This window comes from Monodelphis domestica, chromosome 4, assembly GCF_027887165.1.
Source record: "Monodelphis domestica isolate mMonDom1 chromosome 4, mMonDom1.pri, whole genome shotgun sequence".
Classification (NCBI taxonomy): Eukaryota; Metazoa; Chordata; class Mammalia; order Didelphimorphia; family Didelphidae; genus Monodelphis; species Monodelphis domestica.
Window position 1 is genome coordinate 183,354,756 of NC_077230.1, and position 130,704 is coordinate 183,485,459.

A 130,704-nucleotide genomic window follows, 5' to 3' on the forward strand; every position below is an offset into this window, starting at 1 on the left:
GATGTAGACTCTAAATGATCACCCTAGTGCAATTATCAATAATATGGAATAAGTCTTGATCAATGACACATGTAAAACCCAGTGGAATTGCGTGTCAGCTATGGAAGGGGGTTGGGGGGAGGGAAGGGAAAGAAAATGAATCTTGTAACCATGGAAAAATATTCTAAATTAATTAATTAAAATTAAAATGCCCATCAATTGGGTAATTGTTGAATATATTGTGGAATGTAATTGTGATGGAATACTATAGTGCTATAAGAAACGACAAAGGGGATGGTTTCAGAAAAACCTAGAAAGCTTATATGAATCAATAAAGTGAGCTGGTTAACCAGGAAAATGTCCACAGTAATATCAATATTGTGATAATGGTCAACTATGAAAGATTGGCTACTTTGATGAATACAATGATCAGAGACAATTCTGAAGGACTGAATGAAAAATGCTATCCTCTTCCAAAGAGAGAACTGATGAACTCTGAATACATACTGAAGTGTATCTTTTTCATTTTCTTTGTTTTTACAAAATAACATGACTAATATGGAAACTTCAGCATGTTTTCACATGTACTGGGTATTTCATATTGCTTGCATTCTCAATGGGTGGGAGAGAGGCTTAAGGGGGGGAGGGAGAGAAGTTGGAACTTACTATTTTTTACTTTTACAAAACTTTTACAAAAAATGATAAAAATAAATAAAGAAGAAACATCTATATCAGGGCATATGGACTTATAAAATCAAACCAAAAATTAAAAAGATGGTATAACAACTGGACCTGCAATTTTTTTAGTTTAGTAAATTCACAGGTGAATCTATTATTTAGGCTATCAACTTTTCTACAACTTGCTCAGAATCAGGCAGTCAGTATGCATCAGAAGCAGGGTTATTCTTTATCTACCATATGATACTTCCTCTTTAGACATAAATGACCAGAGAGATATTAATTGCTCATGGTTGGGAATGTCAATATATTAAAAAGGACAGCAGTACTACTACTACTATGACTATAACTACGACTATGACTAGAACTATGACTACGACTATGACTACTACATATTTATATAGCAATTACTATATAGCAGTCCCTATGCTTAGAACTTTACAATTATTATCTCATTTGATCCTTGCAACAACCCTGGAGGTAGGTGCTATTATTTTCCTCATTTTATAGATAAGGAAACTGAGGCAAATGGAGTTTAAGATTTACCCAGGGTTACAAAGTTAAGGAAGTAATATGAGATTAGATTTGAACTCTAGACCCAGAACTCTATTCAGTTTGCTACCTACTTGCCTAAATTATTACTTAGATTATTCATCCAGTAAATTAATTCATCTGTCAAACTATCAAATGATTAATATAATGAGCTAGATAAAGTAATAACAAAATTTGCATGTAGTAATAAAAAGTCAAGAATGTCAAGGGATAATGAAAAAAAAGTGGGAAGGAAGGAGTTCTAATAACATCAGATATCAAACCATATGACAAAACTATAATTTTCAAAACTCTTTGTTACTGGTTAAAAATTAGAAAAGTTGATTAGTGGAACAGATTAGTCATGTAATAAATAGTGTCAAACAAATATAGTAACATGATATTTAATAAACCCAAAGACCCCAACTACTGGATTAAGGACTACAAAAATTACTGGGCAAATTAGAAAACTATCTGGTAGCAACTAGACCTAGACCACCATTTCACACTAAAACACATCATAAATTCCAAATAGGTCTAGGAACTAGATATAAAAAGTTCTAGCACCAACAAATTGGAGGAACAGAGGAAGAGGAAAAAGAGATTCACAGAAGATAAAATGGACATTTGCATTTTATATAAAATGGAAATCTATTCATCTGAAATCAACCGAGTTAAAATTAGATGAGAAATAATTAACAGGAAAAATGTTTTCTGCAAGGTCTTCTGATAAATGTTTAATAGTTAAGCTATAAAGAAAATTGATTCAAATATACATATAAAAACAAGACATGTTTCCCAGTAGCTAAGTGGTCCTAAACAGGGAGTTGAGAAGGGAATAAATCAAAGCTATCAAAAACTACATAAAAACAATTTCTCTAGTCATCAATAATAGTAGAAATGCAAATTAAAACAACTATGGAAGTCTGTCTCATACCCATTAGATTGGCAAAGATGACAAAAAAGGAAAAATGACAATTGTTGGAAGCACTGTTGGGAAAATAAACACAGTAATGCACTATTGGTAGAGTTGTAAATTAGCCCAGTCATTCTGGAAAGACATTTGGAATTATATACAAAAGTCACTAAATTGTATATAGCAATTCCAATAATAAGGGGATGTTAATAAGGAAAGTCACTTAGGGAGGTTTCAGTGGGTGTTCCATTCTTCCTGGGAGCTGCTTTGCATTCCCCAGTTTCCACGTGGACCATATCAAACAGTGTGGTCTTTAATGGCTCCCAGCAATCTGGGAAGATTTTAATAAAGTTGCATGAGTAGGAGATCAATTTATGTGATATTTAAAAAATTTTTTTAAACTCTTACCTTCCATCTTAGAATCAATACTGTGTATTGGTTCCAAGGCAGAAGATTGGTAAGAGCTAGGCAATGGGGGTTAAGTGACTTCCCCAGGGTCACACAACTGGGAAGTGTCTGAGGCCAGATTTGAACTTAGGACTTCCCATCTCTAGCCCTGGCTCTCAATCCACTGAGTTACCCAGCTGCCCCCATGTGATAATATTATAAACAAAATCTCCCCAAACTTTGAGACTTAAGCATTTCAATCAATGTGATGACAAATCACAGATCCAGAAGAACAATGATGAAACATGCTTCCTATGCTTTGACTAGAAATAGGTTATAAACATTTACTTCTGACTTGACCGATATGTAAGTTTGTTTTGTTGGACTGTGCATTTGTTGCAAGGGAGAAGTTTTTTGTTTTTGTTTTTTGAGGGGAGATTTGCAGGTAATGTAGGGGTTATTGATGAATAAAAGGGAAAAGAAAGAAGGGCTGTGAAGTATTTTTAAAAGATACACTGAAGAGAACAAGAAGTTCAGAGGAAGATAAACAATTAGGACAGCTTTGAAGCTAAACTGTAGAATGTATTACATATTGGAAAAAGTCAAGTTGACTGTATATATAATAGAGCTTCATAGATTTCTATATAAACAACAAAAAATAAATAAAAGACTTTAGGTTGAAGTTAGTTGTTGCTTTGCATTGATAATTCTTTTCCACAAATGGATTTCCATTTACTAATGACACCACAGGTTTATATCACAGGCTGTACTCATTTCAGGGTTAGGCATTAAAAGAGATACAAAGTTCAGATAAAACAAGATACGTGCCCTCCCAGACTTTACATTTTAGTAGGAGAACATGATACATAGATAAATAGATGTGCTATACTGTATGATAAGTGTGTTAAAAAGGTAGAAAGAAAAGTTCTGAGGTTGGAGAGGTAAGGTTATTACTGATCAGAGTTTTGCAAATGACTTACTACTGGTGGAGGTAGGATTGGAGTTGATAGTTATGAATTCAGCATTGTCTTGAGTTATTGGTACACTCAATAGATTGCTGGGAGGTAATGTTTAGGAATGAATTGGGTAGAAAGATCTTTTTTATTTTTGTAGAGCTGTGGTTCTCAGCAAATGGAAAAGTATTACAGTCAAGGGACTCTCTAAAAGATCTGTCTTAGAACCCAGTTAATCCATCAATAGATTTACAGGGTTTTTTTAAAACAAACTAACGTATTTTAGGAAGGATCCTTTTTGTTTTCCTTTTGGTGATATTAAGAAAAATCATTCTTACTTTATACTTGGAACTTTGAAGCCTACTTTGCATGTGGAATGAATTTCACATAACTTCATGTTCATACCATTGATAGAAAGGATAGGGAATCATATTGTGTCAAGTATGATCTTACTACAGTCATAAGGAGAAATATTTCATTGGATTAATTTCTTCCAGAGATTTCCTGGCTTTAGTTAAAAAAGTGACTTCTTCAAAACAAAAAAACAATGATAAAATGAATTTTATATTAAGCATCAAATGGCTCTTGCCACAAAAAAATGAGGCCAATGTAAATGAATATGAAATATCCAAATGCTATTTACTTTTTTAAAAAGTCATTTTCATATCAAGTGTAATAAGCAAAATTCACTTTGGATTTTTGTGACAATCCATTTCCTTCCTCTTCCTCCCCAAATGGGGGGAATTTTCCTTTCCCAATGTATCCAGACTGCTTGCTGAAAGGCAATGGAATATAGTGGGTGGGGGACTGGCCACGGACTCTAGAACACTTAAGTTCAAGTGAAGTTTAGGAAGCACTATAATATAGTGGAAAGAGCAGTGGTTTTTGTCATAAGACATGAGTTCAAACTCTAAATTACCTGTGTGACTATGGAAAAATTAGTGCTCTTGCGTCTCAGTTTCCTCATCTGTAAAATGAAAGGGTTGTACTAGATGTCCTTTAAGGTACCTTTTAACTGTAGATTTAGTATCCTGACCCTGACACATCGATATTATCTAAGTTACCTCTCATTGTTCCAGGCAATGAGACCATGAGTTATAGATGGGTTATCATTCTGCATGATGGAGAGTTTATACAGCTGAAATTGGTGTTTTTGGACCTGTGAAATTATGGAAAGGACTTCCCCCCCCCCCCCACTTCTTGGGGAAAAAAAATGGAGAACTCATTTACTTTTCTTAGTGTTTCTTTTCTAATTTCTTCTAGGACGCTGCAATTTCTTACTGTTTCTCAGATTTTTTCCCTGAATCTTTTGAACATGATGAAGTTTTAGCGAAACTTTTTTTCACTTGCCAGAATTGAGTAGGACTTTTTATGATTTGTCCATTTCTACCTAGTCTCCCTTCATGCCCTATAGCCATTATTTCTTTATCTTGTACCTCCAGGCCACTGTTTTCTCCCCACCATTCCAGACAGCTTCTTATCAAGTGTCCTCCTCCAGACCCATGGTAATCTCCAGTGTTCTCCTGCTTCTTCCATCCTTTAGCCCTTAAGACTGACGTCATGTTCAACAGAGCCCAAGGGAGCTCAAAACCCTGTTTTTGGAAAATCTTTATCTCTTGCTTGTTTGCTTGTCACTAAACTCTTGTCATCCCTGAGGAAGTCACTGTTGAATCACAAGCTTTGATTGTTATTGTTAATCTGTCAGGAAGACCAGGAAATCTTCAAAAAGATTCTTATTAAAAATGAGTCCCAGATCTTGACTCATTCCCATCTATACTTGGCATCCGGGTCAAGGGAAAGTTAGGGGGGGAGGAGGCAAGGGAAAGAGTACTTCATAACACAATGAGTACTTAATAGGGAAAGCCTAATCCCTTATTTGTTTTAGCTCCTTCCTCTCCCAGCCTCTCTTCATCCCATATAAAAGTGATTGAGCTCAGCCATATTAATATATAAGTGAATCTAGTCCCAATTTGGGATACAGTGGGCTTAAATGAGCATCTTGGAAATAATACTCTTGGGAATTTTGTTCTATCTGCAAAAACGTTTTGATAAGAACATTATCAGTGTCCCATTAATGAAGTAGCTGAAACCCCAGACCCCAAACTTCTCTGAAATAGCCTGTGTTTACATTTGGAACATTTCAAAAAGCTAAGAAAGCAATGGAATATGGGATCCGAGCTGAATGGCTAAAGGACTTTAGGTTGCTTGGACTAGGGAAAAAATTGACCCAGATTGAGAGAAGACTGCCCTGGGCTTTCTTCTCTTTTTTCTCTACATCCTCTCTCAGTAATCTCATGGATTCCTGTGGGTTCAATTACCATCTCACTGAGATGATTCTCAGATCTCTCGGTCTAGTCCTACTTTCTCTCCTGAGTTCCCCCCTCACACTAAGCATCTCCTGGGCATCTGCATCTGTATGTCCAATGAACATTTTATACTCAACATGTCCAAAACACTTCATTATCTTTCCCTGTAAACTCACCCTTCCTAAAAACTTTTCAGTTTCTGCAGAGGCTATTATCATCCTTCTATTCCCCAAATTTATAACCTGAGCATGATGTGATGCTTGACTCTTCCCTCTCACTTGTCTATTGCTTAATCTTGTCCATTCTACCTCCACAACATATATTCCTTTTACCACCGTCTTTTCACCAATATGGCGACTGCGTTAGCTATCAATTAATAAATAAACTTTTATTAAGCACCTACTGTATGTTAGTCACTGTGCTAACCACTGGGAATACAAAAAGAGGGAAAAGACAGTCTCTGCCCTTAAGAAGTTCACAATCTAATGGTTCAGGCCCTCTCCACCTAGGCTATTTCAATGCCATCCTTTTTTTTTTTTAAACCCAATACTATGTATTGACTCCAAGGCAGAAAAGTGGTAAGAGCTATGCAATGGGGGTCAAATGACTTTCCCAGGAAAAACATGGAAGTGTCTGAGGCCAAATTTGAACCTAGGACCTCCCGTCTCTAGGCCTGGCTCTCAATCCACTGAGCTACCCAGCTGCCCCTCAATGCCATCCTAATTGGACTTTCAGCTCCCTGTCTCTTACCTTTCCAGTCCATCCTCCCCAAGGTACCATAATAATCTTCCTGAAACACACGTCTACCATGGCACTCCTTTGCTCAGAAGCCGAAGCCTTGAATGGTTTTCTAATGCATTTAGGGGAAAAAAAATACAAAGTCATCAATTTGGTACTTAAAGACTTTTACAAGATGGCTCCCAACCTTCCTCTCCTGACTTCTGTTGTGTCATTCACTATTCCTTATAGCCAAACTATCTCATGTGGTTCCCTGAACTCAAGACTCCCTCCCTACCCCACCACTAAGCCTTTGTGTAGCAAAATGGAGCCCTACATGTAGAGTGGGTTTATGTGCAGTAAGGATGATGTCCTTTTGTGGTTTGAAGGGAGGCAGCATAGGCTTCTTCAGTCTCTTTGTCCCGTCCTTCTCCCTGCCCCCTCTCCAAGGAAGGCTTTAATTCCTGCCACGAGGGGAGGCAAGAAGTTGGAGCTGAGGGAGGCCACTTAGCTCTTCTCAGAAAAACAGGGTCTTAGGCTAGAAATATATCTAGCTACTCCCTTTAAATATTGTTAGTCTAGGGCATGTAATTGAGTTCCATCTAACTTCTGATTGCTTTGTATTTTTCTGAGGGGGAGACTCCAAGCTCTATATATCCAAGGCTTGATTTCTTTCCCAGCAAATATTAGTTCCACAATGAACACGTATGGCAAACAACAAAGAAACCCATTTATCCAAATCCTAGCAAAATAGAAACCAGAGAAGGTATGCATAAGGGAGCATAAACCAGACAATACAAGCTGAAGGACCTCTTCTTTTGAGAGCAAAACAACTCAGTTTGATCAAGACAATGAGTCCTCAATCTTACCCAAGGGGAAACTGCCCAAAGTCTCTTGAGTTGCAAGTTCAGGAAACCAGCTCAGCATACAAGAAGTCTTGAAATTAGTCTCAAAAGGAATGGGCTTTGAAGAGTCCTTTTTTTTTTTAAACCCTTACCTTCTCTCTTGAAATCAATACTGTGTATTGGTTCTAAGGCAAAAGAACAGTAAGGGCTAGGCGATGGTGGTTAAGTGACTTGACCAAGATCACACAGCTGGGAAGTGCCTGAGTCCAAATTTGAACCCAGGACCTCCTGTCTCTAGGCCTGGCTCTCAATCCACTTAGCTACCCAGCTGCCCCCTCTGAAGGGTCTTGAAGGGTAACTGGAGAATTCTGGAGCTCTCTCACTTCTGACAACTCCACCCATCCTTCACATGGAAACAGGACCTTTATCTGTGAAAATAAGGAGAAACTCTTATACCAATGGACTTTGGGACAGGGGTTACATTCACATGATGGTGGAGTATGGGATGTATGGGGTATTTCATGCATTTTTTCCTAAGCTACTCCTCTTAAAATTCTCAGCTTCCTTCAAGACTCAATTTAGGATAGGACACCTTTCTGAATCATTCAGATTATAAATTCTCTCAACCTCCTCAAATACTCATTTTTGGCCCAGCTACACACATACTAACTGCCTCAACTTTACCTTCACCTGTACATGCAGGTGTATTTCACTGAGCTCAATTTAAAGCAGGCAGATATTATATTTTAGCCTGGGACCTTGGGATCTTGGCCACCAACATTCCCACCCTCCAGATGCTAGGTGTAATCCTAGTATGTGTCGAGGATGTCACAGCCACCAAATATATTCCATGAGCTGAAGTGTATCCTGTTTCCTCTGGACAGCTATTGGCAGAAAGAAGCAGCATTGTCCCTGGACCTGCTGCTCATAGTGGTTGCTAAATTCAACTTGGAAAAAGACTGCCACAGACCTGTCAGGGGCATCAGATGAAGCAGATTGGGCTGAGGTCTAGATCAAATTAAAACCACTGAAGTCAAGGTGAAAGAGCTTGAATCATAAAAAATCAAGCTGAACCTTTGGAACCATCCCCAAACTGTTGCTGACCAGTATGCACCAGTCGCCTTGGGCCAATTGGCTCAGAAAATGCCTAGGAAGGACATCTACTCCAAGTCCTCTGTCCCCCACTCATTACTATCATAGATTAGAACCATTTCCCTCTTTCTCCATGGGAGTACTCCTTGTTGTGTCTCCTCTCCCTTTCAATCCCAGCAGTCTTAATCCCTCACTTCTGTTGCTTGTCCCATTCTCCTGCAGCCCTTCTTCTTTCTAAGAGATTAAAAGAGTTAGCATGCTTGAAAGATAGCCTGGTGTGTGATCCTGAGCAAGTCAAAAATTCTCAGTTTATTTCCTCATCTGTAAAACGAAAGGGTTGGACATGATGACTTCTAAGGTCCTTTTCAGTTTTCAATATATGATTCTAGATTTTTTCCTTTCACACAGAAACTCCTCCATTGCAGGGACTGTTTTTTGTTTTTCTTTTTATTCTTAGTATAAGGTGACCTTTCATTGTGTATAGACCCCTTTAGCAGCCTGCTGAGACTTGCAGACTCCTCGGAATAATGTTTAAAATACTTTTCAAAGAAGTTTTTCCTAAGAGTACTTGATGTTAGTGCCGTTTGTCCAAGACTATTCTCAGTTTATCCTGTATAGATCTTATTTCCAAATTCTTGTTTGTGTATTTTCTCCCCTATTAGACTGTGAGTTCTTTGAGAGTAGGTATTGTTTCATTGCCTTTCATTGTATCCCCAGGATTTAGGACACAGTAGGCACATAAATGCTCATTGGCTTGCATAAATAATAATAAACAGAATTACAACATTTCATTTTATGATATATGACTACAAAAATATATACTGAAATATAATTATAAAAATAGTTTTAAAATTTGTTATACAGTAATATATCTAGCAAAGGCAGCTTTGGCTCAGTGAATAGAGTGCTGAACCTGGACTCAGGAAGATCTAAGCTCACATCTGGCCTCTAACACTTTCTAGTTGTGTGACCCTGGGGAAGTCACAACTTCTCTTTGCCTGACAAAAAGATCTATTGGAGTGGAAAATGGCAAACCACTCCTGCATCCTTAAGAAAACCCCATGAATAGCTATGGTCCATGGGTAACTGAACAATATATTTAGCTGAAAGTCTAATAACTACTATATAACTATATTATGTATAAACTATATTACAAATATAATTGCCATATAATAAGTAATTTCAAAGTGGTGATGAATATAAATATTTTGAGATATATCTGCAATAACTATAATGTGATATAAAAATATCTGATTTTTATTGATGACAAAGTCATAGATACTAATACTATTGCCTTTTATTGGATATTATCATAATTGAAGAAAATGTTAAATTTTTGTTAGAGGCTAATGAAAATATTGATGTACTTTTTCCCATACAAGTTCATGTGTTCCCTGAAATAAACAGTGGATTCTAGATTGAGAACTCTTGTCCTAATGCCTAGGAGAGTGCCTTACACATATTAGGTAGTTAAATGCTCATTGTATTGGATTCAATTTACTCTTACACTGTTTGCAAGCATATGAAAAGTTGCCATGATGAAGACTGAGTAATATTCCTTGGGTTTATAATGGCTCAATTAGCTGGGATTCATTCTGCGTAATCTTGTCAGCAACTATTCAGATATACTTGTTGATACTATGGAATTACTGGGATTATCTCCTGTTATTTAGTTTGTCTAGGCTTGACCTGAGTAATTTTTGACAGAGAGCTAGTACAAGAACCAAATAGATGCTTACTAGTTAAATGACTCATCCAGGTTGCTGAAAGGCTAGGGAACCTGGTATCAGCTGGGGCCCTGGGCCTGCTATGGCCCACTTTGTCTGAGAGGATCTAGCAGTAACCTCCATCTCTCTGTGTTCTTCAGCCAGAAGAGACAGGAACATCTTTCCTTATTTCTTACACACATCAGGAAATGTTCTTATGCCCCAGTCCACATACCAGTAAATCTTGCTCCAAAAAGACTTGCTACTATTCTCTTATTGGACACCTTAAGATACTCTGGACCATCAGATCTCTTTGGCCTTTCCTTCTCTCTTAGTTCCTGCATCCATTAAAAAAAAATTATATTAACTGTGTCTCCAGTCTGTAATCCATTCCTATGCCCTGGCCCTAGTCCAGGTCCTCATTACCACTTATCTGGACCACTGCAATAGTAGTCTCCCATCTCTCTCCTAAATTATCTGTGGCAGGAAAATCGTGTTAAATGCCACATGCAAGTGAGATTTGGCCTCTTTGGTGTCAGTTTTAAAGATCAGCTCTTTCCTGTATAATTTCCTCTTTGGGGGCACAACGTGTAAAATATATTTTGTTAGACTGAAACCACAGTGTGACTTCTGAAATACCTTTCCATCCCAAGGTGGCTTCTGAAATTGAGATTAGATGCAGTGCCTATGGATAGTATGACATATGGTAGAACCTAAGCAGGGGTCAGTAGAGAGCTCATTATCATTGTTATGAATGAACAATCAAGTGCTTTCAATATACAGCGCAACATATAGCAGTCCAAATCAGTAGGTTCTCGATGACTCTCCACCACCACCCCTCATTTCAGAGGCTGCTTTTCCAAGGCAGTTAGGGAAAGCGACTTCCTAGGCTAGGGGCTATGGAGTCGGGCAGTTGAAGGGTGGCCTAGAGAACTTCGCAGCACCCTTCTTAGTACAAGGGATTAATGATTCAGTTTGGGCCACCGGTGCAGCACACTACTCGCCCCTTTTCCATCCCTGGAGCTTTCGGGAACAGGTAAGTCTGAGATGCCGAGCCACGTGTCGAAATGAATGAGTTAGATAATGAGTGACTTGGAGTGTAGAAGACTTTTCCAGGACCGTCGTCTTCGGCCAGAGCTGGGAGAGAGGTGGCCGGGTGAGACATCCCTGGAGAGCAGACAAACGGGTGCTCCGGCCGGAGAAGGTGAAGGCTGGGCGGGGAGAGAGCCGGCCGGCCTGGCCCAGGGAGGAGTGAGAGTCTAGGAGGGGTGGGAGGAGAGGCGGGGCCCCGCTTCCTTCGTCACTTGATAAAACGCCTGCGAGTCTCCAGAGAACAAGGAGCTCTTTCAGCTGTTTGAGAGCGGGCTGCGAGGGGGAGAGGCTGGACCGGGAGCACCGCGAATCCCAGGGGGTGGGGCAGGAGAGCAGAGCCAAGGAAGGCGAGGTGGTAGTGGTGGTGGTGGTGGTGGCAGCAGCGGCGGTAGCAGCGGCGGTGGCGGCAGCGGCAGCGGCAGCGGCAGCAGCAGCAGCAGGTTCCTTTCTCCTTTCCCTTCCCCGCCCAGCCGTAATTGCCGATGGCGGCTGCGGGGCAGCCGGAGCTCCTCTTCTACCTGTCGGCGTGTCTGCTGCTACGTCTCTGCGCCGCCTTTAACTTGGACACTCGGGAAGAAAACGTGATCCGCAAGAGAGGGGAGCCGGACAGTCTCTTCGGCTTTTCCCTGGCTATGCACTGGCAGCTGCATCCGCAGGACAAGAGGCTGTAAGTTCCCAGATCGCCTGGTCCCTACCGGCTCCCCAACCCTTCCATCCATCCCAACCCTGCCCAACCCAGCCCTATCCTCCTCCCTTCTTCTCCTCTCCCCACCCACCCCCTCCCAACGCCGGTGCCTTCGAGAGCCCCCGAGGCGGCTCTTTTGAGAAGAGCCCAGGCATGTCTCCACCCCTGCGGGGCCCGCCTGCCCTCTTCGCCCCGCCCGCTGCAGCTCTGCCCGAAGGCTGAGCAGGTCTGTCCCGGCGGGCTGCCATGGGGCAGAGGCACTGGCCAGTGCTGAACGCTCTGCTCGCGGCTCCAGCTTCATCCTTCCCCTCCGCACAAGCCACCATCCTATTGGGGCGGTGTCGGAGGATGAAGAGAAAGGGAGGAGACCCCATTAGGTCCTTTCCTGGGGTCGGGCAAGTGCCGGGTGGTGGCTGCGGCATAATCTTCGAAACTCAACTTTCACCCCCTCCCCCACTTCTCTTGCCTCCCCGGAGAGTTTATTTCCCTCCTGCTTATGTTTGCAGGAATCCTGGCAGGTGGCGGCACTTTTCTGAGGTCCTTGCAAGTGTATGTGTATTTGTGCACTGGGATAAAGTTGTATTGGAGAAATCCGATTCTTCCTCTAGAGGTCCACCTTTATGTATATGTGTGGTATGTGTATGTGCATGGGGAGTGTTGTATCTCAGATATCCGGGTCTCCATCTCAGAGCGCCACCTTTGTGTGTGTTTGTGTGTGCGTGCATGGAGAAAGTTGTAGCCCATAGATCTGGGTCTCTGTCTTAGAGGTCCTACTTTTGTATATGTGTAGTGAATGAGTGTATATATGTGTGACGGTGTGCACGGGGAGTTGTATCAGATCTGAGTCTCCCTTTTAGAGGTTCACCTTTGTACATGTGTGTGTGTTCGAGCGCGCTCTCGGGAAGAGACTGTAGAAGAGTCTCCCTTTCAGAAGTCTAACTTTGTGTGCGTGTTTGCATAAGTGCGCGCGCGCGCGTGTTGCCCGGGGGAGTTGTATCCGAGAGATCCCGGTCTCCTTATTGGTCCATCTTTGTGTGCGCGCGCGCGCGTGCTTTCTCGGGGAGAAAGTTATAGTATCTGAGAGCTCTAGCTCTCCTGCTGTGCTGATGAGTTTGGGGGATACTTGTGGCTGACACGAGTTTGCAAGTTCGTTTTAATTGTGTTTCCTGTGGTTTACCCCCAAGGCGTGTGCGAGTCTTGTGAGGAGTAAATGGTACTTCCCGGGGGTGGCCGAATGAAATCTTAAAAAAAAAATTTTTTTAAGGTGGAGTTAACCAATCACCTGTTAGCAGAAATAGATCAGATGAGAAAACAACTTATAAATTGAGCTATATCTCCTTCCCCTCTACTTCCCAGCACTATACGTTGCAGCCTTCATCTCCAGCTAAAGCCTGGAACCCTGGTCCCTTTTCACATACTCCCTCCCACCCCCACCCCCAGGTTAAAGCAAGAGTCCAATCCAGGCTCAGTCTCTAGGAAAAGTGACATGTTCCCCCTCTCCCCCCCCCCCCCTTCACTGTCTCTAGCCAAGCCTAGGGAAACGTGGTAGCTTAGTTGGCTCAGCCAGTTTTCTCTTTTATTCTTTCCAAGAAAACTTCACAAAGTGTTGCTTCCCACATGATCCGGTTTATTAGAAACCAATTCGAAGTGGGTTTTTTTCATTGGTTGGTTGTTGATGGATTTTTGTTTGCTTGTTTTTGTTTTTGAGACTATTTTACTGGAGAGAATTAAAACAAAAAAATTTTTGATGCTTGGTTGTAATCACTCTGTAGTTGCATTCTTGATCTGGCTTGGTGGGGGTGGGGGAAGAAAAGAAAGAATCAACAAAAGGGTTCCCCCTCCCCCCAACCCTCACCTCCCCACTTGAGTTGAAGCCATTCCAGAATCAACAGACCGCAGAACACAGAATGCAGTTTCCAGGACAGATAACTTTTCTGCCTCAGAAAGGTACATAATCATAGACTTTTTAGGGAAAGAAGGAGGAACTGAATGCCAGAAGACGAGAAACTTTGAGTTTGCAAATAGTCTTTGGAGACTGACTCTAAAAGAGGCTGCTCAGAATGCTATTTTTCTGTTACACCTATTAGTGGAACAAACATTTTAACTTAGTAGAGGTTTGAAAGATCAGGCCACCATGGCACTGCTGAACTCCTTAGGAGTTAAGTTTCAAATCTGAACTAAAAAAATACAAATTGACCTAGTTGGTTCACCTTTTGAGCTCTTTGTTTCTAAAGGGCAAGATTAGGTAAAAATGTTAGTCTTTGTGTAGATTTAGAACTCTAATGGTCAAAGCTGCTCACAGGCCTGCCTGGATAGTAAATAATGTGTTGGTGACATTTTTTTCCTACAAAATTTCTGACAAATTTGATGATTCACTTAATTCTTAAGTAAGCCACATTGTAAACAACACTGGAATATGAAAGATTTCCTAAGTTTATTTTCTCAAGTTTAGTAGTTAAATCAGTATTCATTAGTCTCTGATATATTCCTTTTGTCTTTACCTGCCAGGAACTCTTAGTGAATTCAGTTCAACCCATATTTAATAAATGGCTACTTAGAACAAGATATTTTTTGAGATACAGGGGAAATTAAGACAAAACCAAAATCAGTTATTATTACTGTCTAGGAAGTTAGTCTGATAGGTGATGTGTGGGTATATAAATAAACATGATGAAAATTACACAAGAGAGAATGGATAAAGTACTGTAGGGAAATTTGAGGGGGTAGAGATTTATTTATTTTTTAAAAATCCCTTTTCTTCCATCCTAGAAACAATAATTATATTAATGGTTCTAAGACAGAAGAGTAGCAAGGGCTAGGCACTGGGGGTTGAGATTTTCTCAGGGTTACACAGATAGGAAGTATCTGAGGGTAGATTTGAACTGGGGACCTCCCATCTCTGGGCTTAGGTCTCAAAGAGATCACTTTTTACTTGGGGGCTCAAGGAAGGTTTTTATGGAGGCTGTGGTGTTTGAAGAAGGGGTAGAGATGAAAAACAAGTACATTCCAAATATAGAGTGGCCTGGGGACATATTGAGAGTCCAGAGTGCAAGATGAGATGGGGAACAGTTAGCAATAGAGAATGAGTGTCTGAATTTAGGTAGTGGGAGTATAAATGGAGAGGAGACCATCATTTAAAAAGTAAGAGAGATTGGGAAGTAGAAGAGAGTAAAAGAGGAGAGGCTAAGAGGATTCTCAGGCTTTGAATCTGGGAGGAGGGCAATGACTTCAACAGAAATGGCATAGTCAAGGAAGGAGCAGATTTGAATGGAAAATTATGGGTTTTAGTTCTGGTGCTTGTGGCACTTCGATATGGAGATGTCTAGCAGGCTGAGGCAGATAGGACTGGAACTTAGATAATAGATTGGGTTTAGAAACAAAAGTCTGGGAATCCCATCTGTAGACTTGGTAATTGATCCCATTGGAATAGATGAACTTGATAAGGGACAGGATGTGGAGACAGAAGAGGGTCTAAGACAGAGATTTAAGGATTAGCTCTAGTTGAGAGCAGGCAGAGGGTGACAGGAAGGATGCTAAGAGGTGGTCAGAGGACCAAGGGAGATGAGAGTATTCAGAAGTAGGGGTTGGTCAACAGTGTGAAATGCTTGTAGGGAGGTCAGAAAGAATCTGAGATTCTTGGACTTGTTTCAGATTTTGGAGATGGTTACAATTATGAAGTACTTGCCTTATAATCAAGTGAAAAGCATCTGAATGTGCTTCTTAGAGACTGACATGAAAGTGTTAGAAGCCTAGAAGGTCTCTGGTTCTTCACATGCCTAAAAAAAGGAAATAAGATGCTCTTGTGCACATGACTCACTTTTTTACCTTCAGAGTTGTTATGGTAGGATTTTTTTTTCTTTTTTGTCTTTTAAAACCCTTATTTTCTGCCTTGGTAACAATGCTTAAGACAGAAGGGCAAGGGGGCAGCTGGGGGGCTCAGTGGATTGAGAGCTAGCCCTAGAGATGGGAGGTCCTAGGTTCAAATCTGGCCTCAGACACTTCCCAGCTGTGTGACCCTGAGCAAGTCACTTAACCCCCATTGCCCTTGCTGCTCTTCTGCCTTGGAACCAATACACAGTATTGACTCCAAGACAGAAGGTAAGGGTTAAAAAAAAAAAAGACAGAAGGGCAAGACAGAAGGGGTAAGTGACCTGCTTTAGGGTCCACACAACTAGGAAGTGTCTGAGGCCCGATTTGAATCCAGGTCCTCCCAAACCCAGACCTGTCACTCTAATCATGTTGCTACTTTGCCACCCCCACTGTAGGATTTCAAGACCCAGGAGTTTTATCTATTTTATTTTTGTTTATCCAATAAAAATTTTACATTGTTTTACAGTAATCCCACAAAACTATCAATTACTTCTAATGGACATTTTAAAACTTATTCCAGAGTAGCAATTGGTATGAAGTGATTTGCAGAGGGTCACACAGCTAGAAAGTGTCAAAGGTTAGATTTGAACTCAGTACCTTCTCTCTCCAGGTCTGGCTTTCTATCCACCTATCTGCCTGAATGTGTGTGTGTGTGTGTGTGTGTGTGTGTGTGTGTGTGTGTGTGTGTGTGTGTGTGTTTTAATCACTTAGGGATGCAGAACTCTCTTTGGGCTTTAGCAAGCCTGATTTAATAGCTTTGTGCTTAGGAAAAACTGCCTGCATTGTTGAATACTGAATTGGAGTTAGGAAGATTCATCTTCTGAGTGCAAATTAGTCCTCAGACATATACTAAATGTGTGACCTTGGGCAAGTCACTTAACCCTGCCTCAGTTTCCTCATCTGTCAAATGAGCTGGAAAAGGAAATGACAAGCCACTCTATTATCTTTGCCAAGAAAACCCCAAATGGGGTCACGAAGAGTAGAACATAACTGAAATGGGTGAACAACAACATTTTTTACTCTGCAGTTAATGAAACCAAGGTACTCTCAGAATCTGTAAAACAAAAATAACCAGAGGACTAGAGTGAAGTGAAAGGTCATGGGAGCAGCCAAAGGAAATGCACCTGTGACATAGATCAAGCCTAATTTTAATATCCAGGAAGCCTAGCCCTTTACACAATGATAATGAGCGACCATCCAATAGCATGTGAACCAGAGGGAAAATGTATTGACTGGGAATTTCAAAAATAGCATCCAAACTGGTAGTGGTTAAATCATTATAAATTCTAAATGTCAAACAACTGGGCATGCAAAAAGAAGGCGGCCTGATTTATCTAGAGCCTTATGTTTTAATAGAATTCTATTGAAAAGTGCTCCATCTCCATGACTGGTACCATTTGGTCTAAAGAGAAATTCCTGATTGGGCCAGTTATTGTCTATGGAGTTTGATTGTTGGAGGTCTTTTAGTTGTATTGTGATCATGAAACGTGAGTTTTTCCAGAGTTTCACTTTTTGGTTCTTAAGTCTTCATCTTTTTTGTCAGCTCCTAGACAATATATAGGTAAAGGTATACATTTTTTTTTCATTCTGAATATTACAGTGAAAGCTTTGTTGGCACTATTTAGATTCAAGTTGCTGAATCAGTTGACTCTGTTTTGAAATTTTTAGGCTGTCGAAAATTTCCATGCTATTTCTACTCCAAACTCCAAATCGATCTAATTATGTTGTGCTTTAAGAAAAAAAAATTAGTGCTTTTAAAAATTGAGAACCACATGAATAGATAAATCAAGGGATAAATCAAACATATATATAAAATACTGTACTTGGAGTGAGGAAGACCTGATTTTGAATTATTTTCTCAGTTATTAGATCTATGACCACCTTCAGCCTCATCTCTAAAATCTCATTCCTCATCTCTAAAATGAGGAAAATAATAAATAGCACCTACTTCACAGGGTTGTTATAAAAATCAAATGAGAAAATATGTGTAAAGGCACTTTGTAAATCATAAACTTTTTTAGAAATATATTTTATTTATATAAGTATTATGTTTTATAAATATTATACATATTAAATTTTAACTTTGCCACAAATCAGCTATCCCTCCATTACTAGAAAAGGAAAAGAGTAGGAAAGGAGGTTAAGGGGAAAAGGAGGGAAAAAAGGAGATATGTGACAAGGATTCAGTCTTTTAATTTGGAAGGGACTTTAGAGATCTATATCAACTCCATGATTTTCAGATATGGAAATTGGAGGCCCTGACAAGTTGTTTGCCCAATATTACCCAGTTAGTAACAGCAGAACTAGTATTCAAATCTTTTGTCTCCTAATAAAGTACTATTTACAACTGTGCCAAATTGACCCAATTACTTGTCTGTTCATATTTATTTTGATAGGTCTATGATTTTATCTGCTAGAGTAGACCAATATCTCTGTAAGTCATTTCTATGTGATCTTTGCTCATTTTTCCAAAAAAATCCTGAAAACTACCAATGGGCTTTCCTCTGTTTCTTTTATCTCAGGGACATTTGGGAGGTCCATCTGTTGCCTCTCATCCTTGTTACACAATTGGACCATTTCCTTTTCTAGTTATTTCCTTGATAATGTCTTTTGACATCATTTCTTCTGCATAAGTCATTGTTGGTAACATGCTGCAGCCTGCTTGGACCTGCCAGGTGTTTTTACATCACCCTTAAGTTTATTTGTAATGTTGATGCTTTTTAGATCACAGTCTTCCACAAGTTATATAGCCTTCTAGCATCACTGAGAAAATATTAGTTATAAAGAGATGGCCTTTTGAGTCTATTGGAACCACTCTGTTTTCTCCCTTGAGCCTGAGCTCATTAATTCTGAGCCCAGCACTTTCCATTGTCAGTACTTTTTTTAAAATATAATTTTATTTTTAAAATACTTTTCCATGGTTTCATGATTCATGTTCTCTCCCTCCCCTCTTTCCTCTCCCCTCCTGGAACTGACAAGCAATTCCACTGGGTTCTACAAGTATTATTACTCAAAATCTATTTCCATATTATTCATTTTTACAATAGAGTAATCTTTTAAAACCCAAACCCCAAATCCCATACCCAAATAAACAAGCGAAATCATATATTTTTCTGCTGCATTTCTATTCCCACAGTTCTTTTTTTTTAAGTGAATAGCATTCTCTCTCATCAATTCTTCCAGATTGTCCACAGTCAGTTCTTGACCAAAACATATATTTATAGAGTATTTCTAAGGATTATTTGTGCTGCTAAATCTCATAATCTATTCCAAAAGAGTTTTTCATTCAATGTGGATGGTTAGACCAGTTTCCTTTGCATTCCTATGAAACTTACCCAGAAAGTTCTGTAATGTGCTAGAACTGTGAGCAGTTAAGTAAACTAGCATCTGCATTTATGGTGAACAAAAACAGCATTGGATTGTGACCCCCTTGAGGGCAGAGACTACTGTCTTATCTTTGTAAATGCCTGATACTGTCTTACACATAGTAATCATTCGTCAGATATTTGTTGAATGAAGTAAAACTTAGACTTTTTTAGATTTAATATTGAATTAAAAGGTTGCCTTTGTGGCTTTAAGTCTTAAGCCTACTTAGTTAAAATTTCTTTGCCTGTCATGGAAGACACTAATTGATTCCGTTTTACCTTTCTAGTTTTATTTTATAGAACTCTTTCCTCTTATACATTCTACATTCCTACTAAACCAAATTATTTTCTGACCCTCAAATAAGCCATTGATTGCATATACTTGGAATGTACATTCTTTAAAACCTCATTCAAATATCAGTTCCTCCATGAAACCTTCCCTATCCTTCTATTTGGTAATAACCTAGGATGTCACATGGCATTTTGATTTGCACCTCTTTAATGCATTCCTGCTTTATTTACAATTAATATTGATGTGATATTTCCTCAATTGATGTGTTATTTCAATACTTGTTTTTAAAATGAGTATTAAATGTGTTATTTCCATCTACTGAGCCCTATGAAAGTAGGTACAATATGTCTCATCTAAACTGTTTATTTCATTCCAGGCAATGCTCTGCCATAATACCTGATACCCAATTTTACTTATTGAATTGGTTATTGTCAGTAATTTACCTTAATGAGTTTTCTTAATCGTAGGAGAAACTGATGAGGAGCAATGATGAAATGGAGAGAGTGCTACTTTTAGAGTTTGAGACTCTGGGTTCAGATCCCAGCTTTGCTACTTAGTATTTATGTGACTCTAGACAAATTCCTTCCCTTTATTATGTCTCAGTTTCCGAACATGTAAACATGCAAACATGTAAAATGAGATGTTTGGACTAGATGTTGTCCAAGGTCTCTTCCAGTTTTAATTACATTATCCTATGAATGTGGGTGTATTAAAAAAATGGGTTCTATTGGAATAGATGTTTTTAGGTACAGGGGCTGGCACTGGACCTGTGGTTTAATTGATTGGTATAGGGACCTCCCTCTATCAGTGTAAATTGGTACCATCTCTACAATTTAGTCTTAGTATGGAAACTATTCCTTGTTTGCATTATGGACCTCTTTGGGAGTTTCATGAAGTCAATGAAAACCTTTTTAGAATGTTTTTAAATGAAGCAAATAAAATACACAGGAACACAAAGAAACTGTATTAAAATACAGTTATCTAAATTGAACAAAACAAAATAAAACAAGTTCTCAGCATCCAAGCTAAGAACTCTACCTAGTTCAGTGAACTGCTTAGCAAACTGATAGCTTAAGGGACTCTGGAGATGACAAGGGAATAACTTAGCCAGTATTTGTCAAAAAACAAGACCGAATCCAAGACTTCCTATTTCCAAGGCCAGCTCTAGCCATTGTACTAAGGTGCCTCATTGACATTTGTGAAAACATTGATTCGATTTACATAAGAATTGTTCTTGTGGTAACTTATTTATAAATAACATAAAATATTATATTTAAACTTTTTAAAAGTGCTATATTTCATTGCTGCTTTAAGGGCCTTTTTAGGTTTTCTACAAAAGAAGAATTTCTTCACTCTAAAGGCACATTTGGCCATAGAATTTATTAAATGAGTTAATGAAATAATATTTTAAAGTCTATACTCCTCCTTCAGTGTTTAAAGAATAGTCATCCCAGGAAGAAGAGGGATGGACTCGATGACATCGGCAAAGTGCCTTCAAGCCTATGATTCATCTCTCTTAGCTCTTCTGGTAAAACATGAATCTATGGCTGGAAGGCACAATATCTAGACAGTTGGAGACATGAAAAGAATGTCTCTACTTGACAATTCTGGATTTCTTCTTCCTTTTTGGAATTGACTTTCTTGCTTTCTCTCTTTAATGTCCTATATGCCATCTCTTGATTCTTGACTCTTGATTATAGTATTTTATTTATTTTTGCCTTAGTATTTAAAAAATGAGAGCAGGACAAAATATGACAAAAATTTGAGGAATATTTATGTTTTATTTATTTATTTATACAATTTTATCTTTTAAATTATACCAAAGACTAGTAGTGTTTAAGTGGCCAGACTCTGTCTCTGTCTATCCTCAGACCCACAAGGAGCCAAGACAGCTTCCTCAGGTTTCCTTTTTTTCATCCTACTTCAGCAAGGTTTGCCCCCAATACCAAATGGGGATCAGAGTAGTATTCAGGAAGAGTTTGAGAGTTCAGTAGAATCCTTGCAGTACAGGGGTTTCTTCACAGACCTGGAATCGATGATCCTGAACCCTAATAGTAAAAGAACCAAGTTAATGAGAATAGACTGCAGTAGTGTTTCACTAATTAATTTGGCTTCACCTATCAGCTTGAATTATTTACAGTCCATGAGGGAGTATGGCATAGTGCGTATTAATGTAATCAGTTCATTAGAGTTATAAAAGTTAGTCCTAAGACTAATGAGATCTGGGAAAGCTTAGAATGACAGTATGTAGGGATGAAGGGACCTTAGAGTCCTTAGAGTATAATTTGTATGTCTCTGAGGCACCTATAATTTTGATTCTTTGTAGGTAATGTTGTCCTGTCTTTTAAACACCTATATGATTTTTTTAGGTCAGTGATCAGAATGGGATAAGTGAAATATACAGATATTTCCCAAAACTGATATGGCCTAACTACTCCCCCATCACAGTCTTTAAAAAATAATCATTACCTTTTGTTTTAGAATGTATAGTACGTATGGGTTCCAAGGCAGAAGAACAGCAAGGGCTGGGGCTAAGTGATGACACAGGTATTCTTCATAAAATCAGTGTTAAGACAAAGTGGCTTCCTATATAATAAACTCACAGCAACAACTGATGTGGCTTGACTAGTATACTTAAACCTTAAGGATATCTAGGAGAATAAACACATTTTGCTGTGGCATTTCCTCTGGAATCTCATGTCAGCTTGCCTGGATTCTTTATGGCAAGGCAGTTCCTATGTTCTATGCCCCAAAGCCCACCATTATGGGCTAGCATCCCTTATATTCCTTTCCCCCTTTGCCATTTGGAATGGTTAGAAGGGAAAGATAAAGGTTTGAGGGGTAGCAATGATGACAATTAGAAATTCGCCCCATCTAGCTCAGTGTTAATTACATAGATACAGCTATTACTGTGTGTAAGTTTTCTATTTGGGGCTGAGTCATATTTTAAAGCACCTTTTCCCTTTTTTTAAAGACTATTCCACAGACCTGACTTAAACTCTTCTTGCATCTGTGATTTTTTTTGACATGAGTACTCCTTCTACCAACATATTGTAAGAATTGTAATACTATTTCTACCCAGATATATATTTTATAAAGTTTATTAGAAATAGTAGACAATCATTCCTCTAAGTAACCTGACCATGTGGTCCCTAGTCTGCTTGTTGTCTTCCTCCTTCCCTCTCACCTGCCTGCTCTGTTCCCAACTTCTTCTTTCTTCCTTCTCTTCTCAGTTCTCCCTCTCTCCAGCCCCAAACCTTGACTTTTATTGACACACATATGGCACAACTGTGTTATGTCAGGAATGTTTGATGGACAGGTCAGGCTACGCAGGAGGGGAAGGGGGGGGGGGATGAACTTCCTTGACACAATATATTGCAATCTCTAAGCTCTTAGGAGATGGTCTTCACTTTATGGCTAAAAAACCTGCCACCTTGTAGCCAACCTTTAGAATGGACCTCTCTGAATGGAGCTAGTCAGGCGCTGCAGCATAATGTTGGAGAATACAGGAATCGCCTCCCCACTGCCCTCATAATGAACCACAGAGTAAGATTATTCCTTAAGAGATGCTACAAAAGGTATATGTTTATATTTGTATGAAGAAATGCCTTTGAGACTTTAGATAGTCATTAATAATGAGATTCAGTACTAGTTAGTTTTTGGCATTGAAGACTTATTTGAAATGAATGTGATATTGTACTTGGATTGGACAGGAGGGATTGCATTATGGCAAAGCAGAATTTTTAAAAAAGTTTATTTAATGAATTAATTTAGAATATTTTTCCATGGTTACATGATTCATGTTCTTTCCCTTCCCCTCCTTCCTTCCCCCTCCCGTAGCCTACAAGCAATTTCTCTGGGTTTATATGTGTCATTGATCAAGTCCCATTTCCATATTATTGATATTCGCACTAGCATGATCATTTAGTCTCCATCCCCAATCATATCCCCATCAACCCATGTGACCAAGCAATTGTTTTTCTTCCGTGTTTCTACTCCCACAGTTCTTTCTCTGCATGTGGATAGCATTCTTTCTCATAAGTCCCTCCGAATTGTCCTGGATTATTGCATTGCTGCTAGTAGAGAAGTCCATTACATTGGACTGTGCCACAGTGTATCAGTCTCTATGTACAATGTTTTCCTGGTTCTGCTCCTTTCACTCTGCATCACTTCCTGGAGGCTGTTCCAGTTCACATGGATATCCTCCACTTTATTGTTCCTTTGACCACAATAGTATTCCATCACCAACATATACCATAATTTTTCAGCTATTCCCCAATTGAAGGGCATCCCCTCATTTTCCATTTTTTTGTCACCACAAAGAGCGCAACTATTAATATTCTTGTACATGTATTTTTCCTTATTATCTCTTCAGGGTACAAACCCAGCAGTGCTATGACTGGATCAAAGGGCAGGCGGTCACAAAACAGAATTTTTAATAAAGAATGCCAGCTGTCATTTTTCTTCCCTGCTTGCCTTGTCTCCTCAGTCCCATATCAGAAAAGTTCCTTTTGACTTTGGGAGGCACAATAAGTTAGTTTTGAGCTATTACAGTTACTCCACAGAGTTTGGCTAAAAATTGGGTTTCCTCATTTTGTTTGAAAAGGTTCTCCCTGTTTTGTCTGATAAATTACATTTTATTTCTAATGGGTTATCTACTACTTAACCTACTCATTAAAGAAATGTCGAAACTTCTTATATTTGGGAGACACAAAGAAGGTTTTGAAACACTGTTTTCAAAAAATATATAAGTAAAAATGATCATGAAACTGATATTTAAAGGCAAAAAGTCATTGTTTAAAATTAATTGAAAGCAATTAATTATTTATTGGTTCCAAATAGAGACAAGTTAGATGAGTTTTTCATAAACACAGTTCTCTTTCAGACTAATAACTGGACTGATTACTACTATCTTATCTTCTCCTGTTTGTCTTCTCTGTGTAGAAAAACGTGGCACAATATTTCTTAGTCAGTTTACTAGGTTAGAAGGTTGACATTTGGGTGAGTAAAAGGATGAAAGCATGCAGTAGTCAGTCCAGTTTCTCTTTTCAGCTCTATAACTTCTCCCTTAAAACGCCAGATATAGAGTAGAGAAGAGAAAATCTTTGTCCTGTGATAGTGTGAATAAGCTCTCAATAAAAATAGGGAATTGATGGCTTAAAGAATAGAGAAAAGAAGAGAAAATCTTTGTCCTGTGATAGTGTGAATAAGCTCTCAAAAATAGGGAATTGATGGCTCATAGAGTAGAGAAAAGAAGAAAATATCTTTGTCCTGTAACAATGTGAATAACACTCAATAAAAATAGGGAATTGATGGCTTATTAACTCTTCTGTGTGTGAGTACTTAAGATCATCCCCAGTGAATGGTATCTTTGGAATTGTTTGGGATGTTGGCATCTGTGACTTTTTACTTCCTCCTCAGTGGGACGTAGATACATAATCATCCTCATCAGTGGGATAAATTCCTGATACAGGCACACATACATATGTATATATGTGTGTATATACATACATACATATATATATATATATATATAATATTGGTCTTCTAAAAGTTTTGGCAGTTTTAACCTATTAAAGTTTGTAGTGTGTGTGTGTGTGTGTGTGTGTGTGTGTGTGTGTGTGTGTGTGTGTGTGTGTATTTTGTTATTTGGTTGTTTCAGTCTTGTCTGACTCTTCCTGATCCTTCCTGTTTGGGGTTTTGTTGGTATAGATGCTGGAGTGGTCTTCCCATTTCCTTCTCCAGTTCATGGAACAATTGAGAAAACGGAGACTAATGGGGTTAAGTGACTTGCCCAGATTAAACAGCTACCAAGTGTCTGAGGTAAAATTTGAACTCAGGAAGATGAATCTTCCTGACCCTAGGCTGGGTGCTATATGTCCATACTAGCCAAACATAATTGTGTGAAATTGTGTGAAAAACAGAATATATCACATTTGTTTGGAATGCCTCTTCAACTACAATTTAAGGCACATATTTATGGTAATGTTTTTTTTTTCTAAATCTTGGATGGTAACATAAATAAGCAGGAAATGTTTTGAAAGAAACATCTTTGCAGAGTTAATGACATGATGAATAATAAAGTCCCTGGTTAATGCCTGTGCTTTGTTTCCTAATACTAATATCTGTTGTGATTGCAGTTTCAGGAGTGTTTTAATATCCACCTTCAGTTTGAATGGTTTCTTAAGCAATTTAAAATAAACTTCAATTCGAGTGAATGTCTTTTGCAGTCTCCAGCTTTCTTATTTTCATTCATTTTATTTCATTCATTTCATTCAAATTAATGTTTTAGATTTACCAGACCTTTAAAGGATTGGAAGTAATTAACAAGCATTCATTAAGTGCCTACTATATACCAAGCACTGTGTTAGACTCTAGAGATAAAAAGGCAAAACAAAGAAAGAAACAAACAAACAAACAAAAAATCCAGAAACAGGCTCTGGCTTCAGGGAGCTCACATTTTATCAATATAGAGAATTCAATATGGAAACTCTTTCCCCTTCACTCCCCACCCCCTTTGCAGATTGTAATTTGGCTATGATTTGATAAATCAATGTGAAGCAATTAGGGTGTAGGTGACTTTTCTGGGGATCACACACCTCAGTGCCTGAGGCAGGAGTTGAACCCCATTTTTTCCTAACTTAAAGCCATTTTCTATTATGATACGGGTCATATCATGGACCAGGTAATTTCTTGCAATCACATTGAGAAATAAAACCTTGCCTTATCCCGTTCCCTCAGGTAAGCCTCCACTTCTACCAATAACTGCCATCACAGTCTCTGGGTCAGGGTTCAAATTAGCCACTATAGTGTATGGCCACAAGCACAGGCTGAGTTCTTTTTCCTCATGGGAGAGCTTCTTAATATCTAGAGTATGTGATGGGATTGGAGTAGGAATAGGTAATAGGAGGCACTGGAAACAGCCCTCCAGTAACCCAGCCTTACCATTAAGGACAAGAAAATGAGAAGGATAGGAAATGTGTGTGTGGGGAAGGAGAGAAACATGGCCATGGCAAAGTTTGTTTTAGGGTTTGGGGTCTTTTAGGAGCAGCTAGGTGGCAGAGTGGATAGAATGTCAGGAAGACTTCACGTCCTGAGTTCAAATCAAATTGCTAGCCAGTGTGACCTTGAACAAGTCACTTAACCCTATGTGCCTCAGTTTCTCTATCTGTCAAATGAGCTGGAGAAAGAAATGGCAAACCACTCTATTATCGTTGCCAAGAAAATCCCAAAATAAAGTTGCAAAGTCAGACACCACTGAAATGACTAAACAGCAACAACATAGGTCTTATCTTCAAATGACCAAGAACTTACAGTTCTATCATTAAATTCTCTTTGTAGCACTTGTTTTCCTGAAGTATGGTGCAAATCTCTACTGTTTGATTTCAGCCTGTACCAAATTCAGATGGACCCTGGAGAAACATAGATCTCCCTTTTGTATTTATGTATTGGTTGCCATAAAGTAAGTATATGGAGTTGAGAGCTGTCGAATTTCTCTGTAATCCTAGCACTCTCTGTTTCCTCACTGGTTCAGGTTTATTATTAATTTATTACTGGAAGAGCTTGGGAAATCTTTGTTCTAAAGGGATACTCTGCCCTCTATATGTCACATAGTGTCCTATTACTAAAAAACTGAGATGAAAGCTAAGGAGGTAACTTGAAAGAACTGATTCAGGTGGAAATAACGTGTCTTTGAGATTCTATGTGGGCATGGTTCATAGATTAAGAAGCTTGGAGCATCTCACTTAGTCCATTTTACAGATAAGAAACCAGCCAGCCTAGATGCGGCCTGGCTTGGTTCTCCAGATTTCATTGTCCAATGTTCTTTCTGCTTAATTATGTTGTTATAAAGTACAGTACTGCCTTTTTTTTTCCTGGGGGAGGGGGAGGAGTAATGATTTTTACCTTCCCAGGATTCTTCTAATCTATCTCACATGACTTCATGCTTGATAATAATCCATCGGCTTCTTTTGAAGGAATCGGACTTTTTTTTAACATCATCATTATCATCCTAATGATAATGATTAATAGAGCAAATGAAAAGCACATTGGCAGAAGGAATAAAAGTCTTGTTTTCAGTCAGGAAACTTAGATTAAAATCCAGCCTCTGACTCATTCTGGTGTGGCACTCTGAGGCTCCTCTGCATTGGTAGAGGAAGTATCCTATCAGGAGCACCTCACCCTGATGAATCATGGGCGTAGAAAAAAAAGTTTTTATTGTCTGAATGATCATATATCAGAGCTCACCATTCTTCAAAAACTAATAGACAACACATCCTTTAATCACAAATACAGACTCTAACATAGCTTTGAGAATCCAACAAATAAAATTGTTCTTGGATTGAGCATCTGTTGCCCATAATTATTTAGAGACACAGATTCATAAAAATTTAAGAGAGCTTTTAACATGTCAATATACTGGAAATATTTTATAATTTCCAAACTAAGTAGTTAGAAATCTTTCTAGTGGAAGAAATAAAAAATCATGTGGAAACAGATGAAGTATATGCCATTTCCATTATCTTCTCTGCTACTAGTCATTCTACTGAAGATGCATTTAGTGAACCTATAGAAAATGAACTTATAAAAGAATGATAATAATAATGGCACCTATATTGTGCCTGGCACTGTGCAGTGCTTTGTAGTTATTTAGTTCTCACTAAAACCTTGGGAGGTAGGTGCTGTTGTTACCCTCATTTTGCAGATGAGGAAACTGAGGCTGAGAATGGTTAAGTGACTTGGCTGGGGGCACACAGCTAGTAATTAATCCTTTAAGATTGGCAAAGTGCTTTAATGTGTAATCCCATTTGGTCATCACAACCACCTCTAGGAGGTAGGTTTCACAGGTATTATTATCCTCATCCAGACATACCCTTTTACTGATGAAGTAGTAGGGCCCAGAAAAATGTAAATTACTTAGGATCATAGATTTAGAGCTCAAAGGAATTTTGGGTATGCTCTAGTCCAACCCCATCATTTTATAGATAAAGAAACTTGGGCCAAGAGGAGTTAATTGATTGACCTGAGGTCACAAAAGTACTAAGTTGCAGAACCAGAATTTGAATTTAGGGCCTCAGAATCCAATCTTTCTCCTCCATTAGTATTAAAAAAACAGGGCCAACATTGGAAGCCAGGTCTTCTGATTCCAAATTGAAGCCTCTTTCCTTTTCACTAATGGTTCTTAATACTTTCAATTTGGGGGGGGGGGCATGTGAACTCTTTATAGCAGTCTGATGATGCCTGAGGACCCTTTCTCACAAAAATGGTTTTAAATGTGTAAATTAAAGTACATGGAAGACTACAAAGAAAAATAAGTTATTTTGAAATTTGTTGTTATTTAGTTGTTTCAATCATATTTGCCTATTTGGGACCCCATTTGGGATTTTCTTAGCAAAGGTACTAGAGTGGTTTGCCATTTCCTTTTCATGCTCATTTTACAGATAAGGAAACTGAGGCCAATAGGATGAAATGACTTAGCCAGAGTCAACCAGCTAGTAAAGTCTGAGGTCAGATTTGAACTTGGTCTTCCTGACTCAAGTTCTGGTGCTTTAACTATGCCAGCTAGCTGTCCTTATTTATTTTGAAATACAGTTATCAAAATATGAAATAAAAAAGATAAGGTCACAATCCCCCGGTTATTAAGAATTTCTCTATTATACCAAAAGCAGAGACATTAGCCTATCATTGTGTCCTCTGCAATAATTAGTCCAGTGCTTTGTATGGCCTCCTTTTGTCCCCTTATTAAATTGTAAATTCCTAGACAGCAGAAACACCACTGCCTGCCTGCCTGCCACTTTGACATCCCTCTTTGCACATCAATAGACACTTCTTGGAATTATTCTTGAGTTGAAACAAAAGCTGCCTCTAAAAGCCCAAGGTCTTCCTCTCTTATATCCCAAAATGCCTCCTGAAGTTCCTCAAACAGTTTGCAGAGGCCCAGACTTGTTTCACTCTGCATTCCCAGGTTCTAGCGGAGGTTTGGATATGCCAGGAGCACATTTACAGGTTGAAGTTCAAAAGGAAGCACATTGTACAGGGAACACCCAATTTGGCAATAGCTGGCCCCACTAGGTAATAACTCTATTATTGGCACGGATGGCACATTCTTTCTTTGTTTAAAATCTTTTTTTCCATGGCTTCCTTCAGGGCTGTCTGTATTGGTTCATTCGATTTTTAGAGCTTTTTTGTTTTCCATTCTGTGATCCATTTCCATGGTTTGGACATTATTGATGCATTCGTCCAGATCCAGCTACATGAAGTATAACACACTTTCTTTACTCTCTACTGCTGTTTTTCCTGAAGTATAACTTGCCTTTTTATGTGGGAATTGTATGCTCAGGTTCATATGCCAAGAATAATATTTTAATTAACTTTTTTTTGCATCAGAAAACAGTACCTGCTGAACATTGAAGTCCAAAGACAAGCCATCTTATGTTTTCATTTACATCAACAAGGTGCTTGCTGAGGAAGAGACTGAAAGAGCTAGAAAATGGCATCCTTCTGCCAAGTAGGTGGCTAAGAGGGTAGAGCGCAGAGTCCTGAAGACCCGAGTCAGATGAGACCTCACACACTTATTAGCTATGTGACCCTGGGCAAGTCGCTTAAATCTGGAGAAGGAAATGGCAAATCATTCCAGTATCTTTTGCCAAGACAATCCTTTGGATAATATGGTCCATGGGGTCTCAACTGGACATGACTGAATAGCAAGTGCCATTCTCCATTTCACAGAATCCCAGATTTAAAACTATAACCCTTGTTACTGTTCAGTCCTTCCAGTTGTGTCTCACCCATTGTGACTCCATTTGGGGTTTTCTTGGCAAAGATACTTGGGTTATTTGCCATTTCCTTCTCCAGCTCATTTTACAGATGAAGGAACTGAGGTAAAAAGAGTTAAGTGACGTAAGCAGGGTCATACAAAACTAGTAAGTGTCTGAAACCAGATTTGAACGCAGAAAGATGAGTGTTCTTGACTGCACCATTAACAGATGAAGAAACTGAGGCCCAAATTGATGAATTTTGTTTATCCCAGTTCACATAGAGAGTGAGTTGCAGAACCAGGATTTGGGCACAGAACCTCAGACTCTCAACCTATCCTTCTTTCCACTCTATTATTGCTTCTCATCCTTTTGTATGAAAACATAAAATTAACACCAACTAGAAACAATAATCAATTTACCACAGTTATTAGCTGTGTCTTGTGGCCTACCATAGGGGAAAATACAAAGATCAGCAGAACTATGTGCTTGAAATGACAATAAACATTATAGTCTTACTAAGCTTTACTGAGAGTATTTGACACCTTTTCGCTAGTGGCTACAAGACTGAGCATTTTTGTTTTAAATAGATTTTATCGATTTATTTTATATCTCCTAGATTTCCCCTGGGTCCTCTTCTTCCCCTTTCCCAAGAGTCATTCCTGTAACAAGGAAGTTTTAAAGTTTTAGAGAAAAAGAGGAAGAAGAGAAAAAAATGTCAGCAAAACTGATCAACGCATTGAAAACATCTGATGTTATAGACAATGCTCTACATCTCTAGACCTCACTTCAGAAAAGTATGTGTTTGAGAGAGGATCATCTTTCGATATCTCTTCCTTGAACTCATACTTGTTCTTTATAATCTCACAACATTCATTTTTTATTGTTTTGTAGTGGTTGTCCTTTGCATTTAAAGTGTTGTGGTCACTCTATCCTTTGCATCGATTCATGTAAGCCTTTTTGTTTCTTCATATGCATCATGCTCGTCACTTCTAACAGCATAATAATATTACATTACATCCACATACCACAGTCTGTGTATAGCCATTTCTCAATCAATGACCATTTACTTTGTTTCCAGTTATTTGCTGCCGCAAAATGTGCTGCTATAAATATTTTGGTGTCTATGGAACCTTTCTTTTTGTCAGTGATCTCCTAGCAATGGAATCTCTGGTTCAGAGGGTTTGGACATTTTTAGCTACTTTATTTGGAGAATTCCTAGTTGCTTTCCAAAATGGATGTACTAAAAATCCTAGTTCCACTAATCAGACATTTGTGAACCAATATTTCTACAATCCTTCCAATTTGACTATTTTGATCTTTTGTCGTCTTTGCCAATTGTCTTGGTAGGAGGTAAAATTGCAGGGTTGTCTTTGATTCTCATTTCTCTTATTATTAGTGATTTGGAGCACTGTAGGATTGGCTAACAATATTATTATTATTATGAATAATAATTTATTTAATTGTGATTTCATTGAAAAAGGGAACGCTCAGATAGAGAGACTCCCTTTACTAGTGCAAGTGGGTACCTTCTCTGCAATTCAGCCATCTCTTGCATAGAGCTTTGAAAATTAAGTGATTTGCCTAGGTTCACACAGGTTCACAGTAAAATGACCTTTCCCAAGATCACCTAGGCAAGGGAGGAATCTGAGACAGAATTTGACTCCAAGTCCAGCTCTGCCCATTGTTCCAAATGACCTTTTCTGAATATTCCACCCAAATTCTAGAAAGAATCTTTGGGGTTCACCAAATACATTTCCACATCCTGTCTGAATTTCTTTTCTAAATGAAGAGAAATCAGAGCTCTTTGCTGGAAGGCTTTATTGATTTACCATCACCCTTAGCCTTCCTTCTCAAGGTGATGACACCAAACAAGACCTATTTGGGTTGGTTTGGGCTAGATCTCAACTACCAAAGCAACACCTGAACTGATTTCCCTTCTTGTCCTTGACTTTGAGTGCTTATCTCTTCTTCCTCACCTCTTATTGCCTTAAACAAAAACTGAGACCTTTTCAAACCCCCTTTTCTCTCTCTCACCCCAGCAGTGACTCAGCATGTGATCCCATGATGAGAACAGTCAAGCTTCCACTTCTAAGAAAGTTGCTGCAGGCTACTTAGCCAACTAATGATGCTTTAAAATGTTTTGACATGACAATTACTTATAAATGGGCGCTTTAAATTAAAAAAAAAATCTTTGAATCCTATACAGATTTTAGACTGGAATGATTCATTCCTTTCTGAAGAGAATACAAGGGGAGATGTCTTTTAGGTTGGCTACTATTTGAGAGTTGCCTTTTAAGAGCTCAAAAATACAGATTCAACAAATGCTTATTGAATGTCTTCTAGAGTGGAAACAAGGTGTTTGGAGCTGGGATAAAACTGGGATGTGGGGAAGTTGATGTTACTTCTTACTTGGTTGAGTTTATATGGAGGGACTATAATTCAAGTTGGAATGTTATATGTAGGAGAGGTCATAGGATCATAGAATTGGAAAGGGTACAAAATATTTATAGTTGCTCTCTTTGTGGTGGCAAAAAATTGGAAACTGAGGGGATGTCCCTTGATTGGGGAATGGCTGAACAAATTGTGGTATATGATAGTGATGGAATACTATTGTACAGAAAAGAATGATGAATTGATGGATTTCTATAAGAACTGGAAAGACCTGTGAGAACTGCTTTAGAGTGAAATAAGCAGAACCAGGAGAACATCATACACAGTAACTGAAACATTGTGGTACAATCGAATGTAATGGACTTCTCTACTAGGAGCAATGCAATGATTCAGAACAATTCTGAAGAACTTATGAGAAAGAACACTATCCACATCTAGAGAAAGAAGTGTGAGAGTAGAAATGCAAAAGAAAACATATGATTTATCACTTGTTTATATGGGTATATAATTTGGGAGTTTGATTTTAAAAGATTATTATTACAAAAATGAATAATATGGAAATAGGTTTTGAATGATAATACATGTATAACCCAGTGGAATTGCTTGTCAACTGTGGGAGGGGGAGGAAAGAAAGGAGGGAGACAACATGAATCATGTAACCATGGGGGAAAAAATTAAATAAAAGAACTAGAAAGGATCTTAGAGACAATGCCTTTCAGTCTTCTCATATGACAGATAAGGAAACTTAAGATCCATAGAAGGGAAAGGACTCACCCCAAGGTTAATATATAAGCACATAATAGAACTTGGATTCAAACCAAGCCATCTGATTAAAATTTAAGAGCTATTTGTACTTATACACTGTTTGCCTGATAGCAACACATGAAAAAAATTGAATAGGAAGGGATTATTCTTTATTGGCAATCTGGGAAAGCCATCATGGAAGGTGGGGTTTGAACTGGGCTTCAAAGAAAGGAAAGGACACATGCACTTATTTTTAATATATTTTTATTTAATTTGTTAGATGTTTTCCAATTACATTTCAATCTCTTTTTGGCATTCATTTTTAAAAATTTGGAGTTCCCACTTCTTTCCATCCACCCCTCAAAAGAAGGCAAACAATATAATATTGATTTTTATATGTGAAGTCACACAAAATTTATTTCCATATTTGCCCATATTATGCATTTATTAAGTGTTTTCTAGGTTCCAGGCTCTGTGTTGAGTATTTTAGAAATGTCTCATTTAATTCTCACAAAAAAACCTGTGAATTAGGTGCTATTTATTACCCTCATTTTATAGAAGAGGAAACCACGTAAATAGAGGTTTAAGGACTTGCTCTCACATAGCTTGTAAAGTGCCTCAGGCGATAAGGTTTTCCTGACTCTATCCCCTAGTTGCCATTCCTCTTTCTCCCTCCCTTAAAAAACAACTGGTGGCCCCATATCCATGTTGATCCTCAGATAACCCTGGCCCCATCAGCATAATCTTTATAAACCCAGGGTCATTTGTGCACCGTGTTTAAACATGACTATTGGGGAGGACTGGTATCAGGAGAATAAAACCTACTTAGGATGTGGGATTTGAGAAGTAAGGCAAGCTCCAGCCACCCCTCACTCCTATATTATTACATTCTGCCCTTTCGGGGTTATTACATTGGGACAGAGCATCATCTCCAGATGACCACTAAGGAAATTATAATAGATCTTGCCTTTGTAAGGCAGGATCATTAACTCATTTGTCAAAATTAATCAGATTTTTGAACTTTCACTTTAAAAAATCAAGATCTCAGAGGAAATAGGATTCAAAACAGTTAACTTTTGATAAAGGAACAGTATTCAAAATATTGAGTATTGACTGAGGAATATAATTTGCCTTCATTCTTAAGAGAATACATATATGCATATATATTTGTGTCTGTGTCTAATGGGACCTTTTATGTCTCAGTATCTTAATTTTGAACTTATTAAATTATGCTAAAATATAGCAAAGCCCTTTGAGTCTAATTTGATATGTAGGACTATTTGCCCTTAATACTGTGCTTTTATTTTTTTTAATAATTGGGTCTCTTTTTTGCACTTTTTCTGTCTCTTCCATTGCTCTTTTTTCTACTTCTTAGTGCAGCTTCCTGTATTGGTCCCTGACATCACCAGTGTACTTTGGGTATAGAAATCAGATGGCCAAAATGTTAGAGTTGTAAGTTATGAGCAAGGTGATTCTGAGTGAGGCTCTGAAAGTGTTATTCTCTAATTATATAAGTTTAAGTGTGTGGACTTCCTATTATTTATTATGATTATGAAGAAGACTTTAATTTTTTTCTTTTTTTCCCCATTGATTTTTATTTATTTCTGTTAAAATATTTTTCCATGTTTACATGATTCATTTTCTTTCCCTCCCCTCTTTCCTCCCCCCTTCCAGAGCTGCCAAGCAATTCCACTGGGTTGTACATACATTATCACTTGATACCTATTTCCATATTATTCATTTTTGCTATAAAGCAAGTTTTTAAAGCTTGAACACCAAATCACGTACCCATACCTATAAGTGATAAGTCATTTGTTTTTCTTTTGCATTTCTACTCCCATAGTTCTTTCTCTCAATGCACATAGCATTCTTACTTTAACTTTTTTATATTCTGATTTGACATTGTGTTTTAGACTGGTAAGGTAGTTAGATAACTTGAGTTCCAGATGCGTAGAGTCACTATAAACTGATACAAAGGCCTTGATATTAGAAATATGCTTCCTCTGATTATTTAAAGCAAAAAAATAAAGTGCCTAATACTTTCCTCAGCTCTGAAAAACATAACAACTTGAATTATTGGATACCTAAATTTACTCTTTTTAAAAAAATTATATTTCTTTTATAAATGTAATTGTTGACCAGTTATTTCTGACTCTTTGTGATCCCATTTAAGGTTTTCTTGGCAAAGATACTGGAGTGGTTTGCCATTTCCTTCTCCAGCTCATTTGACAGATGAGGAAACTGGGATAAATAGGATTAAATGACTTGCCTAGAGTCATATGGCTATTAAGTGTCTGAGGCCAGATTTGAAGTTAGGTCTTCCTGAGATGTTCTATCCACTGTGCCACCTATCTGCCTTATACGTGTGATAGAACATAATTAGAATGCAGGGAAGACTTTGAGATTTGTAATATGAGTGTGAAGAGTGTCTGATTATTAAACTAATAATTTTAATTGGTTTACTTTAATGATAGAATTTCATATGCTTCATATATAAATATAATATATATATATACTCATTTATTAAAATAGAAAAATAAAGAGAAATAGAAGAAGGTAGAAAAGGATGGAGAAAGAGGGAAAGAGACAGAGGCAGTCTGAGAGGGAGACGGACAGACAGAGATAGTCAGAGCCAGACAGAGTGAGCCCTTACACATAACAAAGCACATGTAGTCCTGTGAATGGGAAATTCTACCAGAATTCGAGCCTCCAGGTTGTAGTGTTCTCAGCTTAGTTCATTGCACTTTCATAATATAGGTGTGCCTATTATGAACAAAGGACAGAATAGTTCATGTAATAAAGACAACACCCAAAGTACATACATTGTTTTTTTTAATACACTCATCAAACATTTACTGTAGTAACCCTAACATCCTTCCAGGAAAAAAAAACAATAGCAGTGAAATCAGATCCATTGATTTTAAACAGGCTCAAAGCCTCAGTTTAAGTGGAAAACTGCTAAGAGCTGTCACAGCAGCATATTAAGAGTAAGAAATTCTGCTTCTATTCCTAGAATTGATTTTTCAAAGGGAACTCTGTTTCTCTACTTATAAAGAGAAAATTATCAATACTTGTCCTCCATCTGTCTCCTAAAGTGTTCATGGAAGTCTCCATACTAGTATATGAAAAGCTTTCTAGACTATACAAGAAAATCAAAACCATAATAGTCACTAGTGGAGATAACAGATAGTCTGCATGATTCAATTCCATATGGAGGGTAGGACTAGTAAGTCTAAATAATTTTCTTACTGGCCATAGTTTCTTATTAACTATAAATCCTTTTTGCTGCAATAATTTTGTAAAATGAAATCACTTTAAAAACCCTTAGGTTTTGTTTTTCTTCTTTTCCTCTTGATTTGGGACATAGGAATGGGGGATGATAGTGAGGTAGGAGGGAGAAATAAGAAATGCTTTTTAATTTAAAAAAAGATTCAAGAAAAATTAAAACCCCTCAAACCATCCACTTTCCAATAAGGGGAAAAAGTGAGCTCTGAAAAGTGTCATGAAGAAATGGATGTTATTTCAGTCACTCCTAGCAGCTGCCAATGCTTCTCAAATGCTGCAGATTCCTGGAGAAAAAAAAACAACTTAATGGTATCTAACATTTAATCACTTCCTCCTTGTGAACTGGAAGGGTCAAATACCTGATTTTCCAGTTACCAACCTTTGCTTTGACCTTCACGAAAGTCCACTTGCTAGTAAATCTGCCTCTTAAAAAATTGTTAAATAATGGGTTTACCAGTTGTGAATCTTGAAATTTCTCAGAATTGTGAATGTTAAAAATTTCCACATTGGGGAATTCTCCATTGGAACAATTCCCTACTGGGAACATTCCCCATTTTGACAGTGAGAACTCTACTTGGATCAGAAATGGGAGGACCTCTACTCCACCATACTTAAGACTGCTTTAGGGGAGAAAACTCCTTGCTAAACAATGAAAATACTTTAACCCATACTTATAATGAGGCAAAAAGTTCTTTAAGCCATGCCTATTTTTAGAATTAATACAATGGAGTGCTAAGTACCTATTAAAGGTCAGGCAACTTGTAAACTTGCCAGGAGCAAAGAGATGAAAACTTATTCAGAAGTTTTTTCTGGTACAAACTTACTAAAGGGATTAGTCGACTCAGCAATGTTTTTAGAATGGGCTGTTCTTTGGAAAACGTCTACTGTGATTGGTAGATGTAGGGACTTAGGGGAGGTGACATAGGAGAAAACCCCCTATATAAGAAAAAGCAGAATCTCTTGAAAGTCAATCCTTTTGGAGGATCTCTTGAGAGAGGCTCTGGAGAAGGAAAGCTCTTGGAGGACAATCTCTAAGGAGGTCTCGCTGGAGCTCCTCTGAGGGGACTCTGTCCCTTCTGGAGGCTCTGGAGAGAGGCCCTTTGAAACAGTCTCTGGCTGGAAGGCTCTTTGAGGAGGACCCTGGCTGGAACTCTCTCTGAGGAGACTCTGTCACTAGAATCCTTGCTTAGACAGACCTTGTAGTATGTGATAAAAGACTGACTGACTGATCTCTCTCTCTTAAGACTCAGGTCTAGGCCATGTCGGCTTAAGGCCCTTCATACTTATTTCCTTTTTCTCTCTTTCTCTCTTTTCTTTAATTCCTCATTGTATTATTAATTAAATTCTCTATAAAACCCAGTTGACTTGGGTATATTCATAATTGGGAATATTTCCCTGGTGACCACCTTATATTTGATTTAAAACCAAGACACTGTAGTGAAACATATTTTCTGTGGTCACAAATTTACTCACCCACTCTTATATCTATCACAATTTATATCTTCAACTATTTTACTCACTTACAGTTTACAACCTCAACCATTTTAACTCTGTTTACACAGTATAGAAAATAAACAATATTCATATCAGATTGAAAAAACAAAAACTTTGAGGAAATGTGCCAATTTCTTCTTAAGAGATGAAACCTAGATGGTGCTTATTGCTTTTTAAATAATATCTTAAACTTGATTATTTACTTTAAGTCTTTCTGATTACACTTTGTTTAAGATATGGGAATGGGAAGGGAGGAAGAATACATTTAAAGAAAACTAATATTTAGTAGATGATTAGTGAGTTTAGAGTTGGAAAACCTTACTAGCTCTGGCTTTCTTTCTGGAGAAAGTCACCCGATCTCTCTCAGTTCCAGTGCCTTCATCTATGAAGTCAAAATAATAATTGCTTTACCAACCATATAGGAATATTGAGGGGTCTAGGAGAGAACATATGGAAAAGTGCTTATAATCATGAATCTGGGTATCATTATTACTTAAATGTCTCAGATAGCTAAACAGGTGCAGCACTATTTTCTGCTGTTCTTGGTTAGATATCTGGGACCTATTTAGAAAATGGGTTTAACCAGCAGAACTTTGTACACAGTAAATGCAATATTGTGGAACAATCAAATGTGAGACTTAGGGGCAACTGGGTGGCTCAGTGGATTGAGAGCCAGGCCTAGAGATAGGAGGTCCTGGATTCAAATTTGACCTCAGACTAGCTATGTGACTCATGGCAAGTCACTTAACCCTTTTAGAAAAATAAAATAATAAATAATGTAATGATTATTTTATAATTTTATAATTGTATAGAACATAAATATAATTCTATAAATATAAAATTAATAATACAATAAATAATTTAAAAAATTTAAAAGCTTACCTTCCACCTTAGAATCAATACTGTGTATTGTAAGGCAAAAGAGTGGTAAGGGCTAGGCAGTGAGAGTTAAGTGACTTTCCCAGGGTCACACAGCTACTCTGAGGCCAGAGTTGAACCTAGAATCTCCTGTCTCTAGGCCTGGCTCTCAATCCACTGAGCTACCCAGATGCCCCTGTAAGGGTTTTTTTTTTTTTTTTAATGTGATAGACTTTGCTACTAACAACAGTACAATAATCCAGGACAATTCTGAGGGACTTATGGAAAAGAATAATGCTATCTTCCTCCAGAGAAAGGACTGCTGGAGTAAAAATGCAGGTGAAAACATATGATTTATCACTTGTTTATTTGGGTATATGTTTTGGTTCTATAAGATTATTCACTTACAAAAATGAATAATATGGAAATATATTTTGCATGATAATACATATATAACCCAGAAATTTAATTGATTAATTAATTAAAAAAAATAAACCAGTAAATTGAAAGAAAAAAAGAAGCTGGGTTCAATTCCCAGCTCTGACACGCATTACCTGTGTGATGTTGAATAAATGACTTAACCTCCTCAGGCTTCTGTGTCCTTATTTGTAGAATGATGACATTGGATCAGATGACCTCTGAGAGGGGGGTCCTTTTTCAGCTTTAGCTCTGTGAGGTCAAGATAGGGATAAGAACTGGACTTGGGATTTCCTTTGCCCAGAGAATTCCCTCTCCCAAAGCTATACATAGTATCTATGTCCACATGTATGGATTTAAGTGCTTTTGGTGCTGATTTTATATGCACACAACACTCAGGTGCTTTTGAAATCCATTATCTTATACACTTATGTCTATAGACATAGATACACTTATGTAAGTGTGTCTGTCTACCTACGGCACTTCTGTACTTAGACACTCTGATGAAAGTACTCTCGCCTGCTCTCTCAGCCTATGGGAATCCGGGCTCAGTGGATTGAGAGCCAGGACTGGAAATGGGACGTCCAGGGTTCAAATGTGGTCTCAGACACTTCCTCGCTGTGTGACCTTGGACAAGTCACTTAACCCCTATTGCCTAGCCTTTTTTTAACTCTTATGCCTTGGAACGAAAAGTTAATATCAATTCTAGGACAGAAGGTAAAGGCTTAAAAGAAAAAACACTATAGGTGTTGACTGTATATGTATGTCTATATGTAGATTTTTAATGTCGATAACAAAAAAATAAAAATTAAAAAAAGATATAGAAACCCAAAAGCAGCTCAATTTATACTGCTTACCTTTACATCTTTACTCTGGTTGACTTTATGATTCTACAAAGGACTCCAAATGCCCATACCCAGGGCTCCTTCCAGAGTTTTTTACTTAGCCATCTCCTGAAGAGAAGGAAGAGCGTGAATTTCCCTGGACAGCTTGAAGGAAGTTGCCTGGGAACTCATTACTCTTTTACAAAATCAGTCTAGACTTACTGACAGACAGGAATCCCCACGAGAATGAACCCACGTGGTAACAAATGGACTCTAAAGTCAAACTGTGGTTGGTGGCGGGACGCTAGAAGTTAGGCGACTTGTGTGTGCGCCCAGGGCTGATCTCTTGCTGCTGACACCCAAACGGACAAGAGAGGAGGTCCATCTCTGTAACGTGCCGTACAGTCCTGGCCTGAATAAGCGAAGGGACGGTGGACACAAGTGTCAAAGGCTGCCCAGCGGTCCAGCTCGTCCCTGTGCCAGGCAGTGAATGGCTTAGACGGATGGAGCTGTCACCCTTGGTTACCAGAAATAGTTGGCGCCGTCTATGGGAACCGCTCCTGTCCGAGGAGGGACTCTATAAAGCCCCCTTACTGGAGCCATCACAAACGCAGCAGGACGCCGCATAAAGGAAGGGAGGACCTGAGCTGGCCTCACCTTCACAGAACTCAAGGGCTTGGGATCAAGGTGGTGAGCGGAGTAGATTTAGGAGGATCCTTGAGATAGAGCAGTGGAGAGAGCCCCAAGACGGGAGTTAGGAAGAGCCCGTTCAAACAAAAATTAATTTATTGATTAATAATAATAATACCTACATTCCAGGGTTGTTGTGAAGATCAAATAAGATAATATTTATAAGTGCTTATTGGCACATAGTAGGTGCTATGTAAATATTAGCTATTAATAATGATAATAGTAATTAATTTTATATAATTAGTAATAATAACATGATACATGATATATAATAGATGTATATATAATACAATATATTTTATATATTTTAGAATAGAATAATATAATAGATATAATATATTATAATTCTATATAATATATAGAACATACTTTATAATATATAATATACTATGAACTAATAGAAATGTTTACTATATAGTAAACATATTATACTAGATATAATATATAATAATATATGCTATATATTATAATAGTTGATGATAATAATAATAATGATAAGAATATATTATTATTACTCCTACACTGCTTAAAAATGGTGCGTGTATATTGTAAAATTTTATGGCTTTCTAGAAACCTTTGGTATCCAAAGTGTCTTGTGTCCTAAAGGCCGTGGAAACTATGGCTTTACTATCAAATGAATTTTTTTTTAAACCCTTACCTTCTGCCTAAGAATCAATGCTGTGTATTGGTTTCAAGGCAGAAGAGTGGTAAGGGCTAGGCAATGGGAGTTAAGTGACTTGCCCAGGGTCATGTAGCTATCTGAGGTCAGACTTGAACCTAAGGCCTCTAGGCCTGGCTCTCACTCCACAGAGCTCCCCAGCTCCCCCCAATCAAATGAATTCTTAAAATTTACTGACTTTTCATTTGAAATTATTTATTTCATATAGTGAAAACAGGGGGTGTGCTAATATGCAAAATGGGAATTCACTTTCACTTACACTTTTAATCTTGTTAAGTCCTGGTTAAGAGTTTTAAAATGGAGATAATTTGTGCTCCAGCTGATGAGTCAACCAAGAAGTTATTTACTGAATGACTTTTACCTGTGCAGCACTATGAGATATCAGCGAATGTTGAAGAAATAGATGATACCATTTGTGTACTCAAGGAACAAACGATATCATTGGGGATAATCCAGATATTAAACAATTAAAGAACAATTACTTGATAATGATGTTGATTGAAAAGGGGGAAGGAATTCAGAAAAAGATCAGCATAGACTAAATTACTGTGGGAGTGCTTCTTGGAGGAAATATGAAGCTTGAGGGATTCCAGATTGGGGAGAAGAGAGTGGGAGATTTGGGGGGAGAGCAGAGAAGAGCATGGCCTAAATAAAAGGCAGGATATGTGGGAGAGAGCAAGAACTGAGGAGGTAAAGACATTTAGGTGAAGTGGCAACTGATGGAGAGTTTTTTTAAATGAAGTAGATGACTTTGAACTTAACATAATAGGAACCTATTGTAACTTTTCTAGAAGGGGAATATAGCATGATGAAAATGGTGGTCTAGGAAGATTCATCTGGTATCGGTATGAAGAATCAGTTGGAGCAAGGAGTGACCTGTGTTAGAGACACAATTGCTAGGAGGTTGTCTAAGTCATCTGGGCATGCATGAAGTGATAAAGACTTACAGTGATGGAAATGAAAAAGAAAGGATAACTTTATGTGACATTTTGTATAAAGAAATAACAACACCTGGTTATAGATGGCTACAGCGTTCAAAAGAGATGGGAAAGTCAAAGACAAGTCCAAATTTTCTAGGTTGATGAAACAATTAAAAATAATGGGATGATTGGGAAGAGGAGCCAGGTTGTAGAAGTTAGCATTGGTGGAGATGAAGATACAACTGGTTGAGAAGGCTATGTTGAGTTTGAAGCAAAGGCAGGATAGTTAAATGGAAATGTCTAAAAGATGGAAATAGAGAACTGCATTAACTGTTGAGAAGGCAGGAGATTGAGTAACAAACTTTTATATAAAGCCCACGCTTTCCTTCTCCTACTTTTGGAAGCTCTTATTTAATTTAGAAGTCAGCTGCCACCTTCCAGACCCTTCCACCAGGGCAGCAGTGGAGAATGAGCTGAAGGAAAGGTCTAGTACTTTGTGGTGTCTTCCAGGAGCGGGTATTAAATCATGACCTTGGAGCCTGGATTGGAAAGCATTCTCTGTGGAGAATTATGTGGCTGAGTTTTGATATAGATATGTTTTATTGGTCTTTATAAAATACAAGTAATTTGTTGGTGTGGGATTAAAAAGGAAATTGGGAAACTGTACTTGGGGAGGACATTAGTCAATTGGAATTTGAACAGTTTAGGGTTGATTAGGGAAACCAGAATACTGGGGTTTTCCTAGATAAGAAACCTAGGAGGATTGTAATGGTGCACATCTGTAATCTCTATTCCTGGGGAGGCTGAAAGACTGGCAGATCTCTCAGACTCCGGCGTTCTGAACTGCCATGGGCTTAGCCAATATCAGGTGCCTGAACCAAGTTTAGCATTAATATGGTGACACCCAACGTCCCCCCAAATGGGGGACAACCTAGGTCAAAGCTCCTGTGCCTATCAGGCAGTGAGTAGCCCTTGAACTTCCGACCTGGTAGAGTTAGGGAGACCCCAACATAAAAACAAAATATTTGTGGAGTTTAGAGCTGGAGTGAACCTTAGTGGTCAATTCTAAACCAGGGTTTCCCTTTTACAAATAAAAAAAAGGAGCCACAATGAAGTTAAGTAATTGACCCTGGCTAACACAATTAATAAACAGCAGAGGCAGGATTTAAACCTAGGTCATAAATCTCTTCCCTTGCCTTGATCTCCACCAACGCGTATATCAATTCTGATTTTACTTTTTTAATGTTCCTAGAGAAAGAGATTTAAAAGCCATGCTTGATAGATTGTTTCTGTGTCTAGCAGTTCTTGAGTAAGGTAATTCTCAGGTACGTGTTGAGAAATGCTGGCTATAAAATCTTTTGAAGCCTTTAAATCTAAGGGGATGCTGGAAAAATGCCAAACACCATTATTTCTCTGCAGATGTTTAGACCTCACATATTCTTTAGGGCATATACCTTATATCAGCATGTTACATTCTACTTGAGGAATTACTATGTCTAAAATTCTTACTCTTCTACTTAGCCAAACAGCACCTAAATAATAAGTTTTATATCTGCAAGAAAGTTTTCCCAAGGAAAGGAGCGGCTCATGACTTACATTCACTTTGAATGACTTTACAAATTAAAATTTTCTTTACATATATTCACTTTAAGTTCCTGCCTTATGCTGACAAAATTCACATTTCTTCTGAAGCCAGGGATTGATAACTCAAAGTAAGAGAGCTTGGGTTTTTATTTCCAAGATTCCCCAGACCTTATTGTTGTTGTTTAGTCATTTTTCAGCTGTGTCTCACTCTTTGTGACCTCATTTGGGGTTTTCTTGCCAAAGATACTAGAGCAGTTTTGCTATTTCCTTCTCCAGCACATTTTGCAGATAAGGTAACTGAGGCAAATAGGGTTAAAAGACTTGTCCAGGGTCACATAGCTAGAAAATATCTGAGGTGAGATTTGAAGTCAGGTCTTCCTGACTCCAGTTTCAATCCTCTATCCACTGAGTCACCTCACTGCCCCTTCACATGTAGGCTAATATCTCATCTTTTCCAAGAAGACTTTCAGAGGCACTCTTAGTGCTTTCCCTTGGAAATTATCTCTAATCTAACTTGTTTAGGTCTTGTTTGTACATAGCGTTATGCATATTGCCTCTCCATTAACCTGATCTTGTAGCATCCATCCTTTGTCTTTCTTTGCAACCCTAGCTGGAAAGAAAGCACTTTGTAAATGTTGACTTCTTCTTGTTGACCCAGTGATCAAGGAGGCAAAGAACCAATAGCGCTCATTTTAGTTGGATAGAGAATAACTTCCAGAGATCTGAAATTGAACTTTATGGGGTTTGCTTATTACTGTAGTTCAATGAGACTTTGGTAGACTAGGGTCTAATGGGCTACCATGTTCTTTTGTATTTTGCTTAGATTCACCAATGCCTTTTTTTATTTGAAAATTTTTATTTAATTAATTGATTTAGAATATGTTTCCATGGTTACATAATGCATGTTCTTTCCCTCCCCTCCTCCCACCTCCCTCTTGTAGCCAAGGAACAGTTCTACTTCACCAATGTTTTAATTCTGAACATAGGCTTTTCTGGAGAAACAGACTAGTGTTTGGGTTTTTACGGTGAATTGCTTTAGTTTTTCAGTAAACTGAAGAAAAATAGCAAGGCTATTGGGGAAACTTTGGTTTCCCAGGTAAGAAGCTTAGAAAGGAGGATCTCTATTAAATGATGGACTTGTTTGCCATGTCATGACCTCTTTGTTCTACTGACCATTCCATGTCCCCCCAACAAAATCTTTGTCCTTTAGAGATAGCTAATGGGTAAAGGAGAGGATTTCTGATAGGCAAACAGCAGGGCTTTTTAAGGAGTGTTTTTGGGTAGTCAGCCTCATGTTGTCAGTGGTTTTAGACAGAATTTTATTGGAGGGAGGAGACAGATTAAGGGAAAATCTGCCCAATGAGGGGAAGTTTGAAAACAATTTTCTTGAAAATCCAGAACTCTGAATTCTATATAGATATGCTATATATAGCAGCTAGGTGGTACATGGGATGGAACAGGTTGTAAATGGTTGAGGCCAGATTTAAACTGTCAACCCTGACACTCTATTCATTACTGGTCATCCTATGATAATTTACAGATGGCTAATAATTGACAATACTAATACCGAGAGATTCTTTGCCAGTAAGTGCTTGGATTATGGTATTTTCTAGTTTGTCACAATCATAGCTTCATAGAAATGATAAAAGAGGAAACTATCAAAGCCTCAAGAATGCCCTTTAGACTTTTGGTGTTTTAGTGTATGTAAACATTCTCATTATTTAAATCATGGCTTCCTGGGACTTGATTTGTTAAATGATAATTGTTAATACATGAGCAAATGATTTATGGAAATTAAATGGCTTCTTCATTTTGATAATTTTTTTAACCTCCACCTTTCATCTTAGAATCAATACTGTGTATTGGTTCCAAGGCAGAAGAGTAGTAAGGGCTAGGAAATGGGGGTTAAGTGACTTGCCCAGGGTCACACAGCTGGGAAGTGTCTGAGATTCATTTGGACACTTTTTACATGTCCATGGGAAGCCCATGTTAACTGATCTCACTAGAAAAACCAGTTAGCAGGAGTGAGTTAGAAGATTACCTTACATAGCATTAATCCTGTGCCTGACTCAGCCTTCTGCCTCTGATTCTATGACCATGGGGCAGGCACTTAAACTTTCAGTATCCCCCAGGCAACTTTCCAAGATTATAAATGACAGAGGAGTTGTAGATCTGAACCAGTGGAGGGTATTTCAACACTCACGAAATTTCAGGTCTGGGGTGTGTGGGGGGGAATCTTGAGCTTAAGCACTGCTGGTTTTGATTCACATCCAATCACCTCCATTTTTACTCCCCCAGCACCCCAAATTCATGTACATAAAGAAAATTATATACTTCATCACTATAAAAAAAGTTCATAAAACTCTTTCTCCTAATGAACTCACTGATATTTATTTGGTTGATAGATTAAATTCCTGGTTCAGAATTGAACAAGATTTATGATGACCTTTCTTAAATGTGTGTGTGTTGTTTTTTTGGGGGGGTTCTAGTTATTAGCGAGAATATCAGATTCTTTCCTTTAAGAAAAAAAACAAACAACAGGGCCAAAGCTAGTTAGACAATGAGTGCATGTGTTGTAATGGCAGGGGTGCTAGTTTTAGAGTCAGAATATCTTAAGTCCAGCCTCTGCTATTTACCTCTTGTCTGATCAGTTCCTCTCCTTAGGCATCAGTTGCCAAGGCAAGCCTGAACTAGGTGTCCCGTCCCCTCAATTCCCTTCAGCTCTAGAGCCTAGAACTGCTCCTGCTGTGCTCTCACAGTGCCCTGGCCCATGGGAACATTCATGAAAACGCCACAGTTGGCATGGGCTTGACCTCAGGGGCCTTAGATTTAATGAGAAGCTGACATTTCGTGTGGAGGGGAAAGAATGGAATGCTCTTTTTTGTCAGGATGACAATAAGGGATCGAGATATATGTATGTTTCTCTGTATACCATCCAGAGTCCTAATGCAGGGCTTCCTTACTTTATTCCTTTGTCAGTTTAATGAAAACTAGACCTTTTCTCAGAATAATTTTTTTCCGGGCAGAAGACAGAAATACAGGATTGCAAAGGAAACCAATTATATTGGAATACATCTGGAGACAAGAAGAATGGTGTGCAATTAAAGATTGGGTCTAATACCTAGTAATTCCTGACTAGAGATGAGTGTACTTGATATTTTGAGATATTTGCAACTGCCATACAGTGATAAGAAAATAACTGTGGTTTCTATTGGCGACAAATTCACAGGTTCTTCTATTACTGCTCTGGTTTGTTACCCACATTTATAATGGAAGGAAATCTTAAATTTCAGTTAAAAAGTAAATTGTTTTCTCATCCAAGTTCACTGGTTCCCTAAAATCTTTTGACAGACCCTAAGTTTAGGTAGCTCAGTGGATAATATTTCTGGAGACAAGAGGGCCTGGGTTCAAATATAGCGGAGTGGCCCTGGGCAAGTCATTTAACCCCAATTGCCTAGTCCTCATACTTCTGCCTTGGAACCAATAGTTAATATAGATTCTAAGACACAAGGTAAGGGTTTAAAAAAATTATGTTTTCATGAGAAAAATGATCTTTTCATTTTGGTGTTTTTCTTTTGTTTTGGTCGTGCCTGACTGTCCTTGATCCTTTTGGGTTTTCTTGGTAAAGGTATTGGAGTGGTTTTCCATTTCCTTCTCCTACAGATGAGGAAACAAAGGCAAAAGGATTAAGTGAATTTCCCAAAGCTACACAGCTAATAAATGTCTGAGGCTGAATTTGAACTTGGATGTTTCTGACTGACCACTGAGCCACCTAACTGTCCCAATCTTCTTATAATCATTCTCATTTCTAAACTAATCAGAACCAGCTTTCAGATGGAGACTCAATTTATTGTATTTTAATAATAAATAATTGATAAATTTGCTTTGATATAAGTCTCAACAACCCCCCTAAAAAAACCTTTTATAAAGTTCACATTCTGCTCCCCACAGCTGTTATTTTATCAATTAACCATACAAGGAGATGCATCCTTTCACTTTGGTCATATATGGTAATAAATTGACCATTCTAGATGGCCAGACTTGTGTTGTCTCACCATGCTGACTTTATTTACAATGCTATTTTCACTGTGCATTGTGCCTGCTTTTTTTTACTGCATTATTTTATATAAGAAGTCTGACGACTCTAAATTCTTCCTATTCCTTATGGCATAATGATATTCCCTGATTCTGCATTAAAAATGTGCTTGTTCGTTTCTCATCTGTTCATATAGTTTATTTCACGAATATGTGCTTTTTGTTATCATAATTAATGCTACTATAAACATTTGTGGGCAGATGTTTCCTTGCTTGTGGCCTAAGTCCTCCAGTAGTGAAATCTCTGTGTCAAAAAGCTAGAACAGTTTAGTGATTTTTTTTTTGCATAATTCTAAATTGTTTTCCTTATGGTTGAACTAAGTCATAATTCTATCAAAAAGGAGCTGGATGGTGAAGTGCATAAAAAACAGGGATTAGAATCAGGAAAACCTGAGTTTAAATATTGCTTAGATTCTAGGTACATGTGTTTGCACAAATTACTTACTCTCTCTTGGCCTTTGTTTTCTCACCTGCAAAATGAGACAATTGGGCTTGATAATGCATGCGGTCCTTTTCAGCTCTTCCATCTCCAAGCCTATGAACTAGCATTCCTGTCTTCCTATAACTCCTCTGAAAATGAATTTTTTCATCCTTTAACATCTACTGGAAATATCAAAGCTTGTGATTCATATAATGATTTAAAGTTTGCAGAAAGTTTAAACAGATCAAATTTGATCCTCAACAACCCTGGGAGGTAGATGCTATTATTACACTCATTTTACAGATAAGGAAACTCAGGCTTAGTAAGTGTCAGTGGAGAAATCTCTCCCAACTCCCAATCTAATGTTCTTTTTTTATCACATCATGCTGCCAGCCTTTTGATGGATGTGACTCAGAGGTGTGCTAGTAAATGTTTAACAGCCGTCTTTAAAAATCTGACAAACCTTTTAATTTTAAACTGAATTATTGAACAGTTTTGAGTCATTTTCTCAGCTCTGGAAATCAACAAAACTATAAATCAAGGCTGAATTGGTAGCATTTGAGGATTTCTAAGATATAAATGCTCACACTGAAAGTTTAACCATCAGCTCTGGCCAGTATGATCTGGTTCTAGCAGACACCTACCTGTCTGTGAAGTGAGATTCAATTTTACAATGTTTAGTTTTTAAAGAAGATTGATTTTTATATCTATGTTCTGCTTATAGCATGACTGGAGCTGCTATTCTAAGTTTCTATATTTTTTAGCCAGGTGCTTTTTGTTGTTATTGTACTGGGGACAAATTTGTGAAGATTTTACAAACATGTTTAATGCCAGAGATTTTATTGGAGATCTGATTTTAAGTAAAAACCCCAGAAATTTAGTCAAGTGCTGGCCTCGGAGTCAAGAGGAGTGGGTTATTGTTTCTACTAGTTTTCTTTGGTTGATTCTCTAAGGTTCTATCAGTATACCATCATATCACTTGCGAAGAGTGATAGTTTTGTTTCTCATTGCCTATTTTCCTTCCCTCAGTTTCTTTCTCTTGTCTTATTGCTATTGTTAGCATTTCTAGTACAATATTAAATAAAAATGGATATCCTTATTCAACTCTTGATCTTATTGGGAAGGCTTCAAATTTGTCCTCTTTTCAGATGATGCTTACTCTTAGTTTTACTTAGATAGTACTTAACATTTTAAGAAAGGTTTCATTGATTTCTGTGTTTTTAATAGGAACATAGGATACATTTTGTCAAAGACTTTCTGAAAGTATTGATAAAATCATATGATTTTTGTTGTTATTTTTATTATTGATATTGTCAACCAAACTGATAGTTCTTACTACTGAACCAACCTGGTATTCTTGGTTTAAATCCTACCTGGTCATAGTGTAGGATCCCTGTAATACAATCTGCTTGCTCATGTTTTGTTTAAAATGTTCTCATCGCACATGTAAAACCCAGTGGAATTGTGGATTGGCTATGGGAGGGGAGGGAAAGAATAACCATGGAAATGTTTTCTTAATTAATCAATTAAATAAAATTAAAAAATTAAAATTAAAAAATATTCTCATCGATATCCATTAAGGAAATTGGTCTACAATTTCTTTCTGTTTCTGATCTCCCTGGCTTAGCTATTAAAACCATATTTTTGTCATCAGTCACTGGCCCAGGGCTACATATATTCAGCAAGTCCAAGGTTGAATTTGAACTCAGGTATTCCTTATTCTGGGTTCAACGCCCAATCCATTGGTCGTACACACATACACATATTTATATTTAGATTCACATATATAGGATATACATACATAATTGTAACACATATAAGTGAACCTGTAAGTATGAGCATGCATCTCTAAGAAAAATTTGATATGTGTCAAGTTTTTTCATTACGACTTGTTAAATTTTGTAAGGATTTCTTCCCAAAGGAAAATGACATTAATATCCTTCGTTTGGAATTTAAAGTCCTTCACGGTCTGTTCCCTCCTTTGCAGTTATCATTCTAGGCTGATTTCTAATTATTTCCTTTCAAGGCTCAGGCTGTATTCCAGATAAACTAGCCTATGGGTCTTCCTTCTATAGGAGGCTTCCTCTCATCTCCCTCCCCATGTCTTTGCACAGACTGCCCTCCCTTTTCTCTTCTCTCTCGGAATTCTAGCTAGATGCCTTCTGAGATCAGACCAAGCTCCACCTGCTACTCAAGACCTTTTCTTCATGTTCCTCGTCCCTGATCTCCTCCAATGACTTTTTGTTTGTTGTTGTTTTTTTCCTAGATAATTGGGGTTGAGTGACTTGACCAAGGTCATAGATCTAGGAAGTGACTAAGGTCAGATTTGAACCCAGGTTTCCCTGACTCCAGACCTGGTGGTCTGTCCCACTACATTACTAGATAATGTACATCTTCCTCGTAAAATCTAAAGCCCTCGAGAGCAAAGAATGTTCCATTTTTGTCTTCGTAGCATTGCTGCTTAGAACAGTACTTGGCAAATAGGCATTTAAAAATGCTTTTTAATTGAATTTTTTTCAAGGAACTATTGTCTACTCTCCATTATTTGTGTACCTACTGGGTAGTGGAAGCAGGGATTAGTAATTTAGGTGAAAAAAAAACCCCTCTCTATTTGTGTTTGGCCTGGGGTGAGTTTTCATTTCTATATTGAAATGGGGAATTCTTTAATAATTTGGGGTAAGCAGCATGGCTTAGAAGAAAAAATGCCAAATTTAGAACCAGAAAGCCAGGATTTCATTCATTCATGCAAACTGAGATGAACAGAAGTTATTTTTTTAATATTTGTATATAATATCAGTCCAAATTGCCTCCTTCCCTTTTCCCTCTCAGAGGTGGCAAGCAATTTGATTTGGCTTTTACATGTATTATCATGCGAAACATATATCCATATTGATGAACAGAAGTTAAAAGCAACTTACCTGCCCAGGAGCACAGAGCTAGGAAATGTTTGAAATTGGATTTGAACTCAGGTCTTCCTGAATATAGATCCTTCACTTTCTTCCCTGCATTCTTTGAAACAAGGTTTCTCCTGTCCATCTTTACTTTGTAGCAAGAGGTAGTTAAGTAACTGGGTTGCAGAGGGATTCTCTGCATCCAAAATTAATAGAAGGAATCTAGTTGTTAATAAAGCTGGAATGAAATAGAATAGAGGCTGTCAATAACCTTGAAAGCAAAATTTACAGTGCATAAATCTGCAGGCAGATAATTGATAGTTGACTCTTATTAAGATGGACTTGTACTGTTAAGTTGTTTCTCTCGTAAGCTTGCCTCTTGTGTTCTTCAAGGGTAAGGATGACTCTATTGCTGTCTTGGTGTGTGATGGGAGGGATCTGATGATTCTTACCTATTTCCCTAAAAGCTGCTGCTAGAAATTGTGTCTAATTAGCAAGATCATTGGAGACTGATTTATTAGCCCCTGGCCTGAGAGCTTTACATGGAATAATTTATCGATTGAGTTTTGGATTTAGAATTGGAGAGAAAACAGAGTTTGAAACCCCTTGTCATATAATAGCTTTGTGAGTCTGGACCCGTCATTTCTCTTCTCAGTGTCCTCTTACTGTTTGCTGGTACTTTATGACTCCAATGAGATAATATGCATAAAACATTTCACAAACCCAAAGGCACTTTCTCTGTGTGTTAGTCTTTGAACTAGCTGCTCCTAATGCCTAGAATTCACTCTCCCTGCACCCCTGCCTCTTCAAGCCCCTTGTTTCCTTCACAAATTAAGTACTGTCACAGTTCTTTCTGTGGTGGCAAAAAAAATGAAATTATGGGGTTGTCTACCAATTGGGGACTAGATGAACAAGTTGTGGCATGTGATCGTGATGGAATATAACTGTGTTATAAGAATTGACCACTGGTCTGCTTTTAGAAAAACCTGGAAAGACTTACATGCACGGATACAAAGCGAAGGAAGCAGAACCAGGAGAACATTGTAACAGTAATATTATACGATGATTGACTGTGAATGACTTGGTTATTCTCAGCAGTACAAAGATCCACGACAGTTTTAAAGAACTTTTGAAGAAAAATGCTATTCACTTCCAGTGAAAGAACTGATGGAATCTCAATGCAGATTGAAGCATACATTTTAGACTTTATTTTTCTTGGGGGGGTGTTTTCTTTCATAACATGACTAATAGAGAAAAATGTTTTATACATATTTAATCTGTATCAAATTGCAGACTATCTCAGAGAAGAGGTGGAGAGGGAGAGGAGAAGAGTATTTGGAACTCGAAATTTTACAAAATAAATATATATGTGTATGTATATGGTATTATACTATAGTATAGTAAATAACATCAAACTAGAATGTCTATAATAAAAAAGACTAGAGACCCATTTTAAAAAGATCATATTAATATGTTTTTTTCACATTATAAACATGTGTGCCTACTTTCCCTATTTTCCCCATTTTCTATTATTCCTATTCTGTGAGAAATCTCTTGCAATTAAGTCTTTTTTAGTAAAAGTTAAGTAAAACTAATAGTGCAGTGACTTCATCTGAACATATATGTAACATTTCACATCTAAAACATCTTAAATGCCTTACAATTTCTAAAAATATTAACAGGAACATTCTCTTTCCCTCCACCCCCCCTTTACCAGTAGGATCAAGGCTAAAGCAAAGTTATCCATAATTATCATTGATTTTATATAGTTCTAGAAATGTTGGCTATAGTAATGAAAAAAATTGAAAGAATAAGTGTAGGAAAAGAAGAAACAACTATCAATTTTTGCAGATATTAGTCTACCTAAAAAAACCTAGAGTGAAGTAAAAATTAATTGAAACAAAACAACTTGGGTGAATTTGTAGGATATTAAATCCTCAATATACATATATGTGTTAACCAAAAACCCAGCAGGAAGAGATAGAAAGAGAAATTCTGTCCAAAATAACTACAGGATGTATAAGATGTTTGGAAGTTATCTGTCAACACACATACACATACGTATACACAAGCAAGAATTATGTGACTGCAACTACAAAGCACTTTATAGAAATAGACAGCCTAAATAGAGCAATATTGGTTGCTCATGCTTAGATTGTGCCAATATAATTAATATGACAATTCTACCTAAACTGATTTTTATTCAATGTCATAATAACAACCAAAGAATTACTTTCTAGAGCTAGAAGAATTAACAGTAGAATTCAAGGATCTCAGTAGATATCTTGAAAAATATCAGGACAGACAGGTGACACGGTGGATAGAGTGCTGAACCTGGAGTCAGGAAGACCCAATCTTCTTGAGTTCAAATCTGGCCTTAGACCATTGACTAGCTGTGTGACCTTAGGCAAGTTACTTATCCTTGCTTGTCTCAGTCTTCTCATCTGTAAAATGATCTGGAGAAGGAATGGCAAGCCACTCCAATATCTTTGCCAAGGAAACCCAAAATGTCATCATGAAGATTTGGATATAAGTAAAAAAAACAGGGGGCAGCTGGGTAGCTCAGTGGATTGAGAGCCAGGCCTAGAGACAGGAGGTCCTAGGTTCAAATCTGACCTCAGATGCTTCCCAGCTGTGTGGTGACCCTGGGCAAGTCACTTGACCCCCATTGCCTTAAAAAAACAACAACAACAACTAAAAAACAACTGAATAACAAATAATGAAAAAAGTGGGAAAGAAGGAGGTCTAGCAGTATCAGATTTCAGACTATACTACAAAGCAGTAGTCATCAAAACTTTTTAATACTGGTTAAAATATAGAGAAGTCAATCAGTCTTACAAATTATATACATAGTCTATAAAAGCAAATGAATGTATTATCCTAGCCTATACATGGAGGTGCTAATTTTATTTGATAAGTTCAGAATAAAAACAAATAAAGCTCTATAAATAAAGTAGAGAGGGGGCATGAGCTACAGTACAAAGGTGATGAGGTACATGTTTAGAGAAAACATGGCAAAAGAGTTCCTCACAATTCCTAATTTCTACAAGTTGTTTTCTTTCTTCAGAGTACTCATGAAATGTTCTTGGGCCTCCAGTTTGATTCCTTGGTAGAGTCCCTAATCAGCACATCTGAATTCATCATTCCTGATACTACCATTCCTCCAATCTCTTTGAGGAACTTTAGTATTGATTGTGAGACAGGGGAAGACAGTGGCACAGGACTGCCCAAGGTGCTGTGCCCATTTCAAGGAAGGCACTGTTCAATGAGCAAAGCAGCATCACAGTAGGACAAAGGAAACATGAGATGTGCAGATCTAGAGCCACCTGCATCCCAAATGTTCTAATGGCACGTGCCCCTATAGTAGAGCCTTCCAAGCTCATATTGGACATGTCAGCCCCATCCTGACTCCCACATCATGATGTCATTATTCCTCATTGAATAGGAAGGATAGACAACAACATCACTCCTGGCCAGATGTACTGTTTCCTACTGATCCTGTCTTATTGGCCCATGTGGATGCACTGACTCCTCCTGGACCAGTCTCCTTGATGGTATGATTATTGGGACAAAGGGAGAGAGAAATTCTCTCCTCTTCTCTCCCACTCCTTGTTCCAGGTCTCTGAGCCTTGATTCCAGTTCTCAAACTGGAATTCTCCAACCTGGAACTCTCCTACCACTATACTGGTTCACCACTGCTTGGCTGTCCAACTCCCAAATGGCTTCCTTTTTCATTTTTTTTTAATGTGGTCCAAGAGGTAGGACTTGATCCTTTTACAAGATGTTTCCTGTGTGGCATCAGTCTTTTACCCTGGCCAAAAACCCTGTAAATATCTCAGACTGATTAAGGATTCATTCACATCTAGTTGACACTTTTGATTGCTATAATACAAGTATTTGGACCTTTTGTGAGTATATTAATTGGTACGGAATGGAGTTCCACCCTTATACTTGGTTAATTATCTCTAGCTCAGAGATGTTGGGGGGTTTTTCTAACCCTAAATTTGTTGCCTTGTATGCAGCCTGTGGTATTACTGATAAAGGAGTGTGGGGACTCAGTAGACAATTAGATTGCATGGAGCCTTTAGGCAAGAGTAAAAAAAAAAACAGTCTTCAAAAATGACTGTTTTAGTTAAATGTAGCAGTGCCACAGCTATTATATCATCGACTAATTTTCATAAGTCTTAATTCGGAAATACTAAAACTCAATTTTGTATGATGAAGCAATATTTTCTCCTCTTCTTTGGAGGGGTTGTTCAGCTGAATTAAGGCATAATTGGGAATCCCCAAGGACCTGAATTATTTCCAACGATCATGAAGCAAAGCTCTCTTCATCCCTAGAATTAATGTTTTTTTAAAAAGCTACAGGAGGATGAATTTGAAGTTTGAATGATTGAAGAATTTTTAGCATTGGCATTTAGGGTACTTGGAAGGACCTGATGGTGGCCAGAATAGGGAATTATGTGAAGCCTTTTGAAGTAAGCTTGACTTAATAGCCACAGAATAGGTCATGCTGTTCTATCAGTTCAAATGATGTCATAATTTCAGTTTTTCTTTCTGACCTTTTACAGGAATCATTGTGGTTTTATGGCTCTTGAATTTATTTATTTATTTATTTTTGGTTTGTTTTGAGGATGAAGTTTCTGAAAGCTCTTGGTAGGCATGCCCTGGTTCTTTGCATCACAGTGTGCATTTGCAAACAGACAGAAACCCTATGTAGATGATCATCTGATGGTCCTGTGAAAGATGTCTTGAAAATAGTTCCTGGTTTTTTCTTCTTTTGTGGATAAAAGTGCCTAAGTATAAACTAAAGAACTTGCTCTTTTTTTTTCAGCCTTGGTAATTAATTTTTTTTCTTGTTTTGATCTGAAATAGTAGGCCTGTTAGACATCCTTGACGCTGCATGCTTCTCCCACTTTTCCATTAAAGCTAAAATGTACACACCTTCAGCACTGTCATTACAGATTTAAGATTGTTGTGGTGAATATGCCGTTATTAGAGGATAGGTCAGGCCTGAGAAGGTTGTTTTGGAAAAGAACAAAGAAGGAGCAAAATGGTTTGACTTTTCATTTCAGTAAATGAAATGTGCTAAATGGATCCCAGGATTCCCATTAGGGATTCTGACTTTCTGTTGTAGAGGGCCTTGGAATGAAACAACCTTTCCTGAGTGGTCCTGAAAACTCCTGAGGGTGAGGAAGGAGTGGGTGGTCTTGGAGGAGACCTGGAGTCTAAAATTTTTGAGCATCCTAGGAGCCTTCTGTACTTCCTGACCTCCTCTCTGACCTACAGCTCAAGAATTGCCCTTTTTCCATGAATCCTTTACTGATCCCTCAAGAACCTTGTGCCACCTTCCTCAAAATTGCCCTGCATTTATTTTTTGTTTTATATATGCTTAAAACCCTTACCTTCTGCCTTGGAATCAATACTGGGTGTTGGTTTTAAGGCAAAAGAGTGGTAAGGGCTAGGCAATGGGGCTCAAGTGACTTGCCCAGGGTCACACAGCTAGGAAGTGTCTGAGGCCAAATTTGAACCCAGGACCTCCCATCTCTGGGCCTGGCTCTCAATCCACTGAGCCACCCAGCTTCCCTATATATATGCATATTTTTCATCCTTCTAATATTGAAATATTGATAATCAGTCAGTATTTATTAAGCAGCTACTATGTGCCGGGCAAAGAGAGACCAAAGATAATCCCTGCCCTCGGGGAGCTCACATGGAATGCTTGCCCTTAAGGGCAGGGATTGTTTCCTTCCCCCGCCCCCCTTTGTATTCCCATGAACTAGCACAGTTCTTGACACATAGGAGACACTTTAAAATGTCTGTTAATAGGTTGCTTCTCGGCACTCTATATCTATGAGGGTAGTGAGTTTAGGCTGCAGGAATGCAAATGATGTCAAGATATACGGAATAACAGTCTTGGCGCACTGATCCAACCACATTTGGATCATCAGGTTCAGATCTGACTAATTCGTTTGGGGAAAGACATTGACAAAGTAGAGCTTCTACAGAGGAGGGCAGGCAGCAGCCACCACTGAGTGGCGGGATTTGTAACTGTGCTGCCAGAAAGAGCAGGTGAAGAAAATGGTGATGTATATCCTGGAAAAGAGAAGATTTAGGGAGGACGTGATTATTGCCTTCAGATATGTGAAGTGTTGTCCTGTGGAAGAAGGATTAGACTTTGTTTGGCTCCAGAGGGCAGAACCAAGTAAAAGTCGATTCAATATAAAGAAAAAAAACCTGACAATTGCAGCCGCCCCCAAGTGGAATGGGCTGCCTTGAGGCCAGAGTGCATACTTGGTCACTGTAGATTTTGGATAGAGGCTGTCTGACAGCTTTTCAGGGATGCCCTAGATGGGATTCGTATTTCAGGAGGGAGAAAAGTTAGAATGAGAACCCTGGTCCTTTGACTCCAAATCTAGCACCCTCTTCTAGGGAGATCAAATTTAGAGATGGATAATGCATTTATTAAGTATTTAATATGTAACTGAACTAAGCTCTGGAAATACAAAAATAAGCACAAGAAAAAAATAAGGATAGTTCTTGCCCTTTTGGAGCTTACATTCTAAGAGGATAAGGAGGTACATAAAAGGGACCGGAAAAACAGGGGAAGAAGACTGAGGTGAAGGTAGGAGTTGGGATTCTGGGTTTGGAGGGAGTCTGGCTGGGGAAGATGCTCCCTAAAATGGAGAGCCAGTCCACCTCCAGTGTGACTCCCATATTTTGAGAGTTTTGTGCCGTAATAGTTTGGAGCATCTTCTGGGCTTCTCTATTCTCTAATGTATTTATTTAGACCCAGATCTTCCTCCATTGAGCTGCTGGGAGTAGAGCTAGAAGCATTTGGAGCCCTAATTAACTTCTCCAATTGGATTATATACCTTTCTGTAGTTAATAAACCTAGAGCAGATTGTTGGCTTTGGATATGGATAAATTCAGGTTTACGCATCTTTATTTTTTAAGTTCTGTTTCTCCATATTCTGATGCTCTCCCTAACACAGTATATCCTCTGCATCTTTGAATGTTTGCCATCTTAGACAACTGAGCAGTTCTCCCATGAGTGAGGGCAAGGGGCCCTCTGCTGTCCATTTCTTGTGTTTCCTCCTGGGCTCCTTATTTTTCCTTTCTTTGGAGGAATGAAGACGTTGATGAAGGAGGACAGAGTGAGCTGGAGAAGCTTTAACATTGGGGTGGGGATGGGGGAGCAATTTGGAGATTTCTGAATATAGGCCCATTGTCATTTAAAGGGTAGACAGGAATGAGGGCAAACCCTTCTGCAAGGGAATTTGATGGCTTAATTTAATACTTCATTTCTTTTCCTTTTGGCTTTTTAAAAGACAAATTTGTTTTCACTTTTCTGAAGACTCTCTGCCATTGCCATGCAGATGTATGCACTGTTTTACTGTATACTAGATTAGAAGTATGAAGAAAATCAGTTTGATATTTAAATATACATGAGCTTGTAGATAATCAATCAGCCTCTGATGAAGGGGTAATCTTTTCCTCACCTAAGTCAACCTTAGTGCATGTACCGATTTTTGTTTTTGTTTTTTAACCCTTACCTTCTGTCTTAGAACTGATATCTGATTTAAGGCAGAATAACAGTAAGGCTTAGTCAATTGGTGTTGTAAGGGATTTATTTCAATATATATAATATGTATAAAATACCTATTTTAAGGGTAACACAACTAGGAAATGTCTTGACATCAGATTTCAACCCAGGACCTCTCTAAGCCTGGCTCTCTGTCCAGTGAGCCACCAATTGTCCCTGTGTATGTCCTGTTGATCCCATCCCTTCCCATCTTTTCCAGCATATTGTCTCCCTCTGTTCCCCCCTTCTCTCTTTCTCTCGCCCCCTTTCTCTACTCTTTCCCCATTATCTTCCTCCTCTTTCTCTCTCCCACCTCTCTTCCCTCCTCCATTTCTTTTCCCCTCCATTGTCTCTCTGCCCCTTTCTCCCCTCTCCTGCCCCCTCTCTCACTCCCCCTCTCTCCCCATTGTCTCTGCCCCCTCTCTTTCTCTCACTCTCATTCTTACTCAACCCTGTCTCTGTTTCTTTTTCTGCCCTCTGTGTCCCTCTTCCTCATATCCCATATGCCTCTCTATGTGTCTCCTTTATTTCTCTTACCTCTCTCCCTCACCTTCTCTCTTTCACATTTGATTTCTTCTTTTCCATCTCTCCCTATTTACTGGTTCTTTTTCTATATCCTACAAACATACCCAGTTCACCCCTATCCTTGTCTCCACTTAATCTCCATTGTCTTCCTGGCTTCTAGCCTGGCCCCTTCCTCCAAATCTCTCCCTCCAAAATTATCAGGGAGCTTCTAATTTCTAAATCTAGTGCCCTTTTCTCTCAATCCTTGTTCTTTTTGCCCTTCTGTGGCATTTGATACTAATGACCACTTTTTTTCCTTTCAGATAACTCTCTTGGATTTCCCTGACATTTTACTCTCTTGGTTCACCTCTTATCTGCATGCCTTCTCCTTTGTTAGATTGTCATCCATGGCCCCTCCTCTACATACACAGCCCTAGACCCTCTTTTTTTTCTATACATTTCCTCTTGGAGACCCTGTTAGCTGTCATGATTTCAATTATCATCTCTATGAAGATGACTCAGAGACCAGTTTATCTTTCTCCCCAGTCCTATACTACAAACCATTAGACTTTTCAAACTAGATGGCTCATAGGTATCTCAAAGTCAGCAAGTCCAAAACAGAATTTATTTATCTTTTCTCCCAATCTGGAGCACACCAGACAGCACAGGGCTTCTTTGTCTCTGAGTGACCTCCTTCGGAACTCTACCCCTCCTCCTTCCTTCCTCCCATTAGTGAAGCATAAGGACCCCCAGATCTTGTCATCAGTCTTGTGTGCTTCAGTGACCCCCAGGCCCTTTCATGTACATTTTCTCCTGACTCTCCGGAGGAAGCTCTTGGAGAGAAGGGCCACTTGTTTTTTTATTTGTATTCACATGTTTGGCACAGAGTAAATACTTTTTAAAAAATGCTTTTCCATTTCATTCCAAAACCCTATTCTTTCCCACAATATTGTGGAGGGCATCTCACCATTCTTTCATCCCCCAGATTCCCAAGGTTGGCATCATCGTCCTAGAATTGCATTCTTGGAGAGTCAGGGCTGTCTTTCTTTTCTTTTTTTTTCCCTTTTTTTCTTCTCAACACTTAAGCACAGTATTTTTTTTTAAACCCTTACCTTCCATATTGGAGTCAATACTGTGTATTGGCTCCAAGGCAGAAGAGTGGTAAGGGCTAGGCAATGCGGGTTAAGTGACTTGCCCAGGGTCACACAGCTGGGAAGTGTCTGAGGCCAGATTTGAACCTAGGACCTCCCATCTCTAGGCCTGGCTCTCACTACACTGAGCTACCCAGCTGCCCCCTACAGTATTTTTTTTTATAGCAGGTGCTTAATAAATGCTTCCTCCATTCATCCAACCTTGATTTGTCACTTATTTACCTCACATATTTAATTTGATGGCATATCCTCTTGTTGTTTCTCTCCAGCATCTCTTGCATTGCCCTCTCCTCCCCACTCACACTGCCACCCACCCCTCCAGGCCTTCTTCACCCCTTACTCTTCATCTTTCCTGGATCATTTCATCAGTCTATTAATTGACCTTCCTGCTTCATCTCTCTAGAGTGAATCTTGCCTTCATACAACTGGCAGTGATTTTCTTAGTGCACTGGTCTGACCATGTCATCCTCCCAACACACATTCCACTCTTACTCTCTGTCTGTTTCTGTCTGTCTCCCCCCCTCCCTCTTTCCTTCTCTTTCTCTCTCTCTCTCCCCAACTCTCTCCTTCTCTCACTCAATCTCTCCTGCTTTCTCTTACACTCTCTTAATCTTTCTCTTTCAATCAATCTCTTTCACTGGCTTCTCCCCTCTCTCTAAATCACACACATATTTTGTGTGGTTGTGTATATATATATATATATATATATATATATATATATATACACACACACACATATATTTTTCCCTCTTCCCCTTTCCCTCTCTCTCTGCCTCCTTTTGTACCTTCTCCTTTTCCCTTCCTTCCTCTCCCTTCTCCCCTCCCCTCCCCTCCTCTCTTTTTTGTAATGGGGTAGTTGGGAGGGGAGGAGGAGAAGGAGAAAAATATATTTTATTAATTGAAAAATTTTAATAAAAAAAAAAGAAATGGAACCTGGAACTGTTCCCTACTGCAGGCACAGCATTCAGCAAAAGCTGTAGAAAATTACATCTTCCAGATCTTTCCTCTAAACCCCACCACAGATCAGAGCAGCAGTCAGTCAGGTGACAACATGAATTGAATGCCTGCTATTTGCAGAGCATCATCTATACAAGGTGTTCTGAGACATAGCAAAGAACATCCTTCGCCTCAATTAGTTTCCCACTTCAAAAAGATTATAGGACAGGACAGGCACATTAGAAACAGTTTGACATCCTCACCTTTCATTTGGGGTCTTTCCCTTTCCTCCCCTTAATGAGCATCCCCACACCCATAAGTCCCTATTCCACGACTACTCTTATTCTCTTGATACTCTCCTACTCAGTCTTTTTTTTTTAAACCTTTTCCTTCTGTCTTAGAATCAATACTGTGTATGGGTTCCAAGGCAGTAGAAGTAAGAGCTACACAATGGGGATTTAAGTGACTTTCCCAGGGTCATACAGCCAGGAAGTGTCCAAGGCTAGATTTGAACCTCCCATCCCAACCATCCTTCAGTTCAATTTAATGAACATTTATTAGGCACTGGGCTAAGCCAGGACAATGAGGGTGAGTGAGGTAAGTGACAGGGAATGAGAAGAGGGCGCCATGTCTTAAGGAGTGAAGGAGTAGATTCTGAGAGGCAGCCAATTGGAATCTGCCCTATCTTTGACAAAGTGGGAGAACTGTCATCTTATTCTGGCTGATCCTAGACACGGTCCTTCTCCTGGCCCTCAAACACCCTCTTTGCTTTTCTCTCGCCTACAGGTTGTTGGTAGGAGCCCCTCGTGCCAAAGCTTTTCCATTACAGAGAGCCAACCGAACAGGAGGCCTGTACAGCTGTGACATAACAAGTCAGGAGCCTTGCCGACGCATTGAATTTGATAACAACGGTAAATTCTTCCTAACTTTATTGAGACAAATAAAATTCTTGGGAGTCTTATTAGTGAGCAATCTTACTAGGACATATTGAGTATATTAAAAATTTAGTACTCTTTCTCCTTTAACCCTTTCCCATAATGGATTATCAGGACATAAGTGGAAAGAAGACTGACGTTGGAGTCAAGTTTAAATCCCACTTCTGCCATTCATTGTGTGGGCTTGGACTAGTTACGCAATGTTTTAGGGAATCTCTTTTCTCATCCATAAATGGGACTAGATGATCTCTAGATGCTTTCCAGAGCTATATTTTAGAGAGGGGGGAAAACCCACCTTTTTGGTAACAAATGGCATTAATGGTTCTACATGTTGATAGTTTGCATTTAAAACATTTTCTTTTATGAAATAATGAGCTCCTAAGTCTCAGCTTGTTGGTTAAAGAGTGATGCTTTCATTGTAGAGCTATAGCTAACAGGGATCATTGATTAATTAAAAAAAAAAAAACATAGCCTTCACTGATAAAATGTACTGATGTTGCCACCTATTGACAAAATGCAGTACTGTAGAAAGCCATTGTTTAAGAATGCACTCATGGCAATGAGAAAAATTGAGTTTGCATTTTATTCTCAGATCAAAATCTCCACATTTGATATGAGAAATAATTTGAAAATAAAAAATGATTTAAAACTCCAAATCTTTTTCCTTAGATGAGAGATGAAAACATGGTTAAAATTATGGGCACACAGTTATCTTGTGAGGAATATGAATAGTAATAATACCTCCCATTCATATGGTGCTTTAAGGTTTGTAAAAGACTTTGCTTATATTGTCCCATTTTGTACTTACAGCAACCTTGTGATGTATGTGGGTTATTATTCTCTTTTTACAAATGAGGAAACATATGATCTACCATGCAATTAATAAGGATCACAGAGTAAATAAATATCTTTTTTTGACCCCCAAGCCCAGCATTCTTTCTGGATCTCATGCCGCCTTTTTACCTGGAGCCATAGGGAGGCATACTGCTCCCTGCTTTGCTGTTCTATGATGCTCAATATTTGAGACTTTTAGACATTTTTCCTCAAAAATGTTTAACAAGCCTACATTTTTACATGATTATAACTAAATTATAACTACAATTAAAATCTCTGCACACTTTTTACAATGCGATAAAGGGGCCTAGATTCCTTCCACTTGTTGGTGTTTTAAATTCTCCTATTATTGAAGCTCTACATTGTAAAGTCATTAACTATAATCTCTATATCTCAGTGATAAAAATTAATATTATTACCTTCTTGGGGTGAAATGATTGAATCAGTAGAAGGACTGGTACAAAAGTACATAATGGATGACCCTTGGAAATGGAATTAGAATTTCCTAGGACTTAAATGTAGCTTCCCACTTGGCTTGTGTATTTTGCTCAAATAGAGCTTAGATTTCAGGGCTCTTGTTAGCTTAAATGAAGATTGCTCAGGTTAGGGTGACAAGGTTTTGTGATTTGTGAGTTGGTGTGGAAAATTCCACCATCTCATGCTAGATAGGTTGAGTGACTTGCTCATGGTCATCACAACTTATAGGTATCAGAGGCAAGAACTGAAGTCTTTCTGACTCGGCATTCAGAATTCTTTCTGCTATATAACATGCTGTCTCAAAGGAAGATGACTTATTAACTAAAAATAAAACAGAAATAAATGGGACGGCCATTTTACATTGATATATGTTGTTCTTATCACTAGCATTTAGGGACTTATAAAGGAAACTTAAATTGCCAAATCAACAAATTTATTAAATGCCTTTTATGTCCCATGCACTATGTTAAGTGTTGAGCATACGAAAAAATGCAAACACAAAGTCCTTACCCTTAAGGAGTTCATTATCCTATAGGAGAGACAACATGAAAATAAATTGTTAGCCAAAAGGGAAAAAATGAAGTCTTTTCTACTCATTTATGTAAATAAAAAAGATGTGTGCTATTTATCCATTATTATATGGCTCTACTGATGTTCTTTGACTGGGTGTCTTGGGCTGAGAAGCTACTATTTTTTGGTGTTTTGGCTACAAGTTGGAATTTAAGAAATACTACTGAGCTTTTAATTAATCTAATAAGAGAGCTTCCACTCTTGTGATAAGTGACAGTAATGTACAGATGTGTCATGTGAGCTCCTGCCATCATCAAAGTGGCATTTGTTAATAATACTTATACACGTGGATCTTTGGTTGATCTTTCTGTTTACCATAGCTTTAGAGCAGTATTAATATCTTTTAGTATTTGCATTGTTAAGTGTCAATGGCTAGGAGAAAGAGTTAAAAAGCACTGTTGTGGCATTATAGATTTCAACAATATATGGAAGGTTCTTAAACATCCTGACAAATAACTATCGATTTGTTCAAGGTTAGTAATAATTTCCGTGCATCTCTGCATAAGACCTGGGAGCAGAAACACTTTTTTTTTTTTAAGAAAAAAGCAGATATTTTTGTTCATGTGCTCAAAAACCTCCAAAATGCTGAATATGTGTGATTATCTTTTTATATTGTAGCTGACCCTTCATCAGAGAGTAAGGAAGACCAGTGGATGGGTGTCACTGTCCAGAGTCAGGGTCCAGGGGGGAAGGTGGTGGTAAGTACTAAGAATCAAAGGTTTAAGGGACCAACTATTTCAGACTTTGCTACTAATGACTGTAATAAGTAGTGGAAGTCTGTTTTCTGACATACTTTGAAAAAGATATGTCTTGCTTTTTTAAAAATTATATACAATTTGTCGTTCAGTCATTTTTCAGTTGTTTCAGACTACTTTTGACCTCATTTGGAGTTTTCTTAACAAAGAGACTGGAGTGATTTGCTGTTTCCTTCTCCAACTCATTTTACAGATGAGGAAACGGAGACAAACATGGTTAAGTGACTTGCCTAGGATCAAACAGCTATTAACTGTCTATAGCCAGATTGGAACTCAAGAAGATAAGTCCAGGCCCAACACCCTTATCCACTGCACCACTTAGCTACCCTAACTAAAACAAATTTATTAATTGTAAAGGAATGTCAGATGCTCTAAATATTCAAAATACTGAATAATCACAATATATAATAAATTGATGTTACACAATAAATTTGCAATCCAGGTAGTTAAGTTGAAACATAAGATGGCCTTGGATAGAAGGTCAGCCTTGGAATGAGGAAGCCCTAGCTTCAATTCCTACTTCTGACCCATACTATCTGTGTGACTATGGGTAAGTCACAGGAAACTTTCTAACTTACCTTACTTGAAGGAGCCTTCACTTGCTGTGGGGTGGCCAGCCTTCAACAGGGGATGGGATCTTGGAGGTAGGACAGTGTCAATGGAATGATGGATGGGACACAGCTTTCACATTCAACCTGCAGCACAGGTTTCACAGGATAAACTGCTCCACCTTGGCTGAGGTCTGGCTTTATTTTATACCCTCATGATCACACATCTACTTGACACACAGTTTCATTCTCAACATACATGTTTCCATGGAACCTGACAACAGACAGGAAGTCTAGGGAGATAGTCAATGAAACATTGTTGCTAAGTACAGGATCAAAGGGTAAAATCAACATGACCCAGATATAAATTAGGGACTTCAGAGCACAGATTTGCCAGAAGATTTTATGCCTAGACAAGAGGGTCCTATTTAAGTGGGTATATAAGAATCCTTAGGTTTAATTTTGTAAGTGGACTCTCCTGGTAATATCCTAGGGGGGCAGAGTGGGATATCTGTATTAACCCTGAAAGCATGTTGCTCTCATCTATTTTTCCTGGGGCTAAGTAAGAATAATAATCATAGCAATTCCAATAATAAGGGGATGTTAATAAGGAAAGTCACTTAGGGAGGTTTCAAGTGGGTGTTTCCATCCTTCCTGGGAGCTGCTTTGCAGTCCCTGGTTTGCACGTGGACCATATCAAACAGTGTGGTCTTTGATGGCTCCCGGCATTCACTGATGAAATGGATGAAATCATGAGTCTGGACCCCCCCCCCAAATTAAACATTTTAAATTAGAAAAAAAATATATATATACACACAGTGGTAGGGTGAAGAGGGGGAGGGAGGGAGAGAGGAGAGAGAGATATAGAGGGAGGGAGGGAGAGAGAGAGAGAGAGAGAGAGTTATGTTGCAAGAAATATAAGATTTATAAAAAGTTGCTATGAATCCTCATAGATTGGATCATTATTGTATATTTAAATGAATTTACATTCTATGCAAAGAGAAAAGAAGAAATTAAATTAAATTAAAAAACAAAGAATTCTGTTATTTTTATGGTAGTTTTTGCAGGGGATGAGAGAGAAAAGATAGGGAAGGATTTAGCTAGTGAAATTTATAAGTATTTTCACTGATTTTTTAAAACCCTTACTTTCTGTCTTAGTATCAGTTTTAAGAGCAGCAGAGGCTAGGCAAATAGAATTAAACAACTTGTCCAGAGTCACACAGCTAGGAGTGTCTAAGGCCAGATTTGAAGCCAGATCCTCCCAACTCCAGACCTGAGCCTGGAGCCACCTCACTGCCCTTATTTTCATTGAAATATGTATCTTGTGAAACCCTGAAGGTTGCTATGAGATTTATAATAAAATTATAATAAATTTTATAATAAAATTTGAAAAAAAAGTATTTTACTTTTTTAGACTACATATTCTCTGTATGCCCTCCCCCCTCTCCCCCAAGCAAACACATAGTTGATTTAGAGGGAATGTGTTATAGAGGGTTGGGAGCTGGCCTTGACATCTGGAAGACCTGAGTTCAAGTTCTTCCTTTCACCTTTTTACTAGATGGTTCTAGGGAAATCATTTCACCTTTCTGGGCCCCAGGCAGCTTTGTAAGTTGCAGAAGAATTGTTAATCTCCTTGGGAGAGGGATTCCCCTCCCTCTGAGTACCCTGTACCAGTGGTATATGTGTATATGTTCATGTAATTTTCTCTCTATAATAAATTCACATGTATATCTACATGCATATATACATGTGTTCATTATACGAGTATATACATGTACACATGTTTTATATATGCGCATATATATACACACAAACATATTTAAATCTATTTTATACATCAGTGCATTGGGTACATGTGCAAATGTGTCCATATTTTCTTTTCTCCTGAACATAAAATTATTTCTAGTTACAAATTTGCTAGTATTAGTTTTGAAAATGGAAATAAGAAGGCATTTTTTAGATTCCATAAATTTTTATAATAAGTTGAGTCATTTGCTATTTCTTCCCTGGGTTTTAGGAGTTGGTATGTAACACGCATTTGAAACTTCCCTTTTGGGCGAGAATAGAAAAGTGTTTTAGTAGCTAGATAATAGCTAGTTGTCATCTCTGCAAATAACTAGAGTTTACCTTTTGATCAGACCCTGAAAGGATGAATGAATTATTACACTTCATAGAATTAGCTCTTGTTTTTGTTTTTCTTGATCCCTTTGCAGTTGATCCTCTTCAAAGCTTTAGAGTTTTGAACTATTTTTACAGATTTCATTGTACCTTTATCTCCTACACCTCGCAGACGTGTGCCCATCGGTATGAGAGAAGGCAAAATGTCAACACCAAGCAGGAGTCTCGGGACATCATTGGGAGGTGTTATGTGTTGAGTCAGTCTCTTACCATTGAAGATGATATGGATGGAGGAGATTGGAGTTTTTGTGATGGCCGTTTGAGAGGCCATGAGAAATTCGGTTCTTGTCAGCAAGGTGTATCTGCAACCTTTACTAAAGATTTCCATTACATTGTTTTTGGAGCCCCAGGCACTTATAATTGGAAAGGTAAGAGAACCTCTCTTCAGGCATTATTATTCTTCTCCTGAGAGCCATGGGAGAAACTCTGGGTGACTGGAACCTGTGTATCCTTTTTACAAAATGGAGTTATCTATACAAAAATTAATTAGAAATTTCTTTTAACCAATATTGGACTGATGATAAATGATTAGACCTAGTAGAATAGGGAAGAGGTGGGAAAACATGTAAAATTAATGAAACTTTTTTACTTTTGCAATGCAATTTTTGGGCACCAAATATTATGTCTTGAAGTTAGTATGATCATTATCTATAAAATCTATTTTGAGAGTTCCAAAGTATTTTAATCACCACCATGACCCCTTTAGTGAAGATTAAGTTTGTCCAAAGGAGTACTTTATTACCAGATAACAAATGGAGAAATTAAAAAAAAATACTAAGATGATCTGGGGAATCTTGACTTTGGAAGAAAACAATGTCAAAAATCTCTAATATTTTTAAGCGCCAAGTAAAGAAAGACATATTTTTGTAGTCTATAGTTATAGGAAGGGAGAAGACCAAACAATGGAGCAGTTTTATTTATGCAGATGAAAAAGGCAAATAAAATAAGATCAAAGTAGTAAAAGTATTATTATGGCATTTAAAAATTTTGATTTTTGGAGTATCTAAACCAGACGAAAAAGAATAAGCAAGATTTCCAAAAAGCAGTGGGCTTGGGGAGTCAGGGAGACAATCAGGTAGGAGGTTGCTGGGTAGAGATAGTCAACAATTATTAATTGAGAATAATGTTAGAAACTTTTACTGGTACCATAAAGATAATTATTAGACATTGAAAGTAGAGAAAACAAGTAAATGGCTGGCTTTCTCCCAATCCATGACAAGAAGAAATTTCATTGATTAAAATAATAATAATACCAATAAAAATTTTATTTGCTTTTCACTTAACAACAACATAAAAGCTTTTAAGGTTTCCTTTTTTCATTTTGGCCTTTTCAGGTTTTGATTCCTATCAAAAATTGTTATTATAAATCTCCTTCTGATACATTTCATAATCATATTTCTATGTAATTCGCCCATGTGATTCACTGACAAAAGATATAATATGCTATGTGCCTTTTGTGCCTGCCACATAGCTTTAACCATGTTGAAATGATATTTGGGGATTTTAAATGATTTCTCTTAAACAAAGAAGAATTGTCACTGATTACTGGAAGAAAATATTTCTTTTATTTTTCTGGGGACGTATAAACTCATAGTAGCGAATGAAGTGGGGAATAGAAGCATCATTATATTTGAAGTCAGAAGTCTTGGATTAGTATCCCAGCTCTTCTGTATTCTTGCCTGTTACCTCAAACAAGTCACTTAATTTCTTTGACCTCATTTTCTTCAATAGTCATAATAAACTCTGTCCTGTCCACCATACAGGAATATCAGAAAGATAACATGTCGAGCAATTCGAAACTATAAAGTACCAAGTAACTGTCAACTCATGTTATTATAAGCCTTGACATAAAAGCAGAGATAGGAAGGGTTTGAAGCTTGGTTTTATTTCTGGGCCTTATTTGTTTTGGAGTTTGGGGGTTTTGTTTTGGTTTGGTTTGGGGTAGGAACAGAGCGGAGTGAGTGTATGATATGAAATTCTATTTTAAAAATTGAATGCATACATTTTTAAAAAATGATAACTTAATTATACCTTTCTCCTGGAGACTTAAAAAGAAAAACAAATTTTGACTTTTAGTATCACTGAAGAAGCTAAATTGGTTTTAGTTTGTTTATAGAGGAAATAAAATATTAGTTCTGTCAGTTTCATATATATGCACATATATTCTATATAATTTTTATAGTAAACATCATTTTTTCATCTTGTTTTATGACATCATAGAGATTTCATTAAGATTCAAGGAGGCATCTATTTTTTAAAAATTATCACAATCTCAATTCTCTCAATTATTGAGAATTATCATGGATGACAGTAATATTCTTTTCCCTCTTTTTATTATGATCCATTTCATTATTACTCCCTCTCACTTCTTACTCTCCTTTCAGTTCTGCTCATTTCTCTTCAGTGGAAAATGGAAAATATGTGTTAGGAACCATTTATTTTCTTTCATTTTTGTCTTCATTCCTTTTTGTTTTACCATTTCATTCCTTCAGGAATTGTTCGTGCAGAGCAAAAGAATAACACTTTTTTTGACATGCATATCTTTGAAGATGGGCCTTATGAAGTTGGTGGTGAGACTGACCATGATGAGAGTCTAGTTCCTGTTCCAGCTAACAGTTATTTAGGTAGGAATAAGCATAGATGGCAAATGTTTCCAGACCTGTTTGTTGCTATATGACAATACTGTGTCTCTCTTTCTAAAGCTTCATTACCAAAAATTTGGACAACTCATAGAACTTCTGGGTCCCTTAGGTTCTGCCTAATTAAAGCCATTGAAGGGTCTTTGTCAGCACCTGCTTTGTCTTGGCAATGGAATTCTACCTGATTTGGGATTCCTTAAAGAGAATAGTAATGCTAATCTTTCCTAAGTGCTTTGTGCACACAATAGGAGCATCAAACTCACTGGTGGCTTTTACTCATGGACCACACTGAAACGAAAAAATAACAACCAGATAGGAAATTTAGTGTGGAGTGCTAATCCTCTATTCCTCTTTAGGAAAGTATTCTTAATAGTTTCATTATGTTTGGAACTACTGAGTGGAATGGTAAAGACCTTAAACTTCTCGTTTTGTAGTTTAGAATCATCCTCTGAAGGGTAAGTATGACAGGAAGGAAGGTCTGTAGATCCTGGCCAGCTGGATCCTGGAAATATTTAGTTTCTAGTTTGAGCTTAACTTCTAGAGCTATGATGAGAATTTATAAAATGATAGCTAAGTATCGGTTTCTTAATACCAAAGGTTTCTTGCTATTAGAATGACTATTAGAAATTATTCAGTTGCAGTATGGTCCTATAAATGAGTTTTTAAATCCTCTAATTCTTGGTGTAAGTTGACATGTAGAACTAATTACTGTGGTTTTCATGATAAAAACATAAGAAAAAAATCAACCAGCTAAAACTAAGTTGCGGAATTTGTGCAAACAAAGAAGGAAAGGGAACCTGAATGATCTGATAGAGTCCACCTTGGTGTAATAGAGATAACACCAGATTTGGCATCAGAAGACCTGAGATGAATCTTGACTTTGCTATTTGGTATTGGTGTGATTTTAGAGATCTCGGTTTTTTGCCTTCAGCCTTAGATTCCTCACCTGTAAAATGAGGTTAGACTAGATGATACTTAAGGTATTACCAACTTGGTCTTATGATTCTATATACATACATACATATATATATATACATATATATATGGAAGCTTGAAGGAGAAAATGAATTATGGCCTGGAATTTTAGAAAACAGAATCTTCTGTAACAATTTTTAACTTTCTAGAAGTATTTCCTTCTTTTGAGTATGACTCAATAAAGTATGACTCAATAAAAAATTACAAAATGGAAGGGAAAAACAAAATCTTTATCTTGAAGGTCCTCTTTATTTACAACTAAAAGACTGAGTTAAAGGGTAAGAAAATACAGAAAAATAAATCAGAAAGAAGCCAATCAAATAAAGAATTGATGAAAATTAAGTGAAAATGTCTTGAATGTAGGAACTGTGGGAGCATCCAGGGCGATTGCTGCTCCGAATTCAAAACTTTGAAATGTATGAGGTCACTGTTTTGTATCTCTGCAGTGGCTGATGATGGGACAGAAAAGGAAGGCTGTTGCAAATGGTTTGTGCTCCTTTGCATTTTATTCATGCTCACATTCATAATACTTTTCAATTTAAACATTAATGTTAGAACACAAATTTAGTATCTGAGTGTGTCTAATAGACCATCTCCATCTTTTATTTTTAAAGTCCATTTTATTTGGAAATCTATGCAGCAAGGGAAATACTGTGTTGACCAAAATGGACCTTCATTTTAGTTTTTAAATCATTTAAATAGCAAACACTTATTAATCAATTTTAAAACAAGCATATATATCAAGAATTTACCATGTGCCAGATGCTGAGGATACAAAGAAAAAATAAAAACTGCCTCAAGGAGCTTGTGTTCCCCTAAATATTTTGAACAACAGGTTTGCTCTCATTTCTGAATGTTTGTACCTCTGTTACGCAGCCTTTGCCTCCTTTTGAATGAGTAATCATTGCATGGAATGGAAAAGCTCAACCTCTATAGATTCAGCTCTGCGGAAAGTCAAATCATGCCATCTTGTGCATACATAAGGATATACTGTATTATGTAGGGCTCTCATTATAGCGTAGATGATGAGCCAAGTGTTACCCTCATCCCAGTGCCTTCATGAGAATGAGCCTATAGTTATAAGCTGAATAAATGTTTTATGATTCAAGCTATGTAAATGCTAAACAGACTAGATATTTTTCTTTTCAAGTTTTTCATATCCCTGGAGACGAGGGTGTAGTGATAGCTCTTATCACTTATTTTTCTTCTTTTACTTATATGCCAAGGCTTCAACAGTAGAACGGAAAAAACAAGCCCATCCCTGCTTGGTTATCTTTTTTCCTCTGTCTGTAGATTTATTGCTTGATTGAAGCACTTTCTCAGTATTATCTCCTGTGAATAAAGAGATAGGTATCTGAGGTTTGGGGAGGTGACAGCACAACTTGGAGGCCATTGGTTGCTGTCACATCTTCGCTTATCCAAAGAGAGACACAACAGCTATCACCCTGTTTATCAAGCATAATTGCTTTTTCTTTGATTTCTTTTCCATTTGCACATACAGGCCTTCTCTTTTTGACCAGTGTTTCCTATACGGATCCTGATCAGTTTGTTTACAAAACAGAGCCCCCCAGTGTAAGGGGCGGCAAATCTCCTGGTGTGATGATGAATAGCTACCTAGGTTTGTGACCCTGGAGATGATGACAAGTAAATCGTCTTGGTCATTTTTTTTTTAATAAATCCACCCTGATTTACATGTCAACTTTTTTTTTTTTAAAGTCTCACTCCATTTCAAATAAAAATACCATTAAAAAAACCATTTGATATCAGGGATTCAGCCCTTGAACAACTTTCAGAGATGGATTGGTAATGGAACGTTCTAATTAAAATTTCCTGTAACTTTCTAACACACATGTATACATATATGTGTGTGTGTACACACACACACACACACACACACACACACACACACACATATATATATGTTAAAGTCAGCCTCTAATTCTAATTTGAGAAACACAGCAGTAGGGGTGAAAATTTCCATAGTATAAAAAAGTAAAGAGATATATTTACTTTTCTGCATTTGCTGTGTTTTTGTATAGAATATGCCTGAGACCTGCTGACCGTGTCTCTCCCTGCTCAGCAGTCTTCCCCCCTCCTCACACACACACACACACACACACACACACACACACACACACACACGTTGTTTTAGTGCTTGTATTCCACTAACAGATTCTAGCAAACAATCTAAAAAAATTAGGTGCAGCCCCTGTAAGTTGGGTCCCCTGAAAATTTCAATAAGAAATGACAGTTCACCTCTATTGTTGATACCAACTTCTCAAATATTGCATCGCATCATTCATATTACATCATGCCTTATTTTTTTTGCATGCAAGAACCAAATCTCTTTGAAACATCTATGTGCTATCTATTGTGTATTAAAGATTTCTCTATTGATTGGTTACAGAATAGATTAAATATAGAATTATCCACGCATCAACATCTAACTGGGACAACTAGGTAGCACAGTAATTAAAAACCAGTCCTGGAGTTGGGAAGACCTTGGTTCAAATCTGGCCTCAGGCATTTCATTGCTGTTTGACCCTGGGCAAGTCACTTAACCTCAGTTGCTTAGCCCTTGCCACTCTTCTGTTTTAGAATTGATATTAAGACTGAAGGTAAGGGTTTAAAAAAATAAACAAACCCAAATCATTGCATTATAGAGTGTGGAATAGGATAACCCACTCTTATAGCATTTATTCAGCTCTGCTGAAATTATTCTTTCTGTATACATGCACAGAAATGTACTGTATTAATTTTTACTCTCATTATAGCATGGCCTGTCACCGAAGTCATTAAAATGAACTTATATTTATTTATATTTTATTTATAAAATTATAATTTATAAACTTAGAAATGTTTCATGTTATGTAAATGTTAACCAAAGCAGATATTTTCCTTTTGAAGTCTTTAATATCCCTAGAAAGCACTGATGGTATTTATCATTTATTTTTTCTTTCACTTGGATGCCAAGGCTTTGGGCTCTGGAGTCCATTTACCAGAAAAAAGTGGATGGGTGGGAGGGTGCAGGAAGGAGGTGGTGATAGTGGAAATAGTAACATAACCTTTTCCCGTATTAGAAAGTTGATGTGATGTTGTGATGCTTTTGTGTCTCTGCTTTCCTTTTCTAGGTTTTTCACTGGACTCAGGAAAAAACATTATCTCTAAAGATGAGATCACTTTTGTGTCTGGTGCTCCAAGAGCCAACCATAGTGGAGCTGTGGTGCTTCTAAAGAGAGACACAAAATCCACACATCTTTTTCCTGAGCATGTGTTTGAAGGGGAAGGGTTGGCCTCTTCGTTTGGCTATGATGTGGCAGTAGTGGACCTCAACAAAGATGGGTAAGGATTTTTCAATAGAATTCATTCTTTTGAGTCCTTTTATACTGGAAAGTGCTGTTTACTAGGTCTTAGGCAGGACTTGAGAATAACTTTGCACAGGGATGACTTTTTTTTCTTCCTTAAGGATTCTCTTAGTTTTGCTGACATATTTTTACCAAGCAGCCAAGTTTTCTCCATCATTTCTACTATTTTCAAAAAATGCACATGATAACTGTGAGCAGCAAAATGTTTGTCTGTGTTTTACAATGTGGTTAAAAAAATAAACCCTTACCTTCTATCTTATAATCAAAACTGCATATTAGTTCCAAAGCAGAAGAGCAGTAAGGGCTAAGCAGAAGGTGGGGTCAAGTGAAGTGTCTGAGGTCATATTTGAACCCAGGACCTCCTATCTCCAGGCCTGTCTCTCTATCCACCCAGCTGCCCCACAGTGCTCTCTTAACTGGCAAATCTGATAGTCTTTTCAGACTTCACCCTTTTTCATTTCACACTATTGAATACACTTTCTGAGTTTCCGCGCTACCCTTTGGCTGTCTCATCATCTATATCATGTTTCTGAATTATGAATCGATTCCAGGGTTCTGTTCTTCATCCTTCTTTTCTCTTTCCATGACTTCTCTTGGTAATCTCATCAGCTCCCATGGGCTTAACTAACATCTCTACACAAGTGACTCACTGATAAATGCATTTCCAGCCTCATTCTCTCCCCTGACCTCGAGTTCCTCAATTTCCTAGACCTCAATTCATAGAGGTCTTCTTTGAAGACACAGCTCAAGTATTCCCTTCTACGGGAAGCCTTTGGGGATATTTCTCTTCAATTTCCCCAACTGCTAGTGCCTTCCCTCACAAATCACCTTGTATTTAACAGTTTTTATTTATTCTTCTTATATTTGTAAGTATATTCTTTAGAGATGTCTTTGTCTTCCTCATTAAAATGGAAGCATCTTGTAAGAACCTAAACTTTTCATGCATTTTGAACTAATCATATACATTCTTCGCTTTATTATATTCGAAGCTGGCAAGATATAGTTATTGGAGCACCGCAATATTTTGATAGAGATGGAGAAGTAGGAGGTGCCGTGTATGTCTACATTAATCAGCAAGGCAAATGGAATAACGTCAAACCAATTCGCCTTAATGGAACCAAAGATTCTATGTTTGGTATTGCAGTCGAAAACATTGGTGATGTTAATCAAGATGGGTATCCAGGTGAGACAGTAGGTGACGAAATGTTGATGGTCTGAATATTTAAAGGACTTCTAGAAATTAGCATGTCTGAAATCTTATTAAAGTGCTCATTTATGACTTTTGGAAATGTAAATACCTATCAAACTTTTATGTTCAACAGATATTGCAGTTGGAGCACCCTATGATGATTTGGGAAAGGTTTTTATCTATCATGGCTCTCCAAGTGGAATAAATACCAAACCAACACAGGTGATTCATTATCATTGACCTCTTATTTCAAATCTGGTTTTGTGCCACAATATAAAGTTCTTAGGTCTAAATTGAATTTTTGTTTCAATGTTTAGCACTGGGAAATAACTGAGAAATTTGCCTTTGGAGACAAATTCCATGACCTATTTACTTTAATTTTAAAATACTGTAAGCAGCTAGAGCTCAAAGTAATCCCAGCTGGGGAATAGTTTGGGCTCTACAGCTTTTCTGTATTTTACAATGTAACCCTCTAAAACAGGATTTTTTTTCTACAACCATGCTAAATGCAGATTTCGGCTTGTTTCCACCAAGGTGGAATGAAGTGGAGAATTATTGCAATTACCTGGATGATTCAAGCCCTCAAAACTGCTATTAAGGAAAATGAGAGCTTTTTAAAAAAATTGAATTATCCAGATTAGCTTTGTACATGGAACAAGCTAATCAGATAATTACACACTTCTTCTGTGTAGACGCAACATAAATTGGAAGCCTTGGATGAACTAAAATACTTGAACTTTGGGAATATAAATTGGGAATGCTTGTAGATGAACTTTAAAGGAACATGTGCCAAAAGAAATTTTGTATTTTAAGTTTGTGCGAATAATCTAGTATTCTGTTCACCTTCACATCTTAGGTTCTTGAGGGTAAATCTCCATTCTTTGGCTACTCAATTGCTGGAAATATGGACCTTGACAGAAATTCCTACCCTGATGTTGCTGTTGGTTCACTCTCAGATTCAGTGTCAATTTTCAGGTAGATATGAGTCTTTCAGTTAATCATTCATGTAGACATTTATATTTTAAAATGATCATTTAGACTTTAAAGGCTTAATGTATATGCTGCAAAAGCAAATTTAAAAAAAATTTTTTTGAAGATATTTTTGGCTTTGAGGAATATTCAAGTTTTAAAGAAAAACCAAAAAACAGTTTTCTAATATAGTAAATATTTTAGTATCAACATTTTATCAGCATGGGAACACACTGCATGGATGAGCTCCTAGTCCATTTGTAAATTAGTAGAATTAAGGTTCATAAACTTTTTTTTCATAGTTTCCTTTGGTAGTCTGGTGAAACCAATAGCTTCCTTCTCAGAGTAATATATTTCAATACAGTAACTGAAGAAAATGTTAAATGGCACTTAGAGGTTAGTAAAAACACAGATACATTTTTCCTCATCCAAATTCATGGATCTTCTAAAATCTATCCATAGACTCCCCCAGAGTTTTATAAAAGTTTCTGTGGCCAAGCCTTGTGTATATGTCTAGTCTGATCCTTAGACAAGAAAAAGACAATAAACTCTAGTGGCTTCCTTATACAACTAGGATCAGATATATAAAATCCTATGCTTGGCTTTTAAAGTCTTTCATATCCTGACCCCTTCCTACCTTTCTAGTCTTTTTATGCTTTATTCTCTCCCTCTCCCCCTCTGCTCTACCCCAGTGACCCTGACCTTGCTGTTCCTCAGAGCATCCTGTCCATGTCTAGGATCCTCTTCCTCCTTGCTTACACCTCCTGGCTTCCCTGACTTTGTTCAAGACTCAGCTCAAATTCCAATTTATGTGAAATGCCTTTCCCAGCCCCTCCGCTCTCTCAAGTGCCAGCATCTTTCCTCTGAGATTTCTCCCATTTGCATTGGATGTATTTTCTATGTCCACAGTCATTTTCGTGGTTTCTCTTTCCTTAGAATGTATGCTCTTGCAGAGAGAGAAAGGGTTTTAGTCTTTCTTTGTATCTTTAGAACTTAACACAGTTCCTGGCATATAGTTAACCCATATTATTGATGCTTATTGATGGACTGGTCACTGAGGCCCTATTTGAAACAAAGTAGAATGTATGCTCTACTTACCCAACCTTTGGGAACCCAGGGCTGGCTCCTTACTGGGCTTAGATTTCAGGTGAATACTTTAGTAGGGGAATGTAGAAAAAAATGAGTCATTTTAGAATAACTGGGGGAAAGAATATTTGAAACACTTAACCCCACCAGGATCAGTTCCTTCCCTTGTTTAGATTTCAGGGGAGTACTTTAGTAAGGGAATATTTATTAGAAAAATGAGTCATTTTAGAAGAATTGGGGAAAATAATACTGTAAACATTTAACCCAAACTTTTGAGAACCCAGGGCCATCTCCTCACCATGCTTAGATTTCAGAAGGGTACTTTAGTAGAGGGCTATAGAAAAAGTGAGTCATTTTAGAATAACTGGGGGAAAGAATACTTGAAACATTTACCCCCAACCTTTGAGAAACCAAGCTTGGTTCCTTACCATACTTAGATTTCAGGGGAGTACTTTAGTAGGAGAATATAGAAAAATGAGTCATTTTAGAAGAATGGGGGGAAGAATACTTTAAACATTTAACCCAACCTTTGAGAACCCAGGGCCAGCTCCTTACTACATTTAGATTTCAGAAGAAAGTAGGGGAGGATAGTAAAAATGAGTCATTTTAGAATAATTGGGGGAAAGAACATTTTAAAATTAAATAAATTTTACCTGAATTAAAGAATATATTTTAAGAAGTGTAGTGTAAAACCATGGCTATATGGAGAATAGCTTCCCAGAACCCAAAGGCTCCCAGAATGGCTCTGAACCTGGAAGTGGGTGGACACACACCAGCCTAATTATTTTACAAGAGAAGAAGAAGCACTTGGCAGCTAAGGAGCGCATCTGGAGAAGAGGGAGAGAAGACAGAAAAGCCCCAAAAAAGAGAGTAAGAATGGAGGGAGGAGAGAAGTGACGGCAGTGGCCGTGATTAGAAGTGGCCACGGGGGTGGTGAGTGGCAGACACCAGGCGCGATGAAGGGAAAGAATAGTTCCGGAGCCTGGAAGAGCAAACAGCCACCCACACCTCAGGACATCATCCTCGGGCTGCTTGCTCCTCCGACTCAGCTAGCGCACCTGTTCCCTCCCCATAGCCCAGGCTCAGCTGTGTTGTCTTCCCTGCTGTGTTAATCGTAGGCCCCTTCTTGTGACATGGATTCCAGTCTTCCTCTGGTGGAATATAAAAGGCAGAGGGATAAAAATTGTGCTAATCACAAAAAAGAGAAACACGGACATCTGTTTATGTCTCAGAAAGGGTGGATATGGGAAAATATTGATAGGTCGGTACAGCATGGGTATCCGCCCTGCGTGATATCAGAGCTCCAAAAAGAACAGCTGTTAAAATTATTTACCATTTAGGTTTCTTTTTCTTTTTTTTTTCAAGAAATCGAGTCTTCAAAGCTAAAATCCCCGTTATGAGTTACTTTCGACTTAAATTGCCTTTAACACTTTAATACATTGTTGATTCATCAGTTAGAGAGAGGCAGCTTTGTAGAAATCTGGGCATGATATCCTGCAGGCCGCATCCAGCCTTCACTTGCTTTTTGTTAGGCCCTTGCAGGCCGTAGTTGGCTAATTGGGGAGGGGGAGGGAATGGCGTGATTTTGTACAATGGAGGCAGAAGACCTCAAATTTCAGCTCTGTTTTTTGTACTTGGTTGGGGGGAAGGCCCTTCCCCTCCACGGGCCTCCATCTCCTCAGTATTTGTAAAATTGGGAATCGGCCTCGAAGACCTTTAAGATCCCTTCAGAGTCTGGGTCCCATCTCCACTCTGTGAGTCAGAGGAGGCCCAAGTCAGAGGAGGAAGCTTACATAGAATACCACCAGAATTCTGACTGTGTTCTCTTGTTTTTTTCCTACCATCTAGATCTCGGCCTGTGATCAACATCTTGAAAACAATCACAGTAACACCTAACAGAATTGATCTCCGACAGAAAATGCCCTGTGGGGCCCCGAGTGGGATCTGGTGAGATACTTATCTGGGGACCGGGGGCTTGCCTCTGTCTGGCCCTTCCTCCTCCAGGATGGTCAGTGCTGTCTGTCAGATGGACCCTGGATGTGTGGGTGTGTGCCATATTGCATTTTACCGTGAATTTTAATTCCCCTTATAAATGGCATACTTGGATGCTCCAATGACAACATTCCTCCTCATAAGCAAGATATACCAGATCATGAAAAGAAGAATCTTTACATTTTACTTAAATGGTGTGATAGATAGAGCTCTGGACCTGGAGCCAGGAAGAATTGAGTTCAAATCCTGACTCAGATACTTCCTCACTCTGAGAAAAATCCTTAATCCTTTTTTGCTTCACTTTCCTCAACTTTAAAATGAGGATATGAATTGTCCCTACTTCTCAGAGTTTTAGGGGTAGTTAGGAAGAGCACTGGGCCTAAAGTCAGGAACACCTGAGTTCAGATTCTGCCTCAGACAATTATTCTGTGTGAGCCTAGGCAAGTCATTTAATCTCTTTCTGCCCTGGTTTGCTCAACTGTAAAATAAATATAACAATAGCACCTACTTTCCAGGCTTATTACAAGGATAAAATGACTTAATATTTGTAAAGTATTTTATAAACTTCAAAGTGCTATGTAAATGCTAGCTATTATTATTTCCCTAGACAATCTTTTAAAAATTTCTTTCTTTTTTCTCTTCTTCCTTTCCTTCCCTTCCCTTCCTTTTCCCTTCCCTTCCCTTCCCTTCCCTTCCCTTCCCTTCCCTTCCCTTCCCTTCCCTTCCCTTCCCTTCCCCTCCCTTCCCTTCCCTTCCCCTCCCTTCCCTTCCCTTCCCTTCCCTTCCCTTCCCTTCCTTTTCCCTTCCCTTCCTTTTCCCTTCCTTTTCCCTTCCCTTTCCCTTTCCCTTTCCCTTTCCCTTTCCCTTCCCTTTCCTTTCCCTTCCCCTTCCTTTCCCTTTCCCTTTCCCTTCTCTTTACCTTCCCTTTCCCTTTCCCCTTCCCTTTCCTTTCCCTTCTCTTTCCCTTCCCTTCCCTTTCCCTTCCCTTTCCCTTTCCCTTTCCCTTTCCCTTTCCCTTTCCCTTTCTCTTTCCCTTCCCTTTCCCTTTCCCTTCCCTTCCCCTTCCCTTCCCTTTCCCTTCTCCTTCTCTTTCCCTTCCCTTCCCTTCCCTTCCCTTCCATCTTAGAATCAATACTGTGTACTAATTCCAAGGCAAAAGAACAGTAAGGGCTAGGCAATGGAGTTAAGTCCAGGGTCACACAGCTAGATAGTGTCTGAGGCCAGATTTTAACCCAGGACCTCCTGTCTATAGGCCTGGCTCTCAATTCACTAAGCCACCAGCACCCCCTTTATATGTATTTATATTTATTGATATTGATGACCATCTATAAGCCTGGGACTATATAGATGCTGTACCAATGCCATAGCATTCCTTTTGTTTATTGATTATTAGAATTATTTTTCCCTAGACAAATTTTAATGTGTTATCATTTTTTTAAAAAAGTAATTTGGGAGTATATGAAAACTAAAGTTTTGATTGAGTTATCCCACTGCGATAAGGCATTATTTAAGAATTATGTGCTTGATTTTATACAGCCTGAAGGTTAAGGCCTGTTTTGAATATACCGCCAAACCCAGTAATTACAATCCTGCGATATGTAAGTACCTGACTGTATATATATATATATGTATATTCTTTGACTATATATTCAAAAATTTTTCTTTCAAGTTGAAAGATCTTCAAAAAGTTTAGAAAAATAGAATTATTACAAACAAAAGAAATTTCTAGGGTTAAATACTCTATTAGAGGCTGTGAGATGATATAATGGAATGGAACATAGAACTTGGTGTTGGAAGGACTTGAATTCAAATCATATCTCAGACATGCTTTAGTTGTGTGACCTTAGGCAAGTAAATTCCATGGGCCTCAGTTTCCTTTCCACACAATGGGCATAATAGCAACCATCTCCAAGGGTTATTGTAAGGAAAGTGCTTTAAATATATATTATATCATTTAATATACTTTATAATACTGTATTATTATTATATTAGTATACCTATCCTTCTCCTCCTATAGCAGCACCTATACCAGAACCAAATAACAAGAGGAAACCTGTAGATTCTCCAAATAAGATCAGTTTATATCAGGATACTTTGGAGAATAACTCAGTTGTTCCCAGAGCCATGTTTCCAGTTCCATGGCAGCCTAGGGAAGACTTTTTTTCCAGTGAAAATTAATAGGGTCAGCAAGGTGGCATAGGATAGAGCTTGAGGCTCTGGAGAACTTGGCTCAAAATTTGACCTCAGCCACCTCCTAGCTATGTGATCCTGGGGAAGTCACTTAACTTTGATTGCCTAGCCCTTGCCTATCTTCTGTCTTAGATTTAATATGAAGACAAAAGGCAAAGGGGAGAGTGGGAGAGAGAGAGAGAGAGAGAGAGAGAGAGAGAGAGAGAGAGAGAGAGAGAGAGAGAGAGAGAGAGAGAGAGAGAGAGAGAGAGAGAGAGAGAAGGAAAAGAGAGAGGGAGAGAGGGAGGAAATAAGGGAGGGTGTGAGACAGAGAGAGAAAGAGAGAGAAAAGAAGAAAGGGAGAGAGAAGGAAAGAGAAAAGGAGGGAGAGAGAGAGAGAGAGAGGGAAGGAGAAAGGAAGAAAGAAAGAAGGATTAGTGTGTATAAAAACTGGCTTTAGGGTTGTTACTGATTTAAAATAAGGTTTAACCTATGCTGTTGGCTAGAGTATGGTAGATTCACCAAGTCTATTGTCTTTCTGCCTATCCTTACACCATCCTAGATTACTTATAAGGCACCTCTCTCCATCCCACACTCTTTCATGGCCTGAAGATCATAAGCACCATTGAATCTTTCTCTTGTTTATATATTTAAAAGGCAGATATGCTACTTCCTTGACTTCTTCCACAAGTGTTTGACAGTCTAAATGAAAAATTTTTGTTGATAAAATGTTAAAAGAATGTATGATAGGATGAAAGTTTCCTTTTATTATGGTGCATTTGGTTACTGAAATTTGAGCATGATTCAACATGGTGGTACACTTCTCTTTTATTTGGAGCACGTGAGGCAAAGATGAGTCTTTATGGTAACATGGCATCCCTGTGAGACTGACCTCATTGGCTTCATAGTTGTTGCAAATATGTAGGGGTTTAAAACCAAATTAAATGGGTTTTCAAACCCCCAAGGTGAGAAGATAAGAATGTAAGAATTTTAAAACTGAGTCCAACTTGCAATTTGTCCAGTCTAATCCTGTCTATTCTCCACTCTCAAAAAAGTTGAGTAGTACTGACAGAATACTCTTGTTTTCCTGAACAAATCCCACTGTATTTCTGTCTGCTAATTTTTTCTAAATCTACTCATATTTTTCAACTTGTACTTTTATAAAGTTTATACTACTTCTGGGAATAGGAGTGGGAAAGTTAATTATTTCAAGCAATTTACTCACTGTTGTATAGAATTGTATCCTTCCCCTCCCCACTTTTCTTCTGATTTATACCTCTTAAGCTTCATGGGATGTCTTTCAGTACATTCTAGATTTTTGTGAAATTTGTGTTTGCCTAATTTAATTTACATAGTTCTGAATTATATAAACTTTGATCATATGTTCCCTTTTAGTCTGTAGCCATACAGATGACTCCAGGTACAGTCATAGGCACTGTGTGTACGATGACAAAATGAAACAATCCCTGTCCTCAAGAGGTTTATATTCTATTGGGAAGTTATATAAATATGTAAAGGTATTAGGCAGCCTTAACTGGCTTCTGCTCATTTACCTTGAGCTTTTCCCCAGTTCTCCAGCCTTTCTTTGGATTATCTCCAACTCCATTAAGTCTTTCTCATTATCCTTTGAGTCTTGGATTTGATATTGCAGGTACAGGTGCACTGACTTTTTGCAAGGTGATTATACTGATTAGTTTTTAATCTTATGTATAATATTCTCCATAATACTATCAAATGTTCTCTTAGCCCGCTTGGCAGCACTTAAGTTCAATATGTACACAGGGAATGGTCTGCAATGTCCCCAAGTGTAGTTTGGATTTTTTTTTTTTACCTAAATGCATTACTTTGTACTCCCTTATTTGAAAAATTACAGATCTTTGTCTACCATTCTTTGGGGACTGAATTAGGCACTCCACTCAAAACAAACAAAACAAAACAACTGCTCTTTGGCTAGTAATAGGGGGCATAATGATATATTAGAAAGAGCACTTGGTTTGGAATCCGAGGATTTTCGAATCTCTCCCCTAACATTTCCTACACGTGCATCCTTGGGCAAAGAGACATTTCCTTATCATCTGTAAGGTGGGGATTTGGACCAGATAATTTCAAAGATCCTTTTTTGTTCTAAATCAATGGTCTTATGATGAGAAATCTTATTAAATCTTGTCAAAGCTCTATGAGGAATTTTCAGATCACATTTTTGATAAAAAGGATATTATTCTTCAAAGCACTTCCTGGAAATGAACTATTTTTACCTTTGGAAGAATAAAGTATGATCAGTTTTCACCATGTTTTATGAATTACGTACAGTGCATTGCATTCAATATTTATTGACTGCTACCAATATAGGGATTTATTTTTATCTGTGTATATTTGGAGATATGAATGTATATTAACCTTTTCAGGGGATATCCAGAGATTATTTGCTATTTGTGGTAATCCCATAGTATTAAAAAATTATAAGTCAATTAGAAAAATGTTTGCAAAGCTATATAAATCAATACATTTAACTGCACCTCCCTATATTAAAAAAAAAACAACCCATCATCAAACTGGTCTGTGGCAGGGCAGTTTTTATTGCATAGTCCTTAAATGTAGTAATCCATTTATACAGATACTCATCATTTAGTTTTGATGAATCTTCTACTTCACTTGCTTTCAAACAGTCAGCCTGAAAATATTTTATGATGATGTGAAGTATCTGGAGGGTTTGTAAGGGTTAAAGTAGAATCGGGTGCATAAATGGTTTTAATGCACCCAAACCCTTCCTGACTTTTTTGCTATGAGGGGCACTCAGCATTTAAGCCCTCATCTAGTTCATTTTAATACTTGCAGATCACTGATAAATGGATAATGTCAAGATTGTGGAGGGCCTTAAAATGGGGAGCATTCCATTTGGCAGCTCTGACATTTAGGAATTCTTCAGATGGACACAGAAATGCCTACTGTTGAAACAATATGTCAGTGTCTACATTTTGGTCTTCCTTATCTGAATAGAAGTAGTATCATTTACAAGAGGACAGTTGTGTGTGTGTGTGTGTGTGTGTGTGTGTGAGAGAGAGAGAGAGAGAGAGAGAGAGAGAGAGAGAGAGAGAGAGAGAGAGAGAGAGAGTTTGTATATGTGTTTAATACATAGAACTAGTTAGTATTATTGTTTTTGTACGTGGCATGGCCAAAAGAGTTGGCAATAGAGTCACATCGACCTGAGTCTAAAAATCCCACAAGTATAATATTTATAACCTTTCTAATCTTGGGCAGATTATTTAACCTCTTTGGTCCTCAGTTTTTCCATCTGTAAAATTAGGGGGTTAGACTAAATAGCTTGCAGCCTAAAATCTGTGATTTTTATAATCTCATAAAAACAATTGGGCTGAAAGGTTGTTCTCCTGGTCCCTTTAATGCCTTCTTCCCTGAACTTTGTCTCAGATTTATGATGTAACCTGAGCAAATTATTTTCCCATGTCTCAGTTCCTTTAAAATTAAGTGGTTAAATTCATACGATCAGTGCCAATAATAATAATAATAATAACCAATATCAATAATAACAATATTATTAAACCTCGCTTTCTCTGACCTTTTCCCTCTTCTGGTTAGTAACCTCATACTGAGTGAATTCAAGCTAATTTATTATAGCAGTAGTCAAAGAAACATAATTAGAACAGATCTTCTGTTTATGGGTAAGTTGGGTGGGAAATATAAATAAATGATGCCTCAACTATCCATTGTCATAAGGAGGCAACCTGGATGTCTGATTCCTTGCTATCTCTATGACCTTGGGCAAATCACAATTTTAAAACTGGACCTCAGTTTTATCAGTGGTAAAATGGGAGGAGGGGGATGGCCTGGGTGGACTCTGAGGACCCTAATAGCACTAGAATTTGCAATTCTATATCTTAGAGATTACATATTGATTTGTAACACTAATGTTTAACTCAGAATTACTGTGTGTAGTAAACTTGCTAAAAGTGGCTTTTCATCATTATAGGAAAGGGACATTGATAAAGGACCACCCAGCAACCAACATTTAATTCTTCTTAATTTGAAATCAATCTTAATCTTTAAATTTTCTTAAGGCATCATCATACCATCATCCAAAGACTACTTTATTACCCTAAATTTTCCATCATTATAGTGGGGTTTTGTTTTTTTTTAATCCTTTTTTAAAGACAGTTACTTACCTGGTAGATTTAATTATTCACCTTCCTAAAGACGGTGGGATATTTCTACTTTTTGAAAAGATCTTTGGCTTCCATTTAGCCCCTAAAATGCTGTGATTTAATGTGATCTCAGCCAGAAACAGAAAATAGACTGCTGTGGAATTTTGAGTTGTTCTTGAGCGCCCCCAGGTGGCTTGAGTTGAAATTAATTTATAAATCATTGGATTTTGAATATAAATTGTTAGTAGAAAGTATGAAGAGAGAAGAAAATCACATTGCCCTGTTGTCAGATTAGCCACAAGATTTTTCAACTTTGTAAATGGAGAAAATATTTTTCCATTAAATTTCATAAAGAAAGCATGATTTTATTTATTTTTAATTTATTTTATTATCTTTATTTTATTCCAATAACAAATTTATATATTTTCCAAAGTTACATGATTCATGTTATCTCTGTCCCCACTTCCTTCCCCTGTCCTGGAGTTGACAAGTAATTCCAATAGGTTATACATACATTATCATTCAAGACATATTTCCATATTTTTCCATTTTTGCAAGAGAATAATCCTATGAAGCCAAAACTCCAAATCATATACCCAAATAAACAAGTGATAAATCATATATTTTCATCCGTATTTCTACTCTAATATTTCTTTCTCTAGAGGTGGATAGCATTCTTTTTCATAAGTCCCTCAGGATTATCCTGGATTGTCATATTGCTATTAGTAGCAAAATCTGTCACATTTGATTGTTCCACAATATTGCTGTCACTGTGTACAATGTTTTTCCTGGTTCTGCTTACTTCACTCTGCACCAGTTCTTTCAGGTCTTTCCAGCTCTTTCTGAAATCATCTTTTTCATCATTCCTTATAGCACAATAGTATTCCATCACCGTCATAAACAATTTATTTAGCCATCCCTTGATTAAGGGACATTCCTTTAATTCAAATTTTTTGCCACCACAAAAAGCTTAGCTAGAAATATTTTTGTACAATCAGGTCCTTTCCCATTTAAAAAATAGGATAAAAACTCATAATGAGCTCATAGAGAAGGAATATACTTTGTTAATAAAAGTATGTGTTTCATAGAGTCTATTTCCTTGTTGATTTTACTTAGCAATTGTGGGAACACTTGAAGCTGAAAGTCAGAGGAGGAAATCCAGCTTATCATCAAGAGTTCATTTTCCAAATCAAGCTTTGGAGCCCAAGTCTTCCCATGTCTTAACTCTGAAAGGGCAGAAACAAAAAATGTGCATGGAGAGAACACTTTGGCTACAGGTAAGAGATTAGGGGGAGACAGTTAAGGCACCACATGAGTGTTATTCATATTTAATGTGAAGCATGTTAGAGTACTAAATACAGATTTTTTTTTACAGTAGCAAAAGTAGTATACTTTAAAAAATACATTCCTCAGGAGTGTCAGAATGTTACTATTTCCATGTGAGAAGTATCCTTATCAGGTGGTTATATTTTTCAGGAAAACATCAGAGATAAACTCCGTCCCATTCCTATAACAGCTTCAGTGGAAATCCAAGAACCAAATTCACGGAGGCGGGTGAATTCCCTTCCAGAACTTACTCCAATTCTGAATTCAAATGAACCCAAAACTGTGACCTCAGAGGTAAGTTTGTCTAATTTCCCATCATGCCTGAGGTTTTTTCCTACTCTCTTAATCAGTCTACTAAAATGTCTTCCTGAGGGGATAATTAAAACCTGTGATTGGATTGAGAGGATGCTGCTTTGTATAAACTTGTTTTGTAACATATGCGTGCCTTACACGTACAGTATACATTATATGTTAAACTCAGCCAATTATAATCTGAGTAAATAATGATGAGAAAAATAATCTCTGCCTATGTAGTATAAATAATTGCCTACATTTCTTAGTAACTTTGAAAAATTACCATTTCACTGATCTCTCAAACAAAAGCCATGTGCATATATATATAAATAGGTATATATGTTAAATATATACATGTTAAATATATATATATATACACACAAAAACACACACACACATATATACATACACACATTTACTCTAACAGCTGACAAGTTTATTATTCACTTAGATCTCAAATAATCTGAGACAAACAGGAGTCATAGATATAGGTACAAATATCTATGTATACATTTGTGTGTGTATATATTTTTGTGGTCCAATAGTTTCAGTTGTGTTGGATTCTTCACAATCCCTTTTAGGGCTTTCTTGGCCAAGATACTGGAGTGGTTTGTCGTTTCCTTCTCTCACTCATTTTTTAGATGAGGAAACTGAGGCAAACAGGGTGAAGGGAATTTGCCCAGGGTCACATGAGTAGGCTGAAATTATTTTTTCTATTGTAACTTTCTCATATTATAACCAGCTAAGTTTAGTATTTCCATACTATATCACATATTTCTTCTTGGTCTGGCACTTATCAAGGGGCAAGTTTTATTCAGAAAAAGAAGTGATTACTTTAAGGTATGATCAGAATGATGAAATGAATAGCATTAAACACTCAATTATATCATTGTTAGAGTTAGAGACAGTTACAGGCTGAATTGTTAAAGAACCTGTACAGGGCTGGGCAGAGTTGGGGGAAAGAGAGGGCCTAGGAATGAATTAGTGTGCAAATTTAGAGAGGAGTTGTTGCTGTTCGGTCTTTTCACTTGTGTCTGACTCTTTTTAACCCCATTTGAGATTTTCTTGACAAATATACTGGTGTATTTGGATATTTTCTTCTCTAGCTCATTTTACAGATGAGGAAACTGAGGTAGGGTTAAATGACTTACCCAGAGCCACATAGCCTGAGATCACATTTGAACCTGGGCCCTCCTGATTCCAGACCCAACACTGCCTTTTAAGAGGAAATGATCCATTTATTTATAACTCTGCTCCTCCCTTGATGTCAGTAAGTCAGCTTAGGTTCATGCTGCCTCTGCTGGTCTTATATTATGCAGTGTCAGACTCTCTCAGAGTGACTAGTAAAGGTGGAAGGTTTTTTACATCAGCTGTTAGGTTAAATCTAAACTTTGCAAAGTTCCATAGTATATAACACTGCCTCATAAACTCTTTGAACTATTAATATATTGAAATGAGAATTTTTGTCATCTTTAATAACCCCTTCTGGCATATTGCATTAGAAGCTTAAACGTAGCATGGGGTGAATCAAAGAGGAGAATAACTTGAGCCATGATTTATTTTTTTGTAATTAGGAAAAAATTCATAAAACGCTAACTAGGTCCTTTCAGTCCCAAGCAGGTATTGGGTACATCAAAAAAGGGCACATTGCCTGTGGTGTCTCCAAAAGTGGCAGTTATCATTCCAGAATGCAAACATGATGGAAGAATTCCTTTCCTTAGACTTCTCTCTGTATTTTTTTGAGTGATGGGAGCTTATGTTCATCTCTGGTTTCTTTCTAGGTCCAGTTCTTAAAAGAGGGATGCGGAGATGACAACATTTGTAATAGCAATCTAAAGCTGGAGTACAGATTTTGTACGCGAGATGACAACCAAGACAAATTTTCTTATTTACCAATGTAAGAGCCACTTTTGTAGCATTAGCGTAAACTATTATCATTTAGTAAGAGCTGTTTGATGAGGAAGGATTTCAAGTGCATTGAGAATGATTCTGTTGCTTTTTTTTTTTAATAGCCATGATGGTATTCCAGAACTTGTTCTCAAAGACCAGAAAGATATCGCATTAGAAATAACAGTGACTAATAGCCCGTCGAATCCCAGAAATCCTACAAAGGATGGCGATGATGCCCATGAAGCCAAGCTTGTTGCCACTTTTCCTGATACCTTAACTTATTCTGCATACAGAGAGTTGAGGGCTTATCCTGTGAGTGTTCATAAAGACAAAAAGAACTAAATAAATAAATAAACAGACAGACAAGCGAATAAATAAATAAATTTTGGTATTTTGACCTAAATTTTTTTTTTTCTGTCACAGGAAAAACAGTTGAGTTGTGCAGCCAATGTAAATGGTTCCCAAGTAGACTGTGAGCTTGGAAATCCCTTTAAGAGAAATTCCAATGTAAGTGCTAACTTTTTTTATTTGATTATTTTAAAGTATCATTCAGATATTGTTACATTGCATTCACTAGCATACATGTGTGTTTCTCTTTTTTAGGTTACTTTTTATTTGATTTTAAGTACAACAGAAGTCACCTTTGACACCACAGAACTGGACGTGAATCTGAAGCTGGAAACGTAAGAGTTCTTTTTCCTCCTCAGTCTCTTCATTTAGTGTTGCACCATGAATGTGTAGGCCTCCTATGAATTGCCTCTGATCTGACTCATGAAAGAAGTGTAATTATAATGAAAAAAACTGTTAAAATAAAACCTCATTGTTTCCTTTTCACTTCAGAACAAGCAATCAAGATAATTTGGCTTCAATTACAGCTAAAGCTAAAGTGGTTATTGAACTGCTTTTGTCGGTCTCTGGGTAAGTGTTTGTATTTAGCATAACAAATCAATGTTTGAAAGAACCATTTACAATCTTTACTGAAACCCAGTGTTTTTTAATTTAACAGAGTTGCTAAACCTTCCCAGGTGTACTTTGGAGGTATTGTTGTTGGTGAGAGTGCTATGAAATCTGAAGATGAAATTGGAAACCTAATAGAATATGAATTCAGGGTGAGTTTGAGCAAAGATGCATAAGATATGGTGTTCATATAAATAATTTCATTTTTTACTTGCCTCTCCTTCCATCTCCAAATAAAACTCACTTCCCCACAACTTGGCAACTTGACATTATTTGTACTTTTGAAAATGTTTTAAAAAATTAAAATATAATTTTATTGCAACATGGCCAATTTTGTGGGGGGTGGGGAGTTTGATCACAAAAATAATGTTTCATTTAAGGCTCTTTTCATACAGAAATTGCCATTATAATGACATTATTAAAAATAACTTTAGTGTTACAAGACTCATGGTAAACACCTAACTTCTATGCCTGTTTTAGTGCACCTTCAATGGAAAATAAAAAGGCACTAATAGCTGCTTCATTTAGGAAGATGTGTCGATAAGAATGAACACAGAGGTGCCACAATAATTTGATGACAGTTATGAAAACTTAATTGGCGTTCCTTTTTGAGAGGAATAAACTTATAACAAAAATGCTTTCCATGCATAGTTATACATCAAATATTCATACATATGTATATGTATATTATGTATATGTGGGCATTTCTATCTATCATCTATTCTATCTATCTATCCTTCCATCCATCCATCCATCCATCCATCCATCCATCTATCCATCTGCTGCCATGTCACAATAGGTGTGTTAAAGGCAGGTTAGGTGTACAAAGAATAAGAACTTCAGTAACTGCAATCAAGTGCAACTCTAAGTAATACTGAATGAAATGTAGCATCTGACCAGTGGATCATTCTTTTAGGGCATTCAGTTAGCTGTCCCTTTGCAATTTCTAAGCTATTCATATTAACTATCATATATTCATCTTAGTCCTGCAAGGGATGTATACAGTGCCATTTGTTTTAGCTAAAATGTAATGTGAAAGCATTCCTTGAGTTCTACATAAAACTACCAGGATGAATGAGTCTAATGGCAATCACTGGTAGACTGCTTAAATGAGTGACATCTTTATGTTTTCTGGGAAGGTTTGGTAGAGGGCAAAAATCCAATACATCTTCGCATTTTTGTTTTACCTAAGGAATGTGAAACTGGGTTTCTGTTTTGTAAATCATACTAACTATGGGAAAGGAGGGGAAAAGAGGTGTGTTGGAACAGTAACATTGAAATGATGAAAAATCCCTGGGGATTAGCTACAAAGAAAGATGGTTAAATTGTCCAAATATCCGGTTGAATTTCTACATACAACATTGAATCTTGCTGTAAAGTCATCCATAGATTTCCTTGTCTTGTGACTAAAATATGTAGCAATTACATCTAGTAAAAGCCTCATATGACATGGCTTGCCTGTCATAGAGGTTTCATTCTTGACCCGTGATAGCAGCAAAATACAAGGAGATTCCAGTGGGTGAAGATCTTCACATTTGAAGTTAATGGTGTTGCCCTGATTACACAGATATGAATCAGGAGACCCGTGTACTTTGCACTTGTCCTTTGCCCAACCAGACATTGCCCTAGAATTCATGCTTCCGGTGCCTCGGTACTGTACTCATTAAATTTTTGCATTAAATACTTTTGACACTTTTCCAATTGCTTCCAAGTGGTAACTGCTCCTGCAAATTTGTATTAAGAGTATTTCCTTTGACATAGCATGCATTTTCATTTCTCAACAGGTAATTAACTTAGGTAAACCTCTTAGAAATCTTGGCACAGCATCTCTAAACATTCAGTGGCCCAAAGAAATTCTCAATGGCAAATGGCTGCTTTATTTAATGAAAATAGACTCCCAAGGACTGGAACAAATAAATTGTCAACCACAAGGTGAAATTAACCCTCTAAACCTAAAGGTATGTTAATGAGTTTTTTCAGCTTATAACTTCTCTAATGTCACATTATGTCAGTGAAATGGGAAAGGATTACTTTTGATATAGTCACCAGACTTTCCTGAGGAAACAGACAGAATGGGAACCTTGCCTTTCCTCCTTCCTCAGAGTTTCCCCTTTAGTTATGAGTTACCAAAGAAGAGTGGGAATTTTTCAGGCGAGGGACCCAATTCCAAGGGCTAGAGCTGCCATGTCTCAGTACTGATCCAGGAAATGAAACCTGAAAATTTGATGGCCAGTGATGGAGTAGAATGTATTGAGAGCTGAGATGAGTTGGGGAGCATGTTACTGTGGTCAATGTGATATTACAGTACAGTGGAAAAAGACCAGCACTCTTCTCCACTGTGCATCCTAGCTGACTTCATCTGTAACTCAAGGATAATAATACTATTAACCATTTTTACTTTACAGGAATGTTATTAAGATTAAATTAGAAGATGTACATAAAGCCCTTTGCAGGTCTTTTATTTTTTCCCCATTTGAATAAGTGTATTTAGTCAATTTAGAACATTATTCCTTGGTTACAATAATCACATTATTTCCCTCCTTCCCCTCCACCCATTCTTCCCCCAGCCAACGTGCAATTTCATTGGGTATTACATGTGTCCTTGATCAGAACCCATTTCCGTGTTGTTGTTTGCACTATGATGTTCATTTAGAGTCTACATCCCCAACCTTATCCCTTTGACCCATGTATTCAAGCAGTTGTTTTCCTTCCATGTTTTTACTCCCACAATGTTTCCTCTGGATGTGGATAGTGGTTTTTCTCGTAAATCCCTCCAAGTTGTTCAGGGTCATTGCACTGCCACTAATGGAGAAGTCCATTACATTTGATTGTACCACAGTGTATCAGTCTCTGTGTACAATGTTTTCCTGGTTCTGCTCCTCTCACTCTGCATCACTTCCTGAAGGTTGTACTAGTCCCCATGGAATTCCTCCAGTTTATTATTCCTTTGAGCACAATAGTATTCCATCACCAACATATACCACAATTTGTTCAGCCATTCCCCAATTGAGGGGCATCCCCTCGTTTTCCAAATTTTGGCCACCACCAAGAGTGCAGCTATGAATATTCTTGTACAAGTCTTTTTCCTTATTATCTCTTTGGGTTACAAACCCAGCAGTGCTATGGCTGGATCAAAGGGCAGACAGTCTTTTAGCACCCTTAGGGCATAGTTCTAAATTGCCCTCCAGAATGGTTGGATCAGTTCACAATTCCACCAACAATGAATTAATGTCCCAACTTTGCCACATCCCCTCCAGCATTCATTACTTTCCTTTGCTGTCATGTTAGCCAATCTGCTAGGTATGAGGTGATAACTCAGAGTTGTTTTGATTTTCATTTCTCTGATTATAAGAGATTTATTTAGAACACTTTAGTTTTGATTTTTTTAACTGAAAATTGTCTATTCATGTCCCTTGCCCATTTTTCAATTGGAGAATGGCTTGATTTTTTTGTACAACTGGTTTAGCTCTTTATAAATTTGAGTAATTAGACCTTTGCAGGGGCTTTTGTAATGAAGATTGTATCCCAATTTGTTGCTTCCCTTCTAATTTTGGATATATTAGTTTTGTTTGTATAAAACCTTTTTAATTTGATGTAATCAAAATTATTGATTTTACATTTTGTGGGTTTTTTCTAGCTCTTTCTAGGTTTTAAAGTCTTTCCTTTCCCAAAGATCTGACATGTATACTATTCTGTGTTCAACTAATTTACTTATCATTTCCTTCTTTATATTCAGATCATTCACCCATTCAGAGGTTATCTTGATGTAGGGTGTGAGATATTGATCCAAACCTAATCTCTCCCATTCTGTCTTCCAATTTTCCCAGCAGTTTTTTATCAGAAAGTGGGTTTTGGTCCCCCAAACTGGGATTTTTGGGCTTCTCATAGACTGTCTTGCTGAGGTCATTTAACCCAAGTCTATTCCACTGATCCTCTTAGCCAGTGCCAAATTGTTTTGATGACCACTGCTTTATAGTATAGTTTGAGATCTGGGAATGCAAGTCCTCCTTCCTTTGCATATTTTTTTCATGATTTCCCTGGATATTCTTGATCTTTTGTTCTTCCAAGTGAACTTTATTATGGTCTTTTCTAATTCAGTAAAGTAGTTTTTTGGTAGTTCAATGGGTATGGCACTAAATAAGTAAATTAATTTGGATAGGATTGTCATTTTTATTATGTTAGCTCATCCCACGCATGAGCAATCAATGTTTTTCCAATTGTTTAGATCTAGTTTTAATTGTGTGGAGAGTGTTTTGTAGTTATGTTCATATAATTCCTGTGTTTGTCTCGGCAGATAGATTCCTAAGTATTTTATATTGTCTAGGGTGATTTTAAATGGAATTTCTCTTTCTAATTCTTGCTGCTGAGATGTGTTGGAAGTATATAGAAATGCAGATGACTTATGTGGGTTTATTTTGTATCCTGCAACTTTGCTAAAATTGTTGATTGTTGCGACTAGCTTTTTGGTTGATTCTCTAGGATTCTTTAAGAAAACCATCATATCATCTGCAAAGAGTAATAGCTTGGTCTCCTCATTGCCAATTTTAATACCTTCAATTTCTTTTTCTTCTCTAATTGCTACTGTTAGTGTTTCTAGTACAATGTTAAATGATAGAGGTGATAATGGGCATCCTTGTTTCACTCCTGATCTTATTGGGAAGGCTTCTAGTTTATCCCCATTGCAGATGATGTTTGCTGATGGTTTTAGGTATATACTGTTAATTATTTTTAGGAAAGGCCCTTCTATTCCTATACTTTCTAGTGTTTACAATAAGAATGGGTGTTGTATTTTATCAAAGGCTTTTTCTGCATCTGTTGAGATAATCATGTGATTTTTGTCAGTTTGCTTGTTAATATGGACAATTATGTGGATGGTTTTCCTAATATTGAACCATCCTTGCATTCCTGGTAAGAATCCTACTTGATCATGGTGAATGATCCTTCTGATCACTTGCTGGAGTCTTTTTGCTAGTATCTTATTTAAGATTTTTGCATCTATATTCATTAAGGAGATTGGTCTATAGTTTTCTTTCTCTGTTTTTGACCTGCCTGGCTTTAGGATCAGTACCATGTTTGTGTCATAAAATAAATTTGGTAGTATAGCAGTCCACACCTATCTATGGTCAAGGGAAATAGTTAAAATGTAAAGATTGTTTTAGGAGAGCGCATGCTCAGTCCTGTGCATGGCAAGTACAGCCTTTGAACCTTGATCCCAGCGTCCGCCAGGTTTAGGCATGAAATCAGGTTTCTTTGTGCTCACCTGGCTGAGACAAACCACACCTATACCTTGTCGTAATTTACAATTAACCAATGGCGATCCACTATGTATTCATCCATATGTATTGCGTACATTTGCATCTCAATAATAATAAATAGGAGCTTCCACAGAAAGCCAGTTCTCTTTACCTTATCACCCCTCACCTGTCTCTGTCTTTCCTGGAGCTTGGCCTCTGGCCAAGCTCAACTTTAACTTCCTCTCTCTCTCTCTATCTCTCTCTGAAAGACCTTTTTTCCTTAATCTCCTATCCTCAAATGGTCCATGCTTAGAGTACCATCTCTAAGGGACTGGTGAGTTCTTTCTTGATCTCCTCTCCTCAAGCTGGACTGATCCGTACTTGCAGCCCAGGCTGTAAGGGATCCTGGCTTTTTTTCCAGCTAATCTCCATGTTCATTGCTTACTCCCGTATGTTAGTTTATAGCTACTTAACTGTTTCATGTCCTAGTGAAAGCTAAGTAGCTGAGCTTATTCTGTGGAGCTTGATTGTTAAATATTACATATGTGTCTGCCTGCTTCTTATCTATCTCCTTGGCTTCAGTCCTTCCCTCAAGGTCAACCTTCTATCTTTCCTTTCGTGGGAGAGCTGCTGGCCAGCTCCCGCCACAGGTAGAACTCCTTTGTAGAACTCCTTCTTTGCTAATTCTGTCAAATTGTTTGTATAATATTGGGATTAGTTGTTCTTTGAATGTTTGATAAAATTCATTTGTAAATCCATCTGGACCTGGGGATTTTTTCTTAGGGAGTTCTTTGATGGCTTGTTCAATTTCTTTTTCTGATATGGGGTTGTTTAGGTAACTTCCTCTGTTAGTCTAGGTAATTTATATTTTTGTAAGTATTCATCCATATCACCTAGATTGCCATATTTGTTGCCATATAATTGGGCATAGTAGTTTTTAATGATAGCCTTAATTTCCTCTTCATTTGAGGTGAGTTCTCCCTTTTCATCTTGGATACTGTCAATTTGGTTTTTTTCTTTCCTTTTTTTAATTAGACTGACTAGTACTTTGTCTATTTTTTTTTACAAAGTACCAGCTTCTAGTCTTATTTATTAAATCAATAGTTCTTTGAATTTCATTTTATTAATTTCTCCTTTGATTTTTTAGATCTCTAATTTAGTCTTCATCTGAGGATTTTTAATTTGTTCGCTTTCTAGTTTTTTAATTTGCATGCCCAATTCATTGACCTCTGCCCTTCTTAATTTGTTAATATATGAACTCAAGGATATAAATTTCCCCCTGAGTACTGCTTTGGCAGCATCCCATAGGTTTTGAAGGGGTGTCTCATTGTTATAATTTTCTTCAATAAAGTTATTATCTCTACGATTTGTTCTTTAACCGGTTTTGGAGAATCTTATTGTTTAATTTCCAATTAATTTTGATTTACCTCTCCATGTACCCTTAGTAATTATTATTTTCATTGCATTATGATCTTCAAAGGTTGCATTTATTATTTCTGCTCTTTTGCACTTGTTTGCAATGTTTTTATGCCCTAATACATGGTCAATTTTTGTGAATGTACCCTGTGCTGATGAAAAGAAGGTCTATTCCTTTTTGTCCTTATTTATTTTTCTCCACATGTCTACTAACTCTAATTTTTCTAAGATTTCATTTGCTTCTCTCACCTCTTTCTTATTTATTTTTTGGTTTGATTTATCTAGTTTGGATAGAAGAAGGTTCAGATCTCCCACTAGTATAGTTTTTTGTCTATTTCATCCTTGAGCTCCACTAGTTTCTCCTTTAGAAATTTGAATGCTATGCCATTTGGTGCATACATGTTGAGTACAGATATTTCCTCATTGTCTATACTGCCTTTTATCAGGATGTAATTATCTTCCCTCTCTCTTTTAACTAGATTAATTTTTACTTTGGTGTTGTCAGATATCATTATTGTGACTCCTGCCTTCTTTTTATGAGTTGATACCCAATAGATTTGGCTCCATCCTCTTACTTTCACCCTATGCATATCTACCTTCCTCATGTGTGTTTCTTGTAAACAGCATATGGTAGGGTTTTGGATTCTAATCCACTCTGCTATTCACTTGCATTTTATGGGTGAGTTCATTCCATTCACATTTAGAGTTATGATTACTAGCTGTGTATTTCCCAGCATTTTGATTTCTACTCCTGGTTCTGCCTTCTTTCACTATTTCCTTCTACACCAATGTTTGTTTTTAATTAGTTCCCCTAGTTCCCACCCTTATTTTACTTCCCTTTCTACACCCCTCATTTTTATCCCCCCCTGTATTTTCCCTGTAGTCTTTCTAAAATTACCCCACCACCCTCTCCCTCCCTTGTACTGCTTTCCTCCCCACCAGTCCATTTATTACCCTTCTACTCCCCTATAGATTGCAAATCTATTCTCTTTCCCAATGGATTGGATTATTCTTCCCTCTTTGGGTCAATTTCAAAGCATGTAAGAGTTGAGTATTTCCTATCTCCAACCTCTTTACCCTTCCAGTGTATTGATGTTCTCTAACCTCCAACCATGAGCTTCTTTGTGACACATAAATTTACCTCCATTGTTTCTTTTCCCATTTCTTTTAGTATTAACCTCTTTTTTAAAGCTCTAGTTGTGTGTATATATGTGTGTGTGTGTGTGTGTACACACACATGTATATGTATTTATGCATGTATTGCCTATATACCTATTTATGTCTTGTCCTTTCATCCTATACAATTTGTCACTGTTCCCTCTAAGTGTAATTCTTCTAGCTGCCCAGGTGATAACAACAGTTTTTAAGTTACCAATGACCTCTTTTCTTATAGGGATACATATTTTAACTTACTGAGTCACTTAAATTTTTTTTGTTGTTGTTTTGTTTTATTTTTCTTTTTTCCCCTCTTTTTAAATTACCTTTTTTATGATTCTCTTGAGTTCTGTGCTTGGACATCAAATTTTATGTCCAGATCTGGTCATTTCTTTGCAAATTCTTGGAATTCTTCTATTTTGTTGATGACCATCCTTTCCCCTGCAAGAATATAGTCAGTTTTGCTGGGTAGTTGATTCTTGAATGTAGACCTAGTTCCCTTGCTTTCCAGAATATCATATTCCATGCCTTTTGGTCCTTCAGTGTGGATGCAGCCAGATCCTGCTTTATCCTAACTGTGGTTCCATGGTATCTGAATGACTTCTTCTTGGCAGTTTGTAATATTTTTTCTTTGGTCTGATAGTTCTTGAATTTGGCTATAACATTCCTGGGTGTTACCATTTGGGGATTAAGTACAGGAGGTGATCTGTGGATTCTTTCAATCTCCACTTTTCCCTCTTGTTCTAGAATATTGGGGCAGTTTTCTTGAATAATTTCCTGTAGTATTGTGTCCAGGCTTTTTCTTTTGTCATGGTCTCCTGGTAGACCAATGATTCTTAAATTGTCTCTCCTTGAATGATTTTCTAAATCCTCTGTTTTGTGAATGAGCTACTTCATATTTTCCTCAATTTTTTCATTCTTTTGGTTTTGTTTTATAGTGTCCTGCTGCCTTGTGAGGTCACTTAATTCTAGTTGTTGTATTCTGGTTCTTAAAGACTGTATTTCATCCCTGGCTTTTGGTCATTCTTTTCCTTCTGGTCTGATTTTCTTTGGAGGTCATCTTTCATCCTCTTTACCTTATCTTTCATCTCCTTTGCCCCATCTTTCATCTTCTTTGCCTCATCTTTTATCTCCTTGGCCTCATTTTCTAGATGGTTGATTTTGGCTTTCAAGACACTATTTTCTCATTTTAGTTCAAGTGCCTCTGTTTCCAGATGACTTATCCTACTTTTCAAGTTCTTTTCCCAATTGTCTTCAGCCTCTCTTAATTGTGTTTAGAATTACATTTTGAGTTCTTCAACAGCCTGTAGCCAATTCATTGGGATTTCTGATTTATCGTTTGCTGATCCCTCCCCTTCTGTTCCATTCACTGTATAGAAGCTGTCTATTGTAATTTCTTTCTTCTTTTTCTGTTGTTTGCTCATATTCACCCCTTCTTTGCTCCCCACATTTGTCTGTGCTCTTGCTCCTCTCTTTTTTTTTTGGTTTTGGGGGGCTTCTGTCAGTCTCCTCTCTTGGAGCTTTAACAGAAGATCTCTTGGTGCAGTCTCTGGGGGAGGGTTGTTGGGGGTTTCAGCTTCCCTGTCCTCTGGAGGCTTTTGATTGGACTAAGATCCAGCAGTCAATGAGGGAGGGGTGTGGAGCATGGGCTTCCCTGAGTTCTGAAGACTTTTGATGGGATTAAGTTCAGCTGGGTTGGGCTCAGTGTGCTCTGAGGCCAAAACCTCCTGGAAGGCTGGAGCAAATATGGAGAATCTCTATAACTCTGACCAGGCTGCCAGATCTATGCTCCCTCTCTAGTTCTTTCCCCACCATCTGTGTTTGATGCTCTGAGCCTGGCATAGCCCTGCCCACAAGGTAAACCCTCCAGACCAGCACCTTTGCCAGCCCAGAGGTTCCCGCTGCTGCTGGGGGCTTAGTGCTCTAGGTGGGTTGGCAGAGGGGTCCTGGGACCTTCCTTCTGCCTTCCCCTTAAACCTGAGTATTCTCAGATTCTGGCTTTTGGGGGGCATACCTTTTGAATTGAGTCCAGCTTGAGGGTTTCTTGACTCTGTCTTATTGTTAGGCTTGATTTTCAGTCCCCTAGGAGCATTCAGTTTGTGATCGGTAAGGAAGGGTATTCAGAGGTCTGAACTTCTTCTTCTTCTAGGCCACCATCTTGACTCCTCCAGAGAGAGAGAGAGAGAGACAGAGAGACAGAGAGAGAGAGAGAGACAGAGAGACAGAGAGAGAGAGAGAAAGTATCTCAGTGTCTAGAAGATTTCAGATCCTGCCTCTGATCTGTACCCTCTGTGAACCATGACATCTCAGTGCCCCATGCCATCTGTCTAAGTGACTCTTTCCAAGTAGATGCTGATCTACATGAGTAGAAGAAATTCTTTCCTTCAACATCTATTTATGTAAGCCACGGATGATGTGTTTGAAGTCTTAAAATCAATAAACTTCAAGTTGAAGTTTAGATGATGAAAACTTTTGCTAGGTTTGTATATAAATTGTTAATTCTATTTTAGTCCCTTGAGGAGGATGATTCCATGTGTAACTGTACTATAAAAATGTGGATTTGAAGTTATTTTGGCGAGAGATCATAAAAAAAAGACAGATTATATAGGAAAAAAAGGAAAGACAGAACCAGGACCCATTTTGACCACTTGAGATCTTCCTGATGACAATTCTTCTCCTCCTTCAGCCATCTCCTCACAACTCAAGAAAGAAACGAGAGATTGCAGAAAAACAGACAGATGATGGCAGGAAATTGTCATTATTTGCAGAAAGAAAATATCAGACACTTGTAAGTATTCTCCAAGATATTTGGTGGGTTATCAACATTCATTGGTGCACTACATTTCAACTTTTCAATTTTAATTTCTTTCTAGAACTGTAGCACAAATGCTAACTGTGTGAACATAATATGTCCCCTACAAGGTTTGGACAGCAAAGCTTCTGTTATTTTGCGGTCAAGACTGTGGAACAGTACATTCCTTGAGGTAAGGCCTCATGATGGGACACTTGTTGGGAGAGACATTAGCTTTCTTCTAGTTGTTTCTTTGACACATTTTCTATCTTTGACCCCAAACAGGAATATTCCAAGATGAACTATTTAGATATTCTTGTTCAGGCTACCATCAATGTTACTGCTAATGCTGAAAATATAAAAGTCCCAAATGCAGGCACTCAAGTGAGTAATTTCAGAAGTATTTCAATCGTTTTCTGGGCTACTTTGCAAAATTCAAGTTGTTTTTGTGCGTTCGTTCTTTCTTCTCATCATTTCTTCTCCATTCCTCCTTATAATCAACCCATCTCTAGATGATTGTTAAATTTTCATTGTGATTATTTACACCTCAGAAATCAGCACATGATCCAAATCTGGATTTGATATAGTATTATTTTGTTGATTGTTTACATGTAAGAAAATGTCAGTAATGCAGATTATACTTAAAATTATGTTATATGATTTTAGAGAGCTAGCTATTAAACATTTACTAGCACATACTTCTTTTCATTAGTAATTCTTTTTTTGTAAAGATATTTTATTTTGCCAATTACATGAAATAACAATTTTCCACATAAATTTTCTGATGTTATATAATTTAAATTTTTGTCTCCCTCCCTCTTGATAAGCAATTTGATCTGGGTTTATACATGTATCATCTGACAAAACATATTTCCATATTGTTCATTGCGATAAGAGAATACTCATATAAAACCAAAATCCCAAAATAAAAACCAAATAAATTAAAGGAGAAAATTGTATTCTCTGATCTTCATTATGACTCCATCAGTTCTTCTCTAGATGAATAGCATTTCTTATCATAAGTCTTTCAGAATTGTCCTGGATCACTGTATTGCTGAGAGTAGCTAAATCTCTCACAGTTGATCATTCCACAATATTAGAAAGCTGGTTGTTAAATATTTACTACCATACATTGCTTCTTTCCATCAGTAATTCCTTTGCCCTCTTTAGCAGTGGTTCTTTTTTTTTAGAGAAAGCTTTTGGACCCCCTTTCAGAATAATATTTATAGACCGCTCTATAGCAAAAATGAATAATATGGAAATAGGTATCAAGTGATAACATTTGTATAATCCAGTAGAATTGCTTGTCATCTCTTGGAGGGGGGATGGAAGAAGGAGGAAAAGAAAATAAATTATGAAAACATGGGAAAATATTTAAAGATAGATTTAAAAAAATTTTAAAGAGTAATATTTTTAAATGTACAAAACAAAATATATAGGATTATTAAGGAAACCAATTATATTGAAATGACTATTCAAATTTGAAAAGTTTCCAAATTCATAGATTCCCTGAACTCTCTCTACAGACCAACAGGTCCATGGACTTCAGATAAAGAACCTCCACTTTAGAGTAATGTAAAACAAATTTACTTCCTCATCCACACAAATCTTTTCTTTTCTTTTTTTTTTTTAAACCCTTGCCTTCCATCTTGGAAATGTTGTGTATTGGTTCCAAGGCAGAAGAGTAATAAGGGCTAGGTAATGGGGTTAAGTGACTTGCCCAGGGTCACACAGCTGGGAAGTGTCTGAGACCAGATTTGAACCTAGGACCTCTCATCTCTAGGCCTGGCTCTCAATCCACTGAGCTACCCAGCTGCCCCCACACAAATATTTGAAAAATGAAGAGATCTCTTTTTTTCCTCCAAGTTAACTATTCCTTACTAATCAATAATTCAGTTCAAATAAAATTTATTTTAAACCTGTTGTGTTCAGGTCATTAGCGGAGCTGGGGTGGGAGAAAATCCAAAGTGTGGTTAACCCTCGCTGGGGCAGTGTCATCAAGGAAGACAATAAACCTGGGTGACTCTTCATCTCTAAGGATGCATGAATGCCTTAGAGAAAGTCTCAGAGGGTCATGGGAGGTCCGAAGGAGAAGGTCCCCCTCACAGGGATCAGGAAAAGTTTCACAGATGAGATACTATTTAATTTGGGCTTTAAAGGACAGTCAGGAATTCCCCAGGCAAAGGAGGGAAGGAGGATATTGCTGGTGAAGGGAGTAGTATTGAACAAAGAGTCGGGAAGCTTTGATTTCCATAGTACTGAGAGTTCCTGGGGAGAAACTTCCTTAACTGAGGCAGATCACAACTTAAAGTCTTAAATAGTTTTCGAGTCCATTGAGGGAGGCAAAATTAATTTTCCAAAATCATAAAATCAGTATATGGTGGATGAGGGACTTGACCACAGAGGGGTCTTCCTGATTCCGAGGCCAGTTCTTTATTCTGCCATGCTGCTCCCACATAAAGAAAACTATTTATGCATGCCAATATCTCTCTTGACTTCCTTGCCCTCTCCCAGCCTTGGTATTGTTCACTGCTGCCTCTTACTTTTCACATACATTCTTTCTACCTAATTTTAACAGTTCTCTTTTCCCCTTATAGAACTTTTAATTGGGGAAGGAACAAAAGAGTTTGATAACTATGGACTTTGTAGCCTTTTTAAGACTGCCTAAAGCAAAATGGGGGTGGCTGAGTGGTGCAGTGGGTAGAGTGCTGGACCTGGAGTCAGAAGACCTGAGTTCAAACAGTCTTAAATACTTTCTCCTGGTGTGACCCTGGGCAAGTCATCTTACCCTGTTTGTCTCAGTTTACACATCTGTAAAATGAGCTGGAGAAGGAAATAGCAAACCACTCCAGTAACTTTACCAAGAAAACACAAATGTGGTCATGAAGAGTCTGATTCCTTTTTTTTAAACTGTTAAAACAGCTTCTCCCTTCTTTTCTGAAACCAGCTGACCATGTAAAAAAGCATTCCTTCCTGTATCTTGCACTTCTCTTCATTTGATTTCCTCTATGCATTCTATAGGAGGATTTCTAGTACATGTGCAGATTTTATATCTTATATGAGCATCATCCTTATATGTATGCACATTTCCTATCTGTATCCTTTATGAGAATTCTGCCTATGTGTATACTGTTGTTCTTAGAGGTTATTTTATTTATTTAAACCCTTCCCTTCCATCTTTAAATAAATAAAATAAAATAAAATAAGTATACTCCATAGGTGGTCTTGCACATACTGCTTTTGGGGACAAAATCTGAGCTAGAATTGATCTCCCAAACTCTTCCTCTTTGCATTCCTTCACATGGTGTATGCTCATCATCACAATATTTCTTCTGTTTTCCAGGTTCGAGTTACAGTATTTCCTTCGAAGACAGTTGCACAGTATTCTGGAGTGCCTTGGTGGATCATCCTTGTGGCTATCCTTGCTGGAATTTTGATGCTTGCTCTATTAATATTTTTACTATGGAAGGTGGGTTTTATTTAGCATTTTAGTGTGCATTTCATTTCATGTTTTTAAAATGAGTGTGTTTTGGAAGAATCAGCCCAGCAGGTTATAATTATCCAGATATTATGGACATTATTGATGTGTGAAGTTCATCCACCTTAATGTACAACCATAGAGCATATAACTAAATCTGTTTTAGCAACACTAGATTACAGTTTTCTATTCCTTGAGACTCGCATATTCTGTATTTGGGCTCAAACAGATCTGAAATTGCTCGCTCTTGTAGTCTTGTCAAGTTTTAGCTCCCCTTGTGGGAGAGGACTCTATGAGGTGAGCCCCCTAGAATTGGTATGAAGAAAGAACCATCCATACTTTGTATTCTACAGTGAGCTTTCCTTTTTTTTAAACTGTATAAACAGCTTCTCCCTTCTTTTCTGAAACCAGCTGACCATGTAAAAAAGCATTCCTTCCTGTATCTTGCACTTCTCTTCATTTGATTTCCTCTATGCATTCTATAGGAGGATTTCTAGTACATGTGCAGATTTTATATCTTATATGAGCATCATCCTTATATGTATGCACATTTCCTATCTGTATCCTTTATGAGAATTCTGCCTATGTGTATACTGTTGTTCTTAGAGGTTATTCCCTATAGACATTATTTTGGGGCTTAGATTTTTTTATATGACTGGTAATGTGTATTCTCATCTCTTATTATAAGTAGAGATCAGACCTTAATTGGTTATTGCAGAAACTCTGCCCTCTTTCTGCCATAACAGGTGAGAACTGTGCTCCTCCAACTCCTGCCCCTCTTAAGTTGCTTTTCCCAAAGTGAAGCCATTTTTAGACCTCTTCCAGATGAGGTGCCTCCAGCTGTTACCAGGGACTCCCAAGGGCTTTGGATTCACAGTGAATCTTAGACAGAGCCGGACCTCCTTTAATATGCTGTGAGCCTTTTGCTGCTCAAGCATCAGACTTATACAATTGCATTTTTCATGTTCTAGAACAAGACAAACCAATCCATATCAAAATAAAATCAAGAAAACTGTGGTTGAGAAGAAAAATGTTTTGGTCTTAGGGGATGCTTCTAGTTATGCCTTTTAGAAATGTCTCAAGGGTAGGCAGCTGGGTGGCTCAGTCGACTGAAAACCAGGCCTAGAGACGGGAGATTCTGGGCTCACATCTGCCTCAGACACAGCCTACCTGACGCTGGACAAATCATTTAACCTCTTCCCCTTTGGCTGCCCCTTACCACTCTTCTACCTTGGAGCAAATACATAGTATTGATTCTAAGGTGGAAAGTAAGGGAGGAAGGAAGGAAGGAAGGCAGATATACTTCAAGGACAGACAGCCTTTCATGGCTTCTAGCCCCAGCATTCCTGCCAACTAGCTGTGTGACTGTGGCTCAATGGCATAATCTCCCTTTGCCTCAGTTTTCCTCCTTGGAATATGAGAGGGCTTAAATGGATAATTTTAAGGTTCCTTCCTGATTTGCTATTCTATGTCTCTCTTTTTTAAAGTTTTTTTTTTAATAAAACAATTTGATTTTCAGAATATACATATGAACCAGGTCATATTAGGTCACTGGGGTAGTGTGTCACTAGTGTCTGAGGCCAGATTTGAATCCAGGACTTTTCTCACTTCCAAGCCCAGCTGTCTACCCACTGAGCCACCTAGCAGCCCCCAACTTATATTAATTTAATTAGTATTAGAGAGTTGCCTGGGGCAAGAAGGTTGAGTGGCATGCCCATGTGGCAGAATCAGGGCCTCCTGATTCCAAGGGTGGCCTTCTGTCTATGGAGCCACTATCTCAGATTCAAAAAGAAGAGGATTGGATCTGCATATTGTCTTAAAAATGACAAATGAACATTATCCACATTGTATTTTTACTTATTTTCTTAAGCGTTTCCCACTTACATTGTCATCTCGTTAAGGCTTCCCTCCCAAGAGTTTGACTCTTCTGCCTTAGGCTACCCGGTCCCTTGATTGTGGTTCAGTCATTTTTCAGTCACATCTGACTCTTTATGACCTAATTTGTGGTTTTCTTGGCCAACACATCAGAGTGATTTGCCATGGCCTTCTCTAGCTCATTTTTACAGATGAGGAAACTGAGGCAAATGAGGTTAAGTGACCCAGCCAGCCAGTAAGTGTCTGAGGCCAGCTGTGAATTCAGGAAGGTGAGCTTTCCTGATTCCAGGCCTAGCACCCTCGCCCCTTTTACCACCTAGCTGCCCTTGATTAGCACTGATCATTGAGGGATCCCTAAATGGTTTCACAAACCAGCACACATTTCCGAACGCCAATGAGGTATCTTTCCTTTACCCCATTTGTCAGCATAAGAATTTGAGTTTGCCAAAGGTCACAGATCCATCAGGCCAAGTTCAGAGTATAATTCTAGGGCCTTGTGAACTGAGTATAAGTAAATAGACTAAGTTCTCCAGTTATATGAAGGAAATTACAGTGGAAAATGGGATAATGCTTTTATACTCATTTAGAGTGACCTAACCTAATTCACTTAAGTTTCTGCCGCTGGAAGGTTTCATGTTCATACAGAATTTGTGAAAATGACAGCAATCATTCTTTCACCATGCTGGCTTCAAATTTGTATTGTAATTCTCTCCACAAGTTCCTAAGCCTCAAATAGATGGTATTTGTTCTGCAGAATTTATTGTGAAAGAAGAAGAGAAGAAAAAAAAAAAACTTCTCAGAAGCTCTTTTTCTAGGATTTGTGCAGAAATCTTACTTCAGAGAATTCATTTCCTAACTACTGTCTGAACAAACAGCATAGGTCAGCCTTTTGACCTTCTGTGGAGGGGCACAGCGTACCTTCTGGATGAAAACAAAGCTATAGCCTGGCGTATTTAAGCCTTCCGTTTGGGGAAAGTGCATGCCTTGACATTTTTCTTTGGACTAAGTCAAATCAATTCCTTTCTGATATATTGGTTGCTAAGTTGTTGGAGTAGTCAAAGGAAAACCAGCAGGAGAGGAAACATGCCAGCCTAGAGGGGTGAGGTTGAATATTATCCCTAATACCTCCTGGCTTCTTGAAATTGGTATCTGTGTTAGAGGGACTCCAAGAGTAACGGAATCAAGTTCTGAGTTTTCTTTTGTTTGGTTATTGTACGTCAACCTGTGAAATTGACCAAGTACCTTGCTTCCTTATAGTGTGGTTTCTTCAAGAGAAATAAGAAAGATCATTATGATGCCACATATCACAAGGCTGAGATCCATGCTCAGCCGTCTGATAAAGAGAGGCTTACTTCTGATGCATAGTATTGAGCTACTTCTGTAATTGGTAATTGATCAATGTTTTTTCATTGCTAGCTGTGGTACTCGCTGTGGTTGTGGTGGCTAATGTTAAGGGAAAGAGCTTGCTGCATACCTTCCATTAACATATGAGTTTCCATGTATCTCATCTGCTTGGTGGCTTTTATTTTCCTTATTTGCATTTGAATGCTTACTTGCCTTTTTCTTCCCCACAAAATATAAGAAAAACTCCCCTACCGGTATGATTTCCCCTTCTTCCCATTCACTCCAAAACAACCTACAACAGTAGCAAAAAATTGAATCCCCAGGCTTCTTAAATAAAGAACACTGCAGATCTCTATCATCACATCTAGCTTGCTATGTGGGTGTGAATGTATGCATATATGCACACATATATACATACATATATACACGTACTACTGAATAGTGAGCAAAAATTGGATATTTTTAAAGATATGATGTGAAAAATTGCTACTGATTTTTTTTTTGTTAGTCGCAGAATTGTCTAAACTAAAAGTGATGCTGGCTGCTTTGTTAACCTTTGTTGCATGCTGAAAATATGGTATTTCTCTTGATGGAAAAGGGTTTTGCATCATTTTAATGTTACCTTATTTTTTCATTGTTATTTTAATTTACTTATATTAAATAGATGGGGTATTAATAGTTTGGAATCATTTTGTTCTTGATCAGAAATCTTATGCTACTAATACTAAGATCAGGAGATAAGGTCTTACTTGGCTGAAAATACAAAACTGGCCAAAGCCCATTTCAACACATTATGACCAAAATTTCTTTAATTAAGATTTCAAGCTCTATGTACTATTGGAGCTCTAATAGCTCCAAAGAAATTTCAGTTCAACAAAATAATTGAGGCAGCCCACTGAGTTTATTGTGGTGGACTTTGACCTTTATATTATCTTGTTAAAGGCTTTTTGAATCTCTTTTGACATTTTTTATTTGTGAACCCAGAGGAGAAGTTGGGTATTGTTTCCCTTTCCCCATCTCTCTCTGTCTGTCTCTGTCTTTGTCTGCCTCTCACTGTTTCTCTGTCTTTCTGTGTCTCCTTCACTCTCTCTGTCTCTCTACCCCTCTCCCTCTTTTTTTTGGACATCTTGGTAAACAGGGAAAGTTTGACATTACCCCAACTTCTTTTTCCTTTCCATGGTTCTGTTTGGAGCCCCACTCAAATTTCAATGGCATAGGACTTCTCTCATGCCATTGAATGTTCATTAAATTACTAAATTGTTTAAATGGAGTAGCAGCTGGGTTTTATAGTAGATAGATTATACCATGATCTGGTCTGGGAGTATCAATCTTGAAAAAAAAGTGATCATCATAGGAGTAGCCTTAAGATGAATGCTCTCATACCATTCCCTCCCCCCCATGCCATATTAATACTTAAGCATTTTACCATGGTATTTTAATAATGATATAATACCATTCAACATAAGCATTCTGTTCCTTTAGGTAGTTGCATAATAAAGTCTAATCTTTCATTCTAAATATCCTCATCATCCATCATCTAGCTGCATTTCAAAATTGGAAGACTTTTTCTTTACTAATACACTGCATTCCAAAGAGTTTTTGATTCTGAAATAACCTGGAAATTTTCCATTCAGATTGCATCATCTTTCAAAAGATCAGAGCAGATAATACTAAAGTACTTAATTTACATAGTGCTTTCTATGGAAAAGCACTATGTATTTTCCAAGAAAAGAGAGGAGCCATTCCAATGTGTTGTGAGTCCCACAGCAGCTTAAACAAACAAACAAAAGGCTTAGATAGTGTATAATTCAGCTTAACGCTAGCACGCAGTTCCTTCATTATTTGTAAAGGAGAGAGATTAACTTGTAGACAAGTCAGCATGTCCTATACAGCAGAGATGATATATAGCTCACAGGGGATGAGATGAGCTATAGAACTTTAAAAAGAACACATAAGGAAGGTTTTTAAATATGTCAGTTGCACTCTAGTGGTGTATTCAAATACTCTCTTGCAAAATGTTTGTGGTTTGACATCAATTTATTTTGGCAGGGAAACTTTTTCTTCCTTTTTTCCCCTTGATTTAGCTCCTAGTGTATTTCCAAAATGCCCTTTATACTGAAATAATCCCCCTAGTACAATCTAAAAATGAACTATGCTTCAAATATAACATTGTGATTATTTGTTAAATTGCAGAAGCATTTGCTCAGTGACTCCTAAATTGTTAGAACAGAGATGGGTTTCACTGTTATAATTTTTTTTTTAATTTAAAAGCAACGGGTGAAAGTGGACTTGCCCTCCAGTTATAATAGTTCTTGTTATATTCTTACCCCATTATTCTCTGTTCCTCCAACCTCAGCCATTTTTCTTTTCAGACATAAATGTTACTTTCTTAAAGAAAATTATTTCTTTTCTCCAAATGTGGGCATTTAAAAGAAAAACAAAAGGCTTAGCACTTTTTTTTTGGTATTTTATCACTGAATATTTTGTTCCCCCTTTTTCTTGCCTTCTCCCCAGTGTGGATTCTTTAAGCGCTCCAGGTACGATGACAGCGTTCCCCGATACCATGCTGTAAGAATCCGGAAAGAGGAACGACAGATCAAAGATGAGAAATATAATGATGGCCTGGAAAAAAAGCAGTGGATCACAAAATGGAATGAAGATGAAAGCTACTCCTAGGGGGAAAAAAACAGCACACTCTCCAGACTGTTCTCTTTTTTTCCATCTCAGAAATTTAAATGGATTTTAAAAGTTCCTTTGGTAACTGAGGATTGGTTTCAGACTTACTACAGACAGTATGAACCTACAGTTTTCAACTGTGGATATTGTTACGGATCCCAAAGCTTTTATTTTGCACAGCTAACTTTGGGATGGATGGAACTGATTTTTTTTAACTGCCTTAATTTAAATTTCCAGATTGCCTTTCATTTTGGTGTGGCTGACCGATGATGAGAAAGGGTATGCTGAGTTATACCTCCTGTGAAATCTTCCCATTAGTGTCTTAGAAAGAAAGTCACCACCATCAGTCATGTTGATGTCCACTGGCATGTAGTAAGTTGTAATCCCAGCATTTGCCTTTCCTAACATTTTTTTCCACTACAGTCTGAGAAACTTAAAGTCAACAAGGGTTTAAGCTAAAGTACTGTCTTCAAGTAAACGTGCAATAGAAGGTGATGCTGGCACCCCACCATCTTTTTTTTTAACCTCAGATTTGTGTGAATACTGCTCACACCAAAATTCACAGGTTATCATTTTCTCTTCTGACTAACACCACACACACACACACACACAAACACACACACACACACACTCACACACTCACACAGGCTTGAATACTAGTAATATTTTTTGTACATATTTAAGCCCTGGTATTTATTTTTCTCATAAATCATTTTGCCTTTGACTAACACATAGGCCAAAGACTCTCCAATTTTACCTTTCTTTGATTGGTTTAGGTGATCAGTTATTAGTACATGGGGGGGGGTGTTAGTGGTTTTGACCTAAAACTTTCACTGCAAAAAAGAAAATAATAATTCTTTATAAATATACCAGAGATATTTTTTTAATAACTTAAAACTTAACTATATGTAGTAGCATCTTCCCTTCTTCTCTCTGTCCACCCTTATTCTTCCTAAATTCCATCTAGATCTGGGTTTGGTTAAAAGATAGAATTTAACACTTAAGATTATTTTGTCCTTACTGAACAGTCAGGATCCTGGTTTGTTTTTGTTTGTTTGTTTTAAGTTTTGTTTGGAGGTGTTTTGTTTGCCCTCCAGCAACTATTTTCAGAACATCATACATGTGCTTTAAGAACCTCACAGAGAAAATGGACTTGTTTTTCCCCATTCCAGTATAATTCCCTCACTCCTCCAGATGCTCTCTATTGATAGCACTTGGGGCTAGGTGTATATGGTGGATCTGAACTGATCCAATTTGAGACTACTGAATGATGCTCTAATGTCAAAACAGTGACTATTTTTCAGACATAACAGCATGACTTTTAATTTTTATGGTTCTGTTAGAACCATCAAAAGAGTGCATTGATGTTTTTCCCCAACTTATATTCCCTGAATGACTTTGGGATTATTAAAATAAAAACTTTTAAGATGCTTTCAAATGCTTATTGCATTCTACTGACATAAGAATAAGAAGGCAATCACTGTGCTATATACATTGATTATATATTGAAAAGAAATGAATATTGTAGAAGAGTTTACTGAACTATCATCTTCCAAAATATTAAGTTATAGGAGAAGGTATAGGAGGAAGGTGCTAATTAGTTTGAAACTAGTATAAGAAATTTCCTAATGTACAAAATCCCAATATGTGTGTTTTCAGGAACTATATGCCCTTAAAATTCTTATGCATTTCCAAAGTCTTCATTCACAGAGACATTTACACAAATTGCATTTTGTTTACAACTTTAGTCTCAAAAAACAGGCACATCAGTGTTTAAAATTTAATTTCTTGCCTGGATAACTCAAGATCTCAAAGAACTGGCTTTATAAGCTGCTAAGAGGCTGTTTATGTTGGCAATGTTTGTAGACCTTTGTTATTAAAAAAAAAATGAATGTCCTGAGGTTGGTATCATTTCAACAGTACAAAAAGCAAGAATGTTGTTGCAGTGTTAAATTTAGGATTGTTAAAAATGTCATCTCAAGTCAAGTCACTGGTCTGTTTGCATTTGATAAATTTTTATACTAACTAACATTGTGAAATCATTCCATGATGAGAACGTACCTGTGGATATTTGTATAAAAGTGTGAAATAAATTTTTTTTATGAAAGTACTTATTGCTTAGTCATTGTCATAAGGCCAGTATTGGTATTGTAACATAACAAGCATTTGTTAGAGTGTACTTAATTGCCAGATCTTCTCCTTTCAAAAAACCAGTTATTTCTATGTCTTACATAAGAATTATGGAATACTATCAGTTATTTACTCAATGCAAAACATCATTTGAAGTTGCCCAAATCTGATTTTGACTAGTCTTGTAAATGAGCAAATAACTAAATGCCCAAAGAAATGGCAATATAACAACTTGGAATTAATAAGAAAATGCATATAGTTTAAACAGATGTTTTATTATTTACAATGGCATGCCTATTATGTGAGTCTATCCTAATGAAGGCTCCTGTTTTTATTCTACATTATTTACCAAGTTCTTAGTATATCCTAACTCTGACACTCATTTCCTCATTGGTAATATGAGGATATTGGACTAGAAAGCCTCAAAGACCCATTCAGGCTCTAATCTATGATTCCATGTCCGGATTAATTTTGGAAAATGGTTAGATAGTATCTTTGTCAGATTCAAAGGGTGAATTTATTTGAAGTAATCAAGTGGGTGTTTTTCCTTTGGCTATTGATACATTTTAGATAAAGTTTTTCTTTCATAGTAGAATAAATGCCTAAATTGTGTAGAATATCTACTGGTTGGATACTGATTATAGGCCAGGTTGTGTAATAGAAGAAAGATTTCTCATTCTACCGTTACTACTTACTGTGCCATTGCCATTTAAAAGGAGTCAATTTGTCCAATAATAATAGTTAAGTAACTTACCTCACTCATTAAGTCACCTGAAATATTGACTGATTTACTGGAAAACACAGATAAGTCACAGGCATGGTTGTAAACCATATTCTAACTAACTTGGTTGTAGTTGTGTCGCTGTCTCCATCTGTGGAGAGAGGGCCCAGATCTATGGGATCACAGATCCCCCAAAGAACTGAAGTGGTCTCTACCAGAGAAGCTGAAAAGTCCAAGCTGGTGTTTGGACAGTATTGTAGGTCTTTGTTACTTCCTTTTTAAAAATTTTGGCCACAAAGAAAAAATGTCATTGGAGGACAGGTATCCCTTCCACATTGTGACATACTCCATCAAAGTTTCAACATATTGTGGGTCAGCATAAGAAATTAAATAGGAATCTTTTGAGAGTTTTGCAGAAGCCATAGACAACACTCCTAAGGCCAGACAATGATCCAGAAAAAAAATTTAGAAACTCAGAAATACATAAAATATATGTATAGTATTATATAATATTTTCTCTTAATTCTATGCATGGTGCTGTATAATATTTTCTCTTTTAATTCTATAAATACAGTTTCTTTTTTAAAGTAAAAAAGTTAAAGTTCTCAAGAAGAACATGAAAGCCAACATATAACATACAAAGGCTAGAAATGAAGAGAAGATATCTTTAAAAGTTTAGTAACTCATAAATACACAAAATGTATATACTGTTAGGTTACTTTTTAAATGTCTTGCTATACATGCAGTACGATCAGGATTGTCCTCTTCAAATTGGTTTCATTTTTAAAGATTTTCAGTAATTTTGTATTTTTAAAATTCTTTTTCATATAGTATTTTTACTTAACATTGACCTACACGTAGCTTAGTAGCTTATGACCAGACACTTAAGCCAAATTTTATAATTAGGTACTGTAAACACCCCATTAAAGACGGTATCATTTCACCCTGAATTTCTACCACCACTAAGGTGAGAGGAATACATTTCTACTCCTTCCTAAGCTATTACCAAAAGGAAAAAAAAGGAAATTCTTGCCCAGGGTTTACTCTTTGAAAAAGAAGGCTTCAGTGGACAGCTGCATGGCTCAGTGACTAGAGTGCCAGGCCTGGAGGTGAGAGGTGCTGGGTTCAAATGTATGACCATGGGCAAGTTACTTAACCCTAGTTGCCTACTTAGCATCAATTCCAAGACAGAAGCTAAGCTTTTAATCACTGACTTAATTCCCATTCCAGCAGCTTTGTTAAACTTCTCTGGGGAGATTAACTTCAAGTCATCAATAAACACTGATTCATCATATAGATTATATGTAAGACACTCTACTAGGCATAAAGATAAAAAGGAGAGCTCCTACCCTCAATGAGTTTATGTTGTATTGGTATATTGTACAGGTATATTATGAAGCAGGAAATGAAGAAAAGAGTCACTTGGTTCTGTTTTGTCAGATAATAAATGTTATAAAAATAATACTATTAAGTATTGGACAGTAATTTGAAACTTACAGGAGGCAAGAAATGAGTGGTTTGTCAAACCTGTCAGAATACTAATAGATTTTAAAGTATTTAATAAGATAGGGAAAATGTGAAAGCTATGAATAAAGGGATTAACAACTAGGACATCTTTTGTAAGGCAAAAAGAAGACAGTTTAGCAAACTAGTTTCTAGGTTATATGCCTAAGAAGGAGAAGGAAGACATCAGAAAATAGGGCAAATGCAATATTCTAGGTTCCAGGACTTTACCTCATATCTTGAGGTAAGTACTGTTTGATCAACTTTGGTGACATTTAGTTTAAGATTTTAAATGTTTGGGTTTTTTTTTATGGTAGTCAAGAGGCCTCTTTCTGGCAGTTTTTAGTGGGGAAAATGAGTCTCAGGAAGTTCTGGATAACTAATTGCTTTAGTTGTGTCCTAAAGAGTTTACATAAACAAATAAATGGATGTTTTCTTCAGTGCCTGGTTATGGTCAAATGGAAAATCAGTGTTTCTACTTTTATCATACCTTAAAATAAATACAGGTTTTTCAGTTCTGGAAGTTGTTTGATCCAGCTGTTATAATTTGGGAGTATTATTGAAGTGCTGACTGAGACCATCTCTGGAGTGGCTGTTACTACTTGTCCCCATCTCTGAGGAAAGTAATAAAAGGATTAACAGCTAAGTTGTCTGTCTAAAGAGAAGCAAGTTGCCAATGCATAGACCTTAGCAAGAAAACTGGCCTAGCACAGGGTAAAGGTGGGCCAGGCACCATGATGGGGAAAATGGAGCAGATAAATACTTGATGATTACATTGAAGTGAGGGATGTCAAGTGCCATTTTTTATAACAGTCAGCAAAGCTAAGTGTCAGAGTGAAAAATCTCTTTGCTCTAAACCTACCTGTCAGTTAAGATAGCTGTAGACACTTTGGGAAATAGAAGCCAAGAAGGATTACGATGTGAGGAGAGGTCAGTTAATGATGTTTTCTTATATAATTATCATTTACTCATAGGTAGATGAGAGGATCTCAACGATTAGTCTAAGTAATATTAATAATAGTTAGCATTTAGATAATTTAAAGTTTGCAGCACACATTACATATGTTTTCTTAAATGATCCTCATGATAACTGTGATGGTAGATCATAAAAAATTTATTTAACAGATGAGAAAATTGAAGATGAGTTAAGTGACTTGCCCATAGTAACAGTAATATTAAATGTCTTAGGCTGGATTCCAACTAAGGCCACCATTCTATTCACCTAGCTGCCCATCTGTTATGTAGTTTATGACAGTTTCATTTAATTTTTTTAAAACCCTTCCCTTCCCTTTTGCAATCAATACTGTGTATTGGTTCCAAAGCAGAAGAATGGTAAGACCTAGGAAATGGGGATCAAGTGACTTGCCCAGGGTCACACAGCTAGGAAGGGTCTGAGGCCAGATTTGAACCCATGACCTCCTGTCTCTAGGCCTGGCTCTCAATCCACTGAGCTACCCAGCTACTCCCCAGTCTCATTTAATTTTAATTCTGAACTAGAAGCATCAGACCAGTCAGACCCAACCTACCACAACAGTCTTAACAAACAGGTCTTGTCACTCTTCAGAAGAAAATGTAGTGAACCACTGCAAGCAACGGATATATAGCAAGGATATAGTAATGATTCAGCTCTTGGAAATTTGGGTCTTCCAATCAGAATCCTGAGAGAGGAGCTGTTTATTAATACTCCTTTGTTAGGCTTTTGTATGATTTTTAACATAGGGAGCTAGGTCAATGACTTGAGACTTTAACAAAAAAAAATTAGCCTAGCCCACATGGCAGATAGATATCGCTCCTCCCGTATCCCACCCCTTGGTAGCAAGGTCCTAAAGTTCTTCCAGAACAGGGGTGGCAAACTCAAATAGAAATGGATACCCTTGGATCACCTATTGACTTACAAAACTACAGATTAACATTATGTTGTACTGTATTTTTATTTATTTTGTCATATATTTCCCAATTAATCTGGTTCTAGGTACACAGGAGCTCTGCCCACAAATTATTACCTCAAGAGGATCTTCTACACTAAAATGGCTTTAGAGACAAATCTAGACAACCATATCCTTGGGAGTGTGAGAAGCCTTGGCATCACACCCACACTCCTCAAAAAACAATAGGTAATGTAATGGCTCCCTAAAGAAGTGACAAAGCATAAATCCCAATCTTTGCTTCAGAAAGACCAAGTTCCAGATCTTAATGATCCAATGCATGCCAAATCTCTGATAATCATAGTGAATTTCCTAATGTAAGACAATGAGCAAGAATAGCATTAGGGACATCAGGGCCACAGTGCTACTGAGGACATTGCTGGCATTATCGCCAAACCTTATCATAGGTCAGGTAGGATCATTTGTAGTAAGATTTGTAGTTAAGAGATCATGTCTCTCCCCTGTGCAGCCTATCCCAATGCCAAGGCTAATTTAAAGAATCATTCGGGAAGCAGAATTAAGGTGATGGAGCAGAGGAAGCTTTATTCTCAGGCTCTCCTAACATTCTCTCCAAAAACACTTTAATATAATACCTCAAATCAAATTTTATAGTGAAAGTCAACAAAAGTTTGAGCAGGCACCTTTATAGCCCAAGACAATTTAGCAGTCAAAAGGAGAAGTTTGTGAGAGTGGGGTGGGGGCTGGCCAATAGTACATGAGCAACACCAGTTATTTGCTCTAGGGGTGGCAGCAGCAGCTGCTGCTTTGGAAACCTCAGCCCAGAAACAGCAAAGAGATTAGATAACTGGTCAGCAAGATTACAGGTGACCCTTCAGCTACTACTGGGCACAGGACAGAGCACTATTTGACAACCCTATTGCCCATACCCATTTTCAGACTGAAATTCTAGGGTGGAGAAGAGTACTTATGGTTGCAGGGAAGGAGAGGCCCTTGTAGATAAGGACAAGAGTGCAGCCCAGAAGAGTAGTGACCATACCTTTTCCCAGATCACACTTCTTTGGAAGCACTGAAAACATTCAAACTCTCAGAACTATCTGAAAACAACAGGATGAAAAAGCCTGAAGCTTGGAACAATGCCACTCTAACTGCCCAATTTTAACATAAAGTCAAGAAATAGGCTGGAAAAAAAAGATCCCAGCTTTTGGGACAAGAACTTGCTATTTGACAAAAACTTCTGGGAAAATTGGAAAGCAGTATGGGGGAAAATTAGGTTTAGATCTGTATAAGTGGAGATTTTGAACCTTTGACTTCATTCTCCAGAAGTCCTTAGTATTTCCCAAAATTCCCTATAATATCTTTTATTATTTGAGATTTCATTTTAATTTTTACAGATCAGCATCTTACACCTTATACCAAGATGAATTCAAAATGGGTAAATGACTTAAATATAGAGTGAAATCATAAATAAATTAGATGAACACAGAATAGTATACCTGTCAGATCTGTGGGAAAGGAAGGAATTTAAGACCAAGCAAGAGATAGAAAACATTATAAAATGTGAAATGATTATATGATATTTTAAAATTTTAGTACAAGCAAAACCAATGCAACCAAACTTAGAAGGAAAGCAACAAATGGGAGAACATTTTTATAACAAAACTCTGACAAAGGTTTAATTTCCCAAATATATAAGGAACTAAATCAAATTTACAAAAAATCAAGCCATTCCCCAATCAACAAATGGTCAAGGGACATGAATAGGCAGTTTTCACATGATGAAATAAAAACTAACAATAAGCACATGAAAAAGTATTCTAAAGTCCTCCTGATTAGAGAAATGCAAATTTAAAAAACTCTGAGGTACTACCTTACACCTAGCACACTGTTCTCAATGTGGCATCAAAAGAAAGTGATAAATGTTGGAGGGGATGCAAGAAAGTTGGCACACTAATAATACACTGTTAGTGGAGTTGTGAATTGATCCAACCATTCTGGAGGGTAATTTGGAACTATAGGTAAAGGGTTTTAAAAGAATGCCTTGTCTTCAACCCAACCATACCACTGCTGGGTTTGTACCCCCAAAAAGATAAGGAAAATGACTTGCACAAAAATATTTATAGTCTCGTTCTTTATAATGGCAAAAAATTGGAAAATGAGGGAGTGTCCCTTGATTGGGGAATGACTGAACAAATTGTGATTTCTGATGGTGATGGAATACTATTGTGTTAAAAGGAATAATGAACTGGAGGAATTCCATGTGAACTGGAAAGACCTCCAGGAATTGATGCAAAGCAAAAGGAGCAGAACCAGGAGAACATTGCACACAGAGACTGATACATTATGGCACAATCAAATGTAATGGACTTCTCTACTAACAGCAATGTAATGACCCAGGACAATCCAGAGGAACTTGGTGAAAAAATGCTATCCACATCCAGAGGAAAAACTATGGAAGCAGCAATGCAGAAGAAAAACATATGATCAATAACATGATTGGATGGGGATATAATTAGCATTCTGATGTTAAAAGATCACTCTACTACAAATATGAATAACATGGAAATGAGTTTTGAACAATGATACATGTATAACGCAGTGGAATTGCTTGTCAGCTCTGGGAGGTAGGAAGGAAGAGGGGTGGGGAAAAATCATGAATCATGTAATTGGGAAAAATTCTAAATAAAAAAAGGAAAAGAAAACAAAGAGAAAGAAAGAAAGAAAGAAAGAAAGAAAGAAAGAAAGAAAGAAAGAAAGAAAGAAAGAAAGAAAGAAAGAAAGAAAGAAAGAAAGAGAAAGAAAGAAAGAAAGAAAGAAAGAAAGAAAGAAAGAAAGAAAGAAAGAAAGAAAGAAAGAAAGAAAGAAAGAAAGAAAGAAAGAAAGAAAGAAAGAAAGAAAGAAAGAAGAAAGAAAGAGGATGGGGAAATGAGCAAACAACAACAATAATAACAAAAAGACTTGACCATAAAAAGTTGCAATGGTGACATGGAAGATCAAGACCCAGAAGAAGACAACAATGTCAAAACAGCTACAAGCCAAACCTCAAAGTAAAATGCAAATTGAATACAAGTCCAACAAGAATTCCTGAAAGAGCTAAGGAAAGAGGAAAAAAATTAATTTAAAAAAATCAAATGAATGTAGTGGTAATGGAAAAATTGAGAAAAAAAAGATAATTATTCACAAAGATTATGAAAAAACAAGTAACTAGCTAAAAGGGGGACAAAATGCACAGAAGAAAATAGCAAATTAAAAACAGGATTGGTCAAATGGTGAAACAACTTCACAGATGAAAACAACTTAAAAAGAGAATTGGCCAAAAGGGGAAAACATTTCTTAAAAAATATAATTGGACAAGTAGAAGCTACAAACTCCATGAGACATCAAGAAACAATAAAACAAAGTCAAAGAATTTTAAAAATAGAATAAAATGTGAACCATTTCATCAGAAAAACAACTCACATGGAAAATGATCAAAAAGAGATAATTCAGAAATTATTGGACTCCTTTAAGTGTAAAATTGAAAATCGGTTACCCGAAAAACTACATTTTCTGGGAGCCCACTGATTTCCTGTAGACAGGGCATATTAGGCAGTGGGGTGGAAGGTCCTGGCCTCTTGGGCTTCTTGTCAGTGACCATGGAGGTAGTAAGTGGGGATTTTGAGCAGGCTGAGCCATGGGCACATGGTTTTTATTTTGTTACCTTCTTATTCTCTTACTTCTAATAATCATTAATAAATCTCCTAAAATATAAATTTTTACTATTTGAGAATAATTTTAATTTTTACATGTCATGATCAAAAAAGGAGCCAAACATCATATTTTAAGGAATTATTAGGGAAAACTGCCTGAATATTTTAGAACCAAAGAGTAAAGTATAAATTTAAACAATATTCTTATTAACTCCCAAGATAGATCCCAAAGTTAAAACTATCAGGAATATTATAGCCAAATTTCAGAGTTCCTTGACCAGTAGGAAAATATTGAAAACAATCATGAGGCTATAGGCAGGATAACTCAAGGTTTGCTAGCTAACCTATTAAAAGTAGAGGGCTTGGATTATGATATTTTTGAGGGGAAAGGAGCTAGGATTATAATCAAGAATAACCTATCCAGCTAAATTGAGTATAATTCTTCAGGGGGGGAAATGGGTATTCAATTAAATTAAGGTCTTTCAAGTGTTTCTGATGAAAATATACAAGAAGAATTGATAGTCTGACAAAGGGCTCAAGAGAAGCATAAAAAGATAAACATGAATGAATGAGAAATTATGAGACTCAGTAAAATTAAAGGGTAGTTAGGTAGTACAGTGGATAGAAAATTGGGTCTAGAGTTAGGAAGACCTGAGATCAAATCTTGTGTCAGATGCTTACTAGCTGTGTGACCCTGGACAAGGCACTTAATCCTGTTTATCTCAGTTTTCTCACCCAAAATTGAGCTAGAGAGGGAATGGCAAACCATTCTAGTATCTTTGCCAAGAAAACCCCAAATGGGGTACAAAGGGTCAGATATGACTGAAACCACTGAACAACAATAACAATTAGGTTAAACTATTTAGATTTCTAATGGGAAGATGAAACATGTTCCTCTTTAGAATTTTATCAACTTTAGGGCAGTTAGAAGGAGTCTTCATAGATAGAGGGCATGAATTTGAGTTATGTTGGTATAATATAAAAAAGAGGAAAGATAAGAAAGAGGGATACACTGAGAGAAGAGGAAAGTGAGAGGGAAAATGAGGAAAATTATCTCATAAGAGAAGTGTGTAAGGAATACCTTTTGCAGTGGGGTGTGTGGTGCGATGGGAGGCAATGTTTGAACCTCACTCTCATCTGAACCAATTCAAAAAGGGAAGAATATCTATACATATTTGGATTTGGATATAGAAGTTGATCTTAGCCAACAGGGAAGTAGGAAGGGAAGGGAAGAAGAAAAAAGGGAGGGGTAATAAGGAGAGCAGATTAATGGAGGCAGTGATCAGAAGCAAAATAGGAGAAAGAGCAAAGAGAGAGAAGGATAAATGGAAGGAAAAAGGATGGAGGGGAAAATACATAGTAATCGTAACTCTGAGAATAGGAATAACTTACCCATAAAATGAAAGGGAATAGCAGAATGAATTAGAAACCAGACTCTTAACAATATGTTGTTTAAAAAAAAAACACTTGAAATAGATAGACACACATGGAATTAAATAAAGGGCTAGAGCAGAATCCATTATGCTTCAACTGAAATTTAAAAAAAGGTAGAGGTAGTAATCATGATCTTAGATATAGCAAAAGCAAAAATAGATCTAATTAAAAGGGACAATCAGGGAAACTATATTTTGTTAAAAGGTATCATAGACAGGGAAGTAATATAAATATTAAATATATACTCACCAAATGGCATAGCATCCAGATTCCTAAAGGAGAAGTTGCATGAGTTACAGGAAGAAATAATAACGCTATAACTTAATTTCTTCTTCTCAGTTAAATTCTTAGGTAAATATAAGTATTTTTAAAAAGTAAAAAGGAGGTGAATTGAATTTTAGAAAAGTTAGATATATGTCTAGAAAAAATATTGAATGGGAATATAAAGTATAGCTTTTTCTCAGCTGTACATGGATCATTCACAAAAATCGTCCATTATAATTAAAATTAACATATTTACCATTTATTATTTTTCATAAAGTTTATTAATAGAAAAGGTAAATAAGCATAGATTTAAATCTCTTACTCTAAGTTCTCAGACCACGTGTTGCCTAGCCTGCAAGCATCTTCCTCTCAACCCTCACCTGTCTCTTTAGTCCCATGTCCGTGCAAAAAAAAAAACAAAACCCAGTGAGCTCTGCCCCCTTTATTTTATTGATTTACAGGATGTTCATGGATGTGCACTTTTCAGATGATAATGCAATAAAAAAGTATGTTCAACAAAGGGTCTTAGAAGCATATATTAAAAATAAATTAGAAACGAAATAATCTAATCCTAAAGAATGAGCAGGTTGAAAATCAACCATATGAATAATCAATCATTTCATTAAAGAGAATTATAACAATGAAACAATATACCTAAATTTTTTGGATGCAGCCAAAGCAGAATTTAGGAAAATCATATGTCTCTAATCACATATATCAATAAAAGAGAAAAAGAACAGATGAATGAATTGGGCATACAACAAAAAAAAAACTAAAAAAAGAACAAATTTTTAATCTCCTATTAAACATTAAAATGAAAATCCTGAAAAATAAAGGAGAAATTAATAAAATTGAAAGTTAAAAAATGAAACAAATAAAACTAGGAGCTAGTTTAAAAAAAACACAAAAAACTCAATTAACTTGATTTTCAAAAAGAAAGAAGAAAAATGAAGTTACCAGTATTAAAAATTAAAAAAATAAAAGAGCCACCAATGAAAATGAAATTAAAATAATTAGAAGTTATTTTGTCCAGTTATATTCCAGTAAAACTGATAATCTAAGTGAAATGGATGAATAATTGCAAAAAATATAAATTACTCAGATTAATAGAAGCAGAAATAGAACACTTAAATAACCTTGGAAAAAGAAATTGAGGACGCCATCAGTGAGCTCCCTTAAGAAAAACTCCCAGGACAAGATGAATTTACAAATGAATTTTGTCAAATATTTAATAAACAATTAATTCGAATACTTTATAAACTACCTAGAAAAAATAGGTAAAGAAGGAATCCAACAAATTAATTTTATGACCTAAATGCTAAACCAGGGAATACAAAAACAGAAAATGAAAGCTACAGAACAATCAATCTCCCTAATGAATATTAGTGAAAAAGTTTTAAACAATATACTTACAAGGAAAGTACAGCCATATATCACAAAGATCATACACTATAACCAAGTGGAATTTATATAAGGAATGCAGGGCTGGTTTGATATTAGGAAAACTATAAGAATAACTGACAATTTCAATAACAAAAAGAACAAAGATCATATGATTACCTAAATAAATGTAGAAAAAGTTTTTGCAAAATACAGCACCCATTCCTATTAAAAACACTAGAAAGCAGAGGAATAAGTAGAACCTTTCTTAAAATGAAAAGTAATATTATCTAAAATGTAGGGCAGATATTATCTATAATGGAAACAAAGTAGAAGCCTTCCCAATAAAATTAGGGGTAAAACAAGGATATACAGGATCATCACTATTATTCAATATTATATTAGAAATGCTAGCTATAATTTTCAGTAATACAATGATCCAGGACAGTTCTGAAGGACTTGTGACAAAGAATGCTATCCACTTAGAGAAAACTATTGGAGTCATAATGCAGACAAAGCATGCTATTTTTCACTTTAATTTGTGTTTTTATTTTGACGTTTTGGTTTTATATGAATATTCATTTACAACAATGAACAATATGGAAGTATCTTTTGATAATACATGTGTGACTCATATCAAATTGTTTACCATCTCCAGGATGGAGGAGGGAGACAATTTGGATCTTATAATTTCAGAAAATGTTTGTGAAAAATTGTTATTACATGTAATTGAGATAATAAATTAAAAAAAAAGAAATAACAGCTATGACAATAAGATAAAAAAATTAAGAAAAAAAATAGGCAACAAGGCAACAAAACTATCACTCTTTGCAGATGATATGATGGTATACTTGGAGAAACCTAGAAAATCATCTAAAAAAACTAGCTGAAACAATTAACAACCTTAGCAAATTTGCAAGATATAAGAGAAATCCCCATAAATCATTTCCATATATTGCCAACAAAGTCCAACAGGAAGAGATAGAAAGAGACATTCCATTTAAAGTAACTGCAAAGAAATACTCGGGAGTCTACTTTCCAAAACAAATCAAGGTCTATATGAACATAATTACAAACCCCTCCATACAAATAAGAATATATCCAAACAATTGAAAAAATATTAATTGCTCATGGGTAGGCCAAGCCAATATAATAAAAATTATATTCTACCTAAATTATTTTATTTATTCTATGCCATATCACTCAAACTACCAAAGCTTTATATTATAGAGATAAAAAATTTCAAAGAAGAAAAGGTCAAAAATATCAAGAGAATATATATATATATATGTATATATACATATATATAAAGAATGGTTTCATAAAAATCTGGGAAGACATATGATATTCAACAAAATGAAGTGAGCAGAACCAGGAGAGAACATTGAACCAGTAATGGTAATGTAACCATTATCAATGTGAAAGACTTAGCTACTCTGATGAAAACTATGGCCTTCACCCCATAATGCTGGATTAGAGTACTACTGTAGCACTACCACTATCCTACAACAACACCCATTAGGTACTCCCACTGCTAGGATGGAATGATACTACCCTAGGCAAGACCTGAGTATTGCCCAAATTGGTGCCAAGAACATCTTAAACTGCTTATTAAATAACAGTGGGGAACTTGGGGATCATTAGGAATGACTGTATGCATGGAAGTCACCAAGCATTTTAGCAGTTCTTATACTATGCACCCTGGACTCTGGGGTCCCTAGCACTTTACCTTGAGTTGTCAGGAAGGATGCTGAAGATATAGTGCCCTTACCTTCAAAAATCCAGTGTGACCTAACATCTTTAAAATGGATTGCCTCAAAACAAGAATAGACTATACAGAAACAGTGATTCTTTGAAACAAGAACTATTAGAAGAAAATCAAGACTGATAAAAATTGAGTAAAACATAAACTGTGCAATATTAAAAAGAAAACCCTGACCTTGAAAATAGGTCAAAGAGAGACAATTGAAGAATCTTTGGTCTTCCTGAAAACTATAATAATAATAGATTGGACAATATGTTTCAATAAATCATATATGAAAATGTCCAGATATATTAGAACTAGAGGACAAAGTGAATTTAGAAAGAATGCACTGAGCACCTGCTGAAAGAAATCCCATAATCACACAAAACCTAGCAGCTTCTACTCTAAATCCTAGTGGCCAATTCAATCAGCCCAGTGCAGCATAGCATGGGGAGACACCCCATAAACTTATTCTGGGGGTACTCCCAGGATGGGGGGAATTGGAGTGAGGAGACCCTAGGACCTAGCCCACCACCACTTTGGAACCCGGCAGTGAGGGGCTGGAGCAGTGCCTGATGTGTTGGAGACACCTGTGCAACATTTTAAATCCTGCTTCCACTTAGGGGCAGATTGGTGGCTCAGCAGTTCGAGAGCCAGATTTGTAGATGGGAGATCCTGGGTTAAAAATCTGGCATGGGTTAAGTGAGTCACTGGCAGTTAGAAGCTCTGGGAACATGTGGCCACTGGCTAACCTCTGGGAGGGGAAAAGATTGTACCCTTTACAAGGAAGTATTCTTTTGATTTTTTTCTTTTTCTCTTCCCTTCCTTGCACTTTCCTTCTAGGGCTTATCTGATCTATCTCTCCCTGCCTTTTAGATAAGGCCTACACTCTAGGGTCTTGCCCTCTACATGCAGTTGTAATGCCATCCTGTGGCAAGAAGTAAAACTGCAAGATATTTAAAAGAAAATTCCTTTACTACTAATTCTAGTAATCTAGAAAAATGATATTAAATTGAATACATTTAAATAAAAGAATTATTAATAGTTAAATATTAAGAATATTGCATTAAAATTAAAACCAAATTTATGAAATTGAACAAAGCCAAAATTAAATCAATTAAATGCAATATTGATAAATACTTTTAGAACACAATAGTATTGATGTTATCAATAACAATTATTATTAATGATCAGTGACTATTATTAGTCACTAATGACTATTAGTGATTATTGGTTATTATTAATAATTAATACTTCTTTGTGGTTATTTACTATTATTAATACAAACAATAATTCTAATAAATACATATTCATTGTTGATACTATTTCTGTGTGGCAATTACTTAGTTCTTTATATTAGCTTATTATTTAACCCCACTCTCTTTGCCTTCCACAATAACATTGAAATTTGTGTCTCCATTTTTTTTTTAATGTTTTAGGAACTCTTCATTGTTTAAACTGACCATTTAGCAATATTCAGACTAGCTTAAATAGGCAGATTAAGATAGACAGACTAGACACTATGGGAAATACTGCAACAAATTTAGGGAAATCAGGAAATATTCCTCCAGATTCACCTCTGCACATAAACTTTTTACTTCTTGGGATGATCCTAATCTTCCTAAGGAGAATTGGCTGACAAAAAAGGAAGCTAAAAACTTTGTAAAGCCTAGATGGAAAAATCTTTTACCTGGCCAAAGTATGGATCCTTTGATTTCAAGATCTTAAAGGATTTGAAGTTAGCCATTAAAAACAAAGATTCCAAAGATCATAAACACTGGCTCTTGTGGGTATATCATGTTGATAAATTAACCATTCCCTCCAGGGAGGAAACCATTCCTTCTCTGAAAACAGACCATTCTTGTTTAACAACTTCGGTTCCTCCTCCTGAATCCTTGATCAGATCTAGCAAGAAACACACCCTATTATCCACACAATCATACCTGGATTGTGAGGAGGTTTCTACTCATTCTAATCAAAACAAGGACTTGAACCCTTTGGCTCCTCTTCCTATCAGACCTCGCCCATCCCCCACTCCTCCCATCTCCTTTCCTCCCAATCTACTTCTCTACACTCACTTACCATCCCCCTACTTATACCCTCAAGAGTTTCCTCCTTCTCACAACCCATGCCCAACCATCTCCCCTATCCCCACCTGTACAATCCCTACCTGCCTTATCCTTTTCCCTACCCTCCTTTCCCTGACCCATTCCACCCACCTTACTATGACTCCACCTCTAGACTTCACCCATCCTATTCCTCTCCACTCTTCCCCCCAGTCCCATCCCCTCACCTCTCTATGCACCTCAGTCCCACCCCTCCTCCTTTCCTCCCACCCCTAACTCCACCCCCATTTCTCTCCTTCCCACCCCCAATCCCACCCCCCAACTTTTATCCCTGCCTCCCCACCCCCTGACCAGCCCCTCCCTCTCCATTCACCCACTCCCCCTTCCCCTACTAGCCTCTCTAAAACCCACTCCATTGAAATCTAGAAAACAGTCCAAGCAGTTATCACATATGATTCGAAAAAATGTCTTTTCCCTCTAAGAGATGTTCCTACTTATAACAGACATGGAGATTTAGTAAACAATAGACATCACACACCTTTCTCTCTATAGGACATTGAGAGATTCAAAGAAAAAATTCCTTCTTTTGAAACTGAGCCCATACTGGTCATAAATAAGGTTGAAAGCATTTTCCACAAATTTAATCCCACGTGGATTGATGTGGAAGATTTCCTCCAAGTCTTGCTAACAAAAGGGGAAAGAAATAAGATTTTTTCTCTTGCTAATCAGGCCCAGTGAGAGGGAACACCTAGTTGGCCAACTGAAGATCCCAAATGGGACCCAAATTCAGAGTTAGATTACTTACAAATATGCCAGGCTGGAAATGTTTTGCTAAAAGCTAGGAGAGCTTGTTCTGATAGGCCTGGTATATGAACTAAATCTGAAAATCTTAAGCAGGAAGATAATGAAAACCCCTCTCAGTTTATGGAGAGGCTTATTGAGCTGGGAGGAAGGTACATAGAATCGGATCTTGATAGGAAAAGGGATATTAGACAAATCAGAATACAATTTGTGAAAAACAATTGTAAGATAGTTAAGAATTATTTTATAACTAGCTGTCCAAATTGGCCTAATATGGGCCTTGAAGAATTGAAAAGAGTGGCAGTTTATGCTTTTGAGGGACATAAGGAAAAGGAGAAGGATAACACTGATTTAATGGAAACATTAAGGAAGGAAATAAAGGAATTAACTGCTAAATAGGGAGAGAAGGATCAAGATGACACTACTTTAGTGGAGACATTAAGGAAGGAGATAAAAGAACTGACCAAAACAGTTGGAAAGGCAAAGCAAGGAGAGGTCATAGCTCCCTTATGAGAATCCACAAAACAACTACTAATATGTTATTTTTGTGTAAAAATGGGTTCTGTAATTATGAATTGTAAGAAGAGAAATCAGTAAAATAGGAATAGAAACTTTAGGGATAATGATATTGATAGGAGGAATAGAATAGTTATTTGAATGAGGCAAATCATGACTCACACCCAAACATCTGTACTCAATGATGGAACCCCAGAGGTATGGACAAAGGAATTTAGATGAATGATGATACTTGGGAGGGGAAGGAACCTCAAAAAGTCTGGATGTGAATTTTAAGACTTTTCAGACCTCATTGCCTTATTGATGTTAACTGTTTCAGTTGGTTCCCCTCCCCATATGAAGAAGTCTCTGTAACACAACTCTAAATGCAGGATGTATGTAATTTTCTGTTAACCACTTCATATGTTATTGAAATTGAAATATTCTGTTATACTGTCTTTAGTTGTACCTGCCCTATGATTGTACTGAAGAATATCATTGTAAAAGCCCATAAACAACCTTTTGTTCCTTTTTTGTCTTTGTTAATTGTCACACAAGTGATGGTGGATGGACTTCATCAAACTGGTTGCAACCTGTATACAAGTTTTGGAGAATTTAATCTAATAATTTGAATTTATTTTAATGGATCTTCAAAAGTGATTTTCAGATATCTTGGAGCATCCCTACCTTTGACTGATCATTTGCCTCCTTCTGAGTTGTTTGTAACAAGAGGTAAGGGTCCATTTGTAGTTGAAGTTCAGTGCAATGACACTGCTATATTTTCCCATTTCTACATTTATTCAACATGTAATAGATGAGACATTTGTAGTGATTTTCACTGTTAGTCCTCAATTCCACATGAAAATGGGTGGGACATCTTGGAGACAGTTCTGTTACACTGTTACAGTCACATACCAAGAGGGAGGGAGGTGCCCAAGTGGCTTAGTTATTCTGAAATGTGCTAAAATCTTATCTAAGAGGTGGGAATGATTTTTCTTGTGAAGCCTAGTAGCTTTGAAATGGATTTATTATATTTTTAACTCTTCAGTTTATTCTATTCTTCCACCAGAATGATCTAGAGTCTTGGTGACATTTTTGGATGCAAAAGATTTTCATCAACAATACAGAGGTTTTTCTGATTTCTCCTGCCAAATTTTGGAATAATAGCAATAATAGACTTTGTTAAAAATATCTCATCCAAGGTTGACAGATTTGCTTAATATGTAGAACTTGTGACAAGTATTCATGTGTTCATAGTTTTTTTGAATGTCATACAGCAAACAGCAGATATAAATACTCATGAAAATCCTAATTATTTTGGGTTTGTTTGCTATTGTCATTAAATGGACTTTTATAATTTTGGGAATTTGGGTACTTCTTAGAATCTGTATTAGTTGTTGTACTACTATTTGTAAAAGGCTTTTACCTGGTGAAAAAATTATGTACATTCACCCTGTGGATCCTGGCCAAGTTAAGAGGGATATAAATCTCATTTTTGAATGAGCAACCTTTGTGTTGTGCCTCTGCTTGGCTAACACATTATCACATGAAATGTGCACTATGAAATTATGATTTTTGATTTTTTTTCTTTTTCTTTACAATAGGATATTTGATTTTTTCCTCTTTCTTTTTTTTCTATCATTGGGAATACTTGAAGTACATGAAATCAGTATTAATGTT

At 37.3% G+C, this 130,704-nt stretch overlaps 1 protein-coding gene and 1 long non-coding RNA gene across 7 annotated transcripts; one reads left to right on the forward strand and one right to left on the reverse strand.

The window, feature by feature from the left end:
* The first annotated feature begins 11,421 nt into the window (after window positions 1-11,421).
* Window positions 11,422-113,024, forward strand: ITGA6 (integrin subunit alpha 6). 5 transcript variants are annotated; one of them, XM_007494373.3, is made up of 26 exons: window positions 11,422-11,869; window positions 62,427-62,551; window positions 65,075-65,154; window positions 68,050-68,305; window positions 70,430-70,561; window positions 74,683-74,893; window positions 75,906-76,099; window positions 76,239-76,327; window positions 76,962-77,080; window positions 80,009-80,107; window positions 81,689-81,750; window positions 87,595-87,755; window positions 87,955-88,098; window positions 89,880-89,995; window positions 90,111-90,300; window positions 90,412-90,495; window positions 90,592-90,671; window positions 90,829-90,906; window positions 90,995-91,097; window positions 92,730-92,903; window positions 101,437-101,538; window positions 101,624-101,734; window positions 101,827-101,925; window positions 104,885-105,010; window positions 108,152-108,281; window positions 110,753-110,885. In XM_007494373.3, the coding sequence occupies exons 1-25, from the start codon at window positions 11,685-11,687 to the stop codon at window positions 108,257-108,259; spliced, it is 3,228 nt and encodes a 1,075-aa protein (XP_007494435.1). In that variant the 5' UTR covers window positions 11,422-11,684; the 3' UTR covers window positions 108,260-108,281; window positions 110,753-110,885. The 5 variants fall into 5 exon arrangements, with proteins under 5 accessions (XP_007494435.1, XP_001368083.1, XP_056649974.1 ...); XM_056793996.1 differs by lacking the exon at window positions 108,152-108,281 and adding an exon at window positions 73,053-73,169 and having other exon boundaries at window positions 11,423-11,869; window positions 110,753-113,024; XM_001368046.4 differs by lacking the exon at window positions 108,152-108,281 and having other exon boundaries at window positions 110,753-113,024.
* Window positions 36,704-40,778, reverse strand: LOC130453717 (uncharacterized). 2 transcript variants are annotated; one of them, XR_008911232.1, is made up of 3 exons: window positions 40,218-40,745; window positions 39,498-39,612; window positions 36,704-36,875 (listed from the first exon to the last, which is right to left on the reverse strand). It is a non-coding gene; the product is annotated as an uncharacterized LOC130453717 (long non-coding RNA). The 2 variants fall into 2 exon arrangements; XR_008911233.1 differs by lacking the exon at window positions 39,498-39,612 and having other exon boundaries at window positions 40,218-40,778.
* Window positions 113,025-130,704: the final 17,680 nt, after the last annotated feature.

Excerpts from the sequence above, each read along its gene's own strand:
- ITGA6 (XM_056793996.1), top strand. The coding sequence starts at position 11,685 with ATGGCGGCTGCGGGGCAGCCGGAGCTCCTCTTCTACCTGTCGGCGTGT. Across the intron at positions 62,552-65,074 it reads CATTGAATTTGATAACAACG|CTGACCCTTCATCAGAGAGT; the intron begins GTAAATTCTTCC and ends TTTATATTGTAG. Across the intron at positions 92,904-101,436 it reads TTAACCCTCTAAACCTAAAG|CCATCTCCTCACAACTCAAG; the intron begins GTATGTTAATGA and ends CTCCTCCTTCAG.